This window comes from Schistocerca serialis, chromosome 5, assembly GCF_023864345.2.
Source record: "Schistocerca serialis cubense isolate TAMUIC-IGC-003099 chromosome 5, iqSchSeri2.2, whole genome shotgun sequence".
Classification (NCBI taxonomy): domain Eukaryota; kingdom Metazoa; phylum Arthropoda; class Insecta; order Orthoptera; family Acrididae; genus Schistocerca; species Schistocerca serialis.
This window is the reverse complement of record NC_064642.1, coordinates 594,416,343-594,560,521: the sequence shown is the minus strand read 5'-3', so window position 1 is coordinate 594,560,521 and position 144,179 is coordinate 594,416,343. Positions and strand designations below refer to the sequence as shown.

The following is a 144,179-nucleotide window of genomic DNA, read 5'->3' as shown; positions in this document are numbered from 1 at the left end:
GTAGAGAGTGAATTGGCATATCTGAAGAGTGTGCTACTGTTTATCGCGATTTGCGCCAAGCGAACTGGGATAAAAGTCTGCTGCAAGGTGCTACTGCCTGGTGACACTGACGTAAATTCGTAGTTGCGTGGTAGGAGATAGCTGGCACGCAGTAAACCGTGCACGTTGTTTGTCAGATCGTATGTATTTGATCCATTTGGCAATGATGTCACGCTGGTTGCGCAAACGCGAAAGCTCTTTGAGCGTGTACCACTGAAGATGTAATTGTGAACCTGATGCCAAATTTCACAGAATCTAGACGAGTAGGGATACATGGCACGATAGATTTAGTGCCGTGTATTTCAGATTACCGCATCCATGTAACCTATAACAGCATTCGAAGGAAAATAAGTAACAAACCCGCAAGGTGTCAAAAGTTTGGGTGTTCACGTGCTCTAACACAGAAGCCGCCAGTGTTTAAAGCTACTGTGATGTCACATCTAAAGGCTCCAATTGAAGACGAGCGTACGATGCTATTTTCGTGAGCTGCTCGTAACGAAATGTTGCCATGAAAGTGCTTTGTTACTTCCTGGCAGATAAAAACTGTGTGCTGGACCGAGACTCAAACTCGAGACCTTTGATGGCAAGTGCTCTACTGTCTGTGCTACCCAAGCACGACTCGCGCCTCTTCCTCACAGCTTTACTTCCGCCAATTCCCGAGTTCGAGTTTCGGTCCGGCACACGGTTTTAATCTGCCAGTAAGTTTCATATCAGCGCACACTCCGCTACAGAGTGAAAATCTCATTCTGGAAGGTGCTGTGTTCCTTCCTTAAAGGTATTACTAAGCGAAGTGTTAACAATCACCTGGAAACTAAATATTTTTGTAGTCAATGATCTACTGCCTGGTTTGATGTGCCCCGCCACGAATTCTCCTCCTGTGCCAGGCAGCCTCTTCATCTCAGAGTAGCACATGTCCTCAAGTCCTTATCATTTTCAATAAAATCCGCTTCAGTTGTAAAAATCATTTATTTATAAAAAGAGTCCTCTACCAGGTATTAGGATATATGTCCCATTTCCAGGTGTGTATTAAAATGTGAATCCACAAAGGCTGCATAACTAAGATTAAAATGAATCCCGTGGACTCACATTTTAATATCCACCTGAAGATAGGACACATGCCCTGAAACCGGTTAGTGCTTTCCTTTTTCAAAGTAAACAATTTTTATAACTGAAGCAGATTTTATCACTGATTATGAATAACAGTTGTGGATGTCCGTCAAGAGAAACGGGCCTGAAAATAATCACTGAGAGCATAAAAGAGTGAAATTTGGAACTTTGGGTGGTTTTTCGTTGTACTAAAGTAATTGAAGTTCGAGCTATTATTGGTTCTAAAAGTATTGCTTCATGAAAGTACAGGGCTACCTTAACAGATACATTCGTTTTCAAAGCTCTGTATCTTCTAAAGCATTACATGTACAAATACGACTGATACATGTGTAGAATCATAAACTCACCGATTTTGCAATTTTCACTCTGTAAATGTTCTATTACTGCCTCTCTGGTCATACGACACACGCCAAGCGGTAGTTAAATTAGTTTCGTACCTTACGTAGCAGACACGGCCTATGGACATCACAGCATTGTTGGTGCATTCTCTGTTCCATCTTTCTTGGCAGTAGAGGAATGTAAACACATTGTCCTTGGTTCAAATGGCTCTAAGCACTATGGGACTTAACATCTGAGGTCATCAGTTCCCTAGACTTAGAACTACGTAAACCTAACTAACCTAAGGATATCACACAGCCGGCCGGGGTGGCCGAGCGGTTCTAGGCGCTACAGTCTGGAGCCGCGCGATCGCTACGGTCGCAGGTTCGAATCCTGCCTCGGGCATGGATGTATGTGATGTCCTTAGGTTAGTTAGGTTTAAGTAGTTCTAAGTTCTGGGGGACTGATGACCTCAGTAGTTAAGTCCCATAGTGCTCAGAGCCATTTGAACCATTTTGATATCACACACATCCATGCCCGAGAGAGGATTCGAATCTGCGAGCGTAGCAGCAGCGCTGTTCCGGCACACATTGTCCTTACTGTATCGCCAAAGGAAAGTCACAAGACGTTAGGTCAGGTGACCTGTAGGATCAAGGGAGCAAAGCCTCATTATCGTCACCACTATGCCGATCCAGCGATGTGGAAGTTCACCATTTAGGTATCAACGAATATCGATGCTCCAGTGCGGGGGTGCCATGTCTCTTTGGAAGATGCAATTCAGATTTGAAACAACCACTACTGCAGTATTTCAGTGTAAGAGATATCCGTCACAGTCTTCTCACATTTCATGAGGGTTTTCAGTACGCCAGACTCTCATGATGTGGTGACTACCCTTTCCAGATGAGCTGAATGTTGCTTTGGCTCTAAATACCTGCTTGGAGGTGAAATCTTCAAGTGAATTTTGGGTTGTGAGAGAAAACTGAGGGTATCGACCATAATCTTCCTGTTTTAATTGTTGGATGAGCTGCAGACGATAGGGTTTGAAATGTAACTGCCATTGTGAATTCTTCCTCACAGTTTGCTGCGGTATTCCAAGTTCATGGATTGAGTGGTTGATGTTTTTTGGACTGAGTACGAAACTTCCCATAGCGCTCTCCACAGTTGTATCGGGACACATGATCGATCGGTATACAATCATAGTCTCTAAATTGTCGATACCAATGCACAATACTCTGTCGGAATGGTGGTTATTTTCCATAACTGCTTCTGAATATAAGCTACAACACATAACACCTCAGATATTCCAAGACGCTTTGTTGCCATTTTGCCATGGCACTGCACGTAACACCAACTGGTGGGCACAACGCAAACACGGTGAGTTACAGTTCTACTCTTGCTTCGGTCGTACTTGTACATGTAGTACTTTTGAAAATATAGTATTTTAAAACGAGTGGATAATTTCCTCTCTTGATGCTTTACACCTAGTTGAGAAGATGATTCACAGAGCGTATCAGCGAAGCTTTCCTCCTGTTAGAGCAGTATTATTTGCTGATTTCTAAGAGCACAAACGCACGATCAAAACTAAATTGCATTAATTAAAAATACCGAGGAGAGAAATAAACAGTTTTCACTTAGATACAGAAATAAAAAGTCCTACTTAGCAGGAGACTCATTCTGTTATGTCTTCCTTGCACAGTGCGTGGTTCTTTAATGGAGCGAGGAACAGAATCTGGTAATGAACAGAAAATTTAAATATTAATTTGTTCTACGTCTAATATCAAACAATAAAAATAATACATAACATTTTCTTGTAGCAGTGACATCGTCAGTTGCTAACAGTACCGCTGAAAGTGGAAAAATATACTGATATCAAAGATTTTTAAATCCGTCAGTCTTCAATACAATGTCTGTTCAGAAGGTGTCGAGCCCTTGCCACTATGAAAGTCTGTAAATGTTATTCAAGTGGCCAATACTCAAAATGGCATCACTACCTACATGTTCGAACTGAAATGCACTCCTGGAAATTGAAATAAGAACACCGTGAATTCATTGTCCCAGGAAGGGCAAACTTTATTGACACATTCCTGGGGTCAGATACATCACATGATCACACTGACAGAACCACAGGCACATAGACACAGGCAACAGAGCATGCACAATGTCGGCACTAGTACAGTGTATATCCACCTTTCGCAGCAATGCAGGCTGCTATTCTCCCATGGAGACGATCGTAGAGATGCTGGATGTAGTCCTGTGGAACGGCTTGCCATGCCATTTCCACCTGGCGCCTCAGTTGGACCAGCGTTCGTGCTGGACGTGCAGACCGCGTGAGACGACGCTTCATCCAGTCCCAAACACGCTCAATGGGGGACAGATCCGGAGATCTTGCTGGCCAGGGTAGTTGACTTACACCTTCTAGAGGACGTTGGGTGGCACGGGATACATGCGGACGTGCATTGTCCGGTTGGAACAGCAAGTTCTCTTGTCGGTCTAGGAATGGTAGAACGATGGGTTCGATGACGGTTTGGATGTACCGTGCACTATTCAGTGTCCCCTCGACGATCACCAGTGGTGTACGGCCAGTGTAGGAGATCGCTCCCCACACCATGATGCCGGGTGTTGGCCCTGTGTGCCTCGGTCGTATGCAGTCCTGATTGTGGCGCTCACCTGCACGGCGCCAAACACGCATACGACCATCATTGGCACCAAGGCAGAAGCGACTCTCATCGCTGAAGACGACACGTCTCCATTCGTCCCTCCATTCACGCCTGTCGCGACACCACTAGAGGCGGGCTGCACGATGTTGGGGCGTGAGCGGAAGACGGCCTAACGGTGTGCGGGACCGTAGCCCAGCTTCATGGAGACGGTTGCGAATGGTCCTCGCCGATACCCCAGGAGCAACAGTGTCCCTAATTTGCTGGGAAGTGGCGGTGCGGTCCCCTACGGCACTGCGTAGGATCCTACGGTCTTGGCGTGCATCCGTGCGTCGCTGCGGTCCGGTCCCAGGTCGACGGGCACGTGCACCTTCCGCCGACCACTGGCGACAACATCGATGTACTGTGGAGACCTCACGCCCCACGTGTTGAGCAATTCGGCGGTACGTCCACCCGGCCTCCCGCATGCCCACTATACGCCCTCGCTCAAAATCCGTCAACTGCACATACGGTTCACGTCCACGCTGTCGCGGCATGCTACCAGTGTTAAAGACTGCGATGGAGCTCCGTATGCCACGGCAAACTGGCTGACACTGATGGCGGCGGTGCACAAATGCTGCGCAGCTAGCGCCATTCGACGGCCAACACCGCGGTTCCTGGTGTGTCCGCTGTGCCGTGCGTGTGATCATTGCTTGTACAGCCCTCTCGCAGTGTCCGGAGCAAGTATGGTGGGTCTGACACACCGGTGTCAATGTGTTCTTTTTTCCATTTCCAGGAGTGTAGAACCGCCGCTGGAGCTCTGAAAAGGGAATGCTGGCAGTGGCGCAATCGTTCGTGTCAGCGCCCTCGTGCCGCGGTGGCGGCTCTAGGAAACGTAGCGGCTTAAATGGCGACGCGCGTTTTTGAAAGGACGGCTGGCTGAAATAGCAGCCTATGTCGTATATTCTAATCCACCTTTGTTTATGTATCTTAGACAAAAAAACAAATCAGCTCGACCCTCGTGACTTTACAATTGGTTACCAATTAAGATAACTTTTATCAGTCCATAATAACCTTACAAACGGACACACAGTATCACACTGAAAAACTAAGACAAGCAACCGCGACTGTAAAATATCGACAATCCATTGATTAGATTAGATTAGATTCAGTTTTCGTGCCAGACCCAAAGTAATATGATTCTCGTGGGAGTGGAACATGTATTTCTTCATATTTTATCTACAGAAGTAAGAGGCTAACTTGAATTCTGTAGCAGTTAACATATTTGTACCAGTGGTCGATTGATTTTCAGAGAGGCAGATTATATCAACTGGCTTGCTCAACTCTAATTCTTCAACACAAAAATAAGCAACTCATGAAGCTTACCTCTTAGTCCTCGGATATTCTGTTGCAATAAGGGTAATTGATTCTCTGCGCTGGCTGAATTACAGCTGGATGGACTTTATTTTTCTATCTATTTTTGAATAACTCTAGTTTCAGTCAGAGGCTCTCTGTATGAATTGTGTACATTAAAATTTTCTTTCTGGTTGATGAATGTAAATGTTATTTTCAGCGTGTCTCTGGACATCTTTTATTTCTGTCCTACCTACCCTAAAAAAACTGCTGTTCTGTCACTTGTAACCACTGGTACTTTAGCACTTGTGACAGGGCGCCCCCATACGTTATTTGCTATTAACCCAGACAGTTTTCCCTTCCCTTTCCTCTTGAGGTGAAGCCAATTCCTAGTATACTCCCACCTGATGACAGAATCAATAGAACTTCACCGATGTTAGACCCCATACCTGATATAAGAGCTGTTCCACTTCTAAATTAACTCTCCTATCAGAAGAGTTTGAATGAGGCCTGTTATGGCGTCTCAGAAGAGATACAAGCCCAACACTTGTTTGTCTCGATGCTGAAGCTATCCTTACTAGGCCACCCTCAACTGGATAATCAGGTTTCCTCTTTACGCTGTTGCCCACCATACCCACTATTACCACGGTATCTCCTTTTGTGAAGTCTCTACAAAGTGACCCTACATCCTCTATCACCTGACCCAGTTCTTCACTAGATTAAAAAAAAACTTGTGACCTGGTAACCTGACCCTAGTTCATTCTGCAACAGTTGGCCAACACCTCTATCATGTGAACTACCTAACAACAAGTCTTTCTTCTGCTTCACAACTTTTTCTGACCTCTTTACTTTTTGAAAGCTTGTTGTGTCCTCTCTATTGCTACATCTACTTTTGGCTCATCAGTTTCCAGCTGTGACAACAGATCAATACTGTTTTCCACGTTGATAATAGCACTATGTTAGAAAGTCCTATTCCTATGTCTTCTATAACCTGTTGTCACTTCCCACCTCTCTTTTCCCTTCTCCCCCCTTAACCCTTCTAGATTTTGTTTGGCTTTATCTCGTTCCGCCTGAAGGGCACCAGTCTTCTCCTCCCGTTCCACTATCTTCCTATCTGTACAGCAAATACTACGCAACCAATGAGCCTTGTTTATTTCCCTAATTCCCAAACCGATACGGTCACCCACATTACTATCAACCTTCAGGCTCTACTAAACTAATTTCAAATGACAACACAACTACGCAGAGCTAACTACTGCGTAAACAATGAAAATGCAGCACAATATATAACAGCTGATTATTAAATGGGAATGAAAGCTTTCTCGGCGAATTTAGATGATTAAGCCTTATCACCCGAGTCAAGGCGCCGTTCTGCGGAAACGTTAGGACTAGTTTCCTACTCGTCACCTTCAGGCGAAGTGACAAGCAGGAATGAAACATTCACTTTGCAACGGAGTGTGCAGTCTGTGGCTAAGCCACTTCTCCGAACCATCCCTTCCTGCAAGAATGCTAGTCTGACGAGTCTCTCAGGAGAGCGTCTGTGAAGGAGACGAGGTGTCGACGGAAGTGAAGCTGTGACAACATATTGTATGTCGTGCTCGGATAGCTCATTCGGTAGAGAATTTGCTCGCGAAAGGCCAAGTTCATGAGTTTGAGTATAGGTCCGGCACACATTTGCCGGGAAGTTTCGTATTGACGAGTAGGAAACTTGTCGAAACGTTGCCGCAGAACGATGGCTTGACTTAGCTGATAATCCGAGAAGATTTCATCACAGCTTATTGCAAGTATACTGGGGTTTCTAGGTAGCCTCCTTACTAGGTTCGCTAGACAAACATTCAAACAAATCGTATTAATGAGTTTTATTACAAAAACGAAAGAGACAACACTTAACTTTCGCAATTACACAGATGTGTCGCAAGCAAGGGGCGATATATAAAAAAAGCAGTTTTCTTCTGAATAAACAGTTCCAAGTCTGTGCTACATATAAAGTACAAGTGAAGTAACTAGTATTGACGCTTATACCAAGTCGCTAGTCTTGAAGCTGCTGTTGAACCGCCCGTCACCAGTCGTTCACGGCGCTTATGTCCTCTTCACATAGGGGCCGCCGCTGTCGCGTTGACGTCCTGGAGGGAGGTCTTGACAGCGTTCGATTGGCTGACCTCTTCTCACAGCCATCTCATCTCTATCGTTCCCGACTGTCGTGCCGGGGCTTCACTCTATGGCGTAACATTCCTCCATCCCCCCCCCCCCCAACCCCCCGAACCGACGGAACGTCGTCGTATGGGCAAGACGACAACGGCGGGGGTGGCATGAGTGTGGACGCTCTGAGAAAACGAAAGCTGTGGCTGCAGGGGACGTCAGACTTCCGGTCGTACCCAGCAACGTGGCCTTCGCTCTGATGGAAACGTCCCCGGAAAACGCCCAGAAGGGTAAGAGTCCGACTCCTGAGACCCATACGAAGATGTAGAACGCGTCACATGCTGCGGCGTGGGCGGTTTCAGCTCCGTCGGTGCTACGAGAGGAAGCGGAAGAGGCGAAGGCACGGTCTCCATGGTGTAGTCCAGCGGTGTTGTGATGACACCCTCTGGCTGATTCTGTGGCCGCGCTCTCCTCGGAATCCGTGAATCTGGGGAAGAAATACAGAAGGATCACCGTGCACATGACAGTGGTGAATCTGATAGTGATGTCGGCGCAGCAGTCCGTCTGGGCCTGAAATGAGATACATGCACGCACCGAGCTGACGAAGGATCTCGCCTCTCGCCCATCGTCTGCTGCCTCTAAAAACCCTGAAAAACACAATATCATGCGGCGCGATGCGATACTTGCGGCCTTCCTTCGGCGCCGGATGCTGAAGAAAGTGGAGCAGGTCGTGCAGTGGCCGATGGGGGCGGCCGTGAAGCAGTTCCGCCGGTGATGGTCCATCTCGTGGATGCGAAAGGTAGCAGGCGAGAAACAGTTGCAGTGCCTGATTACTGGTGTGTGCAGTGCGAAGTTAGGCCATCTGCTGCTTGTAGGTTCTGACAAAACGTTCCGCTTCGCCGTCGGATTGTGGATGGAGCGGTGCACTAATTAGGTGCTGTATGCCATTGCGTTCACAGAATGTTTCAAATTAATTTGACGTGAATTGTGGGCAGTTGTCCGACTCTAGACTTTAAGCAAACCTTAGAAGCAAAAAATAGAGGACAACGCCTGAACTGCGCCACGTGACGTGTATAGTGCGTTGGCACAGCAAAAGGAAACTTGCTATAAGAGTCTACCACAATCAACCAACGTGTGTTCCAAAAATATCCCGCAAAATCTATGTGCACATGTTGCCATGGCGACTGCGTCTTACGCCATGCAGAGAATTTTTGTGGCGGAACGGACTGATTATCCGCACATGCGTGACACTGTGACGTCATCTGTTCTATTTGGGTGTCCATACCCTGCCAAGTATAGTGTCGACGCACTTACTGTCTCGTACGAACAACCCCACAGTGTCCTTGGTGAAGTAACTTTTTACAAAGCTTTGGCGATCAACGCATGTGACTGTCCCTTATCATTTTGAACAAGAATCACACCTTTCTGTGCGGCGAGGCTATGCTGACGGAAAAAGTATCGGCGCGCTACAGAATTCTTTATGCTATTCAATGAGTCAGGTCAAGATGTGCGAATGTATGTTAGCAAAATATTCAAATCTGAATCAGCGTCCGTGGCCTGTGCAATTTTCCTGTAGCTCAGAGGAAAAGATTGAAACAATTCAGAATCCTGAGCATCGATGTGACAACAAGATGGAGCAGAAGCGCCAAAGTCTGTATCAGGGCCAACGGGAAGAAGGGAAAGTGCGTCCACATTACTATGTTGAGCTGTCGGACGATACACAATCCCACACTCGTTCTCAAATATGTGGTGCCTAGGAAGCCTCCTCACTAAGTTTGTTAGACAAACATTCAAATAAATCCTATTAATAAGTTTTATTACAAAATAGAAAAGAGACAATACTTACCTTTTGTAATCACAGAGATTTTTCGCAAGCAAAGGGCGACATATAGACAATTTTCTTCTGTATAAACAATTCCAAGTCTGTGCTACATATAGAGTACTAGAGAAATAACTAGTGTTGATGCTTCTTACCAAGTCGCTAGCCTTTAAGCTGGAACTGAACTGGCTGTCACCCGTCGGTCGCTGCTCTTATGTCTTTTTCACCTAGGAGCCGCTGCTGTCGCGCTGTTCTTCTGGAGGGAGGTCCAGTCAGCGTGCGATTGGCTGACCCCTTCTCACAGCAATCTCTATCGTTCCCGAATGGAGTGCCAGCACTTGACTATACGCCGTAATATATACAATGATGGAATCACGTCACACCAAGTACAACATTATCACAAAAAAAATATAACGCTCGTGTACACAATGGCCTCGCCGTGAAATTCAGGAATTCACTTGAGAAATCTCCTCACGGCCACGCAGTGCTTCAGTATCACCACAAAAGCACAAGCCGGCTTCATATACCTCGGTGCACTTCACAACACTGTAATTTATTAGGAAAAATAGTGATGCGGCTTGCGAAACCATACTTCATTTTGTGGGCTCCTGCCTTCGTCTGGTTACCAGCAGAAGACACTGTCCCCTACCCAGCTCTGCAATGTCCGTGTACAGGTGACCATGGCCCACATTTGCCGTAGACACTGCTCCAATAGCACGCTCCTCGGTTCCATGGCGCTCTCTATTTTCCAGTTTCTCTTTCTGGCTAGCCATGTAAGGTGTCAGGCAAATCCAACACCTTCCATGAAAACCCTGACATGATAAGCAAATCCAGTTGTATGTCACATAGCTCCGAATAAATCGTGACATTAAATTAACCAAAGTAATACGAGTAACGAGTGAGCAAATGGAATACCACTGACTAACACAAGAATGCATAAATGTATGTCATACCTTCCCAACGTGAGACAGACGCAGTTCCGAGGGGAGAAACGAGAACAGAAGCCGAGAGCAGAACCGGGTTAAGCTGGAAGGCCCTACGATAAGGGACAGACACCCACGTCGCCAGCTAAACGCTAGGACCACCCCCGGCCCATGTTAAAAGCTAGAGCCCTCCAGAAGAACAGTATAGATCTTACGATAACGCTAAAAGGACCACACCAGCTGCAAGTTTTAGCGTGAGACTTTTTCGCGTATCTGTTACGTTGCAAACTTTAAAAACATTGCCCCACCACGAAAAGTATAACGTTCCTCATTGGATGGACAGAATTTTTGTAGGCGGAGCTTAAGGTTAACATTGAGATCCTGATTGGTCAGATGAAAACACAGCCAGATAGTTTTTTAAACCAACTTAGGTAAATTGTAGTAAGGAGAAGTTAGGGGAGTTGCTTCCGAGACGGCGAGGTGAGTGGAGCTGTGCTGCCCGCGGCCCCCTTACGAACACCAACAAGGTGATGAATGCACGCGATGCCGCAGAACAGCGCATAAAGCTTCACTCAGAACTGCAGAAGTCTCATCTGTTACACCCCCTTTTTGCGCAATAGTAGTGTCGCTCGTCAATTAAAGCTCATGGTGTTCACATTTGCCACTTGAAGTAAACATCTGAAACGCGACGATTTTTATGTTATATAGTTGTTGAGAAGCCACATCAGCCACTGCAATTTACGACAAGTTAGATAAGTAATTAAAGATAATTGAGGGTCACTGTAGACCATTTTGATAGTTTTCTCTTTTGTGAAACTTAATTTAAACCTATATTATAGATGTGATATGGCACAGGTCATCCTTCGATCCATTGTAGAACTTGGAAACCCATTCAGGGAATATTCGTTCACATTTTTGTTGAACGCAGTTGGTTTTTATCATCCTGTATTAAAACATTTCCTTTTATCAATAGTGCAATTCATAAACAAAGTTTTGTGAGTAGAATAAAATTTCCAATGGTAAACTTAACTGCTTTTTCGACGTTATTTTACCAGCTAACTAAAAATAGGAAAGCCTTGAACCCCTTCCACTAAATTTAGTTAGTATTAAGATTCTTTTACAGGGAGTGCAGTGGAGCTGACGCTGAAATCATTAAGTATTTGGTTTATCATCGCTAGTCTCACTGAACTCTTCTGAATTCTACATGTCATGTGTGGTCTGGCGTCTCCTTACCAGCAACAGGTCCCAGGTTCAAACTAGTAAATTCCCTAAAAAACACGCTCAGAGCGTCGTTGCGCGAAAGTGGTAGGGAGACACGATATAGAACAAACAGAAACCACGCAGAATGTTAGAGCCATCAATGGACTCTGCTACTGCACCCACTCTCTGACCGGAATAGAGTTGCTGAACCCGCAAAGGCACGGTTGACTATGCAAGCAGGAAGATAATTTCAGGGCACGCCAACAGCCGCTTTTGAACTGCCTACAAGAAAAACAATAAGCATATTGATAATCTCTTGCTACCAGCCAACTTTAAGTGGGTATAAACCGGGAAGTTGTACCTGGCACAGCCCAGGGATGGTGCAGAGTAAATAAACTTTCATATCATTTCAAAACTCAACATACACTCCTGGAAATGGAAAAAAGAACACATTGACACCGGTGTGTCAGACCCACCATACTTGCTCCGGACACTGCGAGAGGGCTGTAAAAGCAATGATCACACGCACGGCACAGCGGACACACCAGGAACCGCGGTGTTGGCCGTCGAATGGCGCCTGCGCAGCATTTGTGCACCGCCGCCGTCAGTGTCAGCCAGTTTGCCGTGGCATACGGAGCTCCATCGCAGTCCTTAACACTGGTAGCATGGCGCGACAGCGTGGACGTGAACCGTATGTGCAGTTGACGGAGTTTGAGCGAGGGCGTATGGTGGGCATGCGGGAGGCCGGGTGGACGTACCGCCGAATTGCTCAACACGTGGGGCGTGAGGTCTCCACAGTACATCGATGTGGTCGCCAGTGGTCGGCGGAAGGTGCACATGCCCGTCGACCTGGGACCGGACCGCAGCGACTCACGGATGCACGCCAAGACCGTAGGATCCTACGCAGTGCCGTAGGGGACCGCACCGCCACTTCCCAGCAAATTAGGGACACTGTTGCTCCTGGGGTATCGGCGAGGACCATTCGCAACCGTCTCCATGAAGCTGGGCTACGGTCCCGCACACCGTTAGGCCGTCTTCCGCTCACGCCCCAACATCGTGCAGCCCGCCTCCAGTGGTGTCGCGACAGGCGTGAATGGAGGGACGAATGGAGACGTGTCGTCTTCAGCGATGAGAGTCGCTTCTGCCTTGGTGCCAATGATGGTCGTATGCGTGTTTGGCGCCGTGCAGGTGAGCGCCACAATCAGGACTGCATACGACCGAGGCACACATGGCCAACAGCCAGCATCATGGTGTGGGGAGCGATCTCCTACACTGGCCGTACACCACTGGTGATCGTCGAGGGGACACTGAATAGTGCACGGTACATCCAAACCGTCATCGAACCCATCGTTCTACCATTCCTAGACCGGCAAGGGAACTTACTGTTCCAACAGGACAATGCATGTCCGCATGTATCACGTGCCACCCAACGTGCTCTAGAAGGTGTAAGCCAGCAAGACCTCCGGATCTGTCCCCCATTGAGCATGTTTGGGACTGGATGAAGCGTCGTCTCACGCGGTCTGCACGTCCAGCACGAACGCTGGTCCAACTGAGGCGCCAGGTGGAAATGGCATGGCAAGCCGTTCCACAGGACTACATCCAGCATCTCTACGATCGTCTCCATGGGAGAATAGCAGCCTGCATTGCTGCGAAAGGTGGATATACACTGTACTAGTGCCGACATTGTGCATACTCTGTTGCCTGTGTCTATGTGCCTGTGGTTCTGTCAGTGTGATCATGTGATGTATTTGACCCCAGGAATGTGTCAATAAAGTTTCCCCTTCCTGGGACAATGAATTCACGGTGTTCTTATTTCAATTTCTAGGAGTGTATATAATATTAAAATGCAGACTACAGTATTGCTATGGTACTCCATATATGGCCGTACAAAGGAGTCCCATCTGTAAATATCTGGGGATGAACAAATTAAGAACTTACCTTTCACTGGTAGTTCTCTTATCGACTGAGCTAGCAACCTATGACACACTACCTGTATCTCATTCTTGACTTCCGCTGGTACCTTTCTCGCGCCTTATGAATTTTACAGCAGTTCTCTTGCAGGTCAAGCTACTGGTTGAGAGCCGCGCCTGGATATCTCATCCAGTAAAAGCACTGCCTAAAAAAGGTAAGATTCCGCATTCCTCTCCCTGTCGGCATACAGTTTTTGTATTCCAGTAAGTAATAAAAATAGTTCACACTCTGGTGTAGAGTGAAAGATTTACTCTGGAGCTGTGTTCACCGGGAATGAGCAATCAATTTTTGATACACACCTCAATGCAGCATGGATAAAACGTTTTATTGTTATGAACAAAACTGTTAACATTACATTACAAAGATTCGGTGCACCTCTAAAAGAATTTTCACGTCTATTGTGTGGTAACGCTAGCAGCCGTAGTGGGCTATGGTGGAGACGTGTGGACTCATAAAGCGAGGCTGGTAATATAGAAACTGAGGTTGATGTGCAGCAATTAGTTCAACTGCGTTCCAGGAATGTATTTGGCACATCAGTAACTGACGCTATGTTAAGGATCCTGCCTTTTGCTATGCGTGTGAGGTACGGAGGAGCCATCTACTGAACGAAGATAAATAGACTGCATGAATGAAATACCTGAAACTCATGAAGATAATTGCATCTCCATCATAGAGTATATTATAGACGTGGGGCGACAAAAATCTCGCTCTTGTACCACAGGAGAGCGTACATATTGTTTCTTTGTAAACGTCAGAAAAAGGCTTCAAGTGGTTGACGCTGAATCAGCCGCAGCTTTTGTGCGATATCTGTGAAGATATGGTCATTACCTGGATTATTAGGTAGTATACAGAGAAAAAAGGAATCCAACTGTGAAACACTGGCACGTCTGACGGCGTCCTACTGGAATATTAAGTTTATTTCATTATTAGTAGACAGGAGAAAACTGCGTCAAGACTGCTGTCTACGAAATGGTGAGAGGAGAAATTTGACTTATTGCACGAAATAGCTTCTGTCTCCTCAAAGACAACCAAAATTGTGGGTGTTGTGTCATGGAAGACACCACTATGTAAACGAATGGAAATAGGTCCTGTAAACTATTAGCTTGTCTTCGTAACTGAATGGTTTTCGTACCCGAGGTTTAGTTTGAAAAGAAGACTGGATCTATAGTACCTAACCTACCACGCAGGCGGTGAAAAAGGAGGTACCTCAGTGGACCGTTGATCCACTTTCGGATCCACGAGAGTACAAGTCTCTATGAGGGGCAGTCAAATGAAAACTGAATTCCCGCCACAACGGGACCGAGGGTTTATTGGGTGTTTGTTTGGTATCGTTTATAACAGCTGTTTTCCATTTTTGCTACTGATCTCGAAAAAAAAAGGCCTGCAGTCCAAGATGAAAGTCATCATGACCTTACCGAAACTTGCGTGAACAGATTTGGATTTCTTTGACGAGTAAGTTATGGGAAGTTTACACTGTTGGCTTTGCAGGTTGCCCTCGGGCTCTCGGAATGCTTTCGGTCGGAGTCTTCCTGTTGCACGAAAACATCTGACACCGTTCTAAAAAATAACACAAAAGCTAAGATACAGCGATTTCGTTAGAAAACACTGCAACATCTTCAGAACAGCCTGGATATTTCAGCGTGTGATTTTCAAGTCTTTGGCGAACTGAAGAAAGGCATGCGTGGAAGCCGATTTCAGTCGGACGACGAGGGGAAAGAGTGGGCGCGGCTGTAGATCCGTCACCGGCCGACCTCGTTCTGCGAAACAGGAATTAATCGTCCAGTCGTTCTACGGAATAAAATGTCTTATAGTGTATGGTAATTTCTTCTGAATGGAACCATTTCACGGTAAAGTTTTGAACAAGGCTGAGTGGTCAGCGATCGTTTACGAAGTAAAATTAACAGTAATAGCAGCCCTCGGTAGCAAAAAAGAGTCTTTTCACCCAGGTTTCGGCACTGCTATGAGTGCCTTCATCAGAAACAAAACTCTCAAATTAGACTATAACAGAATTACAAAATTACAGGAAAGAAAAAATTTTTGAAGTGTATTTACTGGCTAGTAGTACAAAAAAGAAACAGTACTAACATGTCATGTATTAAACTACAAATCAAGCAATGAAGCTTTAGGCATAAATTTGTAAAACAGAATACGTAAAAGGATAGCCACCATGGGCTGCTCACGCACTTAGAGCTATGGTAGCTTCAGACTGAGGCGCCCGCGTTAGCAATTGCGGGCAGGTGAACATTACACCAAGAGTGCCAGCTACTAGCCGCAAATACAAACAGACTACTTAACAGTCAAAATGTAGACAGACGAATGTTACGATGAACTTTATTTTGTATCTGAAGTAAAAGGCAATGATTTTATCTGGCAGTAGCAGACACAGTGATAAATTGTCTACATAAGAGCTTATAAATACAGTTTAAAGTCTGAAAACGCCATTTTAGAAATACAAGGAGAGATGAATAACTTAGCAAGCACAAAAGAATTGTATAACATGAAATGCAGTTAATATAAGCTTTTAAAAACAAAAGAATTATGATTTGACTTAGATATAAAAAATATTTCGGTAACTACACGATGGAACACGAAATCAAGTATCGAGTAACAGCTTTAGACCATTGAAGAAGCTTTTATTACGTAATTATAGCTGCTCATTGAAAATGAGGCCATAATTACGAGAAAAACGTTTAAAAATTTCTGATTCTTTGAGGCTGCCTCTAAATATCAAGATTTAAAGAAAACACTGCTAAATACATGTATCGCAATACATTTTAATAAGCTATGTGAAAAAATTGAGCTAGTCCCTAATTATGTGAAAGCCAATGTTAACTTCGCAAATTTTAAGAAAGATCGTAAGTTTTTTAGGCCTGTATTTACAAATCTGGTTTTTAATCATGTTAAAAGACCAATGATAAAAAAGATGTTCTGAATGAAGAGGCATATTATCTATATTTTGAGCTCACAAAGATCTTCCGTAGTAATTATACTTTTAACGTACGATTTCTGGATACAGATTCACTTACATTTAAAAATTTAAACAGGACATATTGCGTGGGCACGAAAAGAAGCCTACTAAACCTCTTTGTCTGTTTCATGCTGAAAATTGTCCAGAAAGAACTTTTAAGAAAAGCAGTCATGTATTTTATGAAAGAATTTTAAGAAGGACTAACATTAATTTTACGCAGAATTAAGCTGCCTTACTTGAAAAAGGCCTGAAATACAATTTCGTGCCCAACCTGTCAGACAAAAGTGTAATAGAAAAGATGCTTGCTGACCTAAATTTGCTCTTGACTGTAAAAAAATGGATAATTCATGTCAGACCAGAATTGCGTTTCACGCACGTAACATTTTCAGTAAGAACACGCAAACGATAGGAACGTGGTTCAGTCTATTCATAATAAACTTAAAGAATCTGATGCTTTAATAACTAAGTCTGACAAAGGTTGCTCTTTGGTTATTGCCTACAATTCTAAATACATTTCTAAAACCTTAGATTTTTTAATGAAAATAATATTTCGGGGCTGCATGAGTATCCGACTCCGGGATTAAAGAAATAAGTTTAGCTACCAGTGAGGCAAAATTTTTACTCAAACCTTTTCATAAGAAAATGTTTAACAACATGAACCCTCAGCCCCCTAAACTTCTTTCTCATCTCAAAATTCACAAGCCTAACCACCCGATACGTCCGATTTCAAGTAATATGAATAGTGCGTACCATGATTTAGCCAAATTTCTGCATGAACCTCTGAAAAAATCTTTCGTCTTCCAGAGCAATTATTCCATCCCCAATAGTCACGTCTTATTTCATAAAATAAAAGAATTAGAATGCAGCCTAGATACCAAGTTGTTTTCACTAGACATTTCGAAAACGAACTTTCAGGTGAACAAATCACTGACTTTATGAATTAAATCACAGTCGTATTCAAATACGACTACTTTGAATTTAATGAACAGTTATAAGCAATCTGATGGTCTCGTTATGGGAAATCCGTTGGCTGGTATTCTTGCTGACATTTTCAATAACTTTCTGGAAGAAAATTTTTTCAAATGTTTCTCAGCTACAGCGCTTGGGCATTCTCTCCTATTTCAGATACGTCGATGGTATCTTAGTCATCTATAAGGTACCTGTTGATGGTATTAGCCGTATTTTCAATCTCTTTAATGGACTTCAAGAGAAAATATCCTTCACCGGTGGACTCAAAAGCGAGGTCCGCCAACTGAACGTTCCTGGTCCTACGCTAACGGTAAAAGAAAATAAAATGTCTTTTAATGTTTTTCGTAAAGGAACATATACCGATCAGATCGTACCTGCTTCTACCATGCACTCTCAGTCTCACAAAACACTTTTTTTCACTCTGCTGTTCACAGAGCTACTTCTATTCCACTCTCGAAAGAAAAAATTCGAGGAAGAAATTAATTTGATCAGAACTATAGCAATTAATAACGAATACGAACCTGCCGTAGTTGACGACATCCTTAAAAAGAAAACTGTTAAAGGAGTTACTACACCTTAATCATGGAGTCCAACCATACAAGAAGTTCTTTTCTATTCCTTTCTGGGGGCCTGTCTCCTATCAGATTCAACACCTTCTTAGTAATAAATACTACTGTAGTGTCGCCCTTTCAACCAATAATAGTTTGTAAAAAAAGTTTTATTCACAATTTAAAATCGACCTGTTCCCCGTCGAAAAACTATGGTGTCTATAAGATTTTTTGCGACACTTGCTCTTCTTACTACATAGGATAAACATGACGTTCCTTTACAGTCAGATACGAAGAACATCATTTAAGAAAAAATTGCACTAGCACCCAGAATTAATCTTTGGCCGACAACCTTCTGATTACAGGTCCCACACCAAAAGCTTTTCACGATATCAACATTTTACACACGGAGAAGAAAGGCTGTGGATTAGATGTTCTCGAAGAATTAGGAATTTTTCAACATCTTTCTCGTAATGATGATCTTATTCTTAATGAGCAGCAACAATTACGTAATAGAAGCTTCTTCAGTGGTATAAAGCCGTTACTTGATATTTGATTTCGTGTTCCGTCGTGTAGTTGCCAAAATAATTTTTCTATATAAGTCGACTCATAATATTTTTTTTTAATAGCTTATACAGGGTGAGTCAGGAGGAAAGGTACATGCTTTGAGATGCGATAGTATTAGTGATTCTGAACAAAAAACTTGATATGGACATATGCCCTATTGCGATTGGTTTCCGAGATAGAACACGTTTAATATCACTTTTGTACGCTTTTCTTTAATAACTCGAAAGCCGCACACTCCAACGAAAACGTATCTCAGTACACAATTAAACAAAATTAAATTTGCTACAAAAAATGGTCCTATATATTTTTTTGTCTAAGACTAACAGTTTGCGCAGAGAGATCGCGAGAACTTTGAAAATCTCGTGCGACGAGCGTGCGCTGTAATTTAGATGCTTTTTTATAGGCCAGTTTGAGGTAGTTTACTGACTTGATAGAGAACAAGCGTCCTGTATAAAAATGTTCGTCTCAACTTCCGCTATATTACGGTAGTACGTTGTAAAGAATGACAATGAATAATACAGAAAATAAATAGAGATGCACATTAAAAGGGTTCTATCCCGGAAAACATACGGAATAGGGCATATATCCACATCAATGTTAAAAAATATATTGGCTCAACCACTTGTTAATAGTGTAAAACACTAAGATTGACTCGTTTCGGAAGTCGAGCTTCCATCATCAGAACAATTAAAAGTAAAAGAATCTGTTAAAACTTCCTAAAATGGAACATGCACCAGGCACAATAAAATTGCTAATAAAATTAAAACATCGTGGCTACTTCCCTTGTTGCACCCGTGTCTTCCAAAGTGCATCTCCACATAGTCGTCAAAATATAAAAAACTCTATAATGGTGTCGCCTATGGTGTTCAACATCTAACCACATGCTGGCCGGGTGGCCGAGCGGTTCTAGGCGCTACAGTCTGGAACCGCGCGACCGCTGCGGTCACAGGTTCGAATCCTGCCTCGGGCACGGATGTGTGTGAGTCCTTAGGTTGGTTAGGTTTAAGTAGTTATAAGTTCTAGGGGACTGATGCCCTTAGAAGTTCAGTCCCATAGTTCTCAGAGCCATTTGAACCATCTAACCACATGGGTCTCTCCTCTATCGTCGTAAACCGCCTGTGCGTCTCGTTGATACCACACACCACGTAGCCAAACACGACACTGAAACGCGAGTGAGCTCACGCGCAAGTAAATAATTAAGTCACAGAGATGTCTATACATTCAGATAACGTATACATGTTCCAAGGTTCTCATGAAATGATGGTACCCCGCCAATTGCTAAAAATGTAGTTACTAAAAGAAACCAGCGAAGTGTTTGTACCACAAGTTAGCTGTTCATTCAGTGTGTTCTGATTATCCACGCTATGTATCGGAATTTCCAGCTGTTCTAGTAGATCCAGCTTTTTGCCTTTGTCCTGTCTATATAAAACAACGAGATCTTGACCTATTCCCAAGATGGGGTGTCCCGTTTCCCAAATATGCGTGGTTACAGCTGACTTTTAAAAATTATTAAGCCGGAAAGCATCGCTATGTTCTTTGTAACGTACTTTAAAGGACCTACCAGTTTGGCCTACATGGCTTGCCTTGCACGTGCTACACTGAATTTTATAGACCCCAGCTCTCTCATTTTTATCGCTTTCCTGCTGTAAATTATTTCTTAGTTTAAAACGCGGCGTATTACTGGTCTGAAAAGCGGTATCAGCTTTAAAAGGTTTGAAAATGTTAGCCACATTTTGCGAAATATCACCGAAGTATGGTATTGTGACTCTCGTAATATTATTTGCGGTATTCTTCCTTGCCCCCCCCCCCCCCCCCCCATGAACCATGGACCTTGCCGTTGGTGGTGAGGCTTGCGAGCCTCAGCGATACAGATAGCCGTACTGTAGGTGCAACCACAACGGAGGGGTATCTGTTGAGAGGCCAGACAAACGTGTGGTTCCTGAAGAGTGGCAGCAGCCTTTTCAGTAGTTACAAGGGCAACAGTCTGGATGATCGACTGATCTGGCCTTGTAACACTAACCAAAACGGCCTTGCTGTGCTGGTACTGCGAACGGCTGAAAGCAAGGGGAAACTACGGCCGTAATTTTTCCCGACGGCATGCGGGTTTACTGTACGGTTAAATGATGATGGCGTCCTCTTGGGTAAAATATTCCGAAGGTAAAATAGTCCCCCATTCGGATCTCCGGGCGGGGACTACTCAAGAGGATGTCGTTATCAGGAGAAAGAAAACTGGCGTTCTACGGTACGGAGCGTGGAATGTCAGATCCCTTAATCGGGCAGGTAGGTTAGCAAATTTAAAAAAGGAAATGGATAGGTTAAAGTTAGCTGTAGTGGGAATTAGTGAAGTTCAGTGGCAGGAGGAACAAGACTTCTGGTTAGGTGACTACAGGGCCATAAACACATAATCAAATAGGGATAATGCAGGAGTAGGTTTAATAATGAATACTAAGATAGGAATGCGGGTAAGCTACTACAAACAGCATAGTGAACGCATTATTGTGGCAAAAATAGATACGAAGCCCATGCCTACTACAGTAGTACAAGTTTATATGCCAACTAGCTCTGCAGATGACGAAGAAATTGAAGAAATGTATGAAGAAATAAAAGAAATTATTCAGATAGTGAAGGGTGACGAAAATTTAATAGTCGTGGGTGACTGGAATTCGGTAATAGGAAAAGGGAGAGTTGGAAATGTAGTAGGTGAATATGGATTGGGGCTAAGAAATGAAAGAGGAAGCCGCCTGGTAGAATTTTGCACGGAGCATAAGTTAATCAAAGCTAATCCTTGGTTCAAGAATCATAAAAGAAGGTTGTATACAGGGAAGAATCCTGGAGATACTAAAAGGTATCAGATAGATTATATAATGGTAAGACAGAGATTTAGGAACCAGGTTTTAAATTGTAAGACATTTCTAGGGGCAGATGTGGACTCTGACCGCAATGTATTGGTTATGATCTGTAGATTAAAACTGAAGAAACTGCTAAAAGGTGGGAATTTAAGGAGATGGGACCTGGATAAACTGACTAAACCAGAGGTTGTACAGTGTTTCAGGGACAGCGTAAGGGAACAATTGACAGGAATGGGGGAAAGAAATACAGTAGAAGAAGAATGGGTAGCTCTGAGGGATGAACTAGTAAAGGCAGCAGAGGATGAAGTAGGTAAAAAGACGAGGGCTAGTATAAATCCTTGGGTAGCAGAAGAAATATTGAATTTAATTGATGAAAGGAGAAAATATAAAAATGCAGTAAATGAAGCAGGCAAAAGGGAATACATACGTCTCAAAAATGAGATCGACAGGAAGTGCAAAATTGCTAAGCAAGGATGGCTAGAGGACAAATGTAGGTATGTAGAAGCGAGTATCACTAGGGGTAAGATAGATACTGCCCACAGGAAAATTAAAGAGACCTTTGGAGATAAGAGAACCACTTGCATGAACATCAAGAGCTCAGATGGAAACCCAGTTCTAAGCAAAGAGGGGAAAGCATAAAAGTGGAAGGAGTATATAGAGGGTCTATACAAGGGCGATGTACTTGAGGACAATATTATGGAAATGGAACAAGATGTAGATGAAGATGAAATGGGAGATACGATACTGCGTGAAGAGTTTTACAGAGCACTTAAAGACCTGAGTCGAAACAAGGCCCCCGGAGTAGACAACATTCCATTAGAACTACTGACGGCCTTGGGAGAGCCAGTCCTGACAAAACTCTACCATCTGGTGAGCAAGATGTATGAAACAGGCGAAATACCCTCAGACTTCAAGAAGAATGCAGTAATTCCAATCACAAAGAAATCAGGTGTTGACAGATGTGAAAATTACCGAACTATCAGTTTAATAAGTCACAGCTGCAAAATACTACCGCGAATTCTTTACAGACGAATGGAAAAACTAGTAGAAGCCGACCTCGGGGAAGATCAGTTTGGATTCCGTAGAAATGTTGGAGCACGTGAGGCAATACTGACCCTACGACTTATCTTAGAAGCTAGATCAAGGAAGGGCAAACCTACGTTTCTAGCATTTGTAGACTTAGAGAAAGCTTTTGAGAATGTTGACTGGAATGCTCTCTTTCAAATTCTGAAGGTGGCAGGGATAAAATACAGGGAGCGAAAGGCTATTTACAATTTGTACAGGAACCAGATGGCAGTTATAAGAGTCGAGGGACATGAAAGGGAAGCAGTGGTTGGGAAGGGAGTGAGACAGGGTTGTAGTCTCTCCCCGATGCTATTCAAAATGTATATTGAGCAAGCAGTGAAGGAAACAAAACAAAAATTCGAAGTAGGTATTAAAATCCGTGGAGAAGAAATAAAAACTTTGAGGTTCGCCGATGACATTGTAATTCTGTCAGAGACAGCAAAGGACTTGGAAGAGCAGTTGAACGGAATGGATAGTGTCTTGAAAGGAGGATATAAGATGAACGTCAACAAAAGCAAAACGAGGATAATGGAATGTAGTAGAATTAAGTCGGGTGATGCTAAGGGAATTAGATTAGGCAATGAGACACTTAAAGTAGTAAAGGAGTTTTGCTATTTGTGGAGCAAAACAACTGATGATGGTCGAATTAGAGAGGATATAAAATGTAGACTGTCAATGGCAAGGAAAGCGTTTCTGAAGATGAGAAATTTGTTAACATCGAGTATAGATTTAAGTGTCAGGAAGTCATTTGTGAAAGTTTCTGTATTGAGTGTAGCCATGTATGGAAGTGAAACATGGACGATAAATACACTCCTGGAAATGGAAAAAAGAACACATTGACACCGGTGTGTCAGACACACCATACTTGCTCCGGACACTGCGAGAGGGCTGTACAAGCAATGATCACACGCACGGCACAGCGGACACACCAGGAACCGCGGTGTTGGCCGTCGAATGGCGCTAGCTGCGCAGCATTTGTGCACCGCCGCCGTCAGTGTCAGCCAGTTTGCCGTGGCATACGGAGCTCCATCGCAGTCTTTAACACTGGTAGCATGGCGCGACAGCGTGGACGTGAACCGTATGTGCAGTTGACGGACTTTGAGCGAGGGCGTATAGTGGGCATGCGGGAGGCCGGGTGGACGTACCGCCGAATTGCTCAACACGTGGGGCGTGAGGTCTCCACAGTACATCGATGTTGTCGCCAGTGGTCGGCGGAAGGTGCACGTGCCCGTCGACCTGGGACCGGACCGCAGCGACGCACGTATGCACGCCAAGACCGTAGGATCCTACGCAGTGCCGTAGGGGATCGCACCGCCACTTCCCAGCAAATTAGGGACACTGTTGCTCCTGGGGTATCGGCGAGGACCATTCGCAACCGTCTCCATGAAGCTGGGCTACGGTCCCGCACACCGTTAGGCCGTCTTCCGCTCACGCCCCAACATCGTGCAGCCCGCCTCCAGTGGTGTCGCGACAGGCGTGAATGGTAGGACGAATGGAGACGTGTCGTCTTCAGCGATGAGAGTCGCTTCTGCCTTGGTGCCAATGATGGTCGTATGCGTGTTTGGCGCCGTGCAGGTGAGCGCCACAATCAGGACTGCATACGACCGAGGCACACAGGGCCAACACCCGGCATCATGGTGTGGGGAGCGATCTCCTACACTGGCCGTACACCACTGGTGATCGTCGAGGGGACACTGAATAGTGCACGGTACATCCAAACCGTCATTGAACCCATCGTTCTACCATTCCTAGACCGGCAAGGGAACTTGCTGTTCCAACAGGACAATGCGCGTCCGCATGTATCCCGTGCCACCCAACGTGCCCTAGAAGGTGTAAGTCAACTACCCTGGCCAGCAAGATCTCCGGATCTGTCCCCCATTGAGCATGTTTGGGACTGGATGAAGCGTCGTCTCGCGCGGTCTGCACGTCCAGCACGAACGCTGGTCCAACTGAGGCGCCACGTGGAAATGGCATGGCAAGCCGTTCCACAGGACTACATCCAGCATCTCTACGATCGTCTCCATGGGAGAATAGCATCCTGTATTGCTGCGAAAGGTGGATACACACTGTACTAGCGCCGACATTGTGCATGCTCTGTTGCCTGTGTCTATGTGCCTGTGGTTCTGTCAGTGTGATCATGTGATGTATCTGACCCCAGGAATGTGTCAATAAAGTTTCCCCTTCCTGGGACAATGAATTCACGGTGTTCTCATTTCAGTTTCCAGGAGTGTAGTTTGGACAAGAAGAGAATAGAAGCTTTTGAAATGTGGTGATACAGAAGAATGCTGAAGATTAGATGAGTAGATCACATAACTAATGAGGAAGTATTGAATAGGATTGGGGAGAAATTTGTGGCACAACTTGACTAGGAGAAGGGATTACTTGGTAGGACATGTTCTGAGGCATCAAGGGATCACCAATTTAGCATTGGAGGGCAGCGTGGAGGGTAAAAATCGTAGAGGGAGAGCAAGAGATGAATACACTAAGCAGATTCCGAAGGATGTAGGTTGCGGTGGGTACTGGGAGACGAAGAAGCTTGCACGGGATAGAGTAGCTTGGAGAGCTGCATCAAACCAGTCTCAGGACTGAAGACCACAACAACAACAACATTCTTCCTTGCATTCGCGCTCTGTTTCTGTCGTATTACTTTATTGACCATATCAGACATCTTTATAAATCATTTTGAAAGAAGACTCCTCGTTAACCCGCAACATCCCGTGGATAAAGTTGTATATTAAAAACGCTATGTAGATGATACGCTGCTTCTTATTGATTGACAAGAAAAAGAAGTTGCAGAAATAGTAAATAAATTTAACGAATTACACGGTAAAATTGAATTCACTGTGGAAGAAGAGAAAAATTTCTCGACTTAAGTATTAGGAAACAAAATGGTAGACATGTTTTTAAAATATTTAGGAAACCAACCACAACTGATGTGTTGATACAAAATAATTCCTGCCATCCAAATAGCCAGAAACTTTCTGCTTTTAGATATTTGATAGATAGAGCCTTTAGAGTCCCTATGAATGAAGAAGACAGAATGACTGAGCTGAACATCGTGAAACAACGAGCCACAGCTAACGGATATCACCAAAACGCTGTCAATAAATTAATACGACAGAAACAGGGCGCGAATGCAAGAAAGTATACCGCAAATAATATTACGATAGTCACAATACCATACTTCGGTGATATTTCGCAAAAAGTGGCCTTTTAAAGTTGATACCGCTTTACAGACCAATAATACGCCGCGTTTTAAACTAAGAAATAATTTACAGCAGGAAAGCGATAAAAATGAGAGAGCTGGGGTCTATAAAATTCAGTGTAGCACGTGCAAGGCAAGCTATGTAGGCCAAACTGGTAGGTCCTTTAAAGTACGTTAGAAAGAACATAGCGATGCTTTCCGGCTTAATAATTTTTAAAAGTCAGCTGTAGCCACGCATATTTGGGAAACGGGACACCCCATCTTGGGAATAGGTCAGGATCTCATTGTTTTACATAGACAGGACAAAGGCAAAAAGCTGGATCTACTAGAACAGCTGGAAGCTACGATACATAGCGTGGATAATCAGAACACACTGAATGAACAGCTAACTGGTGATACAAATAACTTTTTCAAACATTTCGCTGGTTTCTTTTAGTAACTACATTTTTAGCAATTGGCAGGATACCATCATTTCATGAGGTCCTTGGAACATGTATACGTTATCTGTTTGTATGGACATCTCTGTGAATTCATTGTTTACTTGCGCGTGAGCTCACTCGCGTTTCAGTGTCGTGTTTGGCTACGTGGTGTGTGGTATCAACGAAGACGCACAGGTGGTTTACGACGATAGAGGAGAGACCCATGTGGTTAGATGGTTCAAATGGCTCTGAGCACTATGGGACTTAACTTCTAAGGGCATCAGTCCCCTGGAACTTAGAACTACTTAAACCTAACTAACCTAAGGACATCACACACACCCATGCCGGAGGCAGGATTCGAACCTGTGACCGTAGCGGTTGCACGGTTCCAGACTGTAGCGCCTAGAACCGCGAGACCACATGGCCAGCTTTCATTTCACATCTTTCTTTTTTGGTCGCTGAGTTATTCAGCTACCTTTGTATTTATAAAATGAGGTCTTATGTAGACAGTTTGTTACCGTGTTTGCTGCCATCAGATAAAACCGTTTTCGTTTACTTCACGTACAAAATAATGTTCATCGTAACTTTTATCTGTCTACATTTTGAATGTCAGGTAGACTATTTGCATTTGCGGCTAGTAGAAGGTACTCTTGCCGTCATGTTCACCAGCCAGCAAGTGCTAAGGCGGGCGTCCAAGTCTGATGCTACCGTAGCTCGAAGCGTGTGAGCAGCCAACAGTGGCTACTGTTATATCCTAGCCAGTACTGCCACCCGAGCCCGCTGCCAAAAGGTTGGCAACATCAAAGTCCGGACGCCGTCCGCATAAGCAGCGCCAGCGAGACAGGAAATCGCCGCAAGTCTGCGCGCGCCACCGCTGGCTTCTGGCTTCTTGAGCGCTGGAGTCGCGAGCGCTAGGACAGTTCTGTATTCGCCGCTCAGTTGTATACTCGCCACCGAATTGTGTACTTGCTAGTCAGTTGTGTGTTCATCGCAGCAGAGTTGTTGTTTGTCGTCAGCCGACGCTGACCTAGCCACTCCGACTCGAACTAGACAGATCTCTGTAGACACGGCGTTCACTACTGTGTTCTGTATCTTCGTTAATAAAGATAAGTACCGACTTTTATTTAATCAGAGTGTTTGGGTTTTCATCTTTCTGTTCACTGTTCCAGCGGACCGGTCGGCCCGCTATTAAAAGTGTGGCGGTGACTTCGTAAGCCGTTTCTACAGCGAATTGCTTGTCGCTACGAACGCCGCCACAAAACTGGCGACGAGGACTTCCGAACTCGTGTGCAGGGCTGGTTCAACTTGTTTCTGGTTCTACTAATTACAGCGATAAAATTTTGGGGGCTGGTTTAATTTGTGTTCACTATGTCTGCCGACTTACAACAGTTGATCTTGTTACAGAGTCAGCAAATACAAAGTCTGGTGGAAGCAATCGCCAAACAAGCACAACACAAAAGGAACAAGCACAGGCAGCACCACCTTTCCGTGCTTTTGATGCATCACGAGTAGAATGGCGAGAATATTTCGCGCAGTTGCAGGCGCACATGACAGTCTACAAAATCACAGGTACTGAGCGGCAGCTTTATTTAATTTCCACTGCAGGCGTGGAAGTCTATCGATTACTTTGTAAGTTGTTCCCGGAATCCCAGCCAGAAGCTTTAGACTATGACGTTGTTGTTAACAAGCTTGCTGAGTATTTCGAGTCGCGAGTTCATGTGGCAGCAGCCAGATTCAAGTTCTTCAGGTTAAAGAAACTGCCACATCAATCTAATAAACAGTGGTTAACAGATTTACGGGGCCTCACCCGTCAGTGCCGATTTAATTGTGTGTGTGGAGCTTCCTACAGTGATGTTACGAGACGCTATTACTCAAATCATTGCAGATTCTCGTATTCGTGCTGCTATCTTAAAGTTGCCTGACCCGTCATTAGAGACTGTAATGAACATCATTGCAGCCCAAGATACTTTTGACTATGCTGAGTGTGAGTTAGATCAGCCATGTATTTCTCAAATTGCCTGTGCTAAGCAAGTTATGTCACGCCCGCGACCCCACCGGCAGAGTCAGACTGTAAACACTAGCCGGCCGCGTCATGTTAAACATATTCGTCAGCCGCGTGTGCAAAATGATAGAGTTAAGTCTTGCCCTAAGTGTGTTCTTGCTCATCCTCGTGAACGTTGCCCGTTAAGAAAGGCGGTTTGTCACTTTTGTCAAAGGAAAGGACACATCCAGACTGTTTGTTTGCGTAAACGCAAGAGCAATTCTAGTGCTGCCCAGCCCAAGGATATTCATGTTCTTCAAAGCCAGCCCGCCCAGAAGGTCGCGTTTAAAGACTCTTCCACGGTTCGTGTGGGTAATAAACTTGTTCGCAATAAGCAACCCACCCAGCCCTCTGCTATGCGACCCAAGCGTAATTCAAACGCTGTAAAACGTAATGTACAGACTGCAAGTGAAGCGGGAGTTGTTGTTCCACCCGCCCAACCCACGAGTTGTAAGCAGCGAACACGCGCTAAACGCGCTGATTTTGTGCCTTCCGCCTCCACTGCACCGATCCAGAGACAGTGTAATAAACTATTTGTGAAGCTACGCATCCAGGATAAGACCTTCAATTTTCAATTAGACACTGGTGCGTCTGTGACTCTCATAAATAGTGCTACGTATGCGGCTATCGGCCGCCCTAAACTTTCAGCGGCAAAACATTCTTTGGCTACTTATAGTGGAGAACAAATTCCTGTGTTAGGTGTATGTAGCGTGCCAGCCACATTCCGTGGCAATACAAAAACAGTTTCATTCACAGTGCTCCGCGCTACAGACAGTGTAAACATTTTTGGATTAGACTGTTTTGACTTGTTTGGCCTGTCTATCCAAGACAATGTGTTGCAAATTAATTCTGTTGTTGTTCCTCAAGACAGCATAACCGATTTGTGTAAACGATACAGTGACATATTTAAAGACGAACTAGGTTGTGCTGCGAACTTTGCCGCTCATATTACGTTAAAAGATAATGCTCAGCCTCGATTTTGTCGTGCTCGTCCAGTGCCTCACGCCCTCCGGGCACCTGTAGAAGATGAACTTCGTCGTTGGCAAAACAACGGTGTTATTCAACCCGTTTCAGAGAGCCAGTGGGCTTCTCCCTTAGTTATTATAAAGAAACCGTCTGGCAAGTTACGTTTGTGTGCTGATTTTAAGTCGACAGTTAATCCTCAGACTGTCATTGATTCTTTTCCTTTGCCTAGACCGGACGAGCTGATGGATAAGTTAGGGGAAGCTCGTTTCTTTTCCAAAATTGATCTCCGTGAAGCATATTTGCAATTGCCCCTCGACGAGCAATCACAACAGTATTTTGTCATAAACACGTCGTTGGGGTTGTTCCGTTTTCTGCGTTTGCCTTTTAGTTGTGCGTCAGCTCCAGCTGTTTTTCAGCGTTTTTTGTCACAACTTCTGGCTAATGTGCCATCGTGTTGCAACTATTTAGACGATATTGTTGTGTCCGGTCGGACGCCTGCTGAACATTTCCGTAATTTGGAGTGTTTGTTTAAAGTGTTGTCTCAGGCAGGCCTACGTTGCAACATCGATAAATGTTCATTTTTCCTTACGGAGATGGAGTATCTGGGACATGTTATTAATGCTCAAGGCATTCATCCCTCCCAGTCACATTTAGCAGCTATTCGTGATTTGCCCGCCCCTCGCAATCTGCAGGAATTGCAAGCAGTTCTTGGCAAATTGACATATTATATTAGGTTTATACCTAATGCATCACAGATTGCTGCACCGTTGCATCGTCTCCGCCGTAAGAATGTTCCGTTTGTGTGGTCAGCTGATTGCCAATCAGCCTTTCAGCAGCTTAAAGAGGCTTTATTGAATGATCGTTGTCTGGTCCATTACGACCCTAACAAGCCTCTGGTGTTAGCTTGTGATGCCTCTTCTTTCGGCCTCGGTGCTGTGTTGTCTCACCGAGTCGGTAACACCGAACGTCCTATTGCGTTCGCATCTAAATTGCTAAACAAAGCTCAGTGTAATTATAGCCAATTGGACAAGGAAGCGTTGGCTATTGTGTTCGGTGTCACAAAATTCCGTCACTACCTCTATGGTAGACCATTCTATTTAGTAACAGATCACAAGCCCCTGACGTCACTGTTTCATCCGTCTAAACCAGTTCCTCAGCGGACAGCTCAGAGACTACAACGTTGGGCTCTTTTGTTATCACAATACCAGTATGAGATACTGTATCGCCCTACAGCTCAGCATGCAAACGCTGACGCGCTTTCTAGATTGCCGATTGCTGCGGATGATGTCTTCGATTCCTCTGACGACTCTTGCCATCAGATTGACGCCGATGATCATCAATCCCTCCTGGATTTTCCGATTGATTATCGTCAGGTGGCACGTGAGACAGCTACGGATCCTCATCTGAGTTTACTATTACGTTTTGTTCAACGTGGTTGGCCGTCCAAGGCAAAGGACATATCGGATCCTGTGGTTCGTCGCTATTATCCGCCACGTCATCTGTTGTCTGTTTCGCACGGAGTTTTGCTGTTACGCACCGAGAATGACCAGCTTCGTGTAGTGGTTCCCCAAGTGCTCCAATCCAACGTCCTCGACTTGTTGCATCAAGGTCATTGGGGAGTGGTCCGCACCAAGCAGCTTGCCCGCCGTCATTGTAAATGGATCGGCATTGATAAGCAGATTACGCAGATGTCTACAGATTGTTCGACGTGTGCCGAACACCAAGCTGCTCCGCCTCAACGCTATTTTGAGTAGGCACGCCCTGCCGGTCCCTGGCAGCGAGTACATATTGATTTCGCTGGTCCATATTGGAATACTCGTTGGCTCATCGTGATAGATGCATTTAGTAATTTTCCGTTTGTTGTGCCCATGCAGTCTACAACGTCTGCACAAACTATACAAGCGTTGACTTCAATTTTTTGTATTGAGGGTCTTCCAGAAATTTTAGTGTCTGACAATGGTCCACAATTTACCTCTGCTGAATTTGAAAGTTTTTGTTCTGCCAATGGCATTCGCCATGTTCTTACTCCGCCGTTCCACCCTCAATCGAATGGTGCAGCGGAACGTTTTGTACGCACATTCAAGGATCATATGGACCGCCTTCGTGCTACGCACTCTCGTCAGCAGGCCCTCATCACGTTCCTGTCGTCGTACCGGACCACGCCACGCGACGGCCCTTCGCCTGCGGAGCTTCTCCACGGCCGTCGTCATCGCACCCTACTACGGTTGTTGCACCCCCCGGATCGACCCGCCGCTTCTGCGCATCGCACGCGTTTTCAGCGCAACGACGCCGTTTTTTTCAGAGTTTATCACGGTCGCCGTCGTTGGGAACGTGGTACCGTGATAAGTGTCCAGGGTCGCGGTTTTTATACTGTTCAAGGTGCTACTGGGGTGCACAGGAGGCATCAGAACCAGTTGCGCCGCGCTGGCCGCCCGGATTCTGCCGCTCGTTCTTTGTCCACAGATTTGGTCCGCGGCGGGTTCCAGCCGCGCCTTCCGACTTCGCTGCCGCCCCCAGGGCAGCAGCAGCAGCCGTCGCCGCTACCACGCCGACAGCCCGTCTCGTTGATGCCTCCCGCGCAGCTTCCTCCGGGAGCGGCCCAGGTGGTCGCTCCGGCGCCTGCGGTCCCTCTTCAGTCGCCACCGCCTTCGGAGCTGATGGACGTCGACCCCTCAGCCGGGCCTCCTTCCCAAGCGGTGGCTGTGCAGCCTGTCCTGCAGCCGCTTTCCTTGGGCACCCCCAAGGAGTCTGACACCGCAGCGCCTTGTCCGGCGCCCACTCAGCAGCCGTCGACGCAGCGTCAGGAGACGCTGCCTCTCTTCGTGGGTCCCGACGCCCCGTTGCGTCCAGTACCAGAAGCTGCGCCCGTGGTCACAGGCGTGCACCCTGACCTCGGTTTTCAGTCGGTGTTTCCCGAGGCCCCGCGCAGCCAATGCTGGGGTGCGGACCGGGGACTGCCACCGACAACAGTCTCCGCCCCGGTCTCTTCTGCTACGCCTGCGGCCAGACCCCTCCCCCGCCGTCGACGCTCGCCACGTCATTATTCAACGACGGTGCGGCGATTTGGGGGGGAGGAGTGTTATATCCTAGCCAGTACTGCCACCCGAGCCCGCTGCCAAAAGGTTGGCAACATCAAAGTCCGGACGCCGTCCGCATAAGCAGCGCCAGCGAGACAGGAAATCGCCGCAAGTCTGCGCGCGCCACCGCTGGCTTCTTAAGCGCTGGAGTCGCGAGCGCTATGACAGTTCTGTATTCGCCGCTCAGTTGTATACTCGCCACCGAATTGTGTACTTGCTAGTCAGTTGTGTGTTCATCGCAGCAGAGTTGTTGTTTGTCGTCAGCCGACGCTGACCTAGCCGCTCCGACTCGAACTAAACAGATCTCTGTAGACACGGAGTTCACGACGGTGTTTCTGTAGCTTCGTTAATAAAGATAAGTACCGAATTTTATTTAATCAGAGTGTTTGGGTTTTCATCTTTCTGTTCACTGTTCCAGCGGACCGGTCGGCCCGCTATTAAAAGTGTGGCGGTGACTTCGTAAGCCGTTTCTACAGCGAATTGCTTGTCGCTACGAACTCCGCCACAAAAGCTACCGTATTATGTATTATTTTACAAATATTTGACTAAAGCTTTATTGTTTGATTTTTAGTGTAATACGTGACATGTAACTACTGTTTCTTTTTTGTACTACTAGCTAGTACTTACACTTAAAAGTGTTTTATTCCCTGTAATGTTATAATTCTGTTATAGGCCCATCTGAGAGTTTTATTTCTTATGAAGGCATTCATAGCAGTGCCGAAACCTTGGTTAAAAGACTACTTTTTTGCGACCGTGGGCTGCTATTGCTGTTAATTTTACCGTATACGGTCCCGTTGTGGCGGTTTTCATCTCATTGCTCCTTATATACAACGCAGCTCGACTAAAACGGGAGAAAACGCTGTTTATACCAATGTGTTTGGTCTTACGTTGCTTGGCACGTGTACTATGGAAATCTCGTCTTTCCTACAGTTCGCTCTATGATACAGGGCCTTACCTCATGAAGCAAATACCGGTTTTTACTTTTTCAGTTCGTCATCACATAATGGAAATGAGCGTTGGGCGTCATTGGCCGGGAGGCCCCTCGCGGGGCAGGTCCGGCCGCCATATCGCAGGTCTTATTACATTCGGCGCCACATTGGGCGACCTGCATGCCGGATGGGGATGAAATGATGATGAACACAACACAACACCCAGTCCCTGAGCGGAGAAAATCTCCGACCCAGCCGGGAATCGAACCCGGGCCCAGAGGACGGCAATCCGTCACGCTGACCACTCAGCTACTGGGGCGGACATCACATAATAATAAAACGATATTTCACTTGCCACCTTCGTCGTTACAAGAGCTATATCGATATTATTTTAAACGGATATAATTTTAAAAAATTAAAAAAGAAGACAGATTCGACGGCGACCTTGCTGGCTGCTCGTTTCGGTGAGCTGTCTTTATCCGTTTCTTTTTTTTTTTTTAAAGGTGTGTTCCATTTAATAGTACACACAACATTAATAACAAATACTGCAATTACATAACGATTTAAATGGGATGCTAAATTTCGTTTGAGTACATGTAAATAATATTTACGATAATTTTTACCTTTTTTGATTGGTTCATTTCATCCGTTCCTGTTATTGCCCTGATGTTACAGATGTGTTACGGGCTCCTTCTTAATGTTGGTTACTTCGGGTAACAATGGCCATTCAGTCTGATTGTTCTTGATTCTCTATTTGGATGTCGTAAAATCATAATGTCATAAATCAGATCCCCTCCTGAGCCGCTTACGGCCAATTTTCTCTAAACTCGAGTAGGACGATTAGTTAGCTATGTAGTATGCTGCTGATATGTACCAACTGCATTTTCCTTTAGGGAAATTTCCTTTACGGATTTTTTTCGTGTTATTTTTATGTATCCAACTTTTTTCTACATCCCTTTTTTCGATATTGGGGTAATTACACTTTCTTAGAAAATTCTAACGTTTTGGTGGTGTAACAATTAATTCGGTGTCCCAATCATCGGCCTTTGCACCATCTGCCTCTCCTTCCCTTAGTTTCATATAAGCACCGCACAGATTAATGTAGGAAGTAGTACATCCTTGAAATTAACAATGATGTTCAATAAGGTGCTTCGAGGAAAATACCTGGTTTGTACCAACCACTCCGTGTGTATCATTGTCTTTGACGAATGGAATTAAAGGTAAGCCTGTTACCAATTGATACTGGTTAGTATCCCTGGATGTTAGGGAATAGAATGCTAATGTTCCGGTAGGCGAGACGACTGGGCTTACAAAAATCTGTTGAAGCATAAGAAACTTTAGAAGAAGGAGACGACTGAGCCTGTATAGTGGGTCACAGATTTTTAATTATTTCTCATTTAACAATACATTTTACATTCAGAGCAATGGATTGGCATTGAGATCAAGTACCTCAGCCACAATTGCGGATACTTCTATTCACAATTTAGAAGAGAAGCTTTTTAAGTTACGATAGATTCTTAATTAATACAGTTGTGTGTAATGCAAAACAGTGGGTATTATTGTATGTAGATGAATTTGTAGATGGTACTGATAAACTCAACAGAATATCTGATGTACTTAATGAGAAAACGGACTTCACTGTATAACGCGAAGTCAATATCGGAACTCAAATTTTAGACCAAGATATAATAAGGAACAATAATTTTAAAGCCTTTAAAGTCTTCAGTCTAAAGTCACTACAATGGAAGTTATGATTCCAAACATTTCATACCACCAAGGTAACCTAGAAAGAAGCTGCATTCAAGAGGTTTGTGCATAGGGCATTGGATGTGACGATGGGTGTAGCAGACAGATAGCGGTGAATGGCAGTTGTATGATACAGGTGCGGCTTTAGCACAAGGAAAGAAGGCAAGAAAAATCAGACTAGTTAAGGTTAGCAGAAGGAAAGTGGAAATAACTTCAAGAAATTTTTTTCTGGTGTTGATTCACTTTTTAAAAGAGTAAACAGCCATTTGTCTGTGTATTACTATATACATCTTCTGTGATACCTAGATTTAGGTTTTTATATCATTATCAAGTACAGTGCTAAAAGTTGTTAGGCCGTTATTAAATCATATCGTGTATTCCAAAGCAAGAAAACAAGACTTATACATAACTTTAAAATCTAATGTCAAAGAACTACTTTCTTTGACAGTTACATGTTGAAGTCATGTGTTAGTCTTGTTTACTTGCTTTGGACTGCCTTAACAGATGTGACTTAATAATGGTGTAACAACTTTTAACACTATACTTGATAATGCCACAAAAACCGAAATTTGGATAGTACTGATATAAATATATTAATACATAGTCAAATGGTGGTTTACTCTTTTAAAAAAATATGTACAACAAGTTAGGAAATATTCTGGAACCACACATTATGAAGTTAAGATTCCAAGAGAAATAATACTCTGCTTAAAAAAATTCACATACAAATGTCCGATAAGTGAAATCTATTTTCGACACACATGGTGCCTGTGGTCTTGTTGCACGACTTCAGAACTTCGCTTTCAAAGTATGCAAACAACAAAAGTCATTCGCCATCTATCGACTGTGTTATCCACTACAGTATCACGAGACCCCTCAAAAATAAGTGAGTGCCAGCGTCCCAGTGTTCTCTAGTGAGGTGCAGAGACGTCAGTTGTCAGTTGCGAACGTTGTATTCAACAAAGCATATGCAGTGTGACATATTAATGCGCTATAAGTTTCAAGAGCTGTCTGTTTGATCCAAGAAGGCTGGACTTCATGTCGCGTTGTTGCAAATGCCAGTGTCTCTCCATCTATCATCCACAGGTGTGGACACGCTACAGGGAGATAGATCAGCACAAAAGGCGAGCTGGCAAAGGTTGCTGACACATTGTGACCCCACGACATGACTGATATCTGGCCATCTATGTGATGCGGCGCTGTACGGCTACCGCCAAAGCACTGCAAAACGGTCTCGGAAGGATCACTGGAGCCGCTGTGTCCTATCGGACTCTAAGAAGCAGGTCACCAGAAAGGACCGTTCCCATGTAGATCGCCTGCTTGGTCACTGGCGATACATGTTATTCACAGACGATTCCAGATTTCCCCTGACGCAATGCGGTGGCCGTATTCCTGTGCGGTGACGCCGTCATGAGTAGTACCTGCCAAATGTTGCCAAGGAAATCGACAGTTTGGCCAATGTTCTGCGATAGTTTGGGGAGGCATGAATGATGACAGCTATACTGATCTTATCGTTGTTCATACACACTAACGTCAAGGCTCCGACAGTTCGTATCACGAGGGATGTCTTTCAACGCCTGGACATTGAAATAATGGAATGGTCAGCGGTAAGTCCCGATCCAAACCCCATCGGCCATCATGTGTGGCATATGCTTAACACATGTTCTTTCTCGTCATGTTTCACTACTGACTCTCCAAAACTCACAGACGCTCTCATTGGGGAACGGGTACTATAGGGCGACCTCTGTAGACTTACACTGAGAGTGTCACCTAAGCGTCAGGCGTTAATAAATACGTGCAGAGGGAATGCACGTTGCTGAAGCTCTCTAGGTCCAAAGGAAAGTACTAGGGTGACGGGGTGAATGATGGTTTGCGCTTTGTTATCCCCATCTGTCGGACATTTCGGTTCTTGTTATGTAAGTGAAGGAGGATGCGGTTGTGTACTTAATTTGTGAACGATAGAGGTATAGCTTCGTAACATACATAGTTCTCAACTACTGCTCAATGAAGTACGACAGAAGCCAAAAGACGTGTTCCCCTAATTCTTTTGGAGAGTGTAGTTTAAAGCATGAGACCGAAAGTACGAGGAGTAAGTTGAACCAAGTGGGAGTTTATAGAAATATCATCTAACGCGAGGTATACCGACAGACAGGGATAAGACAAGCACCAGAAGCAAAGAGCAAAAAAAGCTCCTTGGACGAAATATGAGTGCCTCCCATTTAGTAGAGCACGCTGGTCAATTTGCAGCGCAGTAAACAGTGCAGAACTGGTACCAGCGGTCATCTGAGCCTCCACCGCTGGCGCTGAGTGGTGACAGTGATTGGTTGTGTATTGCAGTGTGTTGAGTGGAATCAGCGCAGTGATATGGGTCGACGTGTACAGCTGACAGAATGGCAGAAACGAGTTGTTGTGTTTGGTCCTACCCACCACCATATTTGTTTTCCGCATCGCAATTTGGGCCGACTTACCGTGACCACGAACCAGAAAGTTTATCTCAAGATTCTTTTACATTATCATGATAACAATACTGTGGTCATTGCTGTCTTCCAAGATCACGCTATCGCCTCTCAGTTGACTTGCTGAATGATCTGATCTTAATTCCATAAATAATGCGGATGAAGCATAGCAATGAACGTATAAGCGATTTGATAGTGTTGTTGGATCTAATCATTAATGAGCTGTTCTGGGAGCATGTGGCATCGTGTGGAATCTTTGAAATCCGTTATTGACCGAACCGAGATTGTTACGATGTCTGGAGGTCTTGTTGTTACAAGAAAAAACGTGACGTCTTTGCAGATGACTATATTTTGGTTCGGGGTGGCCACTTGTGGTACCACGTATCAACGCCACCCCACGGGCGTCGAAAAGTCGGCAATGGAACCGCAAGTTTCCACCAGACACCGATAGAGGGCTCTTAGGATCTGGTAGACCCAGTGCTGCGCGTCCTATCAGCTGCGTCTCCAGTGTCTCCCTATCATGAGCGCCCACGTCCGCACCCATACAGGACGGCCGGCAGCAGCCAGACAGCCCACTCGCACTTGGAGCCCCTTCCCCACATGGCCCTACGCTGACGCCGCCAAGTTGCAGCTCCGACGCCACCGATCGTGCTTTAGTACAGAGAGCTTCATCATTGTAGCTGTTGTTTGAGCTGGATTCTGTTTGTTGCTGCATTATTTGCAATGAGTCTTTGTAGGCTTGGAGAAATACTGTTGTTGTTGTTGTGGTCTTCAGTCCTGAGACTGTTCTGATGCAGCTCTCCATGCAACTCTATCCTGTGCACGCTTCTTCATTTTCCCGTACCTACTGCAACCTACATGCTTCTGAATCTGCTTAGTGTATTCATCTCTTGGTCTCCCTCTACGATTTTTACCCTGCACGCTCCCCCTAATACTAAATTGGTGATCCTTGATGCCTCACAACATGTCCTACAAATCGGTACTTTCTTCTTGTCAAGTTATGCCACAAACTCCCCTTCTCCCCAATTCTATTCAATACCTCCTCATTAGTTATCTGATCTACACATCTAATCTTCAGCATTCAGCATTCACATTTCAAAAGCTTCTATTCTCTTCTTGTCCAAACTATTTATCGTCCATGTTTCACTTCCATACATGGCTAGACTCCACACAAATACTTTCAGAAACGACTTCCCGACACTTAAATCTATACTCGATGTTAACAAATTTGTCTTCTTCAGAAACACTTTCCTAGCCATTGCCAGTCTAAATTTTATATCCTGTCTACTTCGACCATCATCAGTTATTTTGCTCCCCAAATAGCAAAACTCATTTACTACTTTAAGTTTCTCATTTCGTAATCTAATTCCCTCAGCATGACCCGACTTAATTCGACTACATTTCATTGTCCTTGTTTTGCTTTTGTTGATGTTCATCTTATATCCTCCTTTCAAGACACTGTCCATTCCGTTCAACTCCTCTTCCCGGTCCTTTGCTGTCTCTGACAGAATTACAATGCCATCGGCGAACCTCAAAGTTTTTATTTCTTCTCCATGGATTTTAATACCTACCCCGAAATTTTGTTTTGATCCTTTCCTGCTTGCTCAATATACAGATTGAATAACATCGGGGAGAGGCTACAACCCTGTCTCACTCCCTTCCCGTCCACTGCTTCCCGTCCTCATGTCCCTCGACTCTGCCATCTGGTTTGTGTACAAATTGTAAATAGCCTTTCGCTCCCTGTATTTTACCCCTACCACCTTCAGAACTTGAAAGAGAGTATTCTAGTCAACATTGTCAAAAGCTTTCTCTAAGTCTACAATTGCTAGAAACGTAGGTTTACTTTACACGTTAAGTAAATATTCGCTTTACTGTGTTAACTTTTTCGCTAATCATTTCTGTTCCCGTCGAACTTCCCCACGACAAAATTTGCCATACCTCTCCTGACCGTTGTGTACAGAGCTACACACAGCACCGCCCACTAAGAGGAATTGAAATGGATTTACAGACGTCGCACGTAGACAAGAAGGAAGATAAGTATTCGGAACAGCAATTCGCAAGAAGGAGAGGTTTTATAACGTGCCCAATCTTGAAACAGATGACTTACCAATTCCATAGACCTATTCTGACTCTAGTATAAACATTAATCGCAAAAAAAGACATTCGCAGGTAACTAACGTAAATGTATTCTTCAGCATTAAGACATGTTGTTATCTTTAGAAGAGGAGGGAACCACCGGTACCTCGGTGTGTTCATGCAGTACTTTTAGTGTTCAATAGAACGAGTCACTGTACGAAATTTCTAGTGCTATGTGAATAAGCAGACACAGACGAAGGAACGTCTGAATATGAAGAAGCAGTCTGTTGAGCATGTAGTATTATAATGGGTCGGAAAAGAAGTTCGCCAGCAGTCTTGGTTGAAACTGGACAAGGGATTTTTATCTGAGGGACTTTATTTTGTGATTTATGGATTGCACTTGCAAGTACGTGCGATTGGTGGTTTAAACGTGTGCGCCCAGATGATGAGAGGTAGAATGCAGAAGTGTGTAGTGTGTCAACGTTCCTCTACCGTGTGTTGCATCACTGAACACATATGATGATTAGGAAATGTTGTCAGTTTTTAGACTACTGGTTTGTCTGGCTGTGAATGTGCAACAAGCGGTTTCACGCAGATAGCTGGTAACTGTGCTCCAAGCAGAGAGGGAACCCCCTTAAGCAAAATACAGCGACTGTATCCCGCCGAAATCTCTGCAGAGGGGTCGGATTATTGATCCGCTTTTGCTACGTTGCACGCTAAGAGAAGGGACGAACTTGGGTCTTAAATACCGCCTTGGCGTTAAGGCTAGCCATTCGGAGTCTGTGGCGTGGAATGGAGCGTCTGTTAATGAGCTTCGCGAGGGGCAAGGGTGGCGGCAGCGGCAGCGGCGGTGGTAAGCTACCGGAAACCCCGTCTCACGTTGCAGCGGGAGTCCGCCCTGCTGGAGGCTGGACGGCGCGTTCCAAGCCCAGTTGCTCAGCACGGTGCGGTACGAGGCCTGCAGCTGCCTGCCCTTTTTATTTTGCTACCACCTTCGGTTAAGTACATCGCCGTTAAGCGCAGAATCCTCACCGCGGTGTAGAAGACTTTACATTACACTGAAGTGACGAAAGTCATGGTATAGCATTACGCACATATACAAATGGCCATAGTATCGCTAACACAAGATGCACTGTACATTGGCGGAGCTGTCATTTGCGTTCCGGCGAGTCATATGAAAAGACCTTAAACGCCGATTGGTAGTTGGAATTAGACGCACGGGGAATTCATTTCGGAAATCGTTAGGGAATTCACAGTGTCAAGAGTGTGCTGAGAATACCAAATTTCAGGCACTACCTCTCACTACGAGCACCGCAGTGGTCGACGGACTTCACTTAACGACGGAGATCGGCGGCATTTTCGTACGGTTGTCAGTGCTAACAGACAAACAACACATTGTGAAATAACCGCGGACATCAATGTAGGATGTACGCCAAACGTATCCGTTTGGAAAATGTGGCGAAAATTTGGCGTTAAGGGGCTATGGCAGCAGAAGACCGAAGCGAGTGCCTTTGCTATCAGCATATCAACTGCAGCGTCTCTCCTGGACTCGTGACTGTATCGCTTCGACCCTAGACGACTGGAAAACCGTGGTCTGGTTAGATGATTATCCATTCAATATCCTCACATACTTTCACTATCTCTTCACCTTCTGTTTGCGACGTTGGCGTGTATACTATCGTGGCACCACTTCGTTTGCTGGCGAATCTAATGAGAACCTGCCTAATACTGAACTGTGTACAGTACCTCACTCTATACACCACTTCCTTATTGATAACGAATTCTCCTCCCGTTATACCATTTTCAACTGAAATTGATATTATTCTTTGTTCATCTGATCAGAAACGCTTATCTCATTTCCATTTCATATCATATCACTGACAGTCAGTATATGATCTACTATGTCCACATTCCAGACATTCCACGCACCAACTCTTAGAATGTTATTCCATCTACGTTTATACGATTTTTCTTCATGCTCATCTCCCCCATTGTAACCCCACTGGAAGATCCGAATGGTGACCAAACAACATGGTCATCAGTTCCTTTTTCCACAGTTAAACAGGTCGCGCAGTAAAATCAATCCCCAAAAACTCTGGGAAATAAAAAAGCGGGGAAATTAACTGAGCCACACACAGACAGTGAAAACGAAAGAGGCAAGACAAAAGGAGACGACGTGCACAAAAGGAAAAGCGGTAGAAGGGATTAAAAGAATATAGTGTGTTGCTGGGGCTGGCTGATCGTAAGAAGAAAAAACCCAAAAACCTCCAGCCTAAAAGATAAGGCTAGAGGTACACAGATAGGGATAAGACGAACACCAAGGCAAACAAACAGCAGGGTAAGATTGAGGAAGAGTTAAAATGGGTGGAGAAATGAGTTTTGGGGGAGAAGGCCAGACGCCCACCCTTAGATTGTGTGATAAAAGTCTCACTGCCCCCCCCCCCTCGCCCCTCCGCACATAAAACGTAAGACTATATCAGCTGTTGAGGCATTCTCTCCCAACATCAATGGCAGCGTGGCTGGAACCTTAAAAGTCCGCCGTAGAGCGGCTAAAACTGGGAAGTCCAACACGTTCCGGATGAAAGTCATGGAGGAACCACAGCGACACCTAGGATGGTTCTCGCGATGGAGGAGGTGACCATCAGTCAGCCAAGTATGCCGAATACGGTATTAAAGAAGGACAACGGAGTCCATATGAGAGGATCTCATAGACGACCACCCCACATTCGTTGTCTCCTGGATAAAACGCAGTTTATTTTTTGTACTAAGGGTACTCTATTCAGTATCCCAGATCCCGAAAACTTGACAGTGTAAGACTGATGAGAGATCAGTCTCCAGTCGGCCAATCTCCAGAGCTGATTTACTGGTAGCTTGTTTGGCCAGCCTGTCAGCAAGTTAATTTCCTGGGATTCTGACATATTCTGTGGTCAACAATGTATACAGAACGCCTACAGTTTCCAAGGGTATAAAGAGAGTCCTGGGTTACTAAAGGATGATGAGGAAAGCACCGATCGAGAGCTACTTAAGGAGTCACTACAGATGATGAAGGACTCATCTGTGCAGGAGCAGATATGCACAAGAGCGCGAGAGATGGCTACAAAATCTACAGTGAAAACACTGCAGCCATCTGAGAAGGAGCGCTGTTCACTATGTCCAAAATAAGCGTAAGCAAAGTGAACATAAGCGACGTAATTGGTGTAGACTATTTCTGAGCTGTGGAATTCACTGAGAATAGAGAAAAATTGCTGGTGGAAGGTCTCAGGTGGAAATGAGCCTTTTGGGCCTTGTGATAGGTCCAGACAAAGCTTTGGTTTAGGTTCGGACCATGGATGTGTACATGAGTGCACCTACAGGAAATGTGGTAGAGGGAAAGTGTGAAGTGCAATGCGACCGAACACGGACTGCTAATTCGAATCCCTTATCTGGGCTCCATTGTGGAAAATGGATCGCCATGTTAGACAAAAGGAGACGCTAATTGCAATGATGAGTCAAACTATGAAGTGGGCAATATAATGCGCAAGTAGTTTTCGCCTGATCCGCAATGGAGGATGAGCTGTGTTGCGGCTCGCGTTGGTGCCGTGTGTAGATTTCTGCCAGACAGTATCTTCTAGTTGACATGGTTGCGTTGTTTGTTTTCTTCTTGCGTTCACTGGCGCCACTCGGTTTCGTAAGTGTTGTCTGTCCGCTAGTGGCAGCAGCGGCACTTATCGATATGTAGTTCTGTTGCTCTATCTTTGGAGCGACCTCGTGCCATTCTGTGTGGTGTGAGGAAAGAGTTTGGTTGGGGGACGCAGGAGCAGCGAGGTCCGCGCAGAGGGACAACACATTGGGACCGACGGCGGCGCGTATGGGCTGCTGGATCGAAGGGCAGTGGTCATGAGGGTGCACAACCTCGTCTAAACCGGATCCTGCATGTTTAAGTTGAGTTTATTGCAATTTGCGTAGAGAAATCTCCACCATTGTGAAATCTCGCGATTCTCCAGTGACTTGGGATCGTGTTGCTGCTCGTAGTGTCGCCGAGGCGAAAAGCAACGAATGGAGTACCTGGGCAAGGCTGATCTGATTAGCCTTCTTGAGCTTCTAATTACTGTTTACTATTTTCAGCTTCTTACATTGTTAAGTTCAACCGGCGGTATTTTTCTATCTTGTGGCGGCTAACGCTCTAGTTACGTGCCCTGGGGGTTAGTGTATGTAACGGTATTGTACTTTTCCTCGCCTTGCCGTCGCTATCCGGTGAGGCCTGTAAGTTTCACAGCTTCTTGATTGTACGTTGGGTGGCGTTCTTCTACTTTAGAGGTAGTGATTCCTTCTCGTTCCGGGCGCTCTAAGCACAGTATTCTGCGGACAGAGCCCAGACCGCCGGTTCCGGCGTTGGTGTAATTTTACATCTTGCATTTGTTTTGTTGGATGTCAGGTAGCCTCACCAAAATTATCATTAGTCGCTCGTTAGACTGCCACTAGACCGAGTCACCATCTTGTGATCTGAATGAAACTCTTGGTTGCCTCGCAAAAGTGTTTTTGGTGTCACCTACTCAGAGGTCGATTCCTGGATCACCATCTGTCACTGAACCTTGTGTTTTATTTTATTGTTGTATTACTAAGTTACCATAGTTTATCTCACCGGTTTGGTAATCTGTTGTTTGTTTTTTTAAAATTAACTTTTGCTATGCTATTCGCCGTTTGACAGTATATTTGTAAAAAAATTTATAATTGGCGTTTTGGGCGTTAAAGGCCTTCAGCAGTGATAGTGGTTACTTGGCTTAAAATTCTGATTGTGACGACATTGAATTATTTTCAAAAATTATTTGCTGTCAGTATTTTGTGTATGTTTGCTAATTTTTTTTAATAATTGCCATTTTGGGCGTTAAAGGCCTTCAGCAGTGATTGTGGTTACATGCCTTAAAAATCTGATTGCGACATCATTGACTTGTTTTCAAAAATTAATTGACTAAAATAAATGAGTGAAATTGCAAAGCAAACCAATAGTAATTGATTTGGGCCCCGCGCAAAATCGTAACCCAATCCTGCCATCCTTAAATCACAGATTTCACTGGTAGCAGAGCGTGGTTACGATTGTAATATCGCCATTTCGTTACTATTGGTTTGATTGGTTAAGCCATGTTACTGTTGTACGGTTTCTGTCTTTGTTGTTTGGTTCTTTTTTAGGAGATCAACTCTACAATATCCGTCAGGCAGTGCCCCAGGATCGGCCTATTGAGGAAGGACCACCTCATATAAGACGCCAGCCTATTGAGGGCAGTGATCTGGACTTAGCAGCCCACTTGCATGCTACCGTTCTTCAGCTGGTTGACGTCACGCTGGATGTTGTGGGCAGCCCTTGAGTTTTTGTTTAAAGCTGTTTGGAGTCTTGATGGCAACATCGGCTTTTTAGAGGGCACTCAACCTAGTGGCAGTCAGTTACACAGGATGTGGGCATATAAGGGCATTAAAGTTAGAGGATCGTGATAAGGAATCAACCGCTGAATTGGTGTCCTTGGTTAATGGACTGCAGTTTAAAGTCACATGTTTAGAAGTTGATGGGAAGAAAACCAGGTAGCGGGATTTGTTACCTTCCGGGCGGTGAATTAGCTAGCCCGGGAATAACGCCCTTATAAACTTCAAGGGAAATAACCCACTTCAGATTTGCATGAGAATTACATAAAATGAAACATGAGTAAAATTCTTATCTTTCATTTATGCAAATCTGAAGTGGTTTACTTCAGTTCACATAGATGGCGCCATGTAACCAACAGGTGTGTTCTCCATACAGCCCGCCTTCCGCGAACAGTAGTATTCAATGAACTGTGGATGAAGCCCGACCGATAGGCATTACATGCATTGAATAAAAACAATATACAAACCATATGAGTTAAGCCACTAACTGTAACTTTTTATGACATCATCTAACGATGTACTTCTTGTATTCTTAGCACTGAGAATGGCTAGCTTCTAGCTGAAATCTAGATCTGCCAATAAAGATTTAAGAAGGACGACTTATCTCTGAAATCGATAATTTACAAGTCAGTATAAGAGTCGCTGAGTACAACAGCTTTCTGAATGGAAGGTAACCAGATAACTGAAACTGTTGCTATTGAGGGCCTGCCTATTTCCCATTTGGTAATTTTGTTTAAATGAAGCTGTTATTAAAGAATGCCTGCCTGTTTCCTGTTGGCTGTTTTTTACTGACTGTTATTAAAGAAAGCCTACTTATTTTCTATTTAATTTCACATAACCATCCATCCACATCCATACTCCGCAAACCACCTGACGGTGTTTGGCGGAGGGTACCTTGAGTACCTCTATCGGTTTTCCCTTCTAGGCCAGTGAAACTGTTACTATTGAAGGGCTGCCTGTTTCCTATTTGTTAATTTTGTTTAACTGAAGCTGTTACCGGTTTTTATTGCCCTATTGTTGATATATACCTTCAATCTGTGTTGTAATTAACTGAAATTGTGATTGCCTAAGGCCTGCCTGTTTCACAGGTATTTATGTCAATGAGGAAGTAACAGGAAATGACACATGGTGGTCCATGGTCTCTAATTCTTCGCCTTAAATCCCTTTACTTATAATTGTAGGTTTCACTGTTCATATTTTCGTTTAGCCTCTTGGTAAGTAAATCGGTCCAGGATATTGTACTCCGTAATTTTCCTATCCTTTTGGAGTACTGTGCAGTCCAGAGAGCTAGGGGAGTGGTGCTCTCCACAGTACACATAGTTGGGAGGAGGTGCACATGGAGTATTTGGAAGCAATTGACGTCCGAAAGCTCTGCATGTGGCGCTGGAATTGCAGTGGGAAGATATGTGCCCAAACTTCTAGCACGTGAATCACCACATAGGGACAGGGACGTATGGTTTAACGTCACATGGGTATACCCTTACCACGACCTTTTTAGGTAAAGTTTCGCCTCAGAGGCCAAGATGAAGGCTCCGGTAGCAACCCTATTTTCTTTTGGTCCCCTATAGACGCGCCGGACGAAGTGAACGCCCCATCGGTCTTAATTGTTCCGTGGCTCATCGTCGGACTGCAACAGGAGGTCGCGATGAAAAATAATTCCCTGGACCCTGTTGACTCTTTTACGGGGAGTGATCGAAACTGGAATATCATTCAGCTTGTCACAGGCGAGTGTCACTCGGAATTGGACTAGAGATTCTGTCTGAAGCAGGATTGATCCACTGTGCATTTCGGACAGCGCTGTCACTTTCCCAAACTTATCCTCCAGGCGTTCACGAAAAATAGAGTCTTTGTACCTAGAACGAAGAACCCATCTGGTCTGCTGCAGAGTAAATATCTGGTGAATAAGGTCTCTCTTTTCCGTAGCCCTACGTTCCTCCCATGGTGTAACTAGGAATGGGAAAGAATTAGGGTCATACTTCTCTGCGTCATAGTATACCTACCCTTCTTAGAGACCGCTGGCGCCATGCGATCACCAGCAAGAGATGATTTGGTTTTCTTCATTGTGGATCATCCGCTCTGATGCCACCCACTCCGATCAGGGGCTCTCCTAATGGGCGCCAACCAGCCACAGGAAAGCCCACCTGGCGCAATGGGCGTTGCTGGAAGTCATGATGTCCCAAGAATATGGGCATCTGCTCCTTGGTATACGTAGGGATTTTGCAGCTCAGGCATCAGCAGTGCAACCCCTGTGTTGTCATGGGGCTACCACCAGATGGGTACATGACGGTCCCATCACGACAGTCTGGCTACCATGCTGGATATTGTCCGGGGTGCGAGAGAACAGTGGGCAACGGCAGAAGGTGACTTATCTTGGAAGCTGTCAACGCTCAAATAGCTAAATTGTCTGTCGTGTTGCATAGCCATGACAATAAGAGGTGCAGAAGATCTAATCGGACAATGGATATCTGGTGCACTACGTAAGGTGTCGTTCCCCAAATGGCCTGCACTTCTGTAGAATTCTAAAAGTTTGAATTCAAACCCTAAAAGGGGACCAAAACTCAGTCAACCAAAAGTTTGGAGACTCCCTTTAGTGGCCTCTTACGACAGACTGGAATATCTCAGGCCTATTCTAACCCCCCGAATCCGCAGTTGGGTGGAGAATCATCACGACAGTTCTTCGACTACAGTCCACGTGTTCTGTGAAAACACATTAAGTATCTTTAATGCAGTGGTTTCCGTTGCCTTCTGCTTCCTCATTCCGGTAGTCATTGCTGATTCTTCCGCCGTTTTGGGGCAGTTTCGATCCCAAGGGCACGGGAGTGCCCTAAAATTCTGTCCACTTCTCCACCCTCTTGAAGGGGCCGTTAGCAGGGCGAAGGTGACCTCTTATGCCGGAAGTCTTCAGCCCCCATTGCTGATGATTTTTACTCAGAATCTAAACAGTGGTAGTTTCGAATCCAGGACCCAGGATGTTTCGATTACTGGTGAAAGACGATACATCTAGTCGACGGGAATGCTCTAAGCGGGCAAAATACCTGTTCCTAATGGTACAGTGCCATTATCCACTAGAGGCTGGTTGACTGTTGATGTATATGAAATAATGTAAGCGGTTCTTGTATATTATTATTAACTGGGTTATTGTCTTTTCCACTATAGAAATGAATGAATAAATGAATGTTTATGTGGGAACCGATAATGTGGGGACTGATCTTACGAACGCCTTATATTCGTAGTGGGTAGCCTGTAGCTCTCAGCTTAGCTGTTAGATTAATGTGCAGGGGAAATGTAAACGTTTCAGGCAACAGGGTACCTGTAGACTTCTTCCCATTTCATTAGCTTTGTGAGGCATCTGTCTGTAAAGGAGGTCCAACGGAAAGCGCGGCTGAAGATATTAAAATGACTGCTAACATCTGCTAACTCGACCAAACTATTGCCATTATTATCTGCTCAGAACACTTGCCTTTCTTTAAATTCTCCAAAGTCGATGTAGCTTGACTTTCTTCCCGTTTTCCACTTTCTTCAAGACTCTCAAAGTTTTAACATTCTACGAATCATATCGTAAAACATTATTCAAATGCAACTGCCTTCTCGTGATCATTCCTCGAGCATTCGCCCAGAGATACGAATGGCAGAATGATTCACTTCAATTGCTTTCTACAAAATAAATAGCCATTATGACTATATTTTTGATGCTTTGGAGCGTCGTTAATGTAATTGCTTCCTGTACTCCGAACTACAAAAACAGGATGATTCTTCTAACCTTAGGAATGATACAGTACTCACAATACAAGAGGGGAATCCAAAACTAGTCTGTTTGTGTGCTTACGCAGTTGTTGGAAAAGTCAGGAAGTATTGTTTACAAAGTCTCAACACCCATATAACCATGGAAGACTGTCATAAAATATCACAAATTTTCTATCAATACAACATATGACATTCATGGCATCAATGCATTTCACCTTATTGCTTAAATTTGACATAATATACCAACATAAGTGAAAATTTCCCATAATATTAGATGAAAATTTAAGGACCGGTATTACGCAGCTTCTGGTGTTACATTATTGAACGTTCGCTGGCAGCAAGCATAGTTTCGTGACCTTTAGTACGTGACACAGAGTTCCAAGCGCGATGGGACACAGAGAAGATATCATTCTTATGAACAGTGCCCCCAGGGTGACGAAGCTCAACAAGAGCTTTCGAAAAACGTTGTTCTCTTCGTTATTGATAAGAGGACGACTAGAAAGTTTCCTGCCGCTCTACGCCCAAAGTTCAGCCTTTGTTGCTGACTCACGAACTGCCCAGAAGCTGCCAGACGTCGACAAGCCAGGACGACTTCGCAGACTCTTATCTGACCTTGTGCGGCGGTTCTCGGCTGCCTTCATACTCGTATCTGCAGAGCGTCCAGCGGCGTAGCTTATCTTACAGACATTTCGTGCTTTCTGCACTGCTCTTGATGGGCTCGCAAGAAAGTTCTAGTTGGTGAGTCGAGTCGACGTCAAGAGGAGCGTCTATAGCTTTTGAGTTAATGTTACCTATACCTATGACTGACGTAAGATCTCCATCAATCAATCCGTTTCAAATCGTTAAAGTTCTCGATTCAAAAGCTATAAGATCGCAGCTGTGTGTGGAAACGTACACTCTCTCCAAAAATTATGCTGAAAGTTGCATGTTAAATTTCACTTTCATTGTTGCCCACTGTTTTTTTTTCTTTTACTTTGTAAAATCACGAAATAATCTTTTCAGTATTCAGCATTCGATTAGTCGTGTATACTCTTTGAGTTACCTCTTTCTAGTACTGCTGAAGTGCGTTTGCATCTCTGGTACGCAACTCGGTCATTCAGCCGACGAGAAATGATGCCGGTTGTCTAAGCCGCGAGACCGTGTAGATGCAAATGGGTTGGTTAAAATGGCTCTGAGCACTATGGGACTTAACTGCTGAGGTCATCAGTCCCCTGGAACTTAGGACTACTTAAACCTAACTAACCTAAGGACATCACACACATCCATGCCGGAGGCAGGATTCGAACCTGCGACCGTAAGGGTCCCGCGGTTCCAGACTGTAGCGCCTAGAACCTCTCGGCCACTCCGGCCGGCGATGCGAATGGGGATTGCATTACTAGGGGTTCTGAAGTTGACGTGAGGTGTTTCAGAGGTCTGCAATGCTGGATGAGATCTTACCTGTTTGACGTGGTAATTACTAGCAACGTAAGGTTCATTTCAGTCCTGTCATTCAAATATTCGCACGTTTACTTTATAGTGATTCCACGTGCAGAACTCGGCAGTGAGTTGTAATGTAAGATGGTATTCATGCACGTAGCATCAGAAAGGCTTACTGGTCATTTGTTTTTGTAAGATGGGACCTGATTTACGGGCTCCAGTGACATCTATTCCATACTTTGTGTTATGGATTCAACCTTATCATCCTCTCCTGAACAGTTGATTATATTTCGGAAAGACGTACGTGCAGAATGTATAATTTAATTGCTTTTGCCAGAATTTCTATTCATGTTATATGCACTGAGAAGCCACGTGGTTTTTGTTACCAGTCTGCACAATTTGAGTGAAATATCAGGGCTATACTCAGCATTACTTTCAATTATTTTGCTCTTCCTGAGACATTCTTTTAGTCTGAAACACAAGGTAGCAACATGGTGGCGCTCCACCATCTAGCCGACGCTTATTAGTAAAATCTTTGTCTCATCAGTGCTAAGTCAGTCTACGAATAATCAAATATTTCAATGGAACACAGCTATTTCGGTTCATTAATAGTGAATATCGCGTTCTGTGTAAGTAATTTACAGGTGCAGAATGTACGTTTTTTGATGCTATTCCAAAATGGAGACTGCTGTGGGATACTATGCAGTGTGTTTCTTCGCATAATAGTGAAGTAGGTTGTGGAAAAGATGGTACTGAGGCATCTCCCATTTAGGATGTGTAGATTTTGCTTTTGAACTGCGATATGATCCTAAGGGACTGCCGAATGAGTTCAGTGATAAATCTTTAAGGGTAAAAGTTCAGTAATTTCTATGTTGAGGAGACCTGTGTCCTAAGGAATGTCGCTGAAAAAAAGCCAAAACGTCTCTTAATTAGGTACAAATTTTACGTATTAACTATAGCTCAAAGAAAGGAGTTTCCAAAACGCATAAACTTACGGAGCTTATGAAACAACTGTACAAGGAAAAACTTGAGAAAACTTAGCTGCGCATTCCCGAATTTCGACTTAATTTAATCACAGAAGAATGAACTTGCATATACAACATAAATTATTAAAACTTGTAGAAAGATTTTGTAGCAAAGTTCAGTGCAGTAAGCAGATTTTAAAACGAGTAAAAGTAATTATGTAACTTTAGTTAGTGAACCCTTTAAAATTTAAAATTAAGTACACAAATACCAGAAAAGGTAAATCTTAGTCATACAGCCTTTTCAAACAGCATCTATCTACAGGAGCTGACACATCTCATTAGAAATTGTGGTAGTTCTAAAAAAAACATTGACTGAGTTACAACACGACAAATTAAAATCCAGATTACTTAAGCGTCGCTCCAAATGATAACACACAGGTACAAGCCCAACTGTGAAATAGCTTCTTCCTCGTGTTTTGACAAAACATCTGTCAAGGTGGCCTTTGAAATGCATTAACAAAGGAGAACATTTGGGCAGAAATACCTGATTTGTTACCACAAGCTACCAACGTAACTAAAACATAAGGGAATTCACTTACAAACTTGTTACGTGCAATAGCTGTTGATTTGGATGTTAACAAACCACGACCAACTTGAGGTCACAGCACTGTTCACATGTTGTTATGACAATAAACGTAACTCAGCTTTCAGATATAACCAAGATGCGGGAACAGTATAAGCAGTACAAAAAGTGTGACCGTGTTCTGGAGGACCCGTCAGAAGAAAACCACCGACATCTTGCTTAGCTCTCTAGACCAGTTAGAGTTAACGTGGTGGCGACAGGATACTAGAATAAGAATACCGGGCATGACTCCCAAAGTAGACTGCCACAATGTCACCGATTCACTGCAGACTCCACAGGAGCTCGCCCTACAGAAACCTGATCTGCTCTTCAGGATGCTAATAGAGCCCTTTGAGAACACCCTAGCAATGAAAAGCCGGACCACGCTACTATACAAGTAACAGTCCACCTTAGACGCACTACAGTCGACTGCCCCGGCACCTGTCGCCACAGTCCGCGTCACTCACGGACCCTCGCGAAGGGCTACCACACACCCCATGGCGCTACTCCCGAAGCCAGAATTGATGCAACGTGCACGAGCCCAAATAGTCTCCCATTCGCTGCATAAGAAACCCTCTGAGAGAAAAATTTCGAGAGAACAATCGATTTATCCAAGACGTTACATGGCACAGCAATACCATTGCAAAGGAATTTGGGAAAAGCGAGCCGGACGGCTCAGTTTCACAAGATGAGGCATTAATACACCCAGAAGGGTGTCATATAATAACAAACAAACAAACTCTGCGTCAGACCGACTTATTAGCACTTTTCAAAAAGTTAGTATTTTTTGAGGATACTATGACCCAACATTTTTAAACCCATTACCCAACTACAAACATGGCCTTTGTTGTCATTACGAAGTCCATTGATACGCAACATGTTGGGCGAATATAGCTTCTTCTGTGCCATCTGGATACGTTTTGTAAATGATCCATGGAGAAACGTATGAAACTAAAACTAAAGGCCTCCCGAACAGGCCATGAAGGTCCAATGGCACCGACCAGCCGCCGTGTCATCCTTAGCCCACAGTGGACACTGGATGGGGTTATGGAGGGCATGTGGTCAGCACACTGCCCTGCCAGCCGTATGTCAGTTTACGAGACCGGAGCTGCTACTTCTCAATCAAGTAGCTCCTCAGTTTGCCTCACAAGGGCTGAGTGCACCACGCTTGCCAACAGCGCTCGGCAGACCGGATTTTCACCCCGACAGCACTTAATTTCAGTGATCTCACTGGAACCGGTGTTACCACTGCGGCAAGGCCGTTGGCATAGAGAAATGTATGGATTTTGAAATCAAGAATGACATACAGCATACGTCCCTCCATTGGTTAATGAAATGTGAGCGTTTGAAAATACTTCCGGGTGCGAGTATATTGCGATTCTTCACTGCTGAAACTCATTTAATGCATCTGCACAGATTTGTTTCATGGCCCGAAAACCGTGTTTAACACGCGAATTGATACTAAAATACTAGGGCCCTAAAGCATGGCTAGTGTCGTGGACTTGACTCCAGAGCATGTTTTGAAGTTCTGAAATAGGATATACTTCCAATTAAAAATGCAGTAATAGTGTCATGCAACTAGATGGTCATCACATCTGCGGTGGGGCTGAAATTAAAATGTACCTGCAGGGCACTGCAAACCATAAGAGTCAGATTGTCAATATTTTATGGTCTTACAGAGGAAGACAGGTACTGAAAGCGGTAACTATAGTGATTTTTAAAGAATCAAAAAAACTGAGAAAGATAAATCTTTAACGGTAATCAGGAGCAATATTTAGAATTCTGAACTGCCATCTGGGACTGACCATGTTCTTAAAATATTGTGTGTTTCCTAGTACTCCTATAAAATAATCCGATCGGTTTAGCAATACTACTTAGCCATAACTTAAGGGAACATTTCAGACACTGATAAAAGACCTACGAGTCTCGAAGGAGAGTTTCTGGAGATCTCTCGTGGTTGTAGTTTTTAATTACTTTCAACAGTAGCCGCTAAATAGGCCAAACATGCTTCAGATTAAATTATGTAACCATATATTGGACATGTTCGAAAAACTGTCCCCATCTCTTCTTTACTTTTACCTGAAGACAAGTTGATTGCATGAGGAATCTTCTTTTACTAACATACCTTCAATAGTTCGATATCTCTCTTTGTACAAAGAACACTTGTGAAAACGGAAAAAGAAAAGAAAATAGTACGAAAATTACGATCTCACATAGATGAGGTTGCATCCACACATTGTATACCCATGAAACGGAACTGTGCACTTAAGGACGGACTGTCTTGGACAGCAATGTGTATATTTTTATAGTTTATTGTAATAATAATAAAGTCATAGAACTGTTCGTAGGTATGGTCTTAGACGCATCACATACGATTTAGGCATAGTATTTTGACTTACTGTCGCGATCGAACAAGGAACGTTGTCAGTGAAGAAACGGCACTATGCCCGCACCTTAAGTATGCCACCCATGGCCAATACAGATCCGGCGTAGTGCTTATGCTGCCCAGGGAACTTGACCAATGCTTGGGAATCACGTTAGATTAGGCATGGGATTCCCAAACTTTCCCTCTGACGAAACGCTTCGAAAATCTTATTACTTTGATAGAACACTTTCATTAATTTAAAGTTTAATAAAATTATTAAAAATTCGGAAATTTCGTTTTCCGACTACCTCAGCTTTAAATCAAATCTAATAACACACATCATAATAAAATGTTTCAAAAATAAAAATAAATTATTTAATTCAATATTATTTAGTAGTTATTTATTTTTTCCCTTAATACATAACAGAACAGTGGAATAATGTTGTTAAATGCTTCGCTGATTTTGGGTCCTTAAATCTCATATCTTGTTTATATAGTACAAAGTTGAATTCTAATATCTGGTGCAGCGTCAGGCCTGTACCTGAACGGCGGTTTCGTTGTAGGATAATAATGAAACCCGGCTTCACGTGCATAGGTAGAAGTAAAGCAATCGTTCAGAAAAACAATAATAGCTTGTTCTTCTGAAAAATTCATTCAGATAGTATATAACGGCTGATCTGTAAGTTCTTGTTTTAAATCATAGTCACTTATAACGTCAGTTAGTATCTCATAGTCCCTTGCATTTGTCTGCTGGCTCAACTGTTACGGAATATAGGTTTCCAATCCAGGAATTACACGTACTAATATTATTACTATAAATATTGCAAATGGGTTCTCTCCAAGTCATGTAAGTGCCCTATAAATAGCTTAGAAACTCCTTCATCTATTTAAAAATTGTTTTCAGTCAAATATTCTTGTAAAGTGGCACTGCAATTAAAACTGTTTACTTGAAATGAAGGAATCGAAAATTTCAATGTTCTCTCAGTGATGCAATTTTATGTCTTGAATTAAAAATTGTAACAGTCTTTCCTTGCAATGAAAATTCAATTTATTTGCACTTTGTAAAAATGTGTGCCGGATATGCGAATCTTACCAGCGATAAAGAATTCCTCAAAAATTAAAAAAAAGTGCTGAATTACTTTTCGCATAAAGAAGACCAATAAACCATTACGAAATTAATAAAGCCTCAATAGCGCCTTGGCTGTGGATAGCGGTATCACATCTGCATGTAGTGGAAGTACTTTAAATAGTTGGATTCCAGTGGTCGAGATTTTACGTGATTTCTCAGTCTGACCGCTTCATGCATCACATATTATTTTAAATCAATAGGCATTTATTTGTTTCTAGAGCTTGCCTATGCAAAATACAATGACTGCAGCTGACTCTTGTAGTTACCTGCAACATATGTGACACAGCTACCTTGGTTTTGGCTATCATGGCTGTAGCACCATTTGTGCAAATGGGCCTATACATGTAATTCTCGCAACCGATCTCATTTTTACATATATATATAATGCAATGTCCTGACAGACTGAATCATCTCCCAGCCCCAACCGCAGAGGATAAAAACTTGGAAAGGGCGTTGATCTAATACCGTAGTCTTCATTTTTCGAAATTCTGTTCCTAAGGCGATGAAATAGGAAACGAAAGGTTATTTTTGAAAATATGTCGCTATAAAGGCAATTTTGAAGCTAGACCTACGGATGTTTGTGTTTGGGTTTTGGTCAGAAATAAAGAAATACATGTTTCAGTTCAAATGGTTCATATGGTTCTGAGATGGGACTTCGCTTCTGAGATCATCAGTCCCCTTGAACTTAGAACTACTTAAACCTTACTAACCTCAGGACATCACACACAACCATGCCCGACACAGGATTCGAACCTGCGACTGTAGCGGTCGCGCGGTTCCAGACTGTAGTGTCTAGAATCGCTCGGCCACACTTGCCAGCGTGTTTCAGTATTTTTTTCAAAATGTAACCCTTATGGGTGAGAAATAGTGGGAGAAAAATTTCTTTTTTTTTTTAAATAATTATTAAAGATCTACCAAAGTACTTTTAAAGCCTCATTTATAAAAATTGGTATTTATGTTTTATGAAAATATTTCATTATGAAAGTATCTTTAAAGCTAAATCTAAGAAAACATCAATTTCGTTTCTCTACTAAGAATAAAAAATACGTATTTCATTGTTTTTTGAAATTCAGGACCTAAACGGGTCAAATAGAAGGTAAAGCGTTTTATCACAATTTTTCATTGTGAACGCATTTTTAAATCTATATCTTTGAAAATCGGTATGGTACTTCTTGGTCAGAAATGAAATAAAAAATTGTTTCACTGTTTGTGGATATTCAACATCTATGGGAGTGAAATAGGGCCAGACTGATTCATTGACCCATCACACCCAGTCCAAACCGCTAAGGATAGAAACTTGAAATTTTCAGATGGAATGGATCTTATACTGTATGCATCAATCAAGAAGATATGATTCTAAATTCCACCTCTAAGGGGCTAAAATATGGCATAAAAGGATTTTTGAAAATATTTCACTATTAAGGCAAGCTAAAACTACGAAAATTGTATTTGGTTTCTCTATCAGAAATAAATAACGCGTGTTCCAGCATTTTCTGAAGTTCAGCCACTAAAGGGGGTAAAAAGTGGGCGAAGGTGTTTTTGAAAGTAGATAATTTTTAAATAACTATAAAGCATTTTTAAAGCTAAGTATACGAAAATTATTATTTGAATTTTCCGTCAGAAATAAAAAAATACGTAGTTCGCTGTTTTTCGTAGTTGAACTCCTAAGGGACTGAAGTAACGGATGCAAATTTATAAGAAAATGTTTCTTTATATAAAAAAATTTAAAGCTATATCTATGAAAACTGGTATGTCACGTCTCGATTAGACACAAAGAAATCTGTGCATTACGTTGAAAGTTTCTATGGAAATAGAGCCACAAGGAAGCAAAAAGTATGACTGGCAAAAACATTGGACTCTAGCTATCAAAACCACTTTTTGGTCAGAAGTGCACGCTTCTCTACTCTCAATTAACCTGCAAACTTTGGAAAGTGTTGCAGTTTGAGAACAACATAAAAATTCGATAACAAAACAAGAAAAACAAATCTGTGCACCCCATACAATCTACGAGAGTGAATCAAGTATATATGAATTATACGTAAGAATTTTGTAAAAAGAAAAGCAATGTTGTTGAGATCCATTCTTTGCTCTTTAAATAATGCATTTCCAAAAGTCTACAGCCAGTACTCAGTTGTAATTCGTTCTCAAGGAAGCGCAGGAAGCGTAGGAAGAAAATGACTTTCGCTTCATGTACGGACGTGAGAGGGAAACCTCGATATGTTTTTTCCTGATGAATGCAGGCAACAGGAATACATTACCTGTTAAATACGCCACTCTGTATGTTAACGGTTTCTCATTGTGCACAATGTCAGCCATATTATGTACTTTGAATATGTATTCATATTATGTAATACAAAACTGGTTTACAGGACCAGATAGATGTTTTTTCGACGATGACATGTCATGACAGGTCAGACATATTTAAACATTTCAACATGCATTGAGAATGGCTACAAAGCCGAAATCATGACTGCGTAAAATAAATGAAGAATTAAAAGTCAACTGGCAGAAATTTTTTTCAAGAAATTCTGTATGAATATCTATATGAAAGATCATAGTGTATATTAGAGGCTGTAGAAGAGATACGTTTTCTACCTTTCTAAAGTATATCACAATTTGTACATTTAATAATAGGTATTAAATTTATGTAAAAGCGGTAGATGTACCCATTCATGCTTGCTAAAAATAGGTCGTTTATTATATAAGATACAGGTTAAAAAGAATAAACAACCGCGTTTAATTTGAATGAGTTCATGAGTAAGACTAAAAGAAATAATATATTCATTAATATCAAAACTAATGGTGTGTACAAATTGTGTAAGCTGACACCATACAAGACCAGTTCTCAATAGTACGTTTCCCCTGATGTCCCAAAGTGACATTCCTCTTCTTATATCGTGCCGAATTTATGATGTGGATGCTTGCCAGTACCAGTGGCTGCTCATGTTGTGCAGCTGTCCAACTATGACCGCATGCAGCTGTCAGTCGACCATAATGTTATTGCAGCTGGGAGACAGGGCGCTTCTGCCGGCTTCTCATGAGTTTTTATCATGATATTTCATGAGTGAAGCTGAATCATTTCACAAATCATTCACAGTGTGATCCGCGTTCCTAACCACCTTACTTGTTTACTGGATCGTCTCTTTGTGTTTCCGCATGGAGGGCCAAGTGCAGTAATATCACGGTCGAGTTGTGCCGCCTGGAAACAGGGCGAAGAGAATGCGCGAATTCCTTGAGCTGCCATCATCTACGAGGATACCTACCCGCCTTCTCATGTCCAGCGTGGTGGACGTTACTTCGAAAGGACCGCATAGTTATCTGCAGACTCACATGAAGAAAGAAAGGTTGAAAATTTTGTGTTTAACGTTCCGTCTGCGACGGTGTCACTAAAGACAAAACACAAGCTGGGATGGGAAAATAATACTGAACTTATTTGAAAAAAGACAAAAAATAAAAAATTAATAGGAAAATAAAAATAAATTGAATGTAACTCCATCTTCTGTCTGGAGTATCGGACTACGGCTGGTGAGTATACAATAGAGCAAAACCAATTGCCGTTATTTAGGTTTTATTTTTAGACCTAAAAATAAAACCCAAATAACGGCGATTGGTATTGTTTTATGGGAAGAATAAATAGCGCTCTCATGACCCTAATCAATATCTCCAGCTCAAACCTTAAGAAAAATAGCCACAATATGAACTACACTTTTGGTCATAAGGTGACTCGAAACAAACGCGAAATTGGTATGATGTGTACTACTAACCTGGAAATGCAAATTATTGACATTTTAAACAGAATCGCACAAAGCGTGTTACTGTGAAATCTTCTACAATCTATATTCAGAGTGCAACAGCCATAAGTGCAGAAATTTCCACTGGTGACTGTGCACCGAACAATATTACGTCAGTAGTAGGTCTTTTCTGACTAGTAATTATAGCTGTTAGAAGTCGTATGTTTTGGGTTGGGTAACACCTCCAAATTCAAGTGGCAAAAGCAAACCATTAATGCTTACTTTCCCCTGGACAACAGGTCAGGTGTCGAAGTATTGACTTATGGGCGCATAAGGTTCGTCTATATTGACAGGCGTAATCCACTTGGTGGTGTAGTTACAACTATGCTGAAAACATTGGGTGGTAAATTATGTGACGTATTTGCAGAAAGTCTGTTCGACAGAGAGAAGAACAACCAACACATCGATATATATACAGATTAAGGTACCACATATAAAAATATCTGCACTTATACCCATGACAGCTGTTTAATTAAAGACTAAACAGCAGCCGTCTCACTCAGAAATCGTACTTGAATATTTGATTTCTTGTGAGATCATTGTATTATTCGTGTAAGAACGAAAAACATTTATCACCGTGAGACAAAATTCGTAGGTGGCTGGATGACGGCATTTCGAGACCACAGTTTATTGGTTTGGGTTCCTCGAATGTCGTGCATGTATGAAATCGATGGGTTCAGTAGAATCATACTGGACGTCACTCAGTATTTATGTGGCCTTGTGCGACTAGCGCCCGAGAGGGCCGAGATATTTGTTCGGACATACAGTACCTTACGTTCATTTCACATGCCTCGACTCACGAAGTGATTTTGTTTACATATTCACATGATCAGTGCCCACAGTACGGAGTGCTGAGGAATGTCAGCAAAGCTACTATTGTTGTCGCTTCCATTGACGCAACAATAGGGGTGCGCCAATAGTAGTGCTAATATTAACAGCACTTGAGGGGCGCTTTGTCGCGGTTCAGCGCAGGATATCACGGCTTTCATTTGTGTGAAGTCTCAAAGACGAATTTACGTTACCAGATTGCATTCGGCATCGTCATATGGCAATAGCATCTGGCGTGGTGGTATGGAGTGGCGCTGAGAACAAAACACAGTCAGAGATGTTTCACATAGCTGCAAATTTAGACAGCAGCTACTACATTTCATAGGTGTAAACGTCGGCGCTGTCCCCTTCCTTTGACGTCTTCGTTAAGCTAACTTTCAACAAGATAACGCAGGAATGCATAATTCCAGTGGTGTCCTGACGTAACTCGGTAAGAGTGTCTTAGACTGTTGTCCTGACCAGCACATTCTCCACTGCTTCACCCACTGGAAGCTTCTGGAGACAATTTGCAGGGATACAGGCACGACACCACTCATCAGCTACGACGACTGACGAATTATGGCACAGAGTTAAAACAGTGTGATGTAGCGTATACGCGTCTGCCATCTGAGTACGACTTGATAACCGGCCGTTGTTGTTGCCCATACTGCCCTCAAATACCTCGATACAAAAGGTAATTTTGCCTATTAGCATGACCGTCACTTTCAGAAGATCTCTCTCCCGTTGAAAACTTGTTGTGGAGAGACTGCTACACCACCACTCCCCAACCGCACTTGAGGAGACATACAAAGACAATCGAAAATAATATGTTGCAATACAAACGCCTTCACTTTTGTGCCAAAAGGCGGTTCATATCTGCAAATAAAATCTACAATGAAAATATTTTTTTAAAAAGTACACTTAGATATGAACATGTGCTCATTTGCACGAACCGCTTGGACATACTCAGTTTTGAATGATTTTAAAAATGATTTTCAAAAGCAGATATCTTTTTTTCAAAATAACTTACATCTTATTGTATAATGCTCGCAATACTGTATCATATTACATATTTCTAACAACTTAGCATTTGTTATCCTAGAAAAAAGTGTAAATTGGCAGCTGTGAGCCTGTTATTTCTTTTCACCGTTTTACCGAAAGTTCCGATTGTTTTTTATTGCTTCACAATGATTTAAAATATTCAAAATCATCATGACAGACTACACCGATGTAACAGCGCAGTTACCTACTCCTTGAGGTAACTGTTACACTCAAAGATATAACTAGAATCTTCTTCTAAACAATCACAAGCAATTTACTCTACCCCTGTGTTGAACAATATAGGTACATCGTCGATGATGGATGTATACGATGTCCTCAAGATGTCACCAGTTTTCTCCGAAAATACACTCCTGGAAATTGAAATAAGAACACCGTGAATTCATTGTCCCAGGAAGGGGAAACTTTATTGACACATTCCTGGGGTCAGATACATCACATGATCACACTGACAGAACCACAGGCACATAGACACAGGCAACAGAGCATGCACAATGTCGGCACTAGTACAGTGTATATCCACCTTTCGCAGCAATGCAGGCTGCTATTCTCCCATGGAGACGATCGTAGAGATGCTGGATGTAGTCCTGTGGAACGGCTTGCCATGCCATTTCCACCTGGCGCCTCAGTTGGACCAGCGTTCGTGCTGGACGTGCAGACCGCGTGAGACCACGCTTCATCCAGTCCCAAACATGCTCAATGGGGGACAGATCCGGAGATCTTGCTGGCCAGGGTAGTTGACTTACACCTTCTAGAGCACGTTGGGTGGCACGGGATACATGCGGACGTGCATTGTCCTGTTGGAACAGCAAGTTCCCTTGCCGGTCTAGGAATGGTAGAACGATGGGTTCGATGACGGTTTGGATGTACCGTGCACTATTCAGTGTCCCCTCGACGATCACCAGTGGTGTACGGCCAGTGTAGGAGATCGCTCCCCACACCATGATGCCGGGTGTTGGCCCTGTGTGCCTCGGTCGTATGCTGTCCTGATTGTGGCGCTCACCTGCACGGCGCCAAACACGCATACGACCATCATTGGCACCAGGCAGAAGCGACTCTCATCGCTGAAGACGACACGTCTCCATTCGTCCCTCCATTCACGCCTGTCGCGACACCACTGGAGGCGGTCTGGACGATGTTGGGGCATGAGCGGAAGACGGCCTAACGGTGTGCGGGACCGTAGCCCAGCTTCATGGAGACGGTTGCGAATGGTCCTCGCCGATACCCCAGGAGCAACAGTGTCCCTAATTTGCTGGGAAGTGGCGGTGCGGTCCCCTACGGCACTGCGTAGGATCCTACGGTCTTGGCGTGCATCCGTGCGTCGCTGCGGTCCGGTCCCAGGTCGACGGGCACGTGCACCTTCCGCCGACCACTGGCGACAACATCGATGTACTGTGGAGACCTCACGCCCCACGTGTTGAGCAATTCGGCGGTACGTCCACCCGGCCTCCCGCATGCCCACTATACGCCCTCGCTCAAAGTCCGTCAACTGCACATACGGTTCACGTCCACGCTGTCGCGGCATGCTACCAGTGTTAAAGACTGCGATGGAGCTCCGTATGCCACGGCAAACTGGCTGACACTGACGGCGGCGGTGCACAAATGCTGCGCAGCTAGCGCCATTCGACGGCCAACACCGCGGTTCCTGGTGTGTCCGCTGTGCCGTGCGTGTGATCATTGCTTGTACAGCCCTCTCGCAGTGTCCGGAGCAAGTATGGTGGGTCTGACACACCGGTGTCAATGTGTTCTTTTTTCCATTTCCAGGAGTGTAGTTTACAGTAAACCATCAACATCCTTCTGCTTATCGTCTGAGATTTGTTGCCTGGGAAGTACTTCAGATCATGGTTAAGGAATGAGTTTCTTAATGGTCCATCTGCGTTTTAGAAAAGACTTCTGCTCTTGTATATCTTTCTGGGGCCTGTAGAATAGAGTGTTTCCCATAGTTTCGTAGTTGTATATGAGAATACCTTTCATTTCACTTACATCAGCTGCGGGAGCACCGACACTGAATGCCAACTGAAGGGGTTTGAGTTCCATTCCCAGCCGGATCGTAGACTTTCTCTGCTCGGGCACTGGCTGTTATATTGTAATTATCATAATTTCATAATCATCGACGAGTAAATCCACTAAATAGCGTCCCATAAATCTCTTGCACCTGGTGGCCAGCTGCAACGCGCGAGAGAGAGAGAGAAAGAGAGAGAGGGAGAGAGAGAGAGAGAGAGAGAGAGAGAGAGCGACTTATGTGGCATTTAGGTAGAGATTTCACGTCTATTATTCTCCAGTCTTCACCAAGTTTTCTTACTTCATGCACTGACAGGCGTAACTCATGACACTCCTGTTTTGTTACAACAGCTGGCCTGCTTCGTAGAAGTTTATCCACTCTACCCAAAATGTGGTCAGCAGGTTAGTAACTATACCCTCGCAATAATAATTACTAACTTTCGTACTATGCTATAGTATTACGAGCTACCACAGAAAGATCATGAACTACTTTTCGGTTTTTCCGCCCACAGTTGTCAAAGACGAACGCCCATCTAGCTCTGAATGTCAGAAAAGCAGGTGACACCCCTGTACCCGGTACTCACTCGTAGACTCCTTGAAAGAAAATATAAAAAGGGAATTTTTCAAAACAAAATCTTACATGATCTAGAGTAATATTACTTTGTCTGCAATCTTTACATAAAAGAAAACACAGAAAAAAGAGAAAACTGACTTAATAGTTGCATGATTCGTCGCATTTTATTTTAGTGTCACGAACACTCTCAGTGAACTGTAAACGAGATTCTAAACATAAGTATTACAGGCATTCTGAAAATCCGGCATTCGAGAAGCGTCAGCCATTACCACGTGCACTGTTTTATGGGATTCAGATTCAAGTGAATCTGGTCATAGTACATACTTCAATTATGACGACAGGAATGCACTGTCAATCTTTGTATCAAACAGTTGAATGGTACTGTTTTTCGTTTTTCATGTCGATATATTCTTAAAACCACCAGCCAACATATAGTATTTCGAATTCCTCCTGGTTTTTTTTCGTACGCTTACAGTTTGTTCCCAAAAGTCATGTCAACTGATATGCCGCCACTTCAGTCGCATACGTTCATTAGGCTGCTTATTATAAAGCTAATGCAATATGCGGCTTTAAGTTTTCATCTAATGACCGTTAACGTCTTATAAGCTCTCATAAATTAAGAATTTCTGTGCAACAACGGAGAGTGACAGGTGCTAGAAATGCGAGGACAGACAAGAAACTGTTCTGAGAGCACAAACTCCACCGTGGTCACAATACCCGCCGACTGTTATCATGTAAGCGACATTATTCGTATTTTTTGTTTCGCCGATTTTGAAAGTTCCTCGCATTTCGCTCGGTCAGATTCTGTAAGTGTGAGGTGATTCTAGATAAATTGTTATAGTTCATGATAGTTCTTTTTCGCACATTATTATAATTTTGTTCGAATACAGTCCTGGTTTCCGTAGTACTTCGTTATTAACGCTTTTCTGATCTTATACACACCGTATAAATAAGATAGAAGAGTTTTCATTGTTATCGCACTCACGAAACACGTTGATTTGTTCGCATTTTCCCTGTTAACTACACACATATGTGAGTTACCTAGAAATGGGAAAGGCATCCTGCGTCCAAACAATAAGATTAAGAATGAACTTTAAATACAGGCACCCATTGTTTCATATGGAAGTTTATTTTTATTCATGCTTTCTTCAGAGTGCGGTAGGTGCTTCCAATTTTTGGATTGACCTGCTGTCGCCAATGTCACCGAATCAGTCGTATCGGACGATAAGCTATCAGTAATATTTTTTTCATACCGACTGCCCTCTCTCAAAAGCACTCCAGATGGCTGATATCATACGGTGCGATTGCGAATCCTTTTTCCACATTTTCGTGTTTATTTTGAGGTGGTGGACTGCCATAGTCACCGTAGAAATCAGGATTTTCTCTTTTAACCAAACACTTGTTAAGGCTTCATCAACGGCCATAGCTAGGAACTTCTCGACTTGTCTGTTAATGTGTGTAATATTGCAGTGTGGCAAGAGATTAGCGACATAAACTGCCCAAGTGTTTAAAGTGTTCAGCAGCCTTGTCAGAACCAAATTCCGACGTTGTTTGCATGGGAACCTCAACCAAGTATTAAAGGTATTCCGACATTCAATGAAACATGAATACAAAGAACGTGCTACACACCATTGACAGTAAGAGGCTCTCAGTAACCTTGCATGATGAATTATCTCATTAGTCCACGTGTTACGGGAAACGGCTGAGAAAACTTTTAAAATATTGCCAGGAATTCTCTGTACCACAGAAGATGCGTTTGTATCCCTGTTCAGCAGTTACTTACTTTGTTGACTTCATCTGAAAAGGGGAAATCGAATTTCAGAGGGGCTAAGTTTGATGAGAGAAAGAGTTGACAGAACTGTTAAATTTGCAGCAAGTAAACAAAGTGTAAAATGATTGTGAAACATGTGGTATTATTTACTCTGATGTTCATAGTTTGTGTTCAGTATAATATACTGATATGATTCCTCGTAATAAGAAAAGACCGAAATGATAGGCTGATGGAAGGTTATAAAGTATACGAGAGAAGCATCAATGCTTGTCGCTGAAGAGTTCAGTGCAAATAAAAGCAGAGAGGACATCTTTACGTGGGAGGTTTAATCCTACAAAAGTTACAGAAGGAATCTTCTAACTGAAAGTGATCATTTGAAATCACTTAAACAATCGCCATAGTTCTTGAAAACTTTTCATAAAAATTATAACAGAACACATTTCTGTTGCAGTATTCCTTGTCAGTAGAAAACAAAGAAACTTAATTCTGACTTAACACGAATTACTATTCTCCAGTCAAGTTAACTGTAATCTACACTGAGGCGATGAAACTAATGGTATTGCGATATGCGTATATACAGATTCCAGTAGTACCGCGTCCACAGTGTATAAAAGGGCAATGCATTGGCGGAGCTGTCATTTGTACTCAGGAGATCCCTGTGAAAACATTTCCGAAGTGATTAAGGCCGCACGACGGTACCTTTCGGACTTTGAACGCGGAGTGGTATTTGGAGTTAGACGCATGGGACATCCCATTTTGGAAATCATTAGGTAAATCCACAGTGTCAAGAGCGTGCTGATAACACCAAATTTCAGGCGTTACCTCTCACCACGGACAACACAGCGGCCGATGGCCTTCACTTAAAGACCGTGAGAAGAGTTGTTTGAGTAGTTGTCACCGCTAACAGACAACCAAGACTGTGTGGAATAACCGCAGACATCAATGTGGGAATTGCAACGAACTTATCTGTTGTGACAGTGCAGTGAAATTGGTCGTTAATAGGTTACGGCAGAAGATGACCGACGCGAATGTCTTTGCTAACAGCACGACATCGCCTGCAGCACTTCTCCTGGGCTCGTGACCACATCGGTTGGACCCCAGACGACAGGAAAACCTTGGCGTGGTCAGATGAGTCCCGATTTCTGGTGGTAATAATTGATGGTAGGATTCGAATGTGATGCAGACCCCACGAAACCATGGACCCAAGTTGCCAACAAGCCATAGTGGAAGCTCGTGGTACCTCCATTTTGGTGAGGGCTGAGTTTACATTTAATGGACTGAGTCCTCCGGTCCAACTGAACCATTCGTTGACTGGAAATGGTTATGTTCCACTACCTGGAGACCATCTGGAGCATATGATTGCCTTCATGTTCTCAAACGACGATGGAATTTTTTATGGACTATAATGCGCCATGTCACCGGGCTTCAGTTATTCCTGACTAGTTTGAAAAAAATTCTGGACAGTTCGAGCGAATGATTGGGCCGCACAGATTGCACGACATCAACTCCATCGAATGACACATAATCGAGATGCCACTTCATGCACAGAATTCTGCACCGGCAACAGTTCGCTGTTACGGACCGCTGTAGAGGCAGTATGGCTTAATATCTCCGATGGCGACTGGTGACCTCCAACTACTTGTTGAATCCATGTCAAGTCGAGTTTCTGCACTATGCGACACGAAAGGAGCTCCGACACGGCATTTGGGGGTATTCTATGACTTTTGTCACCCCAGTGTGTGCCTAAAGTTAACGTGAGTCTCACTAATAGCCGAGCAGCAAAGCATTCCACAACGCGAACCAGTCGAATCGAATGCTACTTAAGTGTGCTGTGCTCATCAACGGCCGAGCCTGTTTCACTTTAACATTGTTTCCGTCGGAGGAAACTATTAAATCGTAAGACAAACGCGTGGAACGCTCTGTAATAACGCACATACAAGCGAAATAATGAAGGACTGGAGGCACATGCTACAGTAGCGGTAATAGTAGCTATAAATGAATGAACAACATTCTTATTTTTATTAAATAATATACTCTACAGCATCCTACATGCATAGGACGCACATAATATGAGCGCATGCATCACTACTCTGCAATTCACGTGTAACTATAGAACCACTTTCAGGCTAGACTTTTACTTGATCGTCCATTCTTCGAATACCACGTGAGAAAAATCAGCACTAAATACTTACGTGAAATCTCTGATATCCCTTATTTTAACTCCCCCCGTCGGAATTCGAGTCCTCCCCCGGACATGTGTGTGTGTGTGTGTGTGTGTGTTGTCCTTAGCTTAAGTTAGTTTAAGATAGATTAAGCAGTGTTTAAGCCTGGGGTTCGGTTTCATAGGAACTTACCACCACCCTTATTTTAACACGAGTGTCATTTATCTCTATGCATATTTGATAGATTTGACTCAACAAAATATTAGAGCATTCGGAGGTGAAAGTTGTTCAATTAAAGTCCGTGAAAAGATCTCGCCAGAATGAAAAATGTTTAATGACTGCCACCCTCAGACACTCTCTCCCCATTTTTGTTGTTACTACAAAACCAGATGACTTTCTTCGAATTTTTTCGACGTGCTCCATCAATATTATTCTGTAAGAATCTCATATTACACAGCAATATTCCAGAAGAGGAAGAACAAGCTTAGTACATGCAGTTTAGTTGAGTTGTTGTACCTTCTAAGTTTTCTGTCCACATGTTGTCAACGTTATATTCGTTACAATACATAATTTTCGCTACGAAGCCTTTACACATTCCCTATTCAATTCCAATCTCTCCCCATGTAATTTCCATCTTTTTGGAGCCCTGAACAAAGCCATTCGTAGCCGTCGATTTGCTACGAACGAAGATTAGCGCATCTGGGTACATTCGTGGTTCAGCAGGCAATCGCAAACATTTTTCCATGAAGGCATTGAGCGTCTTGTCTCACAGTGGGGTAAATGTATTAACACTTTTTGCGATTGCTTTTGAAATAATAACCAGTTTACTTATTTTTTACCACCTGTCTCGTTCTCGTTTGACTGCAGCTTATAGTTATAACTTTCTTTTAGCTCCATACATGTCTGGCACAACGCCTTTTTCTAATCTTGTGCAGTTCATGGTACTCCGCAAGTCAATAGAAAGCTGTGCGTCGTAGAGAGACAGCGTTAAGAATATTAAACGGAATTTCATTGCACAGGTACATGTCGGCTGGGCTCTGATATTCGGCTGGGAATTGACTATCTGTAATTCTATGAACGAAAGAGTTTATGCTCCAAATTTACATCGTAAATGAGAAAAGAGGCGGAGGAATGTAACTACAGTGTAATATGTAATGCCGTGAGACACATTACTAATTGATCCACGATCACTTTTCAGTAAGGGCATGTGTACTGATGACCATCGCACCTTCCGGGACAGTGAGCTATCTGGCTACCGCAGTGACAAGATTAGGTTACACGGCGACAAAAGGTTACAAAATACAGGGTGATTCAAAAAGAATACCACAACTTTAGGAATTTAAAACTCTGCAACGACAAAAGGCAGAGCTAAGCACTATCTGTCGGCGAATTAAGGGAGCTATAAAGTTTCATTTAGTTGTACATTTGTTCGCTTGAGGCGCTGTTAACTAGGCGTCAGCGTCAGTTGATGCTAAGATGGCGACCGCTCAACAGAAAGCTTTTTGTATTATTGAGTACGGCAGAAGTGAATCGACGACAGTTGTTCAGCATGCATTTCGAACGAAGTATGGTGTTAAACCTCCTGATAGGTGGTGTATTAAATCTTGGTATAAACAGTTTACAGAGAATGGGTGTTTGTGCAAAGGGAAAAGTTCTGGACGGCTGAGAACGAGTGATGAAAATGTAGCACGCATCCAGCAAGCATTTGTTCGCAGCCCAGGAAAATCGACTCGCAGAGCTAGCAGAGAGCTGCAAATTCACAATTTCAGCAGGTTGGAGCGCCACCACATTGGCACTTATCTGTCCGTAACTACCTGAACGTCAACTACCCGCGGCGGTGGATCGGCTGCCAGGCAGCCCGTGACAGAGCACTTCATCACTGGCCTCCAAGAAGCCCTGATCTTACCCCCTGCGATTTTTTCTTATGCGGGTATGTTAAGGATATGGTGTTTCGGCCACCTCTCCCAGCCACCATTGATGATTTGGAACGAGAAATAACAGCAGCTATCCAAACTGTTACGCCTGATATGCTACAGAGAGTGTGGATCGAGTTGGAGTATCGGGTTGATATTGCTCGTGTGTCTGGAGGGGGCCATATTGAACGTCTCTGAACTTGTTTTTGAGTGAAAAAGAACCTTTTTAAATACTCTTTGTAATGATATATAACAGAAGGTTATATTATGTTTCTTTCATTAAATACACATTTTTAAAGTTGTGGTATTCTTTTTGAATCACCCTGTATTTCTCGACAGACTGCTGTTATGCCGTACGGAATTCTTTTACTTTTCACAATAAGTAAATTGAAAAGATATGAGAAAAGCAAACGACGAAACACTATGTGACGTAGTTACTTAGCTGTCATCTGTCAGAATGATGGAGTATACAGCCAGGGACGTTTGGGCAGCTAAGACAGACAGAATCCTGACGAGTTATCTCATTTCGTATTTTCCAGCACTAAGACTATAGTGGTACGTACCATCGAGTCGGTGCCGTTACTAATATCTTGAATTATCAGGACAGAAGTGAAAGAAATCCCCTGAAAATGTTTTTGTACAGCTCACATTTATTTAATCATATTAAGAGATAGTTTCTCAGTACTCGAAGTGATTTCGTATATCTATTGTTCAAAGTACTAACACACCTACTTTTAATTTACGTGTATTTGGAAAATAAACTTTTGGAGGTATTTTTATGTGTTTTTATTAACAATTTAAACTCATGTTCTAGAATGGATATGTTATGTGATGCAATATTTCTCCCAGGAGGACGTTGAACACACCATCATTCCAGTTTTCAATGTCATTCCACAGGTACGTTGAGCTCGTCAGCCTCGACTGAAACAAATAAATAAATAAATAACTATAAAAATAAGAGAAGTATAAATGCGAGAATTTTTAACGAAATATAGCGCCAAATATCCCAAACAAAAGTAAAGTAGTGTGAAGAATGTTTGCCTCCTCTGAAGCTAATTGTACAGACCTTAAAAGCGCTTCATTATATGTCTCGGTTAGCCTCAATCATTTCTATTCAGATTTTGGCACTTTGAATCATACACGTACAAAAGAAACTGCCGAAATATTCATAGACGTGGTTGTTATATGAAAGCGTGAACGCGAAAAGAAAGTCTAGATAGCTTTTGATAAGGTTAAGACACAATTCGTGAAGGCTCTTGAAATCTTCGCAGTTGTCTAGATGATTTTTTTCCAAACCTCAGATGGTATATCGCCAAACTCATACATCTACACAGCAACGTGAATAGTCATTTCTTTGGTACTTGCCCCAATTATTTTAGAAATTCTGATACAATGTTATCTATCCCTCCTACCTTATTTGATCTTAAGTCTTTTAAAGGTCTTTGAAATCCTGATTCTAATACTAGAACCACTATCTCTTCTACATCGACACCTGTTTCTTCTTCTGTCACATCAAACATGCCTTCCCCATCATAGGAGACTTCAATGTACTCTTTACACCTACCCGCTCTCTCCTTTGCATTTGACAGTGGAATTTCCATTGCACCCCCTGCTTTTAATTTCATTGGAAGTTGTTTTGTCGTTTCTATAGACGCAGTTAGTCCCTCGGACAATCTTTTCTTTTTCGGTTTCTTCACATTTCATACAGCTATTTTGCCATATCTTTCTTGCACTTCCTATTTATTTCATCCCTCAGTGACTTGTATTTCTGTATTCCTGAATTTCTCTTAACGTTTTTCTACTTTCTTCTTTCATCGATCAACTGAAGTATTTCTTCTGTTATACATGGCTTCTTAGCAATTACCTTCTTTGTACCTATGTTTTTCTTTCCAAATTCTTTGATTGCCGTATTTAGAGATGTCCATTACTCCTCTACTGAACTGAGTGCTAAGCTATTCATTATTGCAGTATCTATAGCTTCAGAAAACTACAAGCGTATCTCTTCATTCTTTAGTACTTCCTTATCCCACTTCCTTGGGTACTGATTGTTTCCGTCTAGTTTCTTAAATTTCAGCCCCCTCTTTGTCACTACTAAATTGTGTTGTGAGTCTATATCTGCTCCTTGGTACACCTTACAGTCCAGTATCTAATTTCGGAATCTCTGCCTGACCAAGATGTACTCTAACTAAAATCATCCCTTATCTCCCGGCCTTTTTCATGTATACTTCCTCCTCTTGTGATTCGTGAACAGACCATACGCTATTACTTGCTGAATGTATTACAGAGCTCAATTAGCCCTTCTCGTCTCTCATTTCTACTACCCGTTTTTCTCCTCCTTCCCCTACAACCGCATTCCGATCCCCAACGATTATTAGATTTTCATTTCTCTTTATGTAGTCAAGTGCCTATTCAGTATTCTCACATAGGCCTTACTTTCTCTGTCTCTTCATCATCAGCTTGAAACGTCGGCATGTATACCTGAACTATCGTTATCGGTGTTGTTTTGCTGTCGATTCTTATGAGAACAATCGTATCGCTGCACTGTTCACTGTAACTCACTCTCTGCTCTACATCATTATTCGTAACGAATCCTACGTTGTACGATTTTCTGCTGCTGTTGATATTACCCTACACTTGTCTGGCCAGAAATCCTTTTCTTCGTTCCATTGCACCTCAGTGACCATTAGCATTTCCCTTTTCAGATTTTCTAGCATTCTTACCACGTTCAAACTTCTGACATTCCACTCCCGACTGGAGAAAGTTACCCTTTCGTTGGTTATTGGATCTTTTTCTCACGGTCACTCTCTCCTCCCGGAGATCCGAATGGGGGACTATTGCAGAATATATTGCCAATCTCCTGAATATGAGTATGAAGCACTATTTACAAGTTTACTGTAGTATCAACAGTTTATTTTCCCAATTTGTGCAGTGAAGGCAACTTATAGACGCTATTCTTAGAGATTACGTTTCAATCACAGGCTTTGCACGTTCTATGCTTCATATTGAATTAACATATCCTATTATATCAATCCAATTTTTGTGCAATATCGTGGTCACTTAAACACAAGCAGATAATTGAGTCGGTGGGTTACCCTCAAGACCAGGTCCATCAGACATTGGCGTCTGCAGTCGATTTATATGATCAATGCAGACTACTTGAAACAATTTCGTAATGCCTTCTGTGTCAGATTGTAATGCAACTAGTCAGTCGTTGGCGACTGAGATAATGGCGGGAATTTCTGGTGCAGACAGGCCACAGACTTGAACAATTTAATTCTTTTTCTTATAACTTACATTTCCAGCAATTCTCTCATACGTGACCGTTGTGAGTGATCGATGTGAGTAAGGATCTTTCTCCAGAACGAGGTTACCCTCTGATTATCTGTGATTTTTCAGTATCCTGTTTCATCGTGGAGACATTGTGCACAAAAAAGAATGTGCATACTTCATTTATACTTCTCCTTAATATTTCCTTTTGAATATGTTGCTTTTATTGATTAAAGCTTTCACCGTTAAAAACCTGAATTATTTCTGTTGGGGGGGGGGGGGGGGGGAAGGAAAATGTTTCTTTGTGCTGATTTCAGGTCATCTAAAATGATTTTAGATGCAAGAGTTATACAAAACTGTTTACCCGTTTTCAAAATATACTGTATGCACTTGGCTTCTTTTATGGACTAAAATAACTAACCTTGAAGTACTGTTGTAATAAATAAACCGATCATTCAATAATTACCAAGCAGTATAACAATAATGATAATGTTTTTTTATTCAGTGGAATACAATAAACCATTTCCGTGTATATTGATCATTTCGACTTGCAGCTCCTTGTCTTTACCGTGTTTGCAGTTAAAATTGTAGGATGTTAGGTCCGCCAGTTATGCAAAACACGGTTTCTTCCAAGTATCCACACATGTTTCAGCACCACTGTGGCATCATCAGTAGGATTCCGTTTTATTTGATCTGTAATGTTAACATTTTTACTAAATGACTACATAATTACGTGGATATTCAGTTCAAACAATAATTCGTTTCTTTTTTTAATACCTTTTTTGACTGGTTGTAGATGACAAGCTACCTGTAATAAATAATACACAAGTGGTCCTGAAAAATCATGCGCACCAAGTGTAAAGATATTAACAAGAATAAACGAATTATTGTTTAACTAAATATCCACATAATTTTGTAATCATTTAGTAAAACTGTTCGCATTACCGATTAAATAAAACGTAAACCCACTGACGATGGCAAATTGATGCTGAAACATGTTTGGGTGCTTGGAGGAAACGTTGTTTTGCATAACTGGAGGACTTTACATCCTACAAGTTCCGTGTATTCTGCGGTCACAAGCTGCTGTGCACTGCTATGTTGACTTGTTGGTATTTTTGCACTGAAGCCCAAAAGTTGGGAGAACTTGTACTATATAAAAAGGTTGAGCATATAAAAATGTGTACATGAAGTTTCCACTGGGGAAAAATATTTCTGTTCCAGCTAAGAGACAGTAAAGTGTAATGTGCATAATTGTAGCCAGTGGATCTGAAAGCATTAGGAACAATGCAGAAATGATAAGTAGACAGACTATGGGCTGAGAGTAAGCTTAAGAGTGATGAATGTAACGAGAAATATGAAAAATAAGTTAAGCTAGACACTAGACCTCAAATTAGTAGTAGACGAAGAATAGGAAATCTGATGCCTTGGGAGCAAAATAATTCATAATGGACGAAGAAAGGAGAATATAAGAATCAGACTAGCACAGATAAATATGGAAATACTTGCTAAAAGAAGTTTACTAATATCATACATGGACCAAAGATTGAGGAAGAAATTTCTGACAATGTACGTCTGGAGCACAGCTTCGTATGAAAGTGAATTGCGGACTGTGGGAAGACCAGAGAAGAAGAGAATCTAAGCTATTGATATATAGTGCTAAGAAGCACGTTAAAAACTAGTTAGACTGATAAGGCAAGAACTGAAGAGGTTCTCCGCAAAGGAATATTTGGAAACTGCTGATTAGAAGCAGCACAAAAAGAAGGATATTTAGCATCAGGGAACAGCCTCCTTGGAACGAGATGGAGCCTTGGAGGGCATGTAGGGGAAGACAGATATTGGGATATTTCTAACAAATGGCCGGGAACGTTGAGTATAAAGGCTGCTCTCATATGGAGAGATTGGTACGGAATAGAAGTTCATTGAAAGAAACATCAAACCGTTGTGATTACAAAGAAATTCAAGCACACAACTCATTCGCTGAGTAACTGAAACTGATTTTGAATGAATATTCTAATACGCAGTTTGATGTAATTTAATACTACGTGACAGACTGAAAAAATCCCTGTGTCAAACTTGGTCTCAAACTCGGGAACTTTTTTTTGAGAATAATACTCTACAGTGGCACAAAATTCGAAAACTGGTTAAGAAGGATTGGAGAAATTGAAGCTGCGGAGGCGAGTATTCTCCCTGGAGAGTTCGTAAGGTAAGAGAATTACCTACGGAAGTCAGACATTTGATTCGAATCCCGGTACAGTAAAGAGCTTTAATTTGTCAGTGAGTTTCGAGAGAGATTTAGTAGTCTCATCGGCCACAGTGACAGTGATAACCGATAGAAACTGGAACATTAACATTTTGTGACTGTGTCAATCATAATAGCCTTTTAGGGAAGTTAAGTGTGTATGGAAATAATAGTTCAGCACATCCATGGTTTCATACTAATTTATAAAACAAAGGGAATCGAGCTACTCTAGGCTTTTCGAGAAATAGAAAGAAGTAAGCAACATCATCTGCACGGGGAGAAACTGCAACTGAAATCCCACAGAGGTGAACATATTCCTACTACTATTATTGCCTTGTGTTGATATACCTTTGAAGCAAATTTTATGAACATCCATCTAAGTTTTGCTGTAGCAGAAATATTTACAACTAGAACATTAGAAGAAAAAAATGTTATGCATTATGCTTAAACGAATCTGGCCCAGAAATGGGTGAAATATTCACCTTCAAAAATCTTTGGCTGTCAATGGGAATAAAATGTCCTACAGATACTACAAGAGTTTTCAAATGTCCTTTATCATTAAAACCTCCTTCTGTGATGTAGAGGAATTCATGAACACAAATAATTACAATGATAGAGAAAAGGACGTAAATATACGGCATAGAGCCACCAAATATTTTCACCCTTTAATAGGTGATCTGTGTTTGTTCAGCTGGCACGTTCCGCATAATAACCTTAATAGTGAATGTGATATATGGAACACACATCTAACTGAGAATCTTGTGATGTAGTCCCGACACCGCGTAAAAAGGAAGTAAGGCAGGAAATGAGAAACTAGATAGGTGCTTACACAGTTTTACGGTCAGTATAATTATGAGGGTTGCCCAGAAAGTAATGCATTGCACATTTTTCTTCAACAATTCTTTATTGATCATGAGAATTACACACTCGAAAGAATGGTGTTTTATGAACACATCCTATTTTTCCACGTAGTCTCCATCCCGTTCTATAGCCTTCCTCCAGCGCGATACAATGGCGTGTATGCCCTGTCGATATCAGTCGTTGTCCTTGTGGCGGAGCAAGTACTTCACTGTGTGAATCACCTCCTCGTCATCCTCAAAATGTCTTCCACGAGTGACATTTTTTAATGGCCAAAACAAGTGGAAGCTCGCTGCAACACGTCAGGTGTGACATCTGTGGACGGTCTCCCTGAGCGCTGCAAATCGTAGACCTCCGCCGAACCGCCTTCTGATGACTTCATCCTCCGTGCCCAGCGACTAGCTGTACTTCTGTCAGCAGCAAATGATCCACAGACTTTGCACAAGTCTTTGTGAGTGTTCTCCATTGTTCCTTTCCCTGCAGTGAGGAATTCCACGACAGCACGTTGCTTGTAACGTACATCACCTACAGACGCCATTTTGAAACTGTCCTGCAGCTACGCTCTCAGTCGAAAGTGACGGAAACTTGGCGTGCTCAGACAGGAGATTTCAAATAACATAAACGTAATATTTTGCATTCGTAGAATTATTTTCGGCTGAGAAAAAAAAATACGGTGCAATACTTTCTGGACAATCCTCGTAGTTTCGGATATTTGATATGAATTCATTACTCACCACTCTGGCCATTGCCCTGGTGACAGGTGTGTCTGGTAAGTACTCCGTGTACCTCGCAGACTGGACATGCTTCACGTTGAGAGCGTAGTGTGGTCGCTCCGACGGTGGTTTCCACACCTGCGACAAGGACACAGTACCAAGACAGGGGGCCAGAACGCTCGACACCGAAGACAGCACATACAAAATGTACACAGGAATGGCAGATATCAGGTAAATACGGATCATGTTCATGACCTGCTGCTAATACATTTAACTATCATCATCAGACTGATTCAGAATTTCCTGTAAGTGGACCTACTGGTTTCTTTTAGTGGGTTGTTGCAGTTTACGTGCACGAAAAGGCTGTGGATACTAATACTACTGGCATTATATTCTAAACTCCTCCAAGGACAGGTACGGATGAAGTAATGCGTTTGAGATTCCACCGGAGGCATGGCACTCGCAAAGAAACTGTCCAATCTAAAATTCCAAAAACTGACCTGTAATTTTTTGCGCAGAAATAATACACAGAGAAAAACACAATGTCAAAATTTTAGCTGCTAAGACACAATGCAAATACTTTAAAAAAACGTTAAAATTTGCCAAATTAGTAGCTCGCCAGATGGCGGCAAAATATACACCCATGCCGTAACTGTAGCAGACAGCGCATTTGCAACACCTCGGGCACATCTCCTTGGTTCACAGCACATTGATAAATAGATAACATGGCACAGTGCGATCGTAATTTGTAAAGCGAATTTCAATTTCCAATGACAGTTTCTCTGAGACAGTTGTTTGTAGTTAGTATTTTCTCGAATCTATATGTCATTTAATATTCGTAATAATTAGCAGTTACCTTTGCCGCACCGGTACATGTTAACAATGGAGATAAAACAGAATTAATTTCTTGGTATGAGCTTAGTAATAGCATATGTAAGGTTCCAGAGTTAGCCTGTAATTGGAATTCAGTTAATGTTTTCAGATATGCAAAGACGAAATATGGAGAATGTTATATGCACTCTAAATCACTTACGTCTCCTGAAGACCTACATATGTTTTATTTATCAATCAATTTTTTGGACATTTCGTCAGAAATTGCATATACATTAGAATAAACAGGAAATAACTCGGATGATTCCGTGAACAGTTGTTCCAAGTGTGATTGGTGTGATAATTAAAGTCCACAACAAAAACAAAGATCCTTCCAAGCCCAAAGTAATCATGTACAGTTGTAGCTTTCAGTGACATAGGAAAGGCTGTAAATTTTTGGCTTAACGAAGGAGAGAGAAAAGGCCTGAACTTGAGCAGTATGCAAAGCCGGTTTTGTTTAGTAAATTTTAAAGAAGAATTGTACACATGGAAGAAAGGTTTGCACGAAGTACGAAATATGCACTAAATGAGACCTGCAAAAGTGTGGAAAGAAAACTATTCGAAAGATTGAGAGCTGCTCGCGAGAGTCAGTGCATCATTATCGAGGGAGACCCACAAGACTGGGCGCTGTGAAATAAAAGGGAGATGAATATCATTGATTTCCAGGCTTCTATGCCCTGGTTACACTGATTCTGAAAATTATACGGAAAATGTAGTCGCAAAATTTCGAAGTTTACCTCAAGTAAACATGTAGAGAAGATGTGATTATTAGGTAATAATATAGAGAAATTCGCTGCTGACGCGAAGGCAAAGCTATTTGGCATCCCACAAAAAGTGTGTAGAAAACGAATTAGTCAGGTTTCATCGAAACGATACTTTATCATTTCGAGTGAAAAAGAGAGTCGCTTGTGCAGTCAATGAATGCACATTCGTGTACAACAATGCCGGAGATTCTTGTCAGTGGATTACTGTCCGCAGCTTTACCTCTGCCTTCAGGAACATAAAAGTTAATAGAACTCTCTGCAGGCCAGTCCATTACAGGGACATCTGTAGTGTAACCACTCCGCCACAGGCCGTGCAATATGAACAAATGGTCCATCGTGTTGAAAGATGCAATCGCCATCCCCGAATTGCTCTTCAGCAGTGGGAAGCAAGAAGATTCTTAAAACATCAATGTAGGCCTGTGCTGCGATAGTGAGACGGAAAACAACAACGGGTGCAAGCCCCCTCCATGAAAAACACGACCACACCATAACACCACCGCCTCCGAATTTTACTGTTGGCACTACACATGCTGGCAGATCACGTTCACCGGGAATTCGCCATACCCACACCTTACCATCGGTTCGCCACATTGTGTACCGTGATTCATCACTTCACACAACGTTTTCCCACTGTTCAAGTGTCCAATGTTTACGCTTCTTACACCAAGCGAGGCGTCGTTTGGCTTTTAACGGCGCGATGTGTGGCATATGAGCAGCCTCTCGATCATGAAATCCTACTTTTCTCACCTCCCACCTAGCTGTCATAGTACTTGCAGTAGATCCTGAGGCAGTTTGGAATTTCTGTGTGATGGTCTGGATAGACGTCTGCATATTACACGTTACGAATCTCTTCAACTGTCGGCGATCTCTGTCAGTCAACAGACGAGGTCGGCCTGTACGTTTTTGTGGTATACGTGTCTCTTCATGTTTCCACTTCACTATCACGTCGGAAACAGTGGATCTAGGGATGTTCAGGAGTGTGGAAATCTCGCGTACAGATGTATGACACAAGTGACACCCAAACACATGACCACGTTTGAAGTCCGTGAGTTCCGCGGAGCTCTCCATTCTGCTGCCTCACGATGTCTAATGACTACTGAGGTCGCTGATATGGAGTGCCTGGCAATAGGTGGCAGCACAATGCACATAATATTTAAAAAGTATATTTTTGAGGTGTCCGGATACTTTTGATCACATAATGTATATCTCAGAGATTCTGAGTATAAGCCTCCGAAATTCGGTCACGAAAAAGTATGGTGCTGATTATCTGTGCGACCCTACAAATACAGGCATGTCTCTGCGTCAAATACTGTTCATTTGTAGTACTCCAAACTGAGCAACAAAATTGGTGGTATTTTGAACTTCGTCGCTGTATTTGGGATAACTATATAATCGTCTTCGATTGCTGTTGTTGATGTGGGTAACGGCTACTATCGTCGTTACAGATCCGTTATTTTACATAATAGGACAAGTACAGTTTTTCCCTTGTTGCCTTGGCAGTGAGGGGTAACATCGAAAGAAATTTATTTAGCACAGTATTTATGCAAATTTCAAGCTCGCAGTTATTTGTTATCCTCATGAGTCCTCATGTAGCACATGTGCAACTCCCAACTTTTACTTTTTTGTAGATCAAGCAAATGATTAAACTTTCTGTGCCTGACTATAGCTTGTACTTAAAACCACGTACTTTCTGTGCACCACTTGTTTTCGATCTATAAGCTCCCGGCAGATTTCAGCACTTGTTTGATATAAGCTGTTTATCGCAGTGTCAACATGGATTCAAGAAATAGAGGTGTGTTCTCATAGTGTTTTGTAAATTTGAACTAGTTTATGTTTACAGTATGGTCTATACTAATATAGCCTATGCTACCGAATAAGACCTTTACTTCTTCTGAACAGTATGGCGATACATTTTTTCGATGTAGCATTAGATCAGGTTTCGGCAACCAGCTATATTTTCACATCCACAAAAAAGAATGCAAGCGAAAGACGTGAGTGAAGAAATGTGAATATGATGACAGTACCGAGGCATTTCCAATAAGGGAACGCCCCAGAACACACAGCCTGTGCCATAGACAAGTGCAAGGATATTCCAGTGCATGCACATACCTGAGATGACGAAAAAAGCCGAGAAAAGTTATTGCAGATGTGATTTGCGTTGACGTAGGGATCTCACAAAAAGGTACTGTTTTCTGCAAACACAAAAATTGGCAGAATGGACCATACACGCAGGTAATTTAAGAAGGACTATTTACTTGCCATAGTTTTGTAATCGACGTGGCACAGTGTGTAAAAGTGGGTGGGAATAATTTTCAATCTTACATCCTAAACCCTTCTTACAATTCGCAGAAAATAATTCATTGCTTGTGGATCACTCTTGGCCCAGAAATAACGACTGTTAATATAATTCGGAGTGAACCCGAAACTAGTAGTGCGATTCAGCCTCTCTTTAAAAAAATTTCAAAACTGTAAAGCATTTTTCAGAAAATTTTTGGTCAGTAAAATTTCCTACAGCTCTTTGACATTGGAGATTTATCAGCAGAACAATATTGTTAAACTCCAGTCATTTCTGCACTGACAGTTCGCATGACCACATTTTATGAATTTGACCAAGTATGCTTGGTGTGCAGCACAATATGCAGATCAGTCCCCACGACCGTTTCTTACTCCTTTCCAGTTCTGTATAAATAAAAGTAGTAACTTCTGTGAATCACCTGAATGCATTAATTTTTTTTAAAATCGGCTGTGCCTAGCGTAAGGAGTATGCTTGTTTTCTTCTTCCAATAGACATTTCGCGTTTTCGTGACGAATACAGGGAAAAAGGAACTATTTAACTGTCAGCAAATATACGTTATTCAGAAATTATCATAAAAATTGTTCTACAGTAAATGTTATAAAATATTTAACGTCAAGAAATTAAAATCCACACTGTTGAAAGTCGTCTTTAATGTAACATTATGCACTGCCTTTATTTTGTTTCCTCTGCTAGTCATTTGCATGAGAATTGCATCTGCAATAGTTTAGCTGTCGATATGGACTACAAGTTATTCAAAAAAATAATGATCTGAGATATTTTCGGTATGGTTTAAGTATTTAAAATTCACTCGTATGCACTTTGGACTTGGCGATAATCGGCACTGCCGGTACGACCTCTTGTCTCGGCTGATTCGCGCGCTAGTGCTGTACAAACCGCTGTTAATAAGCTGTTCGTTGTGTGGCAAAAGAGAGTGAAAAACATCAATTTGAGTTTCGGCTTGTTGGACTGGACAATTCCCTTGTCAGTCATACAGTCACGCGACACCTGTTGTCCCAGCAAGCACCTGCCGTTGCCAAACCTTCAAAGCCACCGCTATAATACTACCCTCTTGCGCTAGGGCTCAATTTAACGTATCTTGGTATTAGTATATTTATTTGAAAACTGTGATACTGTATGTTTTCGTTCCTTACCTTTGCAGAAGCCATTCTGTTTCTTGTTACTGTTGTTTGTTGTATGTTATGTGATATTCAATAATGTTACAATTCGTGAAATGTTGTGAGGGGAAACACTCGACAGCGCTCTCTCGGCTAGGGGATGGCTATCCGAGAGTGGTCGTTAGGAATGGTTTGCACATTACGTGCCTACTTCGAGAAAGTTAAAAACGTAACGGAGGCCCCCTTCTCTTGGCTAGGAAGGTGAGCAAAGGAACACCAGCACCTCTGAGTTTAGACGAAAACCTGTTGTGAACGTTAACAAGGGAATAAGAAGCTGGATTTTCTGGTGGATCGAAGTATGGATAACCGGATTACGAACTCATGTTTATGGCTATTATCATAGAAATACACTCAGCAAATGAATGCTCACTTTCAAAACAGAGCAGTTCCTTTTTCAGAGCTGTCACACACAGTTGTTTACAATTCTGTACGATCTGAATTACCACTATGGACATTTTTTTGGGCTTGAGAGCAAAAAATGTAGATGTGTTGCTGATCAGAGAATAACAGGTTAATTACAAACATTCCGATCTGTCCTTGTAATCAAAGCAAACGGACAACCGCTTATTCTTTGATAGAAGAGGTGGAAAATTAAGAGTCATATTTAACGAAATTGTATCGTCTTGTAAATGACAGAGTCCCTGTGTGATGCAAGTGAAACTATGATTTATGTGTTCACTGATCTTCAATAATAAAATCGTTTCCCGCTTATCGAAAATTCGGTAAAGCTGTCAGGAATTATATTTTCGTAAACATTTCGTATACTGTCTTCATAATTTGTTGACGCAAATAATACTTAAATCATGAAACAGAGCAGCTCTTCGAGGACACAAATTTGTGAACACTGCCTTTGTGCAATGAATAGTTGGCTAGTTTGAGCGAGCTGAATGAAACGTATGATTACGGGTGCGTTCCGCGCCTACATGTGTTCCTGCCGAGGTGTCAGTCCTAAAGTAATTATGAAGAGAGTAGAGAACTGTTTTATTCCAATTACAAATTTATTTCCGTTTAATATTTCAAATGTTTTAATTACTACCAGCTATTAAAAAAGAAAAGGGTCTCTACGTGACAATTTTCATTTTCGTGAGATTTTATTCAAAGTAAACTCATCAATTTACAGTAAAGTTAGTAAATTTCTTCTGGTATAAAAAGAATGAACAGCTGAATGCGTTCATATCAGCCACAGTTTGCATATTCTTCATGTGCTATACTAAACTTGTCAGGTCCAATTCAGATGCACTTCTGCATAGTCTATTAAGTTCTACAACTTCGATTCCGCACTCATGTTTACAATGCCTCAGTCCCATATTCCACTGCACCTATCCTTTCTTCTTACTCCTGGAACTATAAAACGGAAGGATGTGTGTGTGTGCAGCTACAAACTATGTGTGCATAACTGACAGAGTTTGGCCGACTTTAATAGTTGGTGAGTAAATAAGACGTTCTGTTTCCCTTGGTCGGACCATTTGTGTGGTCACTTCCGTTGTAGGGATAAACCCCGGTATCTTTGGGGCTACTCTTCACAGTTTGCTGGGAGTTTGGTAAGTTTAGTTGCTTGTAAGAGCTGATGCTCTATAGGTTAGTCAATATTTGAATTTGTGTAAGTTTTAAGTTTAGCTGAAACCGTAACTCTTTCCTCTTACAGCTATATAGTCTATTCGTTTGTGACGAGTTTTATCTTTACATCGCGAGTGTCGAATACTTATAAGTTGAAGTGATTTCATAATCTGTTCTTTGATTCATCTAATGGAAGTGTGATGAATGGGTAACGACTCTGTTTAGTCAATTTCTAATTTTGTTAACTGCCGAGTGCGTGTGCATTATACGATACCGCTGTGATTTTGCCACTGATTTTTCAATCCGTTTTATTCCATTCTTTTTATTTTTCGGCACTTGTTAGTTCAATACCACTATGTTAGCGTCCATGCTCAGGAGCCTTCAGCTTTCACATCTTGTTATCCTTTTCCGATAAATTCAATGCAGTTTTAATCCGTTCGTCCTGAAATTACTATCTGTTAGGTACTTACTTTCGTTTCGTTACCACCACGTGCTTGTGCTCTTGATTAAGAGCCTTTCGTCCTGCAGCTTCCATAATCTACTTCTTACAGTGTGCATTTAAATTAAATGTGATTAGTAGCTCATGGTTTGATCTTCGTTCGTGTGTTTCAACGGTAAATTTACATACTCATTCCGTGTGTTAAAATCGATGGACTGGCGTCTCTTTATTACCCACGTTTGGTCATAGTTGTAGGCCTTTGTGCAAACCTCATCAACTGCATTTGGGTATTTCGTGCCTGTATGGTTAGCCATGATTTGATGTTTCAGCTCCATAAACGAGGAATTTAGTGGCGGAGTGAGATATGTCCACATCTGACCCAGGGCGCAACTTACAGCACTTCCTTGCACAATAATTGAATACAGGTCATTGTTTCTCATGAATTCTGAAATATTTACATTGGCTCAAGACTCGACAGGTTGGATCTTACGCTATTAAATGCGTGTCATTAACTCCCAAACCAACACCAAGACTACTCAAGCTGCAGCCACAGCCTTATTTAATACTGCAACCTTTTACACATATCATAGCGAATTTTTTATTTGGTGACCCTGCAGGATTATGCTCTTCCCAGAGAATTTTCTGAAAAGGAGTTAGGTTTTCATAGGCTGCATGAATGTATTAATTACTTAATATTTGTCCTTAGTACTTGGATAACTTCTACGTGGCTTTAAGCAATGACCGGTGTGGAAACACGGTTGTTGTGGTTTCTACATTGTTTCTCTCGTTTTTTATTTTGTATGTGAGTGTATTTTTGTGTTATTTAGGATCCAGTAGTACAATCTTATGACTTTGTGGCAATTTGCATGTAGATAATTTCATGTATGTGTATCATAATTAATTTTCATTACAATTTGTGTGTTGAGAAATTAATGTACACGTGCTTGATCGCTTAAGTTTGTTGTAATCTGTGTGTAAGGTACTGCAATATTTGTGTTAGTTTGGTGTCGGACGTTGCTTATGTCAAGCAGTGTTCTTGTGGTGCATGCAAAATTATTCCTTTGTAGACAAATTATTTAGTAAAAAATGGATACGCACAGCCTTTATAAAGGTAATTATAGATGGAACAAAACCGAGAATAGTGCGCCATCAGAGAAGGTTATGAACAGAGAATCGGAAAATATGTAGATTGTAAGATGCAATGTTTCAGTTTCTTAGACAGATATCGAATCGAACGAATTGTTCAATGTTCTGGATTTTTAGTGGTGCTACGTTTGGAAGTTTCCACTGCTAGGTTTTGAGGAACGAGGATACACAGTTCTCAGAGTGGCTGCAAAATTCTTGCAGAAACTGATAACAGCGTTGTAACGAACACGAACTAGGAACAGTGTTTACCGGATTGGGCACAGTTTATGTCAAGATCTGAGGAAATGATGGTTACGAACAAATCGAGAGCTGAGAGTTTAGGGGCGCAGATGACTGAGAACAACGAGCGTTTGGGGGCGCAAATGAGGGCACCTAAGGAGCACATATCTGTGGCCAACGCATGGATTTTTGAGGTACAGGGCGAGTTGCGAAACCTGTCAATAAGCCTTATCGTCGCTGAACTTGGGCCAAGGTTTGAGCGTTTAGAGCACCAGATTTACATAACGGAGGCCACTCAGGTACACGTGAACAAGAAGCGACCATCTTCAGCTGGATTTACAGCCACTTATGGACACGTGTGAGCATGTGCACAAGGGGATGTTAGCTTTGGTAGAGAGCTCGAGGGCAGAGGACAATATGTTCGCGAGTGCAAAGATCGGAGGTAACAGTGCGGCAATTCGCTCACTTGCAGAGCGTTTTTAACAACAACAAAAAATGGTTAAAATGGCTCTGAGCACTATGGGACTTAACTTATGACGTCATCAGTCCCCCAGAACTTAGAACTACTAAAACCTAACTAACATAAGGACAGCACACACATCCATGCCCGAAGCACGATTCGAACCTGCGACCCTAGCGGTCGCACGGTTCCAGACTGTAGCGCCTAGAACCGCTCGGCCAGCGTTTTTAACAGCTAAAACTAGATTGTGGGGAGCCGGCAGAAGTGGCCGTGCGGTTCTAGGCGCTGCAGTCTGGAACCGCGAGACCGCTACGGTCGCAGGTTCGAATCATGCCTCGGGCATGGATGTGTGTGAAGTCCTTAGGTTAGTTATGTTTAACTAGTTCTAAGTTCTAGGGGACTAATGGCCTCAGAAGTTGAGTCCCATAGTGCTCAGAGCCATTTGAACCATTTAGATTGTGAGGAGGAAAATTTGAAAGTCAAGCTGGATGTCGCTAAGCCTGCGGAGAGCGTGAATAATTTTAATGCATGTGCGAGTAGTGAATGAACCTCGATGGCAGCAGGAAATGAAAGGAAGTGCGGTCCTTGTTGAAATCTAAACAAGGGCAGTACAAGATTAATAATCAGGTTACGGTAGATTTACAAGAGCTCGTATATCAGTTTGAGCATCGGTCAGAAGTAATGAAGAAATGGATATTTATTACAAAAATACTAGGCGAACTAATGATGACAGTGACTCGGGGCTTGAGGACGAATTTGACCTCAGGCACGAGATTGGTAATGCGTGCGGGCGAGGAAAATGTGGGAATTCTTGTGGGCGTTCTCCGAGAGGGGAGGCGCGCAACTTTAATTATAAGCATTTCCTCTCAGTGAGACGATTCAGAGATAATACGTACGGAATTCACCCCCGGTCGTTGGTGGTCTAATTTCACTTTTCTTTGCCTCCCATATGGACCATTTCACAAAAAATTGAATTTGTCTCTGGATATCTAAAGGGAGAACCTCTGCTACGAATGAAGTCAGTTGCTCGCTTATTGGTGGGAATACCGGGCATTACAATGTTGTCAAACCAAAATCAGTCCAGGTTTTCGAGTCCAGCGTGAACGTTTGAACGCATGGTTGTGCGAAAACAGTCCTTGTGCAATCAGTGTACCAGCATAATACGACGGCTGTCCAGAAAGGAAGTTACGATCGGTCGCGAAATGGAAACGACACTGAAAATCCGATAAAGCTTTGCAAAGATGTGTTAGGCAGTGTCTCTAGTATGACTCCATGTAGAATTATGTCGCTCTTTTCATTCCTGAGCTTTTAGTGAGCGCGTAAAGATGTTATAGAAAGTAGTGTCTCCCGCCAAGTGCGAGGGCCTGGTGAGAGTTTTCCCCTGAAACCTTGCAACCAACATAACATAACTGTCGTGCGGTTTCTTCTTCAAGACAATTCTCAGCCTCATTCTGCAGGGGCAATGAAGATGTTCCTGCATCGTTTCAATTGGAAATGTTTGGTTACCCACAATACAGCCCGTAATTGTCTCCCGCGGAGTTCCATCTCTGCTCAAACGAACCGCTGGCTATGAAGACAGCATTTTGGCACAGACAACGAGCTTTAGGCCAGCGTAGAGAATTGGCGGAAAACACTGGCGGCTGCCTTCTATGATGAGGGTATTGGAAAGTTGGTACAACGCTACGACGAATGTCTGAGTCAGAACGACGACTGCGTAGAGAAGTAGCTGAAAGGTGTAGCTAACTGCTACAAATGAAACATTTGTGATTTTCACTGTGATTTTCATTTCGCGATCAATCGTAACTTACTTTCTGGACAGCCCTCGTATATCCGATTGTGTATTGCGAAGCTGCCGATGCAAATTTGGCACATTCTTCTAGCCAGTAGGTGCAATGACGACGTAAAAACATTTACACTACTGGCCATTAAAATTACTACACCAAGAAGAAATGCAAATGATAAACGGGTATTCATTATACAAGAACTGAGATGTGATTACATTTTCACGCAATTTGGGTGCATAGATCCTGAGAAATCAGTACCCGGAACAACCCCGTCTGGCCGTAAAAACGGTTCAAAAAAGGTTCAAATGGCTCTGAGCACTATGCGACTTAACTTCTGAGGTCATCAGTCGCCTAGAACTTAGAACTAATTAAAACTAACTAACCTAAGGACATCACACACATCCATGCCCGAGGCAGGATTCGATCCTGCGACCGTAGCGGTCGCTCGGTTCCAGAATGTAGCGTCTAGAACCGCACGGCCATTCCGGCCGGCCGTATAAACGGCCTTGATACACCTGGGCATTGAGTCAAACTGAGCTTGGATGGCGTGTACAGTTAGAGCTGCCCATGCAGCTTCAACGCGATACCACAGTCCATCAAGAGTAGTGACAGGCGTATTGTAACGAGCCAGTTGCTCGGCCACCATTCACCAAACTTTTTCAATTGGTGAGAGATCTGGAGAATGTGCTGGACAGGGCAGCAGTCGAACATTTTCTGTATCCAGAAAAGCCCGTACAGGACCTGCAACATGCGGACGTGCATTATCCTGCAGAATCGAATGAAGGTAGAGCCACGGGTCGTAACACATCTGAAATGTAACGTCCACTGTTCAAAGTGCTGTCATTGCGAACAAGAGGTGACCGAGACGTGTAACCAATGGCACCCCATACCATCACGCCGGGTGATACGCCAGTATGGCGATGACGAATACACGCTTCCAGTGTGCGTTCACCTTGATGTCGCCAAACACGGATGCGACCATCATGATGCTGTAAACAAAACCTGGATTCATCCGAAAAATGACGTTCTGCCATTCGTGCACCCAGGTTCGTCGTTGAGTACATCATCGTAGGCGCTCCTGTCTGTGATGCAGCGTCAAGGGTAACCGCAGCCATGGTCTCTGAGCTGATAGTCCATGCTGCAGCAAACGTCGTCGAACTGTTCGTGCAGATGGTTGTTGTCTTGCAAACGTACTCGTCTGTTGACTCAGTGATCGAGACGTGGTTGCACGATCCGTTACAGCCATCGGATAAGATGCGTGTCATCTAGACGGTTAATGATACGAGGCCGTTGGGATCCCGCACGGCGTTCCGTATTACCCTCCTGAACCCACCGATTCCGTATTCTGCTAACAGTCATTGGATCTCTAGCAACGTGAGTAGCAATGTCATTACACGATAAACCGCAATCGCGGTAGGCTACAATCCGACCTTTATCAAAGTCGGAAAAGTGTTGACACGCATTTCTCCTCCTTACACGAGGCATCACAACAAGGTTTCACCAGGCAACGCCGCTCAACTACTGTTTGTGTATGAGAAATCGGTTGGAAACTTTCCTCGTGTCAGTACGCTAAGGTGTCGTCACCGGCGCTAACCTTGTGTGAATGCTCTGAAAAGCTAATCATTTGCATATTACAGCATCTTTTTCCTGTCGGTTAAATTCCGCGTCTGTAGCACGTCATCTTCGTGGTGTAGCAATTGTAATGGCCACCAGTGTATAATCCTACTGCATGAACTGTAGTACAACGCAGATGAATGCACATCGAACGGAGGGCAGGTCACACAAACTCATTACAGCCCACATCCGCGTGCTAACAATCGCGGACGGTGCACAAATAGAATGATAGTCTGCTATAATTAGCATTGACGACCGACATCAGCCGTACCGAAACAACTGGCACCATCATGGTGGCGATGATCGGAATAGGAAAGCAGGAAAGTACAGGCGTGATGACGGGAATGGACCGAATGAAGGTCGGAATACTTATGGCAATTATGACCGTTTCCATAATGATAACGGTGACAATCATAACGAGAATATTATTCCGGGGCCTGCCATTGAGATTCGGCCAGCTAATCTCTGCCATAATTAGCCAAACGCCAGATTGCGGACACCACAACGATGGCTGTCTGATTCGGAGGGCTTTGTGGCAAAACGAGATACGATAGTAATCTGCAATTTACTGTTTCTTGCAAGGGTAAACTGAAAGACGATTTTCCTAAAGTCCTCCTCCTAATTCAACACATTTTTCAGTCGTGTTGAGGACACAACCTTAGCTTTTCAGATGTCATCTTGGCGGTGCTTTATATGGGCATCACCAATCACAATCCAAATGATCAGTCGCTGTGTTGTTTACCCTTTGTTTGTAGATTTTGTCTTTCAGCCATGCCCATAGGTAGATATCTAAATGAATAACATCCGAAGATCTTGGTGGAAAAGGAACGTGACCGTTTCTGCCGACTCACGTTCCGGATAATGGTAGCTTTTGATGATATATTTCCTCACGATTACATAGCGTGAACATTAAGAAATATAAACTGTAGGGACAGATTCCTGAGTGCAAATGGAGGAAAAAATGTCCCATGGACATATGTCCGGAAATGCATCGTTGGCACGGTAGATGGCGTTGACGAATGACAGTTCCTCTGACCACGTGCCGTGTGTTACTTGCATGTTGCAGGCTCTGTGATTAAAGCAGGGTACTGTAAGGAGCAAAATGGTGTGGTATTCATGTCGGGAACAAACCGAGATAGTGTCTGTGTACGGCCAAACAGATGGAAACGGTAGATGGGTAGTACAGCTATACCAAAAAAAGTATCCTCACTGACTCCAACAACATCACACACAATTCCGAGTCATTTTTGGGCGTTTGTACGATCGAGTGTCCTTTCAGAGAAACAAACGTGTAGGGAGGCGGCGGACTGGGCGTACATCAGATTTGGAGGACTGGGTTCTGCACGATATTGAGACAAACCCAAATACAAACTCCAGGCACGCCGACATGGTGTAAGCCGAAGTACGATTGTATGCATCCTGTAAGACAATTGCTACTATCCCTATCACCTGCAGTCCCTTAGAGGCCACTCTGAACATACGTTGTGATGTGGTCGCGTGCAGCTCTGTACTGTGTTCCAGCACGATCTGTTGTCGCTGCACATATGCCGTCCATTTCCAGAATTTTTTCCCCAATTTCCAGTCAGGAATGCGTCTGTTCACTTTGTCGGTTATTATTACCGTTCACTCTGTAATGTGCAGTGGCCCCCGTAACGCTGGAAGAAAATATCCATCATTGTAGCCAAAGGAATCTCTTCCAATACCGCTGGAAGCTCAATTTCAAGACATTCTAGATAACGCAACCATGTAAAACGATACGGTAACATCAAACAATACTGTATGCCTAATCAGCTGACATCATATCACGCCACACGTTCACAGAGAAGCGTTCTTGAAACTGTATCCCGATAAAAGCTCGTGAGTTTTCGTCGGACCACCAATGTGAGTTACAAGTCTCTCGAATGCAAGTGGCTTCATCATTAAACAGCATTAGTGCTATTACTCGGAGGTTATCATTAAACAAAGGTAAAAGTCCAATTGTCTACCTTCATTCCCAATTCGAAGGTGTTGAACCAAATAGATACTAGAAGGAAAGATACTGTGCGCACTTAACGTCTGTCACGTAGTTGTACGTGGAATAGTTGATAAGAGTAATAGTACTGAGTATGCGTGATGATGGAATAATACGTGTTCTGCTTCTTCCACGAGCTCTCCATTTGAACGTTTATATTACGACTGATGGTCACTGCACCAGAATGATACAGTTTGAGGAAAACAAGAGTAAACCTATTTGAATGTGATACTCTGCAATTGAGACATCGTTTACCGATCCTCTATAAGTAGCAAAAGCGTCACCATTACAAAACCCTTGCACAAATACCGAATCGGCATACTCCACATTTGAAAATACGCGTTTCATGCTTTAACGTTACATTAGAATTAATTAACAAAACACAGTAACAATAACAAAATGGTTCAAATGGCTCTGAGCACTATGGGACGTAACTTCTGAGGTCATCAGTCCCCTAGAACTTAGAACTACTTAAACCTAAATAACCTAAGGACATCACACACATCCATGCCTGAGGCAGGATTCGCACCTACGACCGTAGCGGTCGCGCGGTTCCAGACTGTAGTGCCTAGAACCGCTCGGCCACCCCAGCCGCCTAACAGTTACAATTGAAAAAACACCACAATATGAAATTCAAACAAATATGACAAAGCTGAACAAACCTATAACAGCTGGAGTACCACTATGTGAAATGAAAGTTTATTTCTGTAACTAGCTGTATCTTTGTAAGCAATAAAAATTGCACTCATATAATAAGGAATGTTCTGTTCGAATTAGTCTATAATACAAACTTCTAAAATATTTGATACTCTTTCTGAAACACACTGTATAGGGAAAATTAATAACATTGATGTAAATAGATCATATAATTACTTTCGGTACCCACTTCATACTAACTCTTGCCAAATAAGCTTTAAACCCTCTTTTCTGGAGAAATAGCAATCTTTATCACCAATAATAGTATAATACAAAGCGTGAGTACACACAGCTACCGTCTTCCATCTCCCATTTAAATTAGCGCTTAAAAACCATAAGACAGTCAGTGTTGTTTCTTGGCACGCGAATGAAATGTGTGTGTTTTAATAATGCCATCAGAAAGAAGCGTAATCACTACGTCGTTACTGACTTACCCTGACCTCGATGCCACAAGTTTCGAATACGTGTTTGGCTGTACCGATGATGGGTCCTTGGTCTTTCAGGCGAGCCGACAGATCGTAGAAGATGGTTAAATTTTGTAGCTTGAATGTCCCCCTGATGTAGGTGATGCCATGCATTTCGTTTAGTTGATACTCTCTTGGCTCAAATGCAATCCTATCAAGACTCATTATGAAGCCATAGCGGAACATCATTTTGCCTTCGAGCTTAATACCGTAGACCGTTCGACTGAAAAGATAAAATATGAGTCAGGAAATATCAAAATGATTTTGAAACCTGAGCGTTTTGCAAAAACTATGTGCATTCGAAATATTTACTACTCTTAAAATACAACGTAGCCCAATAAAATGTATTTCCTGTAGATTAAAGGTTTCATTACAGCTTACATTGCACTTTTTGGGAACATCAAAATTCTATTCTAACGGTATGGATTGTTAGTCGATCGTATAATATCTAAGTATCTGCCTTAAATTTTTTGTGTTACTCTTCTTCTTATTGCTCTGCTGCTTCTTATTCCCTTAGAATCAAGGATGATGCCCATTTATTTCGTTTGTGGATACTCTGGTAAACTGATCAATATAAAATACGTGACATTCGTTGTGACTTTACAAATAATAAACTAAAACGTTAGAGCTCATAGACTGCCGTTCCTTCAGTGTACGATTCTTGAATTTGTGGGGGCGAGCTGAAAAGTAACGTTTCAGAATTTTTTATTCCTTTCTCAAAATTGATTCGAGGTATTACATGTCATGCATACTTCTGCGATATAAATGAAAGCTGGTTCGCGTATTTCTACATCTGAAAGGGAATGTCTATGCAAATTTCGCACCAGTCGCATTAGAGTATCGCTAGCAGTTCACTGTGCGTAATATTCGTTCTAATGGGCGTGAACGTTAATTACCTTTATCGAATATGGTGAGCTGATGTCAGACAAGAATGCATTTAAGGCGATAAGGACGTCACTATTAACACTTCATTGAGTTTGAACAAGGTCGTGTAACTGAGCTACGAGAAGCTGAATGATCCATCTTCTATATTGCAGAAAAGCTTGGCAGGAATACAGCCATCATAGATTACTGCTGGCAGAGATGGTCACGAGAATGTACGGTCGCAACAAGACAGGGTTCCGGCACTACCGAGAGAGAAGACCATCGTGTTCGGCGTATGTCTCTGACACATCGTACTGCACCTGCAGCAATTGGAGCGGAAGGCGGCAGCAGCAGTCAGCACCACAGTGACACAACGAACTGTTACAAATCAGTTACTTCAAGGGCAGCTCCGAGCCAGTAGACCCGTAGCGTGCAGTCCACTTACCCAAAGTCATCGCCATTTGGGACTTCAGTGTTGTCATCTTAGGACAGGGTGGGGGGTCTCTTGTATATTCTGATCAAACCTGGTTCTGTCTGGGTGCCAGTGATGGCCGTGTGTTGGTTAGAAGGAGGTCAGTTGAGAGCCTGCAGTCACCCTGTCTGCGTGCCGGACATGCTAACCCTTTACCAGCTGCCGGCCGGGATGGCCGAGCGGTTCTAGGCGCTACAGTCTGGAACCGTACGACCGCTACGGTCGCAGGTTCGAATCCTGACTCGGGCATGGATGTCCTTAGGATAGTTAGGTTTAAGTAGTTCCAAGTTCTAGCGGACTGATGACCTCAGAAGTTAAGTCCCATAGTGCTCAGAGCCATTTGAACCTTTACCAGCTTTTACGGTCTGGGGTGCGATTTCATATGACAGCAGGAGGACACGAGTGGTTATCCCCTGCACCCTGACTGTAAATCTGTACATCAGTCTGGTGATTCTATCTCTTGTCCTCCCATTCATGAAGAGCATTCCAGGGGATGTTTTCCAACAGAATAACGCTCGTCGACATACCACTGTTGTAACCCGGCATGCCCTGCGGAGTGTCGACATGTTGGCTTGATCTACTCCATCACCAGGTCTGTCACCAATCGAGAACATATTTGCATATCAGTCGACAACTCCAGCATCGTCCACTAACTGCATTAACTGTCCCTCCACTGACCGACCAAGTTCAACAGGCTTGGAACCCCACTCCACAAACTGACATCCGGCACCTGTACAACACGAAGCATGCAAGTTATTGCTTGCATTCAACGTTTTGGCGATTACACTGGCTATTAATGTACCAGCATTTGCAATAGCTTATCTCGCGCTTACATTAACCTATGGTCTTGCAATGTTAATGAATTTTCAACGTGTATACCGGAAACCTTATTGCTCTACATTAATTATATTTTGTTGCTGTGATTTTTTTCCATCATTGTATGTCAGTGCGTGAGAAATCAGCGTGCTATAATCTACTTTCTAACCGCATAAAACCTGTTTTAAGCTGAAATTCATAGAAGAATGAAAGTTTTGCACCGTGAGCGCTCCGCTGCACTGCGACATGTGCAACAATCCCACACTGTCATCGATCAGCCTCCATACAGTCCCGATTTGGTCCAACCCAAATCTTAAAGAACACTTTCGAGGACTTCACTTTGATAGTGACGAAGTGGTGCAAGCAGAGGTCGGGATATGGATCCATCCACAAAGTCATTCTACTGTGTCCATATCAGCGAACAGGTTTCTCGATGGAAAGAAAGGTGTTCGTCCGCAGGGTAAATAGTTCAAATGGCTCTGAGCACTATGGGACTTAACGCCTGAGGTCATCAGTCCCCTAGACTTAGAACTACTTAAACCTAACTAACCTAAGGACATCACACACATTCATGCCAGGGGCAGGATTCGGACCTCGACCGTAGCAGCAGCGCGGTTCCGGACAGAAGCACCTAGAACCACTCGGCCACAGTGGCCGGCGTCTGCAGGGTCACTATCTTGAGAAATATACAGGTAGACACAAAGAATAAAAATCAATGAAGTTAACGTAATTGGTTTTGCTTACAAAGCTTTAAGGTTTTCTAGATAAATAATTCGAAGGCATTACTTTTCAGCAGATGAGAAAAGGTTACTATGTTAATGGCTCATGAAAACGCTCCACCGGACACCGTTACATGGATTTTAGAGGAATAATGCTTACATAGATAATATTGTTGTGCTTTTGTTATAGAGACTGGAATTGTTCTCTTGTAACTCTGAGAAAGACTACTTTTTACGGATGTAAAAATTAAATTACTATTCCCCTAAGTATCAAAGCACAAGTCTTCGCATATTATTATCCTACATTAATGGTAAACTATCTGAACTCTTTCTTTAAATTTCAGTCACATTTAAACAGGGACGTTACCCTCAGCGCCTTGCATTTAAAAGCATCAAAATTAAAAAAAATTAAAATCTTATACACAGAAGTGACAAGAGTTATGGAATACCTCCTGATATCGTGTAGAAAGTTCTTTTGCGGCGGCGTAGTACAGCACACACCGTGGCATGGTCTCAAAATGTCGTTGGAAGTCCACTGCAGAAATATTGAGCCATTCTGCTATACAGCCGTCTATAATTGCGAAAGCGTTGGCGCAGTAGTATTTTGTGTACCAGATGACGTTTAGATTGTGTCCCATAAATCTTCGATGAGATCCGTGTCCGGCGGTCTGGGTGGCCTAATCATTCACTCTGTCAACATGTTTTTCAAATCAGTCGTGAACAACTGTGACACGGTGGCATGTAAAACTCCATGGTTATTTCGGAACATTAAGTCCATGAATGACTGAAAATAATCTCCAAGTAGCCGAATAGAACAATTTCCAGTCAACGAACGGTTCAGATGGATCAAAGCACCCAGTGCATTTCACGTACACACTTAGCTCACACCATTATGAAGCCACAACCAGCTTACACAATGATTTGTTGACAACGTGGCACATGGCTTCGTGGTATCTACCAACACTCGAGCACTATCATCAGCTCTTACCAACTGAAATCGAGTTTCGTCTGACGAGGAAACGATTTTCTTGTCGTCTAGGGTCCAAACGATATTGTCACGAGCTCAGGAAAGGTTTTTCAGTGAGTTAGCAATGGTACTCGTGTCGGTCTTCCGCTGTCATAATCCATTAATGCCAAATTTCTGGGCAATGTCCTAACGGATACGTTCGTCGTATGTCCCTCATTAATTTCTGCGGTTATGTCACGCAGTGTTATGTCTGTTAACACTGACAGCTCTACGCATGCGTCACTGCTCCCGGTCGTTAATAGAAGGCCGTCGGCCATTGCGTTGGCCGTGGTGAGAGGTAATGCCTGAAATTAGGTACTCTCGGCACATTCTTGACACTGTGGTTCTCGGAATACCGATGAGCCGTGGTAACATTTGCTGTTACGAAGAGCGCGCCGCAGTGCGTAGTGTGAAGCAGTCACCCTCCGCTTCTGGCGGTGGCGCCTCTGCAACAATCGCAGCTTTGGTGTCTCCCTCTGGTAGAAAAGGGGAAAGGTAGCCTGCTCACGTGCAATTAAGGGGCGCTATGAGCTCGGTAGGTGGTGATTCTGGTCAGTTGGTCAGCCGGGTCAGTGTGGAGCAGTCAGCGTCTGTCTGTCGTCTGGAGTGCTAGTATGTGTTAGGCCGCCAGTCTGCTCGAGTTTGTTCAGGCAATGGTCATTGGCGGTCGGATCGATCGGTTGGTCGGTCGCACACTGAGACACAAGATGACTTGTCCGTCTTGAGCGTCGGCGCATGTGAGGTCGCCACGTGAGTCCAGTCGGCCGCGCCGTATAGCGAGGGGTAGTGGCTTCGCGGCCAACACGAGTGCAACAGGAGTCAACCCACGACATCGGTCTGGCCGGTGTGAGCTGCGACGCCGTGAGGCGGGAGATCGGTGCGCCTTCCTGCGTCCGTTGAAGCGGCTGGCAGCGGACGATTCGTGAGAGCGTTTTGGGAGTGCTGCGCCAGGTTTTCGCCACACATCGAAGTTTATTAGAAGTTAAGTGATTCGTGATATGTTGCTTCATTTACCTGTTAATTTATACTTCTTTTCTCGGTCAGTCTCTCGTCCCCAGTTTTCCGTGATTTCCCTAAATCGCTTCAGGCAAATGCCGGGATGGTTCCTTTGAAAGGGCACGGCCGATTTCTTTCCCCATCCTTCCCTCACCCGAGCTTGCGCTCCGTCTCTAATGACCTCGTTGTCGACGGGACGTTAAACACTTATCTCCTCCTCCTCCTCCTCTCGTCCCCAGCTTGCTCGTCTGTCTCTCGTCCGCATTTGCTAGGCAGTTAGAGTCTGTCTGCCTGTCGGTCGGTCTGCCGTACGTTAATAGCTGCCTTTGTCATGTTTGTCGGATTCGGTGTTAACGAATTTATTGCTTGAAGTGTAACGGTCGAATTCCTGAAATATGTTTTTATCTTGACTATCATCTTGAGAGATTTTTAAATCAAGTTGCACCTTCAGTGACAAGTTAATTTTTTAATGTTAGTGTTTTGTACCATTTCCATCCCTCCTACGGGGTGCACAGTTTATGTGCTTGTATGACTTATTAAAATTTTGAGTTTAAAGTAATCTGGTGTGTTGAAGATTGGCACCAGTGTAGTCTTTCAGAGGTTGTTGTGAGCGGTCGTGACTACGGCCGTGTCAAAACGGAGCGGCAAGGCTCTCAGCCCTAAAGCTCATACTGTCAACATTTGTTCTTTCTGTCTCTGAATAAATTGTAACTTGATATTTAGAGGGTGTTTTCTTATTATAATTTTAAATCTGTTTAAAAAATAAGGGCTTTTAGGAATAAAATTTCCATTTGTATAAATAAATTTGTTTTCATCAGTTACCCACTGGCAACTATTTCCACGCTCACATAGTGTGATTAAATGTGTTAATGTTCTTGATGAATCGCTATTAAATAGAGTACATTTTTACGAAAAGGTTTTGAAAATAAATTCACGGTTCAACTGAATTCCCTTATGGTTTCCAAAGTGCAATGTCCCATGCATCTAGCTCCAACTACCATTTCGCGTTCAAAGCTTTTTAACTTCCGTCGTGCTTCCATAAGAGCGTTGGAAAACTTTTCGCATAAATCACCTGAGTCCAAATGACTGCTCCACCAATTTACTGCCCTTTCTAACTTGTGTATGCGATACTACTACCATCTGTACACGGGCATATCGCTATCCTATGACTTTTGTCGCCTCACCCTACCTGAACTCACATTTAAAAATATTCATGAAGGTGCGAAAATACCGTATACATTTTATACACACAAAGTAAGTTTACAACTTCACAAGTGCAGTCATCGCCAGGGGTCTAGTTAATACATACACTATGTGATCAAAAGTATCCGGGCGCCTGGCTGAATATGACTTACAAGATCGTGGCTCCCTCCATCGGTAATGCTGGAATTCAATATGGTGTTGGCCCACCCTTAGCCTTGATAACAGCTTCCACTCTCGCAAGCATACGTTCAATCAGGTGTTGGAAGGTTTCTTGGGGAATGGGAGCCCCCCCGTGTTCCCAGGTTCGATTCCCGGCAGGGTCAGGGGTTTTCTCTGCCTCGTGATGACTTGGTGTTGTGTGATGTCCTTAGGTTGGTTAGGTTTAAGTAGTTCTAAGTTCTGGGGGACTGATGACCTTAGTGCTCAGAGCCATTTTTTGAATGGGAGCCCATTCTTTACTTAGTGCTGCACTGGGGAGAGGTATCGATGTTGGTCGGTGAGGCCTGTCACGAAGTCGGCGTTCCAAAACATTCCAAACATGTACATAGGATTCAGGTCAGGATTCTGTGCAGGCTAGTACTTTACAGGGATGGTACTGTCGTGTAGGTACTCCACCACAGGCCGTGCATTATGAACAGGTGCTCGATCGTATTGAAAGATGCAATCGCCATCCCCGAATCGCTCTTCAACAGTGGGAAAGCAAGAAGGTGCTAAAATCACCAATGTAGGCTTGTGCTGTGATAGTGCCACGCGCCGGACAGGGTGGCCGAGCGGTTCTAGGCGCTACAGTCTGGAACCGCGCGACCGCTACGGTCGCAGGTTCGAATCCTGCCTCGGGCATGGATGTGTGTGATGTCCTTAGATTAGTTATGTTTACGTAGTTCTAAGTTCTAGGGGACTGATGACCTCAGAAGTTACGTTCCGTAGTGCTCAGAGCCATTTCAACCATAGTGCCACGCAAAACAAGAAGGGGTGCAAGCCCCTCTATGAAAAACACGGCCACACCGTAACACCACAGACTCCAACTGTTGGCACTACAAACGCTGGCATGTGACGTTCACCGGGCATTCGCCATACCCACACCCTGCCATCGGATTACCACATAAGTGTACCGTGATTCGTCACTCCACACAACGTTTTTCCACTGTTCAGTCGTCCGATGTTTACGCTCCTTACACCAAGCGAGGCGTCGTTTGGCATTTACCGGTGAGATGTGTGGCATATGAGCAGGCGCTCGGCCATGAAATCCAAGTTTTCTCACCTCCCGCCTTACTGTCGTAGTACTTGCAGTGGATCCTAATGCATTTTTGAATTCCTGTGTCATGGTGTGGATAGATGTCTGCCCTCTTACACATTACGACCCTCTTCAAATGTCGAAGGTCACTGTCAGTCAACAGACAAGGTCGGCCTGTACGGCCGGCCAGAGTGGCCGAGCGACTCTAGGCGCTATAGTCTGGAACCGCGCGACCACTACGGTCACAGGTTCGAATCCTGCCTCGGGCATGGATGTGTGTGATGTCCTTAGGTTAGTTAGGTTTAAGTAGTTCTAAGTTCTAGGGGACTGATGACCTCAGAAGTTAAGTCCCATAGTGCTCAGAGCCATTTCGGCCTGTACGCTTTTGTGCTGAACATGTCCTTTCACGTTTCCACTTCAATCTCACAGTGTACCTAGGGATGTTTAGGAGTGTGGAAATCTCGCGTACAGTCGTATGACACAAGTGACACCCAATCACCTGACGACGCTTGAAGCTCGTGAGTTCCGCGGAGCTCCCCATTCTGCTCTCTCATGATGTCTAATGACTACTGAGGTCGCCGATATGGAGTACCTGGCAGTAGGTGGCAGCACAATGCACCTAATATGGTAAATTTATGTTTTTCGGGGCGTCTGGATACTTTAGATCACACAGTGTACATAGAGCCGTGTTGTAGGCTACGTCCTTGACCAGTATTGGGTATGCCGAATGTTCTGTGTCCCATCTCAGTACTTGCTTTAATTTTGAATAAATTTCATCAACTTGGTGGTCGAAGGCTTCCGATGTAAGAAGTCACTTACAATCAACGAAAATCGGTTTCATAAATGGTAAAAGAGCGTACAATAGGGGGCACCATTTTGCCATTGGTGTTAGGAACGGCCCAAAAAAGCGAATGAATCAGCGATGATCATAGTCAGGAGGAATCAGAAGACAGTGGAAACCCGTAGATTGGAAACACACAGTGAGAATCCACAGGGCATGTTGTCTGTAATTGAGAAAGCGTCATGATAATCTTCCACAGGCAACAGATTCCGCATTAGTCTTCCATTCCGTATCCAGGAGGAAACTGTTAAAGTGGAGATAATTGCAAGAAAAATATTGAATAACAACGAAGTAATTTACATTCAACGAGTCTTAGCGCGGAAAATCAAAAGTCTGAATGTGATAGTGAAGTTAGAAAATCTGAATCGGTCTAGATATAGTGTGTATCAGTGAATTTAGACGTTAAGAAAATAAGAATCTCTGGTTGGACGGATAAAGGGGTAATATCAACAGAAGGAAATAGTGGTGTAGTGGTGTTCAAACAGGAAATCAGCGCAGAAGGCGAGTTACTGTGAGCATACCAGCGATAGTATTATTCTATTCAGAATTATCAGCTATAGTGGCCGATGTCACAAGAATAGAAAATCATAGAGGAAGCATATTAGCATTACGAACGTGTTTCCAGCAGGATGGAAGACCTAAACCAGAGACTCAATCGACATTGCGACTGTATCGCATGCGAATTTCTCGACCTCCACTATTGGGTACAGAAGTGTAGAGCTCTCCTTAATCGGTCAAGCGTGCACTACACGCAGGAAGTGACTACTAGGGTAGCGGTGTATGTGTGGTGTGCAAATGGGGTTTTTTAGGTTATAGAAACCCTCCCTTGGGATCAAAGACGATTTGCCTTGTAAATTAGCCACAACGTCCTCAGAGAACATCTGCGGTTGCGGATCAGAGATAGAAGAGGTTAACTGTTTTTGGTAAACTGGAGGAGCGTCCAAGGAAATGTCCCAGAATTAGTATCGCATACTGAAGGTTATAATGGACGTATAGTATTAGGAACAGAAAGTTGGTTGAAACTAGACGATAAGGAGAACGAAATCCTAAGTTAAGACTGGAATATTTATCGTAAGGATAGATTACTCGGCAATGAATGCGATAAAATATTGCGAGGCTATTACGGATTTCGAGTGTGAATTAATGTGGATGAAGTTAACTATCAAAGATCGGTCAAAAACGATAATCGGATGCTTTTATAGAACGCCTGGTAAGGAGCTATAATGGTAGAGCGCTTCAGACAGCACTTGCAGAATATCGTTAATAATTTTCATAGATTGGGAGTGTCACGCTATCAGAACTGGTGTCGGCGACAGCGATTCGTGTGACCTGGTTCTTGGTGTCTTGTTCGAAAATTGAGCAGGTAGTTAGAGAACCAACTCCTTCAACTTTCACAAAATCTGGTGACGCTGTACCTTTCTTTCTACCGTGTAGGCACATCTGATGATGAGGCTTGAGGCCGCGAAACTGGTCGTGTTTTAACTAACAAAAATTTTAGAAGCTGCTGGCCGAGTTCTTTCTAACATCACAACTAGTGAGGGTGACGTCTTACATCCCCTTGCAACAAACAGATCTGAACTTATTGAATCAGTCAATGTAGAGGAAGGTATAAGTGATCATAAGGCTGTGATAGCATGTATGACAACGGGTCTGACAAAGAATGTTTGGTAAGGTAGGAAGATATTTTTCTCCAGAAAGAGTGACAGCACACAAATTTCAGAGTATCTGAGTATCTGAGCAGTCACCATCAAATGTTCGGTGATGACGAAGATGTTGAAAACAAATGGAAAAAATTAAAAGGAAACATCAGTACGACCCAGACAAATATGCTCGGAGTAAGATCTTAAGGGATCGAAAAGACCCACCGTGGTTTAGTAGCCATGTCAGAAAACTGCTACATAAACAAAGAGAACTCCATCTCAGATTCGAGAGAAGTAAAGGTGTGGCTGACAAAGAAAAGCTGAACGAAAAGAAAATGGACGTAAGGAGAGCAATGAGAGAAGCGATCAATGACTTTGAAAATAAAACTTTAACAACCGATATGAGTACAAACCCTAAGAAGTTTTGATCGTATGTAAAATCAGTAAATCAGTAAGTGGGTCAAAATCATCTCTTCATTCACTCAGTGACCATAATGGCACCGAAATGGAAGATGAGAGGGAGAAGGCCAAAAACTAAATTCGGTCTTCCGAAATTGTTTCACCACGGAGGATTGTAACACTGCCCCTTCTTTCAGTCGTCGGTATGGCAGATATTGAGATAAGCGGTCGCGAAATAGAAAAAAAATCTACACTCGCTTAATAGTAGAAAGGCGTCAGGACCAGATGAGACACCTGTAAGATTCTACAAAGATTATGCGAAAGATCTTTCCCACTTTCTAGCAGTAATTTATTGTAGATCGCTTGAGCAACGAAGGATACCTAGCGACTGGAAGAAAGCGCAGGTCATTCCCGTTTCTAAGGATGGCTGTAGGACAGATGCACACTATCATAGACCTACATCATTGACGTCAATCTGTTGTAGAATTATGGAACATGTTTTATGCTCAAGAATTATGACTTTCTTGGAGAAGGAAAATCTGATCTATAAAAATCAACATGCATTCCGCCAACAGATTCCTGCGAAACTCAGCTCGCTCTGTTTCTCCATCAGATACACAGTGCCGTAGACAATGGCGCTCAGGTTGATGTCCTGTCTATTGACCTCACAAAGGCATTTGATACAGTCCAGCTCTGCCGTTTAGTGAAAAAAAATTCGAGCTTAAAGTATCGGAGCAGATTTGTGACTGTATTCAAGACTTTCTTGCAGACAAAACTCAACTCATCGCTCTTAACGGAACAAAATCGACAGATGTAAAGATAATTTCCGGTGCACCCCAAGGAAGTGTGATAGTACCGTTACTGCTTACAATATGTATAAATGATGTAGCAGAAAGCGTTGGGTGCTCTCTAAGGCAGTTCGCAGATGATGCGATTGTCTATAACAAAGTAACAACTCCAGGCGATAGTAAGTTTGCAGAATGACGTTCAGAGGATTGATGATTTATGCGGGCAATGGCATTTGACCCTGACTGAACGTTGACAAATGTAACATATTGCGCATACATAGCTAAAGAAATCCTTTACTCTATAGCTACGCTGTTGATAACAAACCCCTGTGTCTGCCGTAAAATATCTAAGAGTAACTATCCTGAGCGACCTTAAGTGGAATAATCACATAAAACCAACAGTGGGAAAAGCGGATGCCAGACTTGATTCATAGGAAGAACCCTAAGGAAATGTAAGGCGTTTGTTCGGCCGATTCTTGACTATTGCTCATTTATCTGGGATGGCGATAGGAGAGAGAGAGAAGATCCAACGAAGAGCCGCGCGTTTCGCCACGGGATCGTTTACCCGGCATGAAAGCAATACAGAGATGCTCAACAAACTCCATTGGCTGACGTCACAAGAGAGGCTTCGTGCATCACGGAGAGATTTACTATTGAAGTTTTGAGAGAGAACTTTCCGGGAATAGTCGAACAACATATTGTTTCCCCCCCACACACCTCTCGCGTAATGACCATAAGGAGAAAATTCGAGAAATAAGAGCCAACACAGAGACTTGACAGCAATCATTCTTCCCACGCACTGTTCGTCGGTGGAACAGGATTGGAGAGCTCAGTTAGTGGTACAGAATGTACCCTCCACCACACACCACTAGGTGGCTTGCGGAGTATGATGTGGGTGTAGATGTAGATTCAGCACGTAAAGTGATCTGGAAATCTAATTATTGAAGTTTGAAAGTTGTCGTAGAAGATGTATAGAACAGAGTTGTGATAGAATACGGTCTCTTTATTAGGAATGAGAGACGAGAAAGACTAGTATACCTCTGCAACAAATTTCAGCTGGTGATAGCGTATACAGTGATAAAAAATCGCTACAAAGGTGTGGAGACTAGAGACGATCCCAACTAGATTATGTCATGGTCAGACAGAGATTCCGAAACCAGGGACTGAATTGTAAAACGACCCTAGCAGCAAATATTGACTCAGATCACGGTTTAGTAATAATGATTACGCTAAAGTTTAAGAGAATTATCCGGCACAATTAATGTGGAAAGAAGTAGAATACTGAAGTACCGAGAATGATGATGTACGTTTGAATTTCTCTAAGGTTGTAGAAGAAGCTATAACAATACGGGAGTAAGTAGTTCAATTGAAAAGGAAAGGACATCTCTAAAAAAAAGGGAAATCACTGAGCTTTCGATGCAAAGAAGTAACTGGTACGAGGAGCTAACTGGCAAGAATGCATGGGTTCCAGAAGAATTCAATCTATCGACGAAACATTTTGAGGGAAAGACAGAAATTCAGCAATATAATGGATTGGTGCATAAGTTCGTAGCACCTATCCAGAAGTTCACAAAAAACAGCGAACACCTAACAGAGTCTTTGGCCATTAATAACATGTCTGCCAACTCTGGGGTAAATTTTCTATTCCGCGACTGTAGAAGTTACGTGATCTTCAGGCGAAGAACTCGTCTAGCTATGTTCGCAACGCATTTTCATGCGAAATCCCTTTGAAGGCTGTTCGACAGAGAGTGTAAAAAGTGATAATTTGTGTGCGCAAGATCAGATGAATAAGATGGGTGCGGAATGATTTCTCCACTCCTGTAATAATTTTCGTCAGTCTCGCAGAGTACGGGCGGGCGTTATCAGGGAGTAGCCTCACTTTACGTACTCTTGTTGGTCGTTTTTTTTGAACTGCGTCTGCAAGACGACTCAGTTGTTGACAGTAAATACCAGCAGTGATGGTTACCCTCCGGGAAGCAATTTGTAGTACACCCCACAGTCGCTGTTCCATGAGATCCGTAACATTATATTTTGGGGATGCGCGCAAGTATATGTATGGGGAACTGCTGCTTTGTTTGGCCCCAAACATTCCTTTCTCTCCTTATGTTAGCATAATGACACCATTTCTCGTAATCACTGATGATAAACGTTAAGAGTGGTCGGTGTTGTTCGTGAGCCAACTAAAGGTAAGCAAGCAGAGGTCTACATCTGTCCGCTCGCTGGTTTTTTTGATTTTGGATTATTGCGTGCCGTATCCATACACGTGATTTTTTGACGCTCCCAGTTGCATGCAAATGTCGCTCGATGGTGTAATGATCACAGTTCATCACATGTGCCAGTTCTCGAGCACAGTGACGTCGATCACTGTGGTTTAATGCGTTTAAACGATCTTCATGAAACTCACTAGGTCTTCCTGAACGTGGAGAGTCACTATTGTCAAAACCATTTCTTGCGGTTCTCTGTCCAGTAGCATTATCCCCATACACGATGAAAATATTTCTGGCTGCCTTCACTGCTTTCACGCCTCTATAGAACTCATACAGAAGAATATGTCGCCAGCCGCGGTGGGCGAGCGGTTCTAGGCGCTTCAGTCCGGAGCCGAGCGACTGCTACGGTCACGGGTTCGAAACCTGCCTCGGGCATGGATGTGAGTGATGTCCTTATGTTAGTTAGGTTTAATTAGTTCTAAGTTCTAGGGGACTGATGACCTCAGACGTTAAGTCCCATAGAGCCATTTGAACCATTTTTTGAAGAATATGTCAGAAATGTTCCGATTTCTCCACAAGGCAGTCGGTTTTCTAGTCTCCCTACACTATCCGCAAATGAAAAAAAGACAATACATAAACTCAAGTAGTAACAGTGAACTACAAATAAAAATCGAGGAAAAATCAAACCAACCTAAATACCATAATGCAAAAAGAAAACGCAACGAACCTATGCACCAACCCAGTACACTCAAAAGCCAAAACGTCACGTTTACCTGCTTAAGATGCTCAAATTCGGAACGCAGTTTATTGGCGGCTCTGTGTGGCATGGGCCAAACACCTGCCCATTATAGGATAGGTTGTAAGAATGGCTCACAGTACAGTAAATCGATCAACCATGAAAGTTTAGATTCGTGCAGAGACGCCAAACGACGTTGGTCACAGTTCTAAAACTTTACTGGTGCTGTGGATATAGGAAAAAGCGTCTGTAGTCGTACGGCTAGCGGAGATAGAACTCGAGTCAGTGAAAAAGACGTTAAAAGGAACAAGAATGTCGAAGCAATATTGTGATGCAATCTCAAATTATTAGCTATGGAGATAAATTATGAAATGTCGGATGAGGAGGGAATTACATCCAAATGGCACGGGCAGCTTTCTAGAGCAGAAGAAATATTGGATGAGTTGGAGGATTAGGACTGAAACTCCGGTAGATATCGGGCCACTGGGCACGTGACCCGAGCTCGGTCTGAAAAAAACTGGACAGTGAACATGGCTCGCACCTCGAAAAAAAAGACATAAAAAAACAAAGAAAATCACTGCAATATTTGCTTCACACGATTTGGGGAAACTCTGGAAAATTTAAATTTTGATAACCAATTAATGATTCAAATTAGGCCCCTCATGAATGAGAGTCCGAAAATTTTTGGATTTCTTCATACTGTAGAGCGTTTCAAAACATTGTCTGGTGCATATACAATATTCTGTGAGGCAATATGAAAATATAGACGTATGGATGTGAACATTGATGAGCAGCAAGAAGGTGCTTCCACATACCACTGAACTCGATGTTCATGACGAAAAGAGAATGTAACACAAAAATTGTGACATACCAATACAACCAATTAATTGCAGAATTTTTGTGAGGTTTATTGATATGTAGTACTTTAGATACAGCATCTCTAAAAAATCAGTGACTGATAACCAGAAACATAATTTTAAACAGAAAGTTGCTATTTTCTCTATTACACTTGACTGGTTTCGGTTAAATCACTTGAGATACTGAATGTCGATGATGAGGTGGTAGTATCAGCAATAATCATGAAATAACACATTATACTCAACAAATCGTCTGTGTAAAATGTAAATAATTACGCTACCAGAAAAATAATTAGTACACCTGGAAAGTACGTCGTTTTTGATCCGATGACGGCATGTGCTACCTGGGGGATAGTACATGAACTGATAACGTTTTCAAGGTCGCCCGCCAATAGAAACGCAGCGGCATAGCTACCACAGAGTCAGTTCCACCTACCCTTTAATAAAGAATGATCACATCTAGCAGACTCATTGTTGTGCAAACGTGTGAAGCAAGCAGGCAACCATGCCACGTAGACGCAATCGTGCTTTCTACAGGCAACAGAGAATTTGAAAGGGGTCAACTTGTGGCCTTCCGAGTGACAAGATGGTCTTTTCGGAGAAGTGCCACACAGGTTGATCGTCCCACGTCAGCTGCGCAGCGATGCTGGTATCAGTGGTCACGTGAACATTCTCATACTCGTAGACGAGATTCAGTATATTCAGGCAACATGCCCGCCAGGATCGTTGTTTTCTAAAGGCAGCAATGGCAGATCGTAAGCTACCACAGTACGGATAAGACATGTCAACAAAACAATTGTGAACCGAGTATCAGCAGTGGGACTGTGGACAGGAACACCTCTAGCCCGTCTTCCACTCACGGCAGGGCATCAAAGTGCACATCTCGACTGGTGCCGCCAGAGGATCACTACTAATGTAAAATGGCGCACCGTGGTCTTTAGCGATAAAGCAGATTCTGCCTGCATGCAGGTGATGATCGTTTGCGCGTACGACGTAGATATGATGAGTCCTGCTGTTAGAGTGAATTCTTCCAAGACACACCATATCAGGCAATCTGGTCTGGGGTGCAATAAGATACAAATCTCGTTCACCTTTCTTGTTTCTGTAGGGGACGCTAACCAGAGCTCCGTGCGTGCGGAATCTTGATAGACTGGTTCTTTTGCCGTTCTTGCCTCAGTTGGTAAGTTCCTATGGGACCAAACTGCTGAGGTCATCGGTCCCTAGGCTTACACACTATTGAATCTAATTGTACTAACATACACTAAGGACTACACACACACACACACACACACACACACACACACACACTCCCATGCACGAGGGAGGACTCGAACCTCGGACGCCGAGAGCCGCGCGAACCGCGGCAAGGCGCCCATAGACCGAGTGGCCACCGTGTGCGGCTTTGCAACGGGAAGGTGATGTGTGTTGCCGCGCTGGATTAGCCGAGCGGTCTAGGGCGCTGCTGTCATAGACTGTACGGCTTGGCCCGGTGGATGTTAGAGTCCTCCCTCGTGCATGGGTGGGTGTGTTTGTCCTTAGAATAATGTAGGTTGAGTAGTGTGTAAGCTTAGGGACTGATGACCTTAGCAGTTAAGTCCCATAAAATTTCACACACATTTGAACTTATTTTTGATGCTTGTTCCATCAGCATAATGCACGCACACACACTTCCCTTGAAACTCAATTTGGTCTTCAAGACGTGCAGCAACTTCCCTGGCCAGCACCATCTCTGATCTCCAATGATTTGACGGGACGAGAAGTGACTTGTGCGACTCATCACCCACCAAGTCTTAGAGAACTACGTGAACAGGTCGAGCAGGCGTGGCGCAATGTATCATAGTTCAGCATTCGCCATCTATATGAATGACTGGGTATTAGAGTTAGCAGCTGCATTGCAGCCCGTGGAGGTTAAAACACATACTAATCCAGGTAATTCAGTACGGATCAATCCCTGTTACCCCAGAACAGCTTGTGCTGTTCATCTGTAAATGTAATCATTTGATGTACTCCATACGCACTGTGGCAGTAATAAATCTTGAGTGAACTGGGAACTTGTAAAAGGGTGTACCGACTCTATTTCCGGTAGTATGACGTTGACTAATAATGGAAAGCGTGATCTGCTTTGTTCTGTTCGCAAAGAGTGACGAAGAGCACGAGTAGTGTGTCCGTAAATTATTTGTCATTTTAGATTTTGGAACTATATCATATATTTACAACACGTGAAAAGGTAACACACACTTTCTGTTCCTTTATCCCACATTATGCAGATTCGACGAAAAATAGGCGCGACGTATGAGAAATCTTAGTTTGTAATCTGGTTAGTAGAACTAAAGCTCGATATCCTACCACAATGATACTGTTTGACAGTGTGGAAGGGCACCACCCTCCCGAGCAAGTATTCGGGTTTAGAATACGTTATTTACAGAAACAGGAGCGGGACGATCATCGTTTCCAGACGCCAACAGGAACAACGAACGACGGACTTCTGCAAGGAGTGTCACAAAAAATTAGTGCGCACAGCGGCCAGAGATCAACAATGCACAAAATCTTGCAAAAGAGGTTACGTCTTTATGTCTACAAGGTGCAACTGCTTCAGGTACTTAAATCGAAGGGCAAAAATCAGCGCGAACAGTATGCAGTGCTAACCAAGGTTTACGCAAACAATTACCCCTCAGAAAATATTTCTTTCACTGTTGAGTCAATTTTTCAAGTATCCCGGAAACTCTGCTGTTGTAATGTTCCTTTATGGCCATTAAAAATGTTTCAAATGGCTCTGAGCACTATGGGACTTAACATCTGTGGTCATCAGTCCGCTACAACTTAGAACTACTTAAACCTAACTATCTTAAGGACATCACACGCATCCATGCCCGAGTCAGGATTCGAACCTGCGACCGTAGCGGTCACGCGGTTCCAAACTGAAGCGCCTAGAACCGCACGGCCACACCGGCCGGCTTATGGCCATTAGACTGAAATGGAGAGACGGCTTCTTAAGGTCAACGTGTGATCAGACTTTCGTAAGTAACTGCATCGTAAGTCCACTATTTTCCAGCCATCCAACCGTCAACAGTGATATTCACCTGGAAAAGATATAAGAATTGGAACACTTGAAACTTGACCTCAAGTTTCCAGATGGGTGGACTGGACGAGATGGACGGACTCCGTAGCCATCACGGTCATCTGACAACTTGCTACGGGCTTTTTTCACGGGTATGTCGAGCTAAGGTAAAGGACTCAAACACGAGACGCCCATTTGCAATCCATTTGAGCATGTCGCCCTCAACACACCTTTTATGCTGCTAGTTTGGCCTGTGCAGAGACATTCAAGAGAATCTTAGACGTTAACTATCAACAGATCCTGAGTATCCTAACAATCGCTTGTTAAGAGGTCAGGAGGTGATTGGTGAATCGTTGTACGATCAATAGATCGCGCCATGGTTTCTAGTAGAACATCACACCTTTGCCTTAGGAGAGCGTGGTTCGCGCGAATATCGGAGGCGAGGGCAGTGACCGTCAGACCGGAAAGCTGAAACGTTTCACTCGGGGTGAGGTGGCCAAGTTCGAGCCTGGTGGCGAGGCGAGTAGTGTGCCGGCAGTTGGTGGCTGGTGAAAGTTCGGCAGTTAACAGTCAAAGGCTCTGAGTGTAGCAGCGATACATGGAAGACACACTCAGGTGGTTCCTGGGTTGCAAACCAGTATTGCCTCGGTTACGGCCGGCTGCAAACCTTTGAACGCGTGGAGCGCGTGTCATGGGAAGGAGACTGTTATGTACTTCAGCAACCGACCGGTCCTAGAGATGGACCGCCGCTGTGTCGGCTCCTCGTTGTTCTTCCTGGATCGTAGTACGGATGTGTCTGGTGAGCTTCCGATTTGGTATGTCGGATGCGGGTGAGCAGAGCATCGGCAGTAACCATAGGTATAACTGCCATTTCCTGTACGAATCGTTGACTATTCAGTTCGATAGTTTTCCGATTTTTTGTTTCTTTATTTAATGCTTCAGTCTGTTATTTGCTGTAAGGCATCGCATTTATGTTTTAAGCGGATTCATTTAAAGAGCGACCTCCTGCATGTACTACACTACTGGCCAATAAAATTGCTACACCAAGAAGAAATGCAGATGATAAACGGGTATTCATTGGACAAATATATTATACTAGAACCGACATGTGATTACATTTTCACGCAATTTGGGTGCATAGATCCTGAGAAATCAGTACCCAGAACAACCACCTCTGGCCGCAATAACGGCCTTCATTCGCCTGGGCATTGAGTCGGACGGAGCTTGGATGGTGTGTACCGGTACAGCTGCCCATGCAGCTTCAACACGATGCCACAGTTCATCAAGAGTAGCGACTGGCGTATTGTCACGAGCCAGTTGCTCGGCCACCGTTGACCACACGTTTTCAATTGGCGAGAGATCTGGAGAGTGTGCTGGCCAGGGCAGCGGTCGAACATTTTCTGTATCCACAAAGGCCCTTACAGGACCTGCAACATGCGGTCGTGAATTATCCTGGTGAAATGTAGGGTTTCGCAGGGATCGAATGAATGGTAGAGCCACGGGTCGTAACACATCCGAAATGTAACGTCCACTGTTCAAAGTGCTGTCAATGCGAACAAGAGGTGACCGAGACGTGTAACCAATGGCACCCCATACAATCGCGCCGGGTGATACGCTAGTATGGCGATGACGAATGCACGCTTCCAGTGTGCGTTCACCGCGATGTCACCAAACACGGATGCGACCGTCATGATGCTGTAAACATAACCGGGATTCATCCCGAAAAATGACGTTCTGCCATTCCTGCACCCAGGTTCGCCGTTGAGTACACCATCACAGGCGCTCCTGTCTGTGATGCAGCGTCAATGGTAACCGCAGCCATGGTCTCCGAGCTGATAGTCCATGCCGCTGCAAACGTGGTCGAACTGTTCGTGCAGATGGTCGTTGTGTTGCAATCGTCCCCGTCTGTTGACTCAGGGATCGAGACGTGGCAACACGATCGTGTCATCTCGACTGCTGGTGATACGAGGCCGTTGGGATACATCACTGCGTTCCGTATTATCCTCCTGAACCCACCGATTCCATATTCTGCTAACAGTCATTGGATCTCGAACAACGCGAGCGGCAATGTCGCGATACGATAAACCGCAATCGCGATAGGCTACAATCCGACCTTAATCGAAGTCGGAAAGGTGATGATACGCATCTCTCCTTACACGAGGCATCACAACAACGTTTCACCAGGCAATGCATGAGAAATCAGTTGGAAACGTTCCTCATGTCATCACGTTGTAGGTGTCGCCACCGTCGCCAACCTTGTGTGAATTCTCTGAAAAGCTAATCATTTGCATATCACATCTTCTTCTTGTCGGTTAAACTTTGCGTGTGTAGCACGTCATCTTAGTGGTGTGGCCAGTAGTGCGTTACTGGAGCGCGAATTTCATTTTCCACTTTGTGGATGTTTTTACTACCTAGTTTGACTGTGTCTTTTTTTTATCGTTTGCAAGGGTGTTGGGGGGGGGGGGGGGGGGGGGGGGGGGGAAGGCTCTTAATCTTAATTATTAGGCCCTGTAAGCCTCTGCCAGTTAGGACTTCACTTTGTTACTACATTTTTGTAGTGCCTATAATGTTGTTCGGAAGGTTATGTTCAACCTGTTGTTAGTCAGGGTTCGTTAGCCAACCGAAAGCGTTAGCTTGGCGTTAGTGCTCCGCCCCAAGTGGTGGTTACCTGTTCAGCCCCTCGCCCACGTAACGTGAGTTTTGCATAATTTGTGGTTGGCAGTCGAACTTGGTGCTCTGTAACTGTAATTAGATTTTGGCCGCTTCACAAGTTTCGTTGATTGGGCTCTGTTAACTCATTGAAAAAATATTTTCTTCGTTTTCTTGTTGCTGTAATTGTGACTGTCGTGTGGCGGCATTCGGTCTGTAGTAGAGGCCTGGCCCAGTTCCAGTACTAAATTCTGTATTTTTCTGTCAAATATGCTACCATTTCTGTTTCTTTTCGGGAGACTTGGTTGAAAGATTAAGCGCAGCGTCCCAAAGAGGAGCCAAGTCCACGCTCGACAAAACGGCCAACCGGGTGCAGGTGGTCCTGCGCTCCTTGATCTTCCCGAGCACACAACGCCTTGCCATGACCGGACTGGAAAGCACGTCGATGTGTCTATTTGTGTCTTAATCATTCCGCGCCTACTGGATCTTTACTTTTAATTTTTTTCTAGGTCTTTTAAATTGTTGAAGTGTGGACTGGTTAATTTTTCAGTTGAGTAAATACTAGATTTGTTCAATTAAATGTGTTTATGCAATTGTGGCTCGGCCAACTGAATGGTCATTAATCTTACACCTTGTATGCACTGATGGTTTTTGAAAAGGCCAAATTCTAGGATATTTATGATCTGGTAAATTCATGAAGCTTCTCATTAGTTATTCAGAACTAAATATTTACCATAAGTTTTCTCTGGCTATTTCTCTTGCATATCTTTCATTCCTTTGCTATTTGTATGGTAATATTCTTTTATGGTGTTTATTTTGGATTGTGTATCTTAAACTTTCTCCGACAAAGAATTTTTAGCTCTTTTGTTGTACTGCTGCTACAGGTGTTATTATTGTTTTTAATTTGTCTGCTATTAATGAACCTGGTACAGATTTTTGATTGTAAGTTATCCTGTTTCCCAATAGCCAATACCATTGGAGGTGTTATTCCAATAAATAAATAAATAAATCGAACTTAGTTTGTTCTGTTAAAATAAAGAGAAAGTTCACAATGCGAAAGATATTCAATCTCATTATGGCTCTGTCCTTCCTACCGCAGACAGTCTGACGCGGGTATTGCGTACCATCAGGGAACTCATAAATCCATATTTTACGCTTGCCAAGGGATCATGGTATGGCAGATAATAGATGTCTAACGTGTGAATGATTGACCATTGCGATATTAGACGAATGATTGAAATGCTCTGAAATAAGAAGAATGGATGGACGATTATTAATCAATCGAAGATGCGATGACATGAAACGACATCAGTGCATGCCACTCAGTGATGTTGAATTGTAGCTCGCACCTTGGCACTGTGTAACGTTACTATGTCGGTGAGTCAGAAACAATGTGCCTTAATCGAGTTTCGAATTCGTAGAGTTCTTCAACACATGGGGCACCGTCTGCTTCAGTAAGACAGTGCCAGACCACACATGAGCGCTGCGGCATATTCAATAATTCGATGTCTTGGGTTCACCATCATCGACCACCCTCCATATAGTCCCGACCTGACCTGTTTGCAAAACTTAAAAGAACACCATCGAGGACTCCACATTGATAGGGATGAACCGTGCAAGCGGAGGCGAGGTTGTGGTTCCGTCAGCAATGTCAAACATTCTACAATGGCGGTATCAACAAAATTGGTCTCTCGTTGGGAGAAGTGTGTTGGTCACCAGGGCGACTATATTGAGAAATAAATATGTAGACATGAAGACTAAAGGTATAGATTGTTAATAATGTTTGTTTTCTTTAAAAAGCTTGAAGATTTTTCACATGAAAAATTAAAAGGCTTTAATTTTCAGCACGACTTCGTAATTTATGGACACCCTTTGTTAAGCCATTATTTTAAAGATATTTAGAAGTCCATGACTACCTTACAAGGAATGTTCATAAGGACAGAAGCTGGTAAAAATGCAGTTAAAGGAAGTATAAACTGACAACGCCTAGATATGATTGTTGAAGGAGCTTGTATTTATCGTAATCATAACCGTTCTCATTGTGTCGGTAATGTGATGACTGAAGGCTGCACGGACACGGAGCAAGAAACGATAATTTGTTTATGGATATAATTCTGGCCAAAGAGCAATTTATGTTCGTGGTGAAATGAGTATAGCTCGAGAATGGTTCTACGTATTGTGTTTATCTGTTGCACGTCAAGTACAGGTAACGATATTTTCATGGAACTCTAGCACCACTAACGGGGGAGGGGGGGGGGGGGGTGCAAAAATTGCCCACAGTACTTGTTTTATATGTGTAATATGTGTATATGTGTAATATGTCTATTTGTTGAAGTGAAGAAGCAAGAATGTAGGTAGTTGTAGAAAAATATCTAGAGTATGTGCTGTCATGGTTTTATAATTTTTGTCAATTACTATAATATTATTATCATATTTAAGTTCGGGCAGTTTTTGCCTCCCCCTCTTTAGACATCGGTGAGACCACTTTTCTAATTAAAATATTTCTAAATATGGCAGAAAGAAATGCAGTTACTGACTGTTGGTACCGCTGTATTGTGTAGCCATTCTTGTTTTGAAATAAATCTTCTTTGTTGTTCGAGCAGTTGTACATTACTCGCAGTTCTAATAAAATGTTTTGGCAGCATCAGAAGTTTCTCACAGATGAAGAGGTGTCAGCTACAGTAAATGAAGCAAGTGAAAGTGATGAAAGTGATCCAGAAGAAGAGATACAGTTGTGACACACGTTAGTGACAGAGCAATTGAAAATAAGTCAAGTTCACAGAGTTCATCCCCTGATGAACAGCATGCAGCTGCTTCCAGCATCATTGTCACAGTAAAAAGCGATAGGGAATATATTACTGCGCCTCCAAGGCAAATACGCAAATCAGTACAAAATACAGGGAATTTTCGTGAAGGCTCTGAGCACTATGGGACTTAACATCTGAGGTCATCAGTCCCCTAGAACTTAGAACTACTTAAGCCTAACTAACCTAAGGACATCACACACATCCATGCCCGAGGCAGGACTCGAACCTGCGACCGCAGCGGTCTCGCGGTTCCAGGCTGAAGTGTCTAGAACCGCACGGCCACACCGGCCGGCTTTTTCGCGAAGGTTTGAATCATGAAGGCCTGACCTCTAGTATGTCAGAATCTTTCAAAAATCTTATAACTCGTGAAATAATGAAGATTATCGTGGACTATACAAACCAAGAAGCTTGTAATAAGAACTTAAAACTTAAAACCGTAGAAGAAATGTACGCCTTCATTGGTATTTTGATACTCATGGGCTCAAATAATGACACTAGACTGCCTCTTTAGGACTTTACTCTCCCCCATAAGAATATCTACAGGGCTACAATGAGTCGTATTCGATGTGGAGAATTTCTGTCCGTGATTAGATTTGATGATAAAGAAACAAGAACCGAAAGACGTTAAGAGGATAAGTTGACGGAATGTTTGTGAAATACTACATACCAAGTGCAGATCTAACGATCGATGAACTGCTCACCCTATTTCGAGGAAGATGTCCCTTTAACGTCTTTACGAAAGACAAGCCTGGGAAGTATCACATATTGATTAGGATGTTATCAGATGCACACACCCGGTATGTTCTAAAAATGGAGGTCTATGCAGGGATGGATGAACGACCTGCCGAGGAACGGAGTACAAAGGCAGTTGTCAGATGCCTAGTGAATCCGCTGGCAGGAAGTTTCGTGATACAAATGTAATAATAGTTCTCATATTGATTAGTTTATTTATTGTATTGGTGTATGTTATAATGTTCCTGATAGCTATGGAAAGTGTGTTGCAACCTAGTAAAGAAAATCCTAGTACATTAAATAATAATGAAAAAACAAACAAACGAACAACATCTTATAAAGTGAAAAGAATGTGAGGGCAATTTTTGCCTCCCCCCCCCCCCCCCCCCCCCGCCGTAGACATCCATGTGACAGAGCTTAGTGGTACTAGGGTTAACAATGTAATATGTTCCTACATTCAGTGCTATGAAGAATATACACAATTTTCGTTTTAGTAACGATAAACTGTTGCTTCACATCAACAGATATAATTATTTTAATGCCGACGGCTACAGGCCAATATGTGGATGAAACAACACCTACAGACATGCAGGTTTATGTAAGTGCAACTGAACTACATAAGAGTTCAATCTGATGACAGGCACTACAGATCTTTAAGTAATGAGCATCGAGTATTTGGTTGGCTGACGTTGTGAAACTACACTCCTGGAAATGGAAAAAAGAACACATTGACACCGGTGTGTCAGACCCACCATACTTGCTCCGGACACTGCGAGAGGGCTGTACAAGCAATGATCACACGCACGGCACAGCGGACACACCAGGAACCGCGGTGTTGGCCGTCGAATGGCGCTAGCTACGCAGCATTTGTGCACCGCCGCCGTCAGTGTCAGCCAGTTTGCCGTGGCATACGGAGCTCCATCGCAGTCTTTAACACTGGTAGCATGCCGCGACAGCGTGGACGTGAGCCGTATGTGCAGTTGACGGACTTTGAGCGAGGGCGTATAGTGGGCATGCGGGAGGCCGGGTGGACGTACCACCGAATTGCTCAACACGTGGGGCACGAGGTCTCCACAGTACATCGATGTTGTCGCCAGTGGTCGGCGGAAGGTGCACGTGCCCGTCGACCTGGAACCGGACCGCAGCGACGCACGGATGCACGCCAAGACCGTAGGATCCTACGCAGTGCCGTAGGGGACCGCACCGCCACTTCCCAGCAAATTAGGGACACTGTTGCTCCTGGGGTATTGGCAAGGACCATTCGCAACCGTCTCCATGAAGCTGGGCTACGGTCCCGCACACCGTTAGGCCGTCTTCCGCTCACGCCCCAACATCGTGCAGCCCACCTCCAGTGGTGTCGCGACAGGCGTGAATGGAGGGACGAATGAAGACGTGTCGTCTTCAGCGATGAGAGTCGCTTCTGCCTTGGTGCCAATGATGGTCGTATGCGTGTTTGGCGCCGTGCAGGTGAGCGCCACAATCAGGACTGCATACGACCGAGGCACACAGGGCCAACACCCGGCATCATGGTGTGGGGAGCGATCTCCTACACTGGCCATACACCACTGGTGATCGTCGAGGGGACACTGAATAGTGCACGGTACATCCAAACCGTCATCGAACCCATCGTTCTACCATTCCTAGACCGGCAAGGGAACTTGCTGTTCCAACAGGACAATGCACGTCCGCATGTATCCCGTGCCACCCAACGTGCTCTAGAAGGTGTAAGTCAACTACCCTGGCCAGCAAGATCTCCGGATCTGTCCCCCATTGAGCATGTTTGGGACTGGATGAAGCGTCGTCTCACGCGGTCTGCACGTCCAGCATGAACGCTGGTCCAACTGAGGCGCCAGGTGGAAATGGCATGGCAAGCCGTTCCACAGGACTACATCCAGCATCTCTGCGATCGTCTCCATGGGAGAATAGCAGCCTGCATTGCTGCGAAAGGTGGATATACACTGTACTAGTGCCGACATTGTGCATGCTCTGTTGCCTGTGTCTATGTGCCTGTGGTTCTGTCAGTGTGATCATGTGATGTATCTGACCCCAGGAATGTGTCAATAAAGTTTCCCCTTCCTGGGACAATGAATTCAGGGTGTTCTTATTTCAATTTCCAGGAGTGTATATGTTATCTGGAAAAAGTTCATTTACAGTGTGGGACCTTCGACTTACCTGTTGCAGATCAAGACTGCCGGGGATTTGTGCTGCTGCAATGACAGTTTGTGATGCATGGGGAAGCACACATTACCTTTCCATCATTTGGTGCACATGTACACCTTTGTTAATATCGGCTAACGGGTGATAATATTTTAAATAGCGCCTGAAAATTTCCGCAATGCTCTATGATTCCATTTGTCCTTTTGTTACGTGGCAGTGTTAAAATAAAGCCCAGTATCGTATTTGTAAAATAATTGCTTGGAAAATTTCTTGCAATAAACAGAACTTGCGTCTGATGTATTGAAACCACTAAGGTGTACTGTACAATCAGCGGACACAGGCCCTTTTGATGAGTTATTTTAAAGATCACGCATTTTTGTCACTTTGGTATTTTTATACCTAGTAGATGACAATATTTTCGTTCAATACCTGATTACCAAATTACAAAATAAGTTCATGATAATATCACAATTAACTTATACCTCCACGAAAATGACAATGACTTGTAGAATATAGCAATGCTGATAAATGAGGTCTCACTTCAGCTCTTGGGTGTAGTCGTGAAGAGGCATCCGGAAGATTCCATAGTCTTTCACTCTGGCGTCTAGCAGCTGTGCTAGCTGATTCATGAACGCCTTTCCTCTGTTCCATGGCCGCTCCGTAGTTCCTGAAACAAAAGAAGTCGAGTAATGTTTTATGTACATTTACATCTCTGATTTTCTAGTCGTGGTGTTATTTCGAAACGTAAGTAGGATGCAGTAATTTGTTGCCCAACTATTCTTCATTTGTACGCTCTCGGAATTTCAACCGTAGCACTCTCCGTGAAACGCAGCGGAAGTGATATAACGACTGCCACTGGAGTTTGTTGAGCTTCTCCACAAAGCTCTTGCGCTGACTAAACGAGAAGTATGGGCTCGATGTCGAAATCTGACATATGACCGGGAGAGTGGTGTGCTGACCACATGCCCCTCCATATCCGCATCCGATGACGCCTGTGGCCTGAGGATAACACCGACGGTCTGTCGGTATCGTTGAGCCTTCAGGACTGTTCGGGAGGAGTTTAGTTTTATGAATTGTGTTTCCTTCAGATTCTGCCAGCCAGTATCAGCCTGGCGTCTGCTTTTCCTACAGTTAATTGTGGCTCCCTCCGTACAGTTCCTCCTAGGTGTTTTACGATTGTTACTGTCTCCAGTGAGCTTTCACTAGTAGCGTAATTCAAAAGGTAATGGATTTCTTAGCCTATTAACTCGCAGTATGTCAAATTTACTGATGTCGGGGGTTCCTGCGCTAATCATCGATTCTGCACAGATCTATCTCCATTTCGCTGCTGTCATCGGGCGTTAGACATAAGCATCGTCTGCAATCAGTCTCGTCGTGCTTCCGACCGTATCTACTACATCATTCATACATTCTGTAAACGGATAACGACTAAGCTGGCAGTTTTATCACAACCAGAGAATAGCACACTCCTAGTATTTTCTTAGCAGTTCTCTCAGATTGACTATGACAATGATAGACCTCTCTTAATTATGTGTAAAGTAATATGACACGAAAAGTAGATCGTCCACTTGACCAAAGTACTAGGTCATCGCATTATGAGGTAGCACATGGTCTCTTTCATGAACCTTATCTCGAAGAAAGCTAATTATTGCCAAACAGTCAACACGGATCCGAAAATTTCATTCTTGTGAAACACAACCAGCACTTTATTCTCGCGAAGCAATGAGTTTTATTGACAGCGGACGTCTAACTGATTAATTTCCAGAAGGAGGCAATCTGAGCAACTCTTTTAAAATGTTTGTTGATGATGCTGTTGTAAAGTCATCAAATGTTCAAAACCAATTGCAAAATCATTTACACAAGATATCTGTATGATGCGAAAAGTGGCAACTGACACTAAATAGTGAAAAGTGTGAAGTAATCCACATGAGTACTAAAGTCCCCTAAATTTCGGTTACACGAGGAACCACACGAATGTAAAAGGCTGTAAATTTTACAAAATACTTACGGATTACAAAACCGAACAACTTAAGTTGGAATGATCACACAGATAGTAGTGTAGGGAAAGCAAACCAACAACTGCGATTTAATGGCAGAACACACAGAAAATGCAATAGGTCTGTGTAATAGACTGCTTACACCACTCTTGTCCATCCTCTTCTGGAATATTGCTGTACGATGTGGGATCCTCATCAGACGGGTCCGCGGAGAACATCGAAAAAGTTCAAAGGAGGGCAGCTCGTCTTTTATGTCACGAAACAGGGAAGAGAGTGGTACGGACACGATGTGTGAATTGGAGTAGCAGTCATAAAACAAAATCGTTTTTTGTTGAGGCAGGATCCTTCCGTGAATTTTCAATCACCAACTTTCTGCCCCGACTGCAAAAACATTCAGTTGGCGCCAACCTACGTCGGGAGAAATGGTCATTATGAAAAAATAATAAAAATCAGAGGTCCCACCGAAAATTCTTTGAGAGTGGAAGAGTAGAGAAATAACTTGGAGGTAGTTCGACCAACCCTCTGCCAGGCACTTAATTGTGAATTCAGAGTAATTATGTAGATGTAGATGAACTCATCTCACCTTCTATGCCGTTAGTCTGATCTGTGTAGAGACATTCAAGAGAATCTTACATGTAAACTATCGATATATCCAGAGCGTAACGATCGCTTCTCGATAGGTCAGAAAATGATAGGGATGCCATCAATTTATGTTTTATGTTTGATAAGGGGTCATGGTGCGACAGACTGTACATGTGCTACGTGTTAATGCTCAGCGATTGCAACAATACATGAATGGTTAAAATGCTCTGCACTGAAATGAATATATCGATGAGTATGACACAAGTGCACTGAACACTTAGAGAGAAGTATGTGTTTGTGTCAGAACCCGACTCCAACTAAGATTTTCCGCTTATAGGAATCAGTGTCTTAACAATTACATACCTAGCAACCACTCTAGGAATTACTTGTACCAGAGGTTCACCCATAGTATATGTGGGAATACTGTCAAAGGGGAGACACTACTAGAAGACTTTTCAAAGTGTTCTGCAAATTTTACCAACTTTTAATTACCAATTTACTCTCAAAATAATGCGAAAAGAGGTGTCCGAGACGTGTAACCAATGGGACCCCATATCATCACGCCGGGTGATACGCCAGATGACGAATACACGCTTCCAATGTGCGTTCTCCGCGATGTCGCGAAAAACGGATGCGACCATCATGAAACAGAACTTGGATTCATCCGAAAAAATGACGTTTTGCCATTCGTGCACCCAGGTTCGTCGTTGAGTACACCATCGCAGGCGCTCCTGTCTGTGACGCAGCGTCATGGGTAACCGCAGCCATGGTCTCCGAGCTGATAGTCCATGCTGCTGCAACCGTCGTCGAACTGTTCGTGCAGATGGTTGTTGCCTTGCAAACGTCTCCATCTGTTGACTCAGGAATCGAGACGTGGCTGCACGATCCGTTACAGCCATGCGGATAAGATACCTGTCATCTCGACTGCTAGTGATACGAGGACGTTGGGATCCACAAGGCGTTCCGTATTACGCTTCCGAACCCACCGATTCCATATTCTGCTAACAGTCATTGGATTTCGACCAACGCGAGCAGCAGTGTCGCGAAACGATAAACAGCAATCGCGATAGGCTACAATCCGTCCGACCTGTATCAAAGTCGGAAACGTGTAGGTACGCGTTTCTTCTCCTTACACGAGGCATCACAACAACGTTTCACCAGGCAACGTCGGTCAACTGCTGTTTGTGTATGAGAAATCGGTTGGAAACTTTCCTCATGTCAGCACATTGTAGATGTCGTCACCGGAGCCAACTATGTGTGAATGCTCTGAAAAGCTGATCATTTGCATATCACAGCATCTTCTTCCTGTCGGTTAAATTTCGCGTGTGTATCACGTCATCTTCGTGGTGTAGCAATTTAAATGACCAGTAGTGTAATAAATGTCATCAATGACGATTAGACCTCGAGGATGCATTTAGTGGTACACCACAACATCACTGTTCCACCAGATGCTTAGGATAATCTTTTGTGGATGCGCGCAGGTTTCTTTCCGGGGAGTTGCTGCATTGTTCCCTTGTGATAGCATAAAGGACACCATTTGTCGTCAGCAGTCACGATACAGAGAAGGAATGATCGGTGTTGTTGACGAGCCAACTGATGACATGCAAGCAGGAAAGCACATGTGGACACCCACAGATCTTTCTCATCTTGGACCAAAGAATGCGTTGCCCATACACCAGCTATTTGAACCATCCCCATTGCATTCACATGTCGCACAATGATGGCACGATTACAGTTCATTACATTTGCCACTCCTCGAGTACACTGACTTGGATCACTGTGAATTAATGAGTTGAAACGATCTTCATCAAACGCTGAAAGTCTTCCTGAACGTGAAGGGTCACTAATGTCAAATTGACCCACCTTAAAACTACAAAATAATTTTTTTAGAGTGCTCTGTCCAGCTGCGTTGTCCCAATACACGGCGCAAATGTTTGTGGCTGCCTCTGCTGCTGTTACCCCTCCACTGAACTCAAACAGCAGAATTTGTTGGAAAAGTTCCAGTTCCTCCAATTCGTACTCCATTTTCTAGCGTCACTCTGCTATCCCAAACGTCAAAAAGACAATATGTAAACTCAGATAGCAATAGTCATCTACAAATAAAAACTGACAGTTGATCAATAAATGCATAGGACCGGAATAAAAAAAAAAGCATGCAAAAAAAAAAATGCTGGGAACTTACGCGCCAGCCTAATAATACCACTTGTTATTGTGGCCGAGATAGACACGAAGCCCACGCCTACTACAGTAATACAAGTTTCTATGCTAACTAGCTCTGCAGATGATGAAGAAATTGATGAAACGTGTGATGAGATAAAAGAAATTATTCAGGTAGTGAAGGGAGACGAAAATTTACTAGTCATGGGTGACTGGAATTCGAGAGTAGGAAAAGGGATAGAAGGGAACATAGTAGCTGAATATGGATTGGGGGTAAGAAATGAAAGAGGAATCCGTCTGGTAGAATTTTGCACAGAGCACAAGTTAATCATAGCTAACACTTGGTTCAAGAATCATAAAAGAAGGGTGTATACATGGAAGAATCCTGGAGATACTAGAACGTGTCAGATAGATTATATAATGGTAAGACGGAGATTTAGGAACGAGGTTTTATATTGTAAGACATTTCCAGGGGCAGATGTGGACTCTGACCACAATCTATTGGTTGTGAACTGTAGATTAAAACTGAAGAAACTGCAAAAATGTGGGAATGTAAGGAGATGGGACCTGGATAAACTGAATAAACCAGAGGTTGTACAGTGTTTCAGGGAGAGCGTAAGGGAACAATCCACAGGAATGGGGGAAAGGAATACAGTAGAAGAAGAATGAGTAGCTCTGAGGAGTGAAGTACTGAAGGCAGCAGAGGATCAAGTAAGTACAAAGACGAGGGCTAGGAGAAATCCTTGGGTAACAGAAGAAATATTGAATTTAATTGAGGATAGGAGAAAATACAAAAATGCAGTAAATGAAGAAGGCAAAAAGGAATACAAACGTCTCAAAATTTATATCCACAGAAGTGCAAAATGGCTAAGCAGGGATGGATAGAGGACAAATGTAAGGATGTAGAGGCCTATCTCACTAGGGGTAAGATATACTACCTACAGGAAAATTAAAGAGGCCTTTGGAGAAAAGAGAATCACTTGTATGAATATCAAGAGCTCAGATGGAAACCCAGTTCTAAGCAAAGAAGGGAAAGCAGAAAGGTGGAAGGAGTATAAAGAGGGTCTATACAAGGGCGATGTACTTGAGGACAATATTGTGGAAATGGAAGAGGATGTAGATGAAGATGAAATGGGAGATACGCTACTGTGTGAATTTTCAGAGCACTGAATGACCTGAGTCGAAAGAAGGCCCCGGGAGTAGACAACATTCCGTTAGAACTGCTGACGGCTTTGGGAGGGCCACTCCTGACTAAACTCTACCATCTGGTGAGTAAGATGTATGAGATAGGCGAAATACCCTCAGACTTCAAGAAGAATATAATAATTCCAATCCCAAAGAAAGCAGGTGTTGGCAGATGTGAAAATTACCGAACTATCAGTTTAATAAGTAACAGCTGCAAAATACTAACACGAATTCTTTACAGACGAATGGAAAAGCTGATAAAAGCCGACCTCGGAAAAGATCACCTTTGGATTCCGTAGAAATGTTGGAACACGTGAGGCAATACTGACTCTACGACTTGTCTTAGAAGATATAAGGAATGGCAAACCTACGTTTCTAGCATTTGTAGACTTAGAGAAAGCTTTTGACAATGTTGACTGGAATACTCTCGTTCAAATTCTGAAGGTGGCAGGGGTAAAATACAGAGAGCGAAAGGCTATTTACAATTTGTACAATAACCAGTTATAAGACTCGAGGGGCGTGAATGGGAAGCAGTGGTTGGGAAGGGTGTGAGACAGGGTTGTAGCCTCTCCCCGATGTTATTCAATCTGTATATTGAGCAAGCAGTAAAGGAAACAAAACAAAAATTCGGAGTAGGTATTAAAATTCATGGAGAAGAAATAAAAACTTTGAGGTTCGCCGATCACATTGTAATTCTGTCAGAGACAGCAAAGGACCTAGAAGAGCAGCTGAATGGAATGGACAGTGTCTTGAAAGGAGGATATAAGATGAACACCAACAAAAGCAAAACGAGGATAATGGAATGTAGTCGAATTAAGTCGGGTGATGCTGTGGGAATTAGATTAGGAAATGAGACACTTAAAGTAGTAAAGGAGTTTTGCTATTTTGGGAGCAAAAACCTGATGATGATCGAAGTAGAGAGGATATAAAATGTAGACTGGCAATGGCAAGGAAAGCGTTTCTGAAGAAGAGAAATTTGTTAACATCGAGTATAGATTTAAGTCTCAGGAAGTCGTTTCGAAAGTATTTGTATGGAGCGTAGCCATGTATGGAAGTGAAACGTGGACGATAAATAGTTTGGACAAGAAGAGAATAGAAGCTTTCGAAATGTGGTGCTACAGAAGAATGCTGAAGATTAGATGGGTAGATCACATAACTAATGAGGAGGTATTGAATAGAATTGGGAGAAGAGGAGTTTGTGACACAACTTGACAAGAAGAAGGGATCGGTTGGTTGGACATGTTCTGTGGCATCAAGGGATCACCAGTTTAGTATTGGAGGGCAGCGTGGAGAGTAAAAATCATAGAGGGAGACCAAGAGATGAATAGACCAAGGAGATTCAGAAGGATGGAGGTTGCAGTAGCTACTCAGAGATGAAGAAGCTTGCACAAGATAGAGTAGCATGGAGAGCTGCATCAAACCAGTCTCCAGACTGAAGACCACAACAAACAACAATGACCTCCTATTCCTTAATGAAACAAACTTAATAAATATAAATAAAAAAGTACCCTACAAAAATAATGTAAGTGTACAGTTGTAATTTGCATGTAATTTTTGTCTTGTCAGATTGGTCATGATATTTCTCCTGCTAAAAAAATAAAAAAAGATATTGGTTAAGGTGACGGCTCGATATACGCTTTAAATTCGGGCACAAATTTTCAAACCACTATTGGGTAATAAATCTGTACCTTATACAGCTGCTGTCAACGAGTTCGCCATCAGCGAATCAGTTTCGGAAACTATTTCGGATTGCATTGTAGGCGTTCGATCTGGGATACTCTTCACATAACTAACGTGTTGTTTTGGTGGTCTCACCTACATTGGTGCGAATCGCTTTCGGAAACTATTTTGGATTGCGGTGTAGGCGTTCGATCTGGGATACTCCACACTGATCTCTCAGCAGCTTACGACACTGTGTGGAGAGAAGGCATCATGTACAAAATTCTTCAAGTAATTCCTTGCAAATCTATAGCACGCTTAATAGACAGCATGCTCAATGATAGGGTGTTCCAAATAAGTATAGACACTGACTACAGCTCCATCAAAATACTAAAGAATGGCTTACCACAAAGATCAGTGCTTGCACCACTGCTGTTTAGCCTCTATATTGCAGACCTGCCGGAAACTCAATCAAGAAAGTTCGGGTATGCTGACGATTGGACCCTCGCTACAAGATGCAGCACAATTGAAGCGTCTGAGGATATCCTATCGAAAGACAATGGGTGAATATTTCCGTAAGTGGAGACTTCAACCAAATGCTTCCAAAACAGAGGTTAGTTGCTTCCATCTCAACAACAAACTCGCTGGAAAGGAACTCAACATTCGATCTGAAAACACCGTTCTCAGGCATAGTAAAACTCCGAAGTACTTGGGCATGACGCTGGACAGAACACTATCTTTTAAAGAGCACCTAACAAAGACTGCCGAAAAATTAAAGACAAGAAACAACATTATTCAAAAGCTCTGTGGTACTACCTGGGGAGCAGTGGCCTCCACTCTCCGAACCTCTGCTTTAGCAGTTGTATTCTCGGCTGCCGACTACTGTGCTCCGATTTGGCTAAACAGCCCACATGTAAAAAAGGTGGATGTCCAGTTGCATAACATTCGAAGGATGATTTCTGGAGTAATTAAACCCACACCAACGCAATGGCTCCCAATATTAAGCCACATCCCGCCACCACACCTGCAACGTACTGACGCCCTTGTACGTGAATACAAAAACATCATGGGAAATCGAAGCCTGCCAACCCACCAAGACATTGAGGCTGCAAACACTAATAGGCTTCGATCTAGGAACCCGCCAACAAGAACAGCTAGGAACTGTGTACAAGAAGGTTTCAGTATCACAAATGCATGGTTTGAAAAATGGAACGCATGGCAAAATCATAACATGCCTTGCATCACACAAAAGCCACCTGGTTTTGACCTACCACGCAAAACGAGGTCCACTCTAAATATGATTAGAACTCGTCATGGCAGATGTGCTTACTCCCTGTATAAATGGGGTAAAATACCAACCCCTCAGTGTGACTGCGGAGAAAGTCGGACCATCAGCCACATTGTTGAGGAGTGTTCCAGAAGAGCCTATAATGGGAGCCTCGACGACTTCCTGCTCGCGACTCCAGAGTCGATATATTATATTAATAGACTTGATGTTTGTTTGTAATCCGTAAACTTTGTTATATTAGTGATGGTGGTTTGCAATTATTAACGTTTGTTATATTAGTGATTTGTCTGTTTCTTATGTGTCTGTATTGCCATCCGATAAATAAATAACACACGTAATTAAGGTGTTGTTTTGGTGGTCTCACCTACAGTGGTGCGAGAAGTAGAAGACGGTGGTGCAGCCGATGCGAGTACCAGAGCGACCAGAACGGCGAACACTGGCGCCGTGGGCGGGCCCATGTCTGCCTGCCGCGGAACTGGCCGGCGGCAGCGGTCCGGCGGGCATCGCGCCTCCAGATAGCGGCGACGCCTACCCAGCGCATCCCTCGCTATCGCCGCGACTCACTCAGCTGGTCTGCGGCCTCTGCTCTCCAGCCGCTGCTGAGGGACACATTTGACGCAGAAAGAAATAATGTGTTCACTCCATAAAGCGACTATCTGACGTCGATCTCTTCGTCTTTTCTGCGACTTACAAAGCGAAGCCTGTAAAACCAAAATTGTTCATTACTTTTTCACACATTCTTGCTCGTGTCCATGAAGCTGAGTTTGCTGAATATCGACGTTAATCGACGTTAATCAGAGTCACGTTTTTTGTTTTATATCAGACGTCCAGTACCGGACATATGAGATAAAAGCCATCAGCTTCTCCTTCACTTCAGTTTGTTACAAATACAGGGTCTTTCACAATGACTTCAAATTTGAATAACACAGAAAGCAATCGCGAAACAAAGTTGAACATTTTACACAAGGTACAACATTTATTACGTATGTGTCTATGTCTTGCCAGAAGGAAGGAAGAATGCAATTGTAGTACCAATACACGAGAAGGAGGACAAGAGAGATGCAAACATCTACAGAGGAATATCGCTACTAGAGGTCGCATACAAGGTGCTGTCAAAACTATTGTTCAAGAGAGTAGAAGAACAGGTAAAAGTACACTTGGCGACTACCAAGCGGGATTCAAGAAAGTAAGAGGTTGTGTAGAACAGATATTTATCCTGAAGCAACTGATAAAACATAGGGCCTTAAAAACAGAAAGACGGTAATAATCTTCGTGGACTTCACAAAGACATATGACTCCATCGACAGACAGCCTCTTGTTAGGATCCTGAAGAACAAAGGACTTGATGGAACTGCACAAGAACTCATAAAAGAAATTCTGACAGACACAAAAGCAAGGGTGAGATTCAGAGGAGCACTGTCAGAAGAATTTGAGATCAAGACTGGTGTTAAACAGGGAGATGGATTGTCACCATTGTTGTTCAATATAGCACTGGACGAAGTGATCAGGCAGTGGAGAGCAATAAACGAGGACATGGGAATACCAAAGACCCATGTGGGGAACAAAAAGGACAACTGGGCTCAAGTGGACTGGCTAGCCTTTGCAGATGACATAACAATAGTAAGTGAGACGGAAGAAGACGAAAAGACACAACTCGACAACTTAAGTAAGGTAGCCAGAAAGGTGGGACTGAGGATCGCCTATAACAAGACAAAGACGTTAAACACCACTGCAAACTGGTAAGCAGCGGAAGGCACTGTGCAAATGGTGGACAAATTTAAATACCTGGGAGAATTTATAACAGGAAGGAACAAGAGCAAGGATGGAATAACAGAGAGGATAAAGAAGATGAGGTCAGCCTTCTGCATGACGAGAGAGGTATACAATAAAAAGAATATATCCACAGAGGCCAAGATAAGCCACCAAAGGCAACAGTGAGGAATGCAGTATTATATGCTGCTGAGACGATGAGACTAGGAACAAATGGGGCAGAGCAACTAGAGAAAGAACAGAGGAAAACACTGAGAAAAATACTAGGTCCCAAAAGAGGTGCAGAGAGGTGGATGCGAAGACCTAGGGAAGAATTGTACCGGAACATGAGAACAATATCCGGGGAAATCAGACTCAAAAGTGCAAGGTTTGCTGGGCATGTAGTTAGGGTGAGTATGGACAGAATGACGAAGAGAGTGTGGGAAACAACAGGGAGGACAAGGGGAAAGACAGGAACCAAGTGGATTGTTGAACTTCGGAAGGACTGGTTGGGACTGGGGATCAAGGTCGAAGGAAAGGAAAATTGGAGGAACAAATATACACCGACAAATATGCCGGAGATCAATGACAGAGAAGAATACAGGAAAAGATTAGAATGTCTTCAGTGGAGCTGCCAGGAGAAATGGAAACTGAAGATCTCGGAAGAGGAGCGGGAGAGGAGAAGAGGAAGAATGAAGAGGTTCTGGGAGAAGAAGAGGAAAATTCAGTCCACGAAGGGGCTACCCGTGGTCCTACAGAGGCCGTAACGGAAGAAGAAGAAGAAGAAGAAGAAGTATGTGTCTATGTCTGTGTCTATGTCGATGTCCCTAAGTGCAGTGGTGAGCTGAGTTTTGCGCTCTGAAATACGCCATCATCTGATTGTCTGTATTCCAATGATTTGGGGACGATTTCGGTTCTGGATATTCAACTTTACGTGCATGACAGGAGTCCGATACTGGGGGCAACTGATTCTGAGGGGATGACTTGTACCTTAATTAATAAATTCAGGTCGCGTCTTCTTGTGAGTAGACAGTCATTTTGTGCCCACCACTTGTACTTATTATCAGATGTGTATGCCTCTTCTTGAATGTCTCTGTTACCACAAGCTCATGTGCTTGGACAATATCCAAAATCCGTATCCCATCCTCACTCATAGTGCCTTATCCATTTCTAGCAGGCAACTGGTCATACCCATTTCTCGACGATCGTGAAAATGTTTCAAATGGCTCTAAGCACTATGGGACTTAACATCTGAAGTCATCAGTCCCCTAGACTTGGAACTACTTAATCCTAACTAACCTAAGGGCACCATACACATCCATGCCCGAGGCAGGATTCGAACCTGCGACCGTAGCAGCTGCGTGGTTCCAGACTGAAGTCCCTACAACCGCTCGGCCACAGCGGCCGGTCGCCTATCTTACATGACCATTGAGGTCGCCTTCTATTGTCAGATATACCCGCACGGTAAAATTCTGGACCAGCCTGTGGGAGCCACTGTTTGGCAGCGTGCACAAGGGAGTCATCATCTTCAAACCTTCTTCCGCGATGAGAGTCTTTGTTTCCCAAAGGGATCATAGTCACATGGAGCCAGGTCAGGACTGTAAGGCGGGTGTTTCAGTGTTGTCCATCCTAGTTTTGTGATCACTTCCGTGGTTTTTTGGCTGACATGTGGCCGTGCATGGTCGTGCAACAGCAAAACATCCTGCTTTTGCCGATGTGGTCGAACACGACTCAGTCGAGCTTGAAGATTCTTCAGTGTCGTCACATATGCATCAGAAACTCCCTGCACATTGTCTGGAGTGTGTGCAATACGAGGCCTACCGCTGCGAGGACAATCCTCAGTATTGCTGTGCCCGCTTTCATCACGTAACCTGCTTGCCCACCGACTGTACTGCGATCGACAGCAGCATCTCCATACACCTTTTTCAAACTCTTGTGGATGTTTCCCACTGTCTCGTTTTCACAGCACAGGAATTCTATGACAGCACGTTGCTTCTGACGAACGTCAAGTGTAGCAGCCATCTTGAAGACATGATGTGACGGCGCCACTCACGGGAACAGGTTGAACTAAGTTTGAAAACAAGCGGGAAGGATGTATATACACACTGTAAAACTTTCACACATACACAGAATGACAACTGTATTTTTACAAAATAGTGTGCATTTCTTTTGGAGTGACCCTCGTATCATGTGAGAAAAAGGCAAGATGAGTTTCACACGAGCGATGCTGTCTAAAACGAAGCTGACACGTGGAGATACGCTTCTCGGGCTCAAGAAAATTTGTTATAATCGAGTTGAGAATATATTGAAGGATTATGTAGCAAAGTTAGCGAAATTGGTCTGTAATTATGTTGGGTCCGTTGTTTTACGTTTCTTATGTACAGGAGTCACCCACGCTCTTTTGCAGTCGCTTGGAATTTGGTGCTGGGCGATAAAGTCACGATAAATGAAAGCTAGGTAAAGACCAATGCCGTAGAGTACTCTTTGTAAAACCAAATTGTGATTCCATTCGCACCTGATGCTTTATTTGATTACAAATCTTTCAGCTGTTTCTCCACGTAAGGAGTGCTTACTACACTCACGCTCATACATTAAGGATAATGCTGATACATGGTGAAACAACGCTCTGGTGGGCGGTTTGCGGGTCTAACTCACCTCGGTGTATGACCATGCGGTGCATTTGACCTGCAGTCGTCGCATGGCGGCGCTGGCAGCAGTCCACATTCGCAGAGGAGTGTTTGTGCATGTCAGAGTACGGTGCAACGAGTAAGTGTGCAGACGTTTTCAGACGTGCTAATGGTGACTGTGTGTTAAAAATGGCTCAAAGAACACATATTGATGACGTTATGAGGGGTAGAATACCAGGGCGACTCGAGGCTGGTCAAACACAGCAGGTCGTAGCACGGGCCCTCCGTGTGCCACGAAGTATGATCTCAAGATTATGGTAACGATTCCAGCAGACAGGAAACGTGTCCAGGCGCTACAGTACCGGACGTCCACAGGGTACAACGCCACTAAAAGACCGATATCTACCATCAGTGCCCGCAGACGGCCACGGAGTACTGCAGGTAACCTTGCTCGGCATCTTACCGCAGCCACTGGAACTGTTGTCTCCAGAAACACCGTCTACAAACGAGTGAACAGACATGGTTTATTCGCCCAGAGACCTGCAAGGTGGTTTCCACTGACCCCTGGTCGCAGGAGAGCGCGTAAAGCCTCGTGTCAGGATCATAGTGCATGGTCATTGGAACAGTGGTCCCAGGTTATGTTCCCGGAAGAGTCCAGGTATAGACTGAACAGTGATTCTCGCCTGGTTTTCATCTGGCGTGAACCAGGGACCAGATACCAACCCCTTAATGTCCTTGAAAGGGACCTGTATGGAGGTCGTGGTTTGATGGTGTGGTGTGGGGTTATGATTGGTGCACGGACACCCCTGCATGTCTTTGACAGAGGAACTGTAACAGGCCAGGTGTATTAGGACGTCATTTTGCACCAGTATGTCCGCCTTTTCAGGGGTACAGTGGGTCCCACTTTCCTCCTGATGGATGATAACGCACGGCCCCACCGAGCTGCCATCGTGGAGGAGTACCTTGAAACAGAAGGTATCAGGCGTATGCAGTGGCCTGCCTGTTCTCCAGACCTAAACCCCATCGAGCACGTCTGGGATGCTCTCGGTAGACGTATCGCTGCACGTCTTCAAACCCCTAGGACACTGCAGGAGCTCCGGCAGGCACTGGTGCAAGAATGGGAGGCTATATCCCAGAAGCTGCTCGACCATCTGATCCAGAGTATGCCAGCCCGTTGTGCGGCCTGTGTATGTGTGCATGGTGATCAAGTTCCACATTGATGTGGGGGTACATGCGCAGGAAACAGTGGCGTTTTGTAGCACATGTGTTTCGGGACGGTTTTCTCAACTTCTCACCAATACCGTGGACTTACAGATCTGTGTCATGTGTGTTCCCTATGTGCATGTGCCTATAAGCGCCAGTTTTGTATAGTGCCACGTTGTGTGGCACCACATTCTGCAGCTATCCTTAATTTATGAGCATGAGTGTAGTATGTCGTCCATATGTCAGTCTGCCCGATGGTCAAATAAAGGTATGTTTGTACGATTCTCCTGTGTGAACGGTTTCTAGAAATTGAAATTTAAAACTGCCAACGGCATTGCTGCTGTGGTAACATCGGTTCCCGTCAGATCACCGAAGTTAAACGCTTTCGGGCTGGGCTAGCATTCTCGTAGCTTTGTTGAATGATATATTAACTTACGAAAACATAGTTCGTGTAATGACATCATGATAGCTAATCCCCATTTCTATACTGACACTGTCAATAAGGCCGGCCTGTTCATAGCTACAAGGCTTAAGATATTTGCATTGCATTTGGGCTGCCGAGATAGCTGCTCAAGACAGTTTTCTGAAAGCGTGCTCAAAAGTATTTCACACGTCTGTTCCCCCGCAATGAAATCATTCCAGTCTAGACGCGATAGGTTAAAGTTGTCTCATACTAGTATTGCATGATCTGGGTATTTATGAGCTTCTGACTGTAGACTATCTACGAATGACTCTAGATTTGTCACAGCGGAATCCGGTGGCCGGTAAAAACATTCAACAAATAACTTAGATTTAACTACATCTGTTATACGTGAGCAGATAACTTCAATGGCACTCACAACTTCTACCTCAAAAGAGACAATATTTTTGTCAGCTGCTGTGAATACTCCTCCTCCTCAGGCCTCTAATGTGTCTTTCCACTTGGGGTTTCAGCCAGCTCTCTGTTCCAAGAGTGACCTGAGCGCCAGAACTTTCATGAAGGGCAGTAAATTCGGAAACTTTATTACGAATACTCGACAGCTTAATGATAGAATTTTGACAGTCGAAGCCTCATTACTCTGAACGAGGTCTGATTTCCCTTGCTGCGTATCGACTGGCAAGTGTTCATCAGAGATTTTCAAACTACCGTCTAGCCTGATAACCCTCAAGTCCACTCCACAAATACTCTGCTACCTGAGTAGCTGCTTCCTTTGTGTAGTGCATTCCTGACCTGTCAAGGGGAGTCCTTCAAATCCTCACACGATAACGCTAGTCTAGAAATCTGCTGCCAAGACCGTCACAGCGTCGGCGAAGCCTTTGATTGAGACCCTCCACTGGGCTCAAAACCAAAGGACCCCGATCAAATCTGGGAAAAATGCTGCAAATTACGAGCTCTGCTTGCATCCCAAGTGCGAGGCCAACAGTCTTCACCACTTCCGCCAGTCGCCTGTATGAACCGTGGGTCGCCTCCGAACCCATGTGACAAGTGTCGTTGGTGCCGAGGTGAGCCACAGTTTGCGGACATTGGCACCTGGTAGGGGCAGTTTTGAAGAAAACTGTTCGTTCGTTTAGTAAGCCAGCCAGGTAGCACCTGTAAGCTGACATAAATATACAGAGCGGCAAGTTGAGTGTTTATCTTTTTCTGTGTTTTTAGGAAGTATATTTATTAAATTTCGTGGGGTTTTTCTGTTTAAGAGGTAAAATCTCACGTTATTTGTGAGCGTAAATTCACTCAGTCTATAGTGCAATAGTTGCTCACTGAACATCTAGCTACACAATTCATTAACGCATCAGCCGGTAGCTGTGGCCAAACGGTTCTAGGCACTTCAGTCCGGAACCGCGCTGCTGCTACGGCCGCAGGTTCTAATCCCTCTGAGCCGTTGCTGGCTCATAGCATGTGTTGGATTAAACCTTGGTTTCTATTCTGTGTTTAGTCTCCCGCGGTTATCGCGATTATGCTGTTATCCTTTCGTTCCGTGGGTGGCAGCAGTGGTGTGTATCGATATTCGCAGCTTGGACTATCTTTGGCATGGCGCTTATAGTTTCCGTCAGAACTGGGTGCAAGCAGTTGGTCGGTTGGCGTGGACCAGCGAGGAAATCTCCGCGGCGCGTGATTTGGCCGGACCTGCTGGTGGCCACTATGCGGTGTCTGAGTGTGTGGTGCTGTTCCCATTTCTACGGGGTTCATGGCTCACCGATCCCGGACATGAAATTTGAGTTTTGACTTAATCTATCAGCAAGTCACGACGGTTCACATTGTGCCGTTTGGAGTTGGTTGTCGGCTGTTGGGATATTCCTGCGAGCAACAACAGGTGTTTTCAAGTTGGTAAATTTTAGCCACCCTCCGGTGGAGTATAACTGTACTTGGTTATTTGAACTGTAGTGCACCAGCGGAATCTTCTGCCTTGTGGCCGTTAACGTTCCAATTACCTGCCCTGGCCGTTGACATAAATTCTGGCAGTATATTTTCCTTATCGTGTAGTCATTGTCCAGCATGGAGTGTAGTTTGACAGCTCAGTGTATAATTGGTTGTGGGTGCCAATACCTTCTACATTGGTCCGTTGAACTTCCTGTTGTGTGCTGGTCGGGTGGAGCCGAAGTTATCTTGTCGGTGGGTCCGTTGACTGTCTGTCGGCATTTTTAAAATTAATGTTATCGAGTCTTAAGTGTTATACCTTCAGGCGATTTTGAATTTGTTTTGCTCTTAAAGTGTCAGATCATTTGGGCCTTCAGCCGATTTTGAATTTAAGTTGTTTGCTCTTTGAGTGTAATGTTTGATCAAATAAAAAGTCGTATGTTCGAGTGTAACTAACAGCCACTTATTTTGGCCCCTTTCCACTACCTGTCCTGTCTTGCAGGTTTAGTAGGGCGTCTCACTGGTAGCAGAGCGTGGTTACACTTGTGCTTACCATTCTAGTTGATGTCAGTTTCACTCTTGTTTCGTTTGTGTTCTGTGGCACCATATTGTTTTGGCTGTTACTTGTTTCAGGTGCTTATCGTCACGGCAGTCAGACAGTGTTCGGGGATGGGCCTGCTGAGAAAGAGCCACATTGTTTACGAGTTGGCAATAAGGCCCCAACTGGTTGAGGGCCGTGTTCCAGAATTGGTAACCCGTTTGCGCGCTGCCGTTCGTCAGCTGGTTGACGTCACGCTGGCGGTGGGCGAGACAGGAGCGGCAACTGAATTTTTGTTTGAGGCTAATAAAGGCCTTGAAGACACTATTTATCTTTTGGAGGGAACCCAACCTAGTGGCAGTCAGCTGGATAGGGTGCAGGCACAGTTAATGCATTTAACTAATCGGATGGCGGATTTAAGCACGTTAGATTTGGAAGATCATCACAAAAAATTTACCGTTGAGTTGGGAACTTTGGTGAGTGCATTACAATTTAAGCTTACGTGTTTGGAGTTGCATGGGAGGAAGGTTGAAGACAGGGTCTTGTGCTGTCTGGGAGAGAGTGAGAGCCAGCACTGGAGTAGTACTGTTACATCCTTCGTCAAGTTAGATGCTGTGTTTGCCAAGTTTCCTAATCCTCTGGCCTATTTCTTCCAAGATATTACTGAATTGGTTGTGGAGGGACTTCATCTGGTGGAAAAATTACTGTGGAGAATCACTAGTGTAGTAGTGATTCTCCAGCAGAAAGAGGTGCCTACTCAATGGTCTGAAGATGACCACAGTAGTGGTCGAAACCGGTCACCTTAATAAATAAATCGTGATCAAGGCTGTTTTTATAGTAAATATTTGTTACACATTGATCACTGTCACTCCCATAATGTATTCAAAAGTAATTAATTTTGTCGTTGTTGTGCCCGTTAACTAGAGGCGAGTTGCAGAACCTCCGCTCACGAACCATGTCGGAAGGGTTTTCCTTGCAGCAATTAAGGAAGCTCGTAATTAGACAAAGGTTGACCACCGGCGTTCTTAAACAGTGTTGTTACATTTTGGAAGTGCAGCAGGTTGAGGAGCAGTTACATCAGTAGGTCGATAGAATTCAGACAGCCTCTTTGGCCTTGCTAAGTGATTTACCTGAACAAGAAATGGTCTCTATCGTTCTGAGGGGAATGAGTGCGGCGGATAAGTCGCATTTTGTCTTCCGTAAGCAGCCTTCAAGCAGGAAAGAGCTCCGTGACGTGGTCGTAGCAGCATCTGCATTACCACTTGAGAACCATGTATGTCACGAGGTTAAGGGGCGGGACGTCAGCACTGAATCCGCCGAATCTACATCCGCTGAAGTTATCAAAAGGAAACCCCGGCGTTGTTTCAGGTGTGGCAACACAGCTCATTTGGTGCGTTCTTGTGTTCAGGCTCGTGCACCCACAGCCAATAGATGATGCCGGGTTGGGCCGCGAACTCGGATTCGAGGTTTCAGACATTGGGGTGGTCGCTCCCTCATCCACCCCCCACCCCGCCCCCCTTTCCCATACGTTTGTTCTCGGGTAGGTGGCGAGCCGGTTTGTGCTCTTTGGATTGTAGTAGTTCCTTTTCATTATTGAACTTCGAGTGGTTTTTGGAATTTGGACATCTCACGAAACTTCGGTCGGTCCCTTCGGCGATTTTTTCTGGCCTATGTCTTTAGCCTTGGTTAAGGAACTAATGTAATTTTGGGGTGTGATTTCATCAATAAAACCGGGTTGGTCTTGGATTATTCCGGACACACCCTTTTCTATAAATTCGCTCCTGGAGAGAAGTTTGGCCTTTGCGAATGCGATTGTGCATCGAACTGTCGGAGATCGTAGCTAACGAGTTTGATCTGGCCCATCTCTTGCCCCATCAGGCTTCTCAGTTACGCGATTTGTTGCACAGTTTTCCCCAGCTCCTTAGTGATAACCTGGGTGTTACTAATGTAGTTGATGATCATATCTATCTGTCGGACAATATTCCGGCTAGGCAGTCCCCATACCGCCTCTCACCCCCTAAGGTGAAGATACTCAAGGCTAAGAGATCTCAGATGCTCCAGCAAGGAGTGATTAGGCCTTCTGCTTATGCTTCCCCAATATTTATTGTACCTAAAGACCAGGGGCGTGATTTCAGAACTGTGGTTGACTACCGCCGTTTAAACGCTAAGGTTGTCCTTGATTCGGTACCCCTATCTGATCCGCATAATTCTTTTGCTTGGTTTGCCGGCGCTAATTGGTTTACGGTCCTTGATTTGAATCAGGCCTGTTATCAGATTCCATTGCCTGAAGAATGTAAAGATTTTACCACATTTTTTACTGATAGGAACTTGATTGAGTTCAACGGAGTTCCTTTTGGACTAGCAATTGGAGCGGCTGTGCTTACTCTTTCGTTGGATAATATCCTTGGCGACTTGAAGTTAGTCTGTGTGTATAATTATTTGGACGACTTGGTTATCTACAGTCGTTCGTTTGAGGATCATTTGGAGCATATTCAGCAAGTTCTTTTGAGATTACAGGGAGCCGCGCTGTTCGTTAAGCCTAGTAAGATGACGCTAGCCAAGCAGCAGGTATCTTTCTTAGGTCATATAGTGTCGGGTCAGAGTATTCGCATTGACCAAGAGTGAACTAAAGCCTTATAGGCTTTGCCTCCACCTACTGATAAGCGGGGAATTGCTAAATTCATAGGCATGCCAAATTATTTCAGGCGTTTCGTTCCCAATTTTGCTCATTTAGCGGCACCCCTAGATCAGTTACGCCGAAAGGGCGCTCCTTTTAAATGGCGACCCGCCCAGGAGGCTGCCTTTGAGCATATTAAGGCAGCGATAGCCCATCCTCCGGTTCTTGGGGTACCCGATTTTAATAAAAGATTTATTGTTCAAACTGACGCTTCTAAAGCTAATATTTCATCTGTTCTTCTCCAGGAGTTTGAGGGGCAGAGACAGCCATTAGTCTACACGTCTCATCAGTTAACTGATGCCGAACTCAAGTACTCCGAGTGCAATCCTTTGGCCGTTTTATTTGCATTAGAGAAGTTACGCTTCTACCTTGAACATCGGGTTTTCCAATGAGAAACCGACAATCAGGCTTGGAGCTGGGTGTTGACTAGGCCGCGTAAAACTGGCCGTATTGCCACGTGGGCGGTACGCATTTCGGCATTTCAGTTCGAAGTGAAACATGTGAGGGGCTCTGAAAATATCCTCGTGGATGTCCTCAGCTGGATGATCGCCGAAACTACACCTAGTGAGAAAATCCAGCAGGTTGAGGGAGACAGTGGTAATTGTGTGGAGTTTCCTGTGGCAGTTATATGGCAATGTCGATTATAGAAACTGCTGTTTGAGAATCTTTTGATAAATTTTAGTACAAACAAGTATCCGTGCTAAATAAATAAATAATGTTTTTCAAACATTGTTTTATTTTCGTCGCCACCTTACTACTTCCTTAGCTCACGACCAATTCACCACCTCCATTCAACATCCGTACCTATTCCATTTGGGAAAGGCAGGTGGGAAAATAAATGTGTCGGTAAGCCTCCGCATTAGCTCCAATTTCTCGCTGCTGACATTTTGCGAGACACATGTGGAAGAAAGAAACATACTGCCCAGGACGCACTCTCTATAACTTTTGCAACAGTACACCATTCCTTGATGCACATTGCCTACCATGTTGTGACTATCACTGGAGTTCGATTAATATCCTGCACCAACTAAAAGATCACTCGACAAAACACACTGCTGTCCGTTTAATTTTCCATTAGTCTGAGCTGGTAAGGGCTTCTGGGCCACAAGCCAAACTTGGCAATCGTCGAAAAATGTTTTGTAACCAGCTTCTTTCGTTGATAAAATAACCCTCAGCATGGCACTTACTTTTTCCTACTATTTACTTTATGTCCAGATGTGTACTTATGGATGCTTTACGATTTTTGCTGGTTCTAGTGATGTGTTGCCATTATTGCAGTAGAACAGCAGCTGATGACTTCGCCTCTTTATATGCAGCACGCTACATTTATTTACATTCAGCTCCAACTCGCAACACTTGCAGCCCTCTTCAGGTTTTCCTGAAAACCGCTACATCCTACCTGCGTTGCATCCTTCCTATGAGAAAACAGCATCTTCTCTGAACAGCCTACATCTAAACAAAAATATCGCAAGCCACAATACAGTGCATGGTGTGCGGTATATTGGAACAGTATTAACGAATTCCGTTCCTATTCCACACAGGTACTCGTTGAAGAAGCATTGTTTATGTGCTAGAATAGGCCCCCGTTCGTGCTGCAAAGTATCACTTTTCCTCCACTGCAGGAATTTAGCTATGTTAAATTGGTTCACGAAACTAAGATATTGTGGAAGGAAGAGTACACTGCGTGAGTAATAGTAAAAAAAAAAAAAACAACCTGATCATAAAATTATCTTTACTCGTATGAGTTTCCTTTCATTCGCATGCAAGCAATCATCATTGGAAAGTAGCGAGGTTGATGTCGTGAAACCGTGTAAACGTTAATTCTCAAGGCAAAGAGTTAGTTTTGCACATTAATAACGATCAAGTACGGACTTTGTCTACAACAGAGGATGTAGGTTAGACTTACATACGCTGAATTGGGAAAACGGTAGAGCGCTTATGGTATGTAATCGTCACGTCACTGAACTGACTACTTCCAACTAATTTACGCACCAGGAATTATACCCAAAAAACTTCATTAGTAGGTGTGACGTCTGTGCCAATTGTTATGTCATATACAAAAGTATTACATATATATATATATACACTCCTGGAAATTGAAATAAGAACACCGTGAATTCATTGTCCCAGGAAGGGGAAACTTTATTGACACATTCCTGGGGTCAGATACATCACATGATCACACTGACAGAACCACAGGCACATAGACACAGGCAACAGAGCATGCACAATGTCGGTACTAGTACAGTGTATATCCACCTTTCGCAGCAATGCAGGCTGCTATTCTCCCATGGAGACGATCGTAGAGATGCTGGATGTAGTCCTGTGGAACGGCTTGCCATGCCATTTCCACCTGGCGCCTCAGTTGGACCAGCGTTCGTGCTGGACGTGCAGACCGCGTGAGACGACGCTTCATCCAGTCCCAAACATGCTCAATGGGGGACAGATCCGGAGATCTTGCTGGCCAGGGTAGTTGACTTACACCTTCTAGAGCACGTTGGGTGGCACGGGATACATGCGGACGTGCATTGTCCTGTTGGAACAGCAAGTTCCCTTGCCGGTCTAGGAATGGTAGGACGATGGGTTCGATGACGGTTTGGATGTACCGTGCACTATTCAGTGTCCCCTCGACGATCACCAGTGGTGTACGGCCAGTGTAGGAGATCGCTCCCCACACCATGATGCCGGGTGTTGGCCCTGTGTGCCTCGGTCGTATGCAGTCCTGATTGTGGCGCTCACCTGCACGGCGCCAAACACGCATACGACCATCATTGGCACCAAGGCAGAAGCGACTCTCATCGCTGAAGACGACACGTCTCCATTCGTCCCTCCATTCACGCCTGTCGCGACACCACTGGAGGCGGGCTGCACGATGCTGGGGCGTGAGCAGAAGACGGCCTAACGGTGTGCGGGACCGTAGCCCAGCTTCATGGAGATGGTTGCGAATGGTCCTCGCCGATACCCCAGGAGCAACAGTGTCCCTAATTTGCTGGGAAGTGGCGGTGCGGTCCCCTACGGCACTGCGTAGGATCCTACGGTCTTGGCGTGCATCCGTGCGTCGCTGCGGTCCGGTCCCAGGTCGACGGGCACGTGCACCATCCGCCGACCACTGGCGACAACATCGATGTACTGTGGAGACCTCACGCCCCACGTGTTGAGCAATTCGGCAGTACGTCCACCCGGCCTCCCGCATGCCCACTATACGCCCTCGCTCAAAGTCCGTCAACTGCACATACGGTTCACGTCCACGCTGTCGCGGCATGCTACCAGTGTTAAAGACTGCGATGGAGCTCCGTATGCCACGGCAAACTGGCTGACACTGACGGCGGCGGTGCACAAATGCTGCGCAGCTAGCGCCATTCGACGGCCAACACCGCGGTTCCTGGTGTGTCCGCTGTGCCGTGCGTGTGATCATTGCCTGTACAGCCCTCTCACAGTGTCCGGAGCAAGTATGGTGGGTCTGACACACCGGTGTCAATGTGTTCTTTTTTCCATTTCCAGAAGTGTATATATATTATATATTTTTATTTTTAATTTATCGGCATGAATTTTTCTTTTGTTAGTGCATGATTCTTTCTCTCAGGGGTACTGTCTTTTCTTATCACTTTTACTTACGTGCATAAGTAAATACGAAACGGGTTCTTGAAGGGCTGCTGTTATTCATGTACCAACTTTAGATTTTGAACGTGGTGACTAAAATATAGTTGCCTTTAATTGAAGTGAATGTAATTTTATTAATTTCTATTTATTTATTGCAAAGCAAGGCGCGAGAGAATTTAGATTGTTGCCGTGGAGCGGCCAAGAGCAAACTTACTGAACTCATGGAATCTGTATAACTTAAAAAATGAACTATAAAGTAAATTAATTATCTGTTGCAATTTTAAAAGGTTCTTACAACGAAATCTCTCGCATTTGCCGTTACTGTTAACACTGAGAAATAAATTAATACTTCGGCGCGTAATGGCCGACCAGAGGCTGCATCGGAAGATGAGCTTCTCGCAGCGCAAATTACTGAAAAAATGTTTATTAAAAATAATTAGCTACTGAGAGCATTTGAGGTGACAACTATTACAAGGAAATTCATTTTTTGATAACAATAATAAGTTTATTATTGAATAAATCAGAATAACTTACATAAAATATGTATAGCCGCTCAATGGCTGCCTTCCGTATAGCGAAACAAAACAGTGTGTGTCCCATAAAATACGTCGTTCCTCATCGGCCGTAGAATCGCGTCTCGTTCGATCCTTTTTTATTTTCATAGACATTAAATAAAGATACTACTCTTAAATTATCACTGCATATCAGTCGTTACAAGAACATTAACCATATCTTTTACACTAATAATATTCATAAAATACTTTAACTGCGGTTTACAACCGACAAAAATGTCAATATTTATGTGACGTACCGTCACATAGGGGAACACAGGGTTTCGTACTGTGCTTCCAATATAAAGAAGAAATAATTCAAGCAACGTTGTTATTCATCACAGAATGCAAGTTTCAAGAATGATACAACCTTCTATCATCGATGCTAAAAGAAGGAAAAGAAAGGATTCCATTTATTTATTTACCATATGGCATTACATACATGATTTACACTGGTTATATGATCGGCGATAAAGTACTTTATAAAATACGTCAGTGAGGTATGCGGAATAAAATCAGATAAAATATAGAATACCATAAGACAATAAACAAAACACAACATTGGAGCACCTAACTTGTGTAACTTGTATCTTCATATTCTGACTCCCAGACTAGCGACGCATTCGAGGCAGGACGAGGCAGCGTTGAAGAAGTCAGCCAGGCTCCCCTAACAGGCACTCAGTTCACAGTTCTGGGCGACGTGTTAGACACTTTGGTTTGGAGTCCTGCAGTTACAGCCAGCGCTGGGTAGCTTTCTCCACTTGTGGAGACTGTGTGAACGTTTTTCATGTGTCTGTTAGGAGGGTGTTCAGGCTTCTCAATATCTGTCGTGGAAGTTCAAAACGTAATTTTCTGCCGAGCTGATAGGGTCACAGTTCTCGAGGGAGGCACTATTACTCCAGCTCTCGTGCCATTTAATATCCCAGCTGAAGTTAGTAGCTACCTGCTGTTCGGCCACTCTGAGAGAATAGTTTCTGGGGCGAAGTCGATTTGTTTCCAAAAATGGAGCTTCCTCGTTGATGGAAAGTAGAGCCCCGTTCAAGACTTTCTTACATGCCTTCACCAAAGCTTCCTGTCTTCAACAAAACAAAAAAGGACAGAAAATGTCTTTCACAGATAATTCATATACAAAGAAGAAGGTGGCATCCAGAGACGCAATCGTATCCCTAATATTGAAATGTCAAGTTCACATGCAAGGTGTTCTTATACAGCCCCCTTCCATAGTGGAGACAATGTCTGTCATAGTAAATGTATATGTCATTCAGCTTCACTACACCCACTTCACTCAGGTATTTGAACAGTTCGTAGCCGTTGTTAGCAAAAAATGAAGTATTTTTATGAAAATTGTTGTCTTACTTGAGCATAATAATGGTTTCTAGAAAACAGTTCAGTGACTATGACTTTACCCGTGGTCTAGGGGTAGTGTTTTGACTACTAACTAAACCATCTGCTCCCTGTCTTTAAGCTTCGCCACTCCTTGAGTTTCAAATGAAAATCATCAGCAATGGCGGCCGAAGACTTCTGGCATAAGAAATCACCCTCATTCTACCAACGGGTTTGTCAAAAAATGCGGAAGAACAAACAGAAGTTCAGGGCACTCTCTCGCCTTTGGGATGGGAAACTGCACCTAAAAGGCAAAAGATACCCGACCAGTTCTTCATATGGATCTCCGGGACGGAACTGCCAAGGATGAAGTGACGTGAGAAAAAGATTGAATAATCAGTGAGAGGGTACGTTCTGCGAATCGAGGTGTGAAATCTCAGAAATTTGAACGTGGTAGGAAAACTACAATGCCTGAAAAAACAAATGCTGAAGCTCAATCTACATACAGTGAGGGCCAGTGAAGTCAAATGGAAGGAAGACAAAGATTTCTGGTGACACGTGTAATATCAAGAGCAAAAGAAAATGTTACAAAGCGACTAGTATTCCCTATGAATAGGAAGATAGAACAGAGAGAGAAATACTGTGAACAGTTGTGTGGTACGGTTATTCGCATCAGAATCGACAGGAAACCAACACCGGCAACGATAATTCGCTATAAATGCGACGTCGCAAGCAGAAAATGAAGAGACGGAGAAAGTATATACGGATACTGGACGGGAAATACAGAACGATAATGGAGATGGATATCTAATAATCATGGGGGATTGAAATGCCTTTGTAGGGGAAGGAGTAGACGAAA

The 144,179-nt window shown here is 43.6% G+C and overlaps 1 protein-coding gene across 1 annotated transcript; it reads right to left on the bottom strand.

Moving 5' to 3' along the window:
* Positions 1-69,867: 69,867 nt before the first annotated feature.
* LOC126481629 (uncharacterized) lies at positions 69,868-127,238 on the bottom strand. The gene is made up of 5 exons (XM_050105518.1): positions 127,082-127,238; positions 118,390-118,516; positions 91,639-91,891; positions 76,195-76,311; positions 69,868-70,017 (listed from the first exon to the last, which is right to left on the bottom strand). The coding sequence occupies exons 1-5, from the start codon at positions 127,173-127,175 to the stop codon at positions 69,907-69,909; spliced, it is 702 nt and encodes a 233-aa protein (XP_049961475.1). The 5' UTR covers positions 127,176-127,238; the 3' UTR covers positions 69,868-69,906.
* Positions 127,239-144,179: the final 16,941 nt, after the last annotated feature.

Coding starts and splice junctions, on each gene's coding strand:
- LOC126481629 (XM_050105518.1), bottom strand. CDS start 127,175: ATGGGCCCGCCCACGGCGCCAGTGTTCGCCGTTCTGGTCGCTCTGGTA. Junction 91,892..118,389: donor GACTACACCCAAGAGCTGAA/GTGAGACCTCAT, acceptor TTATCTTTTCAG/TCGAACGGTCTACGGTATTA. Junction 70,018..76,194: donor CCAGGGCAATGGCCAGAGTG/GTGAGTAATGAA, acceptor TATTTGTTTCAG/TCGAGGCTGACGAGCTCAAC.